A 144,179-nucleotide genomic window follows, 5' to 3' on the forward strand; every position below is an offset into this window, starting at 1 on the left:
AACATGGCAAGTTTCAGGAACCTTTATTCAGCCAACGCTGCCCAAATGCGAAAACACCCAAATTCGAAAACGCTGACGCACCGGCGCTGGGGTTTCGGCGCGAAATTCAAGTAACGATACTTGGACCTTCATTTTCTCATCTAATAATCAAACTATTTTAACTGGCAGAAGCTCAGCTGATAACTCAAAGAAACAGACTCGCACAAACGACCACGGTAGGAAACTCCTTGGCAGACTCGGGTATCACGAGCTCCTTGAAAACCACAACCAAACTAAGCCCATCCCCACAATAATCAGAAACTGCATCAAAGTGGCGCCAATACCCAGAAATATGGACCCAACTCTACATGCAGGCAGAAGAGAAGCCAGAGCTGCATACATTGAAAAAACGCACGGCGACAAACCAAACTCCCGCTTCGTGGACGCGGCAAGATACTCAGGCAGGCAGAAAAGAACGGTAGCTGCTGTCACTGACTACATGGGCAGAGAAATCATCAGCGCCTCCACTCACAACACCACTATCGTGGAAGCAGAAGAAATCGCAATAGCCCTTGCTATCAAAGCGACGGAACCAAACCAACAACAAATAGCCATCCTATCAGACTCTCAAGCGGCATGCAGAAGCTACCTCAGGGGACGAGTATGCACCGCAGCCTATAGGATTATACAAGATATAAAACCCCGAGCCAGATTTCACCTTTTATGGATACCCGGTCATGAGAGAATCAGGGGAAACGAAGAGGCTGACAGAGTAGCCCGTGCGCATGCTACACCCCACGGGTGCTCACAGGAAGCCTCTGACGACCCGACCCCGATTGAGCAGAACTACTCTGCAATTTTAAACTATCACAGAGGAAATAGAATGAAGCTACCACCCCCAGATAAGAATCTCACTAAGGAAGAACAGGTTATATGGAGAAAGCTGCAAACCTATACATATAACAACCTGCACATTCTCCATAAAATTTATCCGGAAAGATATACGGACACATGCCCATGGTGCGGAGCCACGCCAACCTTAGACCACATCTCATGGGCATGCACGGCATATCCACAAAAGACAAACACAGAAATTACGGAGCATACACAATGGGAGGCGGCGCTGTCCAGCTCACAGGAAGAGGTCCAAAGGGCCATCATCCGACAAGCAAGACGGCGCGCGGAAGCCAGTGGGGCCCTTGTCTAGGGGCTCCACCCATTGAGCGTTTTATTCTACAATAAAGTTGTTCTTCTTTGAAATGACTCCCTACAGGGTTCTCAAACAACGCTTCATTAGTCTAAACTGATTTATTGTTACGCTTTAGTGTCCCTTTAAGTGTACTGAAAAATTGTTCTTGTGCATTCTGTTTATGTTAATTTCTTTTTATACAAACAAATTAACTGACATTCCAACTATCACAAACATAGGTTGTTACCATAAAGTTAGAAAAATTATCGATCACGTGCCCTGGTGAGCCAATCGGATAGCTCACCCCACTGACGTCATATGGTGATTTCCGTCATATGGGTAGGGACGGCTTAAAATTCCGCCGAGCAGTGTGGTGCGATCGGCAGCGATGTGCATTTTTAAAACCTTATCATAAGTTACACGCTTTACGCGGAGCACTTAGATCTATCAATTAATGATCAGAAGGACCTACCCTAACGACTCAGTACGTTTGTAGAAAATCGCCAAAACCGTTTCAGGTTCCCTGTAATGTAAGGAGAAAGGAAAAACGACTTTGCCTTTTCTATTTAATCATTAATGAGCTGCTACTTGTTGATAACTCTCGCTACATAAATGAATCTAAGACCCGCATAGCGTGAAATAAACATAGTAGAGACGTTAGAAGGACCCTAAAAAGAAAAAAAATATTAATTCTGCATCAGTAAATTACCTTTCTACAACACCAAAAACACCACACTTACCACGATAAGAGGTTTGGTAAGCCAGAAAAAGCGCAAGAACGAAAGACGGGTGGCGACGCCTCGTTGAAGTTCCCGCACCTCATCGCTGTGACGTCATGGATTTTGATGGCATCTTTTAAGGCCTACTTAATTATATAGCGGTACAGCTTGACTACATTGTGTTCTAAAGGAACAAAATAATAAACACAGCAAGTTTCGGGAACCTTTACTCAGCCAACGCGGCCCAAATGCGAAAATATACTTTGGAATCCCTGACGTCACACCGACGTACTGGCGTCAGGATTTAGGCGCGAAATTGAAATACTGATATTTCGACCTTCATTTTCTCATCTAATAATCAAACAATTATTTTGAAATTACTGCCCGCAGGCTTCTCGAACAATTTTTTATTAGTCTAGACTTATTTATTGTTTCACTTTACTGGTCCCTTTAAGGAAAATCGATTTCACAAGCATTGCTACAAATACTCATTCTTCCTTTCGACAGCACGTGACTGGAATTGTCTCCCTGCAAACATTGTAAACGCAGGGACCCATGAGCAGTTTTCCGAACTTTTGTCCGAATATTTTCAACAATAGGGCATATATTGCTGTTTCGCTGTATTCTATTGTTCCGTTCACTGCTTGCTGTATGTTGATATATTGTTACCACTCCTGTCTTGTTCCTGATGTGGACCGAAAGTAGCTGTAAATAAAATAAATAGAAACTCGCGCAATTTTCGGACGGCTGGAGGGCTGAAGTCCTCGATTGCCCGCACCCGTGATTTGAATGGGTTGTTACCTTGAGGTGAAATGCGATCGCCGAGAAAATGCAGGGCTTCAACTCCGAAAATGTATTGCTGGTGCTTTAGGACGAGGCTGTGTTCATCGAGTAACTCAGCAGAGGAAGGCACTCTTTGGGCTCTTCGTCTGTGCGACTTGCAATGAGAATGTCGTCAAAGTAGATGAAAATAAACGGGAGTCTGCGCTAACTTCGTCCATGAACCTTTTAAAAGCTTGCATCGCATTCTTCAAAACGCAAGACATATAAAGAAACCCAGAAATGCCAAATGGAGTAGTGATTGTTTTCTTCGGAATGTCGCTGGGCTTGACAAGTATTAGGGGGTACGCGCTTATCAAATTCCAACGAGACGGGCGCCGAAGTCAATAATGTGCGGAAGGGGGCATTGATCCGTAGTAGTGGCGGCATTGAAAGCTGGGTAATCACCACAAGGCTGCCAGTCACCACTGTCCTGGTTTGGAACCACATGGAGAGGTTAAGACCAATTGCTGGAGGAAGGAAGAATAACGTTCGAACTCACGGCGGACTACTTACAACCTCCGTCCAGCGAGATTCCGTGGCCTGGCGGCGGCATGTGGGCCGGTGGTGGTGATCTGATGCGCCGCCCTGTGTTTCACGGGCAGAGCATCGTTTCGGGGCTTCGTGAGTCACGGGTAAACAGCAAATATCTTGTCGTACGTAAGCCAAGTAATCGAGGGATTTTGCGTTATCCTTCAGGCGCCGATCGCGAACACTCGCACGTGGGTTGAAATGGCTGAGGACGTCCGCTCCCAGTATGGAAAAGCTGACGGCAGTGCAGCCCATCGATAACGTTCAACCGTTACTGAGCGCAGCCCATGTGACCCGATGGCAGTGTTGTTCACTACGTGAAGACTTGCCACGTTGGCCATCTGTGCCCGTGGCGGGAACGCTAGGCAGCTCGGCTACGGTGTCGGCGAGGATGTGGGTGATGGGGATGCGATCGACTACGAAGAATATAGGTGGCTTGCGCCGGGGAAGCCGGCGTCCAAGTGAGGTTACGGTCGGTTAAGATACCGAGAAATCGCTGTGTCCGTACGTAGGGAAGGGCTCGATCACCAAGTAGCAATGGGTCCATGCTACTTCCATGCGCTTGCGAGTAAAGGGCATAGCAACGCGAGTGTCTGGGGATAGATGTAGCCCTCGCGATGTAAGATACGATGACATATTGAAAAGCACTGGCTGTTGTCGCTGCTGAGTTACTCGAATAGATCATGACACACTCCATATACAGATGTCAGCAACATACAGCGCCGTACTGACGCGTGTACTTGTTTGTCTTTATCGGGCGACACGTTTCACCGCCTGACAAATGTTATCGCACAGCGCAGGACGCACTTGCATGTGTCGGAAATTTCTGGAATATTATCGATGGCTCCATCCGCTGTCTGTTTTCACCGAATTGTGTAATCTGATTGCATGTATGCGCGACGTGAGTAGTGTAGAACTTTGTGGAAGACACACGGTCCCAGCGATTGCTCTGGAACATTCGACGACTGATGTATAAAAGCCCACGCGCTTGACCCGCTGATCAGATTTCACAATTCGGCCACAACAGACAGCGGATGGAACCATCAATAACATCCCAGAAATTTCCGACACATACTAGTGCGTCCTGCGCTGTGCGATAACATTCGTCAGGTGGTGAAACATGTCGCCCGATAAAGACAAACTAGTACACGTGTCAATATGTACCCCAGTTGGCAGGCTATATTTCATGTTAACGAGAGGGATGTTGAATAGTAGAAGGCTAAAGATTTCCCGTCGTGGAACTCCGTTTTAAAGAACATAGCAAGATGTCAGACCTTCAGGAGTTGCCATGCAAAGTTGTTGGCCTTCGAGATAGTTGGGTAGCCATATATAAAGGCGCCATGCAAGGCCTACGCCATCAGCGGTCTCAAGAAATGAATGATGTAAAAGAAAATAGAAGGCTGCTTTGATGTCAAGAAATATGACTGCAATAGACCAAGAGCTTAGATGGTCTTGTAAAGAGGAAATCAGGGATCTAATGCTGATCTATTCTGCCGAAACCCCTTCATTTCTTTTGTATAGATGCCTCGCGTTTCAAGAAGTTACATTATTCGCGTATTAATAATTTTCCCGTTATTTTCCCAACACAGATGAACAAAGCATTAGGTAGGAAAGATGCTTAGCCGGTGGGCTGTTTCGAAGGCTTGATCGTACGTACAATGTTAGCGGGTTTCCATTCAGCTTTCACTGCAGCACTTGTCCACGAACTCTTGCGCATTCGCAGCAGCCGGAGACGGCAGTGGCAGGAAAGGTGCGCAATATATTCGTAGCTGGCTTCGTCGATGCCGGGAAAAGACTTATTATTTGGTAGTATCAGCTATCTCCACTGAAAGTTCTTCCATGGTGAAGGGTAGGTACACGTCATCCATAGACTTTTGCGGAGGTTGTCTGCCAACCGAAGACACGCTGCGTATTCCGCGACGCCCACATCCAAAAACAAGCCTACAGTATTATTCTGCAGTTTGCTTCAGGGGATAGTCCTTTGTGTAATGAAAAAACGATGAAAAGGTATAACTTCTGGGCTGGCATCCGCAATCATCTGATGATATGCCAAATATTAGCCACAGGTTTATGAGCATCCAGCGTCGCGTAAGAATGCCTCCACTGTTCTCGACATAATTTATTCAGATAGCGTCTAATTGGGCGCTGTGCTCGTCGAGAGGCACGCAAATCGTCAAGATCTTTAGCGCGTAGTGCTTTTCTCTCCGCACGTCTTCGGATAGCGCGAAGGTACTCCTCTTCATCGTGGCCAGGAGCATCAAGGGGCCGGAATATGGTACAGGACACGGTGTTTTCATCAGGCAATGCGCTATTGTCGACACCCTTTCGCTGTCTCGAGTTGCAGCTTTAATACCTCGCCTAGAGGTACCCGTTCAAGCATCCCAGTCTGTGCATTTTATTTTGACTTCAAGACAAGGCGTCTGAAAACCGGAAGTCGATACCAGAATCAGATAGTGGTAGCTGCCACTCTTCGCGAAGTCAGTGCAACAGCTAAACCTTTGAACAACGGACATTGTCACAAAGGATATATCAATGCAGTTGTTGACTCGCGGCCCCTTCAGGTAACTAATGCTACCATTGTCTAACGGCCTGGACGACGGGGGCGTGGGAATTATCTGCTCCGTTGGAAGTAAGTGAACTATCGCCTTTCTGAAAGAGAGAATAAAAGTTGCGGCAGAAAAAAAAATGACTAAAGATATAAATAAAAGAACAATAAAAGGGAGGTGAGGAGGTCGCAATATAATTCACTAACTAATAACAAAGAAAAATACCATTGAATAATAACTAAGTGCTGTTGGCTGTAGTTCGAAATTTAGCATAGCGAATAGATTCTAAAGCCCCCTTTGAAACGTGTATGCCTATTGGTTGCAATGTCTTGTGCTTATGGATGAGGTAAGATCGTGAAGGATTCATTTCTCAAAAAACAACGGCAGCAGACATAGTTAACAAAGGCGAACTGAGCATGATACGTAAGGAAAGCGCCTATGTAAGTAATTATGGCGGGATCAATATTAAGCACGCTTAGTCTATGTACTAGCAATGAATGGCTTACCTTATAAAATGCGTTAGTAACGCGTGCTACATATGCGCCATATGCTACATATGATGCATATGCGCCCGTACGTAGCTGGTAATGCAAAAGAAAAATTATGAATGGGACCTCCTGACGCACGCTGGAGGGCCATTGAGTTAACTTTACAAGAGGTCTTGATGCGAACGCCCCCGGCCGCCAATGATAGATGGGACACAGTTATGTTCTTTAGCCATCGAAGAAGAACAGTCGTCGAATGCTTCCACGAGAAGCACCGGTTGCTGTTACTTGCGGGCACTCATCTTCCAGGATATTCCACTTGTGCCATTAATAATCCGCGGTATGACGAAGGACGCCCAGCGCTAGGTCCTTGCCAGAACTCATGCTAACGTAGAGCAACACCTGGACGTCTTGATGAACGTGTGCGTAAACTCACTATCATGGCATAGCCAGACCGCCGGCGTCAGTCAGCGAGGCACTTCCTTTGGCAGAGCAGGTGTCCGTAACTATTCCTCTCATAACGGTATTTGAAGTTACACCAAAGTGGAGTCGACAACCGAAGAGTCCGAAGTTGGAAGAAGGTGACTAGACAAAGGACAAACGAGCAAAGGGGGATGTTCAGTCACACCCGAAGGCACCACAAGAGACTATTAATTTAGCAATTTCGACAACGCGCTTGTTTTATGCTGATTTGCTAGAAAATGAACGGTGAATTCACGTTTTGGTTGATGCAGGACTTGAGTAACTATAATGACTGAAAATCTTATTTTGTCCCATCAAGTCATTTGTGGGAAGCCCATCAAGGTATACAGCTATCATAGAAGGACCAGGATACTCGACAAACGGACTGCCGTGGTGGTCGATTACAAAGGAAATAAGATGTGCGTGAAAACATTCCTGATTACTGATATAATGTTGCGCTTTATCTCAGTGCGGTCGGACCTGAAAAATTAGAGGATAAATACTTCCTGGCGTGAGGAGGTGCACGTATAATGTACAAGCGCTAACATTTTACAGTGAAGATGTGTATGGTTAGAGTACCATGTATTCTTTGTGCTTGTGTGTCAACGATAAAGAATGTGAGCGCGAATCGAACGTGGAGGTAGTGCAATTCCGAGTTGACCCGCGGCGGATATGAAGCAGGCTCCAAGCACTCTGCCCCTGATAATAGTAATATTAAATAATAATACATGTAAAAAATACATCGAGACGCATTGCTTCAAGTCTATAGCTATGCTGGAAATGTTTGTGAACAGCACGTGGACTCACAAGCAGGAGGCGCTGCCATATACGCAAAGAGCACAATGTACGTACAACCATACACACTTGTCTTGCAAGAGGACAATGCCTCCGACTGTGGGAATATCTGTGCTGTAAAAACGAAAGACTGAATTATGATATCCACAGTGTATGTATCTCCAGCAATACCTAAGTGCGATATCAAGAATTTGATGACAACGCACTTTGCATGCGTAAGCGGTGATGACACTACCACTGTGATTGTCGTTGGAGACTTCAATGCGGACATTTTAAAACCAGACACGAAGCGGTTCACTCAGTTCGCGCTAGAAGAGATTGGTATAAAGTGCCACACCAATCCAAGTGATTCAACTACTCAACAACGGTCATGTATAGATTTAATCGCTCCAAGGTTGTAAGCGAAACAATCCATGTATCTATAATCCCAAAACTACAGCCACGACCATTACAACCATTAGGACCATTAGCCTTGTCTTTCACGATATAAACGCCATTTCTAACTGGTGTGACCTATGGTTAACGCAACTTAACGCAACTAAATGTAAATGTATGCGTGTAACTCGCAGCACTATTCTTCCGCCGAACTATTACCTGAATGATACTTCCCTAGAGGTCGTAACCTGCTGTAAATACCTAGGCGTCCACATAACATCGTCACTATCCTGGTCGTTGCCCATCGATAAGGTAATTGTCAATACAAATCGCATGCTAGGCTGCCTTCGCCGAATTTTTTCTTCTACTGCTACATCATTAAAATAACTCTTATACAAAACGCTTATTAGGAGTAAAATGGAGTACCCCTCATCCATATAGGACCCGCACCTCGAAACCCTTATTCAATCTCTTGAACTAATCCAAAACAATGCCGCGCGTTTCATTGATAGCAATTATAACCGCACATCACGCGTAACTGCCATGAAAAACTCTGCAACTTGCGCCTCTCTCAGCTCGACGTAAGCGCTTTCGCCTTGCTTTGTATTATAAACTATATTTCCACAATTCCTACCTGCGCGATAATCTTATATTATCTCCTACCTACATTTCCTTTCACATTGATCATAGCCACAAGGTTGGAATAATTCAATGCCAAACCAGAACATGTAACAAATAATTTATTCCTACGACCTCTCAGGAATCGAACCACCTTCCGGACCCAGTAGTCGCAATCGAGGACAACTCAGTTTCCTTCGGCCTTATCCGAGACCATCCCTCCCAAATAAAATTAAGTAATCAATTTTGCTGTAACAACTAACCACCTTTTGCTGCTTTGTTATTTACCTACGTGTACGCTTTTACCCATTCCACTATGCAATACTTCGGTCTTGAGGGTACAATAAAATGAAAATGAGTAAAAATGATGAAAAGAAGTACATGAACGCTTGTCTAACCTGTGCGATGTGCTAGAGCTTCGCTGGTTATCCACCTTCACAGAGTGGGACGGCTCCAACTTTTTTGTTTCGAAGACGAAGGCTTGAATCATCCTGGAAACGGAATGCTCAGGAATTCTAACGCAATAAGAGGAAGTGCTGTGCATATTTTGTATGCTCTACATGCCTGCGTGGCAAGTACCATCTTATCTGCGAAATGTTATAGTGGTGTAAAAAAGAAAAGCGTTCAACCAGACCCTCCGCCATTGAAGGGGAAGGCCATGCGCCAGTGCAAAGGCGATCACCGGATTCGAAGCTTCCTTTCTATACGCGCCATACACGCTCGTCAAAACAAGCCGACGAAGAGACATATTGAAGACAGTGTGTCACAGTGGTATGGTGAAAACGGCATTCCTTTGAGCATTGTGCCGTGTCAACCAAGAGCCATTGAAGATAAACGGGTAGCCTTTGTAACACCGCTACTAAGGTACGTTCAGGAAAATAAAAGGTCCATCACAAATACCTATATCTGATGCTACCTCTGATGTCACCCTCAGACAGCCAATACGAGTGCTTAGAAGCGATCCACAGAAAAGGTATCCGACTTTGCCTTGGAGTCCCTCAGCCAGCTTCAAACAAGAACGTGCTCTACGAAGCTGAGTCACGCCCTCTACGACTTCAGGCTTCCGAGGCTCTGATGATCCAGCTACTACGATTGAGTGAGTCTACGCCGGGTAGAGCCCTCTTACGACGTATGGGTAGCAGGCCGCGCTCACATTTTTATGCAGCATTGAACACGCTTCGCGTATTAGGATTGCGCTGCTCGAGACAGAGGGAAAGGATAGAACCACCCTGGACATTCGAGGACATCACATGCAAGTTAGGTGTACCACGATTGCAATCAAAGAGCTGCATTCCATCTGCAGAAGATAAGCCATTAGTCCTGGAACACCTGAACACGACTTACTCGAATCATCTACAAGTATACACAGATGGCTCTGTCAAGGCAGACAAAGACCGCTGCGCAGCTGCATTCTATATTCCCTCTCTAAGATATACGTGGTCTGGCCGTCTGGACTGTATAGCCTCGTCGACAGTTGTGGAAGGCGTAGCAATAGCTTCTGCTCTGCGCAAATTAAAGACTTTGCCTCCGCAGAATGTGGTTGTCCTTACGGACTCACAGGCCGCATTACAGTATACCGTGGTTTGCCATCCCTCAAGTTCTCACGCAAATCACTAGCCATCGTGAAACAACTCAACAACAAAGGCTTCACAGTAAAGTTTCAGTGGATTCCCTCCCACATTGGTATCTCAGGAAACGAAAAAAGCTGATGCGCTTGCATACGCAGCGCTCTATCATCCTCGCAAAATCAAGGCTCCAAAGAGTAATAAAGTGCAAAAATCTGACATTCGAAATCACTTTGCGTCGCTTTGGGTTCCACCGCATATGCCCTGCGTAACCAAGAGACTGCACCGAGAGGAAGCCTCACTTCTATATCGAATAAGGACAGGATCTGCTAATACACCGGCCTGGTTATTCAAAACGGGGCGAATCAATTCTCCGAACTGTACGGCATGCAACGAGACAGGAGACACTGAGCACTTTTTGTGGTCCTGCCAGCAATTCCAAGATGAAAGAGACACTCTCCTGAAGAATCTGCAAAACAAGGACCTTCCGCATGCGCGCCTGCAACACCTTATATTTCCCGAGGGATCAGTTATAGCCCGCAAAGAAACTTCACGTCTCCTGATCGAATTCTTAAGAGAGACTGGTTTGGTGGACATATGGTGAAACCCTTCAGCGGTATTGTGCGAGACGCTCGGGCGAAGCAATTGCCGGCCTTGTTCGCCAGGCTAAACCCGCCTGTTGCTACAATTCACCACCACCACCATCACCACGTATATCATCATAATGGCAACGCTAGTCATAATTGAAAAAGAAGCAGGGACGTTATATGAAATATACAGGGTGTCCCACCTAACTTTATTCAAGCTGTTCAATGAAGAAAAAAAAGAGATTACAAAGAAAACGAAGTCCAAGATACGATTTCTAGACCTACGGCGTTCGCTCGGCAGAATTCTGACGCCAGAACACCTTAGTCGTTGAAAACGTATCTTGCACCATGTTTTCTTTTTCAATCTTTTTTTGTCTAACACCTTGCTAAAGATTAGCTGGGACAGATGGTACGCAGTCGAACATACCCAGTGACTTTAGGTCGGTATGAAAGAACGATGGCTATGCCGTTACATAGAGCAATGTTCGTGATGTATCCCAAGAAAGCAAATCGCATTAAAACTGTTGCAGTGCCGTAATTACCTCAAGAGAGAGAGAGAGAATAAACAGTTTTATTAGGTAAATGCAGCATTGGAGAGGCGTCCTCATTCCAGAATGCATTGAGCTCGAGCCGCGTCCTGGGCCCTCGCAATCAGCCGTTGCTGATCCTCGAGGTCGGAGCTGGCCAAGGCTCTCTCCCAAAGCTCGTTGGTGTGGTTAGGGTTCGGAGGATTTAATGGTGCCTCTCTGCAACCACCTTCTGTGGGCCTGAGGGACCCGGGCTCTGCGCAGAAGCGGCATTGCGGAGAGAATTGTGTAGGGGCTATGAGGTGATTTCTGGTTGGATGGTGAATGTATTAACCTGTAGAGCTCGGAGGAATCGCTCCTGCCCTCTAGGTAGTGACTTGTGAGGGGGTGCGTATGTTCTGCGGGTTAGCTTGTAGTGTTCTGTGATGTCTTGGTACGAGACTAGAGGGTGCATGCGCTCGGGTTCTGATTCCTCGGCGTCGGTTCGGTGGGTCGAACATCGAGCCACGTGGCTGGCAACCTAATTACCAGCAATCTCGTGGTGAGCTGGCGCCCAGATAATGTCTGATCTCGTTGGCGGCTTTTGATTTATGAATTTGAGTGTAGTGGTATGAATTCTGCCGCTAGCAAAGTTTCGGCACGGCTCTTGGGAGTCGGTGACTATGACTTCAATCTCTGCTTGGGAGAGCCCGATGGCTATGGCCGCTTCCTGGGCTTGGAGGGAATTGTTTCGGGTGAGCGAAATGCTACTCCGATGTTCTTTGTCGACGACAACGGTGGCTGTTGTGGCTGCGCGTCTGGGGTAAGACCCCGTGTCCGTGTAGGCTGTAGAGGGTAAAGTCCCGTATTGCTTGTGTATGGCAAGGGCCCGGGCCTCTATTCGCTGTGCGTGGTGCACTAGGTGCATGTTGCGAGGTAGAGGACGTACGGTGATGTTTCTCCGGATGGCATGGGGTAGGCTCACAGTCTGAGGCGGCGGATGGCTGAGAGGGGCAGAGAGCAGGGACACATAAGAGTTTTTATAAGAGATATGTGAGCTGCCAGTGGTGTGGAGAGTGTCAGCGAAAGGAAAATTGTGGTGCCGCTGCCTTTTAATTGCGCAAACTGCTCCAGGAAAGTGGTATGGGAAGGTTTGGAGAAAATCAAGAATGATATTTCTGTGCTTCAAAAAGCAGTGCGGGACGATTCCACTTACACGCAGCTCGACGCGTCGGGAGGCCGTCAAATGCGCCGTGAACGTCACAAATGCAGCAGGACCAAAAGAGCAAAACTTCTCCTTTCGTTAGTTTACCTTTTCCATTGAGATATGTGGCCAAGTTGCCTTCTGCGGCAGCATGATGCGTAAGGAAAGCGCAAACTAGACTGGGGTGCCACCACACAAACCTCTCCAAGATTTATTAAAGGACCTCTGTCCCCTTCGTTAAGAAGGCCGACGCCGTTGCGAACTCATAAGGACATTGACTGACCGTCATTACCATCGAAACTGTTCAGCAAGACTGCGTAGTGCAAAATTTACTTAAGAGCGATCGAGGAGGACAAATGCTAAAATGACCAGGTACGAGTCATGATGACGCACCTGATAAATACGATGCGCTTAATATGCGGTTTAGAGATGCTTCTTGGTGAGACAATGCTACATGTTTTAGATGTGTTATGAAACGAGCTCTTAACGGTCCTGCAAAAACACATCATTGTGCTATTATAAAACAATTACGAAAACTCAGGCAGTCGAATTGCGAAGGTCCTACGAGCCTGTCTGACTGGCTTTGGGCAATGAATGTTCAAGTACTGCTATCTCAGAGTTGTAATATGTGAACCGAATATGGCATCCTTATTTTCCGTTCTTACTAACAAATAATCCAAAGGGCAGAAAGAGTACTTACTTGTTTTTATGCGAAGCATATTACGAGAGCTCAACCCAGCTCCTCAGGCGCGGCGGTGTCGCCATGAAACCACGTGACACCGTGACGTCACGACAGAGGAGAAGTGGCTTTGGCTCAACTCTTGCAAGACGGGCTGGGTGGGAATCGAACCAGGGTCTCCGGAGTGTGGGACGGAGACGCTACCACTGAGCCACGAGTACGATGCTTCATAGCGGTACAAAAGCGCCTCTAGTGAATGCGGTGTTGCCTTAGAAACGAGCTGTTTCTAAGGCGTGCGTCTCTTGCTCAGGCGCACATTTCGTTGCCGCGCCGAACGCTGCTTTGCTCGACGCTCACCGCGTCCAATGCGGGGCGCGTAGTCGCTGCCCTGTAGCCCATTGTCTTACACCCCTTGGCGGGTCGACGGGAACGCTGTCGCGTTCCACTTTTGAAGGCGAAGCAGTAATGCATGAGTTGTTTCTTCGTCTAGCCGAACCAAATATAGCCAAGCAACAGCAGTTCACCAGGCTAAACAGTGGTTCAACAACTAAAATAAAGGCTAGTATGCTTCGCATCCTGTGCTTAACCTTACCTAAGCCACAGCCATTTTCGCAATGTAACAATACCAGCACATTAAGTTGGAGCACATCCTTCCCGTACAAACATTTGCTTAACTATACATTATAATTGGTGCACATTTTCAGCAATTTCTGGTTGCATAGCTTAAACATTAAAGATACACTATTCTTATCGGTCATCCATACAAGCTTCCGGAATTTCCAGGTAGTCGTCGGCAAAATTAATGTCGATAATGCCTCGATCGGCTCGGCTTTCACTTTCACTCGATTTCCAACGCTAAGTTGGAATCCCTCCAGGCAAAAAAGTTGTCATAGACAACTTGAGGGGACCTGGGGACCATACAGGGACAGCAGGAAAACAGACACATTCACAAATTTCACATCACCAGGAAATTTGATTACTCAAAATAGTGTACAATGCAAGATAAAGACGAATACAGTTATGGCAACTACGAAGATATTTTCATGTACATTGAAAACATAGCAACGTCTAATATAAAGATACACTTGTACTATAAGGACTGCTCACTCATTCATAAAAAATATGTTTTTGTGACTTGAATTTATAAAGTCGCATGTTAATGTTTATTAGTGAAGTCACACTCTCTACTAGTGCGGATATTTGGTAGGCGAGGACAGCAACTGCATAATTTGTACATGTTCGTGGTGTTGTCCTCCGTTCGTTACGCTTCATTCACCACATGGGGCAGAGACCTCGCACACTCTACGTTTAGTGAAGGGCTGACGGAGATCAATTGTGGGTCTCCTGCATGTCATTGCGCGGCGAAATGCAGCAGGTGTTTTAGACTTTTCATTTCTTTCAAGAAGCCTGCTGCCTGCTACACGTTGGTGTAGCGATCTCGACGTTCGTTGTAATGACCATCTTCCGACATATATTCAGCTTATGTACGCCTAGTACATGAGCTCCAGATCCAGCTTAGTACGCTTTGAGGTTCAGTTTTGGCAGCTATTTAAAGAATCGGTAAATCTTGCTTCTTTGAAAACGTAATAAATTTCCAAATTCAGAGCTGTCATTGCATTACCTTTATGTGACATGACAAAATATATCAGTGTATGTGCACCTACATCACCTATTGATGACCAAAACAAGCGACTTCCACGATACGGCATTACTAGAAGTGAAATACAAGACCAGAATACAGTTAGATAATTTTACTTCTCGCTATGATCAACAAAATGTACTACGGCTTCTTGAGAAGCTGTAGAAACAGCAATGAAGGGTATTCTGTGTCTCTCTGGAATTGAGAAACGCTTTCTCCAGAACTTGGTGCATTGTGCGAAGGCGTCGATAACCTCCGCCGCAGTTGCAATGCTCAGCGCTATGGTCCGACGGGAAGGACAGTGTGGAGTGGAGTTCATCGAATATTTCTGCAAAGTAGTTGTGAATGACTCCTTCACACCATCATCACACTCTCCATTGGCCTTTCCATCACTTAGTGATGACGGTTTTAATGCGCCATTCACCATACACGGTGTTGACGCCGCAATATCTGCTTTTTGCAGGAACTGATAGCATTACGTACCCCACAATTTCTCATCTCGTTGTCGAAGCTCTGTTGCTCTCAAATTCCATGCCACACCCGGTTACTGCGCCCGACAGTTGGAAGAGCAGCCGTCTCTTATCTCTGCTGAAATATATCAAATGGCTATACAATTTTCCGTCTTATCGAAAGACAACCTTGAAAAGCTGGGTTGATCGCGTTATAGAATGAATTAGCATGCTTGAATGGCTACTCTAGATAACTCGTGGCTTTTCTCATTTTATCAACAGATTCCGAAGTCGTCAGTCATCTATCGACGGTGTAATCGACATGCATTCTTAAGTCCAGCATGAGAAAAGACGCCGCCGTCTGACATGTATGTGTGATTCTCCAGCTATCTCAGTGGCTATGTCTACAGTAGACGGTGACAGTTGCAGACTTGACGTTCGCCGGGATGTTCGACAGAGTAGGTAGAGCCCATGGTCCGATGTTTCAATGTTATACTGGTGCGCTTTGCACACGAGTTGCCTCGCACTATGTAAAGTGTCTCGTTTGGAAGTCTCATTACCCAGCTCTTTCTGTGCCGTGCCCATTGGGCAGCGTTAGCCCGCTATGGGTTGAAACCCCGATTTCGAGATTTACCGCGCCGCTCACGGGCACACTGCGCTATCGGACGTGAAAAAGGAGAACTATTCTGTTGTTTCCTAAGCAGTTCGCCTTTTCCCCCCGGGCGGCGATATTTCAACGCGCGGCGAAGCTTTCGCGCTCGTCGAGGTAGAAAGCAAAAATGGCCGCCCGCTACGGATGATTTGAAAGGCCGCGTTCGATACTTTCCGCGCCGTTCACGGATACTCTGCTGCACCGTAGGACGTAAAGGAGAATAACGGTATGTTCATTTTCTAAGCAGTTCGCCTTTTCCCCACCAGGCGCGAATTTTCGAACGCACTTCGAAGTTTCGCGATCGTCAAAGCAGAAAGCAAAAATGGCCGCCTCCGGGAGAGGCGCACGCGCTTCGAGAGGTCGCAGATCTCGCTATTCCGCTGCGTTTGTTGTTGACTGTATCCCTGGATCGAGCAGCAGCGAGTCTGAGGATGCGACCTTTTCGTCGGACCGACGACCACGCAAGCCAGCCCGGAATATCGACGGCGGCAGCCTTGCCCGCCAAACTGTAGTGCCTCCACCTAAATTTTTGTAGGGGAATACTTGTTCGAAGGAAAATTTTGATTTTTTCGGAGATAGTGCTAGTGAGAGGGCATTACAATTTGGCTATCTCACAAATTTTGTTACATTTTTTTCTTAGCAGATACAAGCGTTTTTTTAGAAGTCATGTTTGATTTTATCCTACAATCTTCGTTTTGGCAATTTATATATTTCTTATGACATATGCCACGTTAATATAAATTTTATGCATGAAAAGTGCATTCATCGTGCCTTTTGTTTAAGTATTAGATAAAATACTGAGTGCAGTAGTTCCTCCAAAAAACGAAAACTCTGGCGTAACAAAAAACCCTTTTTTTCCCCGCGGTAGGGAAAGAGTTAATCAGCACCACTGCGGCACAGGTTCACGCGTCCGAAAATGTGTGCAAGGCTTCAACGTGTGGCTACAGCTAGGTTGAAGTATTTGCGCCGTGAGGGCATACAACCCTCAACAATGAGGTGTTATTTGCTTGCTGAAATCAATGTAAAAAATATTGCGTCAATGTCGATTGAACGAGGCCGCCTGTACTCAACCACCACGAATTTCTCGGTGTTGTAATGGACCGCGGATTTTCTCGACACGTCGCTGCACTCAATCCTCGAGGCAAAGAGAGCTTCGCTCGCGAATTGCTCCCTCACAAGAGTTTTTCTCGCAATAAAGACATGTACTCAAGTCATGATCCCAAACTGATGGTTACGGCCTCGCTGGAAGTGCGCCGTTACAAAGCAGCCTTAGAACCTTTACTTTAAAATCAAAACTATTTTTGAAAACAATGCGTGCCTGTAGTGCTAACACTACGCTTTCTTTAAACTTTTGCATCAAGTGTTTTTCTGCAAACAAGCATCTTAGAAATAATTTGTACTAATACAGACAAGATAAAACACATCTGCTAACACATTTTGTTTATAAGCAGCCTGTATAACTGACTCGCGCAAAAGTACATCTCTAACGAGGCAAAGCTGTCCGTCTGAGGACTGTTGAAAATTTGTAGTCTGTCTATACTAAAAGCTTTTGTAAGCATTGACCGCGGAATCAGCGGCGAGGGGTCCAACTCTGTTACGTTCAGCAAGGTAAGTTTGACTTTCTTCGCGCTTCATGCACAGTCAGGCTGAAAGCGAGTGATCGATGTTGGGCTTGATCCGTAGCTTGATGAAGGTGCTCCTCACTGCCATATCTGGAGAATATTTTCAGGCGTTCCTTGCACAGATGGGCGAGACACTGGTGGGCCAACACAGCGCGAAAGCGTAGAGAGACCTGAACGAGTTTAGCAGCATCGGCGTCGAGGACGATGAGGACAACGACGGTGGGCCAGGGACAGGCCATTGGCTAGGACGCGAAGCGGGCACGTGGCTCATATCGCGCGAGGGCCCGGGGAGATTCATCCGCCGAGGCGAATGACCATCCGCTATAGGGGCCTTCTGTTCAGTGAAAATGTACTTCTGTTTATTGTGGCTCATCGTCATCACTGATTTTGCACGCCGCAAGATTGGTGACCCGGACGTGATACGAGCCCGCACACGTCAGAATCAGAATCAGAATCGGTTTTGTTTGTTCCATCTATTTACTAAGGTGAATCACTAATTAGCCACATGACCCATCCAAGTGGCAGCGGGAACTTGCATGAAAAGGGGCTAACGACAGCCATTGAAGTGTGTTAATAACACACGCACACACGTTTATTTGGGCACATAGTTGTTTACAAAATTATGTTTAGAAGGTCCGTTTATTTGCAAGTGAGGAAAATAGTGTGTTCGAGTTAGCGAGGTTTTATTCCTCGGTGCTGGAAGGCAAGAAAAATGAAAGAGAATTAGATTGCGTGAACTGGATTATGCTGTGCGACGCGACGTTTGCGCTCCGTTCGCTAAAGTAGTTACTACAAAATCTGCTACCGCTGAACGATTGAATGCACTATATAACAGACGCATATCCAATTTTACGGCCATTGTATCCATCGGTATTGAAGTGGAAAAAGCTTAACTCCATTTAACAAAATTTTGGGTTACCTTCTGCAACCCAAACAGGAATGTGTAGATTATTTTTAGACAAAATATAACAAGAGAAAGCGAGTAGGAAAACACGTCAATGTAAAACAGGGCATAAATATCAACATTGATATACGACTGTTGTATATAATCGAGCTAGATTTGTGAAAAGTATGAAGTTTTCTTGCGTTTACCATTCACCTTCCTCTTTAGTTCCAGAATTTTGTATTTCTCTCGAAAAAAATAATGGAAAATTTATGCAAGGAGACAAAAAATGTCGTAATTATGCGTGATATGGACATAAATTTAGTGGAGTCATCCCCGAGCTCTGTCACTTATTAATCTTGTTTTCAGGGTTTTGGTTACGAATGTCTTGTTAATGTCCATACACGTTCAGTTATTGGGGGTTCTAGAACTCTAATCGATCATATACTGCCTAATCTTTTTAATCCATCTGATGCAGGTGTACTTGAAAGTGACATTACTGACCATTTTCCCCTCTTTCTGAGCGCTACATCTGCACACTATTCCTATTCCAACTCTTGAACCAAACTTGTTTTCGATGAAAGTTATTCTCAGAAGCTGTATCTCACACTGACTGGTCTTTCGCTTTTGACACCAATGATCCGCAGGTAGCCTTTTCACGATTTCTAACTAAGTTTTTATCACACAATATTTCAGACTATAAAAAGCCAACAGACACTGACACCAAGGACAACACATGCTGTCCTTTGTGTAAGTGTCTGCTGGCCTCTTATGATATGACTAATAAAAATCGGGCCCCTCGGTTAACCCCCTTTCTTCTCGTTTATCTTTCATACTGTCAGATACGCAAATACAAAAGGAAGTGGCTTCACCTCAGATCCCATGAGTCTCGGAAGCTGCATCGCACACTGATTGGTCTTTCACTCTTGACAGCAATGATCCGCAGGTAGCCTTCACGCGATTTCTAACAAAGTTGTTATCGCACTATCATTCCTACCATCAGATACGCAAATGCAAAAAGAAAGCGGCTTCACCTCAAATCCCATGGGTCACCGATAGTATGCTAAAAGCCGTGCGCAGACGAGAAAACGTTTACAAAAGGAACAAAGAGACAATCATTCCACATAAACCTACCTGCGCGGTATAATTCTACAACACACTTTCTTCTCGGCTTAAAAAGCCTAAAATCAAATATTATGAAGAAAAGATACTCAAATGCGGTTCTGATGTAAAGAAAAAAAACGTAAATAGTAAGCTCACTTTTGAATAGGAGGCAAAGAGGTGACAGCATACCTAAAATATCCCACGATGGTAATACTTTTTAGGACCACTTAAGGTATTGAGGATGCTTTCAGCAATTTTTTCCCCTAATATCCCCACTCAAACTGAACAGAACTTACATGCATCAAAGCGTCTTCCACAATCACTTTATATGCTTCCAACCACTCCTCGTGAGGTGGTATCAGTACTATTAGCAATTTAAATATAACTAGTGCTCGACTGCACAACATTCATCGTGGTCATCTTAATTTTAAATCAATATAATTTTTACTGTCTGAAATTATTATTCTCATGTTTAAAACAGGGACCTTGCCTCGCTAGCTTAAACATGGCAGGGTTATTCCAGTTTTTAGAAAAGGTGATCGCTCATTGCTATTTGACTATATACCAATCTGTGTTTTTACACTTCCTTAGGAAGGTCATCGAGAAAATAATCGAAAACGATTAATCAAACAGTTAAACAAATTTAATATTATTTCACCTGACCAATTTGGATTTTGATCCAGCTACTCTACTTACCTAGCACTTGTATCTCTTACTGACTAAATAAAGAAAGCCATTGATGATGGTAAATTCACAGCATCCTTATTTGTAGACTTTTCACAGGCATTTGATAGCACTGATCACAAGATTCTTAATGTTAAACTAAATTCAATAGGTATAACAGGTCCTCCTTTACTACTATTATGCAGCTACTTACGAGACAGACAGCAGGTTGTTAGTGTTTCCGATGCTTATTCTAATTCTAAAATGACTAATTTAGGTATATCAAAAGGATCCAATTTGGGCGCATTATTGTTTTTACTTTATATTAATGATCTACCTAAATGCATCATATCCCTTAAGTGTATACTATATGCCTATGACCCTACAACTACTCATTCTGAAGAATGATGGTAACTGCAATAACAAGGCTTCATAGTTATCTTTATAACTTGTTAGAATGGGGCAAAATGAATAGACTTACCATTAATCCCACTAAAACAAAATTTATTTAATTCTCCTCCCAAAATAAATCATCAGTAAGCATTCCGCCCATTTCCATTGGTAGCCACTTATTATCAGCAAGTGTAGAATGCACATACTTAGGTGTTATTATTGACTGTAACCTAAAATTTCATCGCCATATAACTCATTTAAAGAAGTTATCTCATGGAATACGCATTATCATTAGGACATGTCCAATCTTTTCAAGACCTGTGTTGTTCTCACCCTATTTCGCGTTTGCACACTATCACATTAATTACTGCATAACTTCCTGGGGTAACACGTACGCTACTCACCTAAAGCTGATACAAACCATACAGAACCAGGGGATTAGAATAATCACGTCGAGTTCGCACATCGCCAATGCTAAACAGTTACTACAAGCAAATAACATTCTGGACGTTGCCATCCTTTTCAAGTACAACCTTGTCACTTTCATTTCAAACTAATGAACGAAGAAATGTCATTGTTTGTAATTCCTATATCATATTTAACAAACACTAACTTAACACGTTTCGCGCTGCATAATATCTTCATTCTGCCCAAAGTGCGCACTAATTATGGTAAACAGACAGTTCACATTCCAGCCATATTATCATGGACTACATTACCATTTGTCATAAAACGCCAGAATGCCCATCGCTTTCCATCAACAGAAAATTTTTTTTATGTGATACGTATGTGGCATAGTGCATGCACTATATCAACGGACTTTCGTTTTAGACCTGCCATTCTTATGTAGTTCAACATCTTACTTAAGCTTGTTTTTTATTTTATTTCTTTTATTCTTTTCCTCCTCTTTTATGTTAGTCTTGCCTAGTTTGACAATATTGCTTACTGCCGATACATTGTTGTCTAATAATATCTTAATTTACTTATATCTGCATTTGATTATTTTTCATTTCTATAGTTGTACCAATGCAGTTGGTGTTTCTTGCTAACGTAACTTTTATGTTAACCATGAATAGAAAGCCCTGATTCAGTTTTTACTATGTAAACTTTTTCCGTATGCCTCTACTGTAAAGTATTTTTATGAAATGATATAAATTGATTGATTGATTTCAAGTTGGAATGTCCGCTCAATAAATGCGACCAATACTGTACCTTCTTGCACAAACATGACAGATACTGTCTCACACTGAGCAAAGTGCTTAGAATACTCGCGCTCTAATAACCACAGGGTAGCTGTCAAAGGCTTTCACGACTTAATCTTGATCGCATGGCTGATTACGCCGGAACAAGTTTGATCCCACCCGTGGTTACCTTAATGTGGTGTGCAGGACAGGGACACGTTCGCGAAGTTTACGTCTTGGTGTTTACTTGCGGTACAACGTGCCGTTTTAGATTATGGTCAGTGCACTTTCGACAGTACTATTCATAGTGCACACTAAGTGTTACAGATACCCGTCGTGGCGGCGCAGTGGCTTTGGCGCTGCGCTGCGAAGGCCGAGGCTGCGAGGTTGAATTCCCGGCGTGGCGGCAACATTTCGATAGGGGCGAAATGCAAAAAAAAAAAAATGCCCGTGTACCATACGTTGGCTACACATTAAAGAAACCCAAGTGGTCTAAATTTTTCTGAAGCACCACTCCGGCGTACATCATAGTCATATAGGGAAGACACGGGGAAGGCAGGAGATAGAAATTCAAGACGATGAGCACAACGAGAGTAACGTGACCCAAGGTGCAGCCTTGAAGAAGGCAAGTTCATTTGTCGAAACCTTGGCTCCTGCTCGCACCTTGTTCTCGTTGTGCTCATCGTCTCATAGTCATATCGTAATTATGGCATGCAAGACCACAAAGCTTCTTAAAATACTATAGGTAATAGTGCATTATCTGTAGTGTTTCAACTACATACGTATAATTTTCTTAATGACTCAAGTGTTGATAGTGTCCATAGTTTTGTCGAAAATTATGCATCACTCATGGTACATCCTCTGTGCACATTCACCTTGCACCTTGCATGTCATATATGTTGTCCGCCATAGAAATGCTGGTAACTTCAGCGAAGTTTGCGTGTGTATTACTCGGCATTCTCTAGATGCCACTGCAACCATAATCCTATTAGCGTAGATGCATGAAGCAACACTAAGTCGGAGGAAAATTACCGAGTGGGTTGCTCCGCTCTCGCTAGGCGCCAAAGCGATGGCGTGCTTCAGACAGCTCTGCGTAGAGGCGCTCAAGCGGCAGTGCGTATTCGCCGCAGCGATATTACTTGTTTCTATCTTCTTTTTTCGAAAACAGAGAACGGGGAGAAATGAAAGCAGAAAAATATGTGAAAACGTGGCGAGGCAATGTTAACCATCTGTGTGTTCTCAAGTGTCTGCTCATGGCTTCAAGATCGTTAATTAATGTTTTCAGTGAGAAGCACTGAACACCGAATTAGCGCTGAATTCTGAGGCGCCTTAAATACACCTCGCGTGGTTCTGCTTCCCGGTAAACTGCGGAGAGCCTTGCTTTGGCCACTTACAATTTCGAGTCTATCGATGTCAATGTTGTTCACCACCAGCCACACGAAGTCGTCGCCCGGCTGCACTTTGTTGAGTTGCACGTGACTAGAGCCGCTCGATATCGCGCAGTACTTCTCGCCAATAGAGACCAGGATAGTCACGACCTCCTGAGGGTTATTGTAGCTGGGGAATTTGTGAAACTCCGGGTCGCCAGACTTGTCCACACCGATGAGAATCCTGCAATTATTTCAAAGCACCACAGCAGATGTGGAGGTCAATCTCGCCCGCACATTCAGGTTTCCCTACATGAGATGGTCGACTCGAGTTTGGCACAGCTAGGCCGTGATGGTCGTCGCTTGTTCTGATATGTACGATCCTAAATGTCGTGATAAGGCACAGCGAGTAAGGAAACGGATTGTCACTCAGTTCATTTATGTGCACCCGCGGCTTCCCGTGTCTAGCTCTAGAACAGAGATGGCCTAATATATCCAAGGAACCCTTCGCGGTATACCCGTGGCAACCATTTCTGGTTGTGAATTAAGACAAACCTAAAGGATTGGTTGGCTGTTGGTAGGGCAGTAATTTAATTTATTTAGCCCCGTAATTTATTTCACGTTTGCGGGATGGAGGGAACGAAAACAGAATAGCTATAGTTGGAGTATAATGTCTTTCATAAGTGTCATTATATATTGAAGACTTCGGGAGCTTCCTTAACAACATCTATTTTTCCGTCTAAACGACGGCATATCATCTGTGGGACTGCTTAGATGGCGAAATAAGCAGAAAGGATGAATTACCCGTTCTGTAACGCGACACAAGTGATGCTTATGAGTAAGGATGTCTTGTTGCGGTTTCCGGCACTAACATTCACATCGACGTTAGCGTCTACTACCACAGCGCTCCAGTTCACGTAGGCATCCCGCTGCGCCATGTTTATGCCAGTCGCCTATCGGCATCGCATAAATAAATGATCGTGTGAAATCGACATCAGGTGGTTCAGCGTGTCGATTTCTAGCATTTAGAGCGATGATCCTCATGTGTGTTATCAAAGGACCATCCTGTTTTGGGTCGAAGGGTTGTTTTTTTACAGGTCACCAGTCCATGTTCACTCACCCGGAGAGAGCGCTGTCAATCTTCTTGTACTTTCCTTCTATAACGGCATAACCGCCGGCGCTGAGGTGACACACGTCTGCAAATTTCAGGCTTATCTGGAATGGACGACAGAAGATTTTCCCACAAAAATCACACTTTGAACAAAAAAAATGAACTCTACAAAGTTAGATTAGCATATTGGCAGCAGGCACTTGTTCTTGCCATCTACAAAGGGTAACACCTGCTGCATAATCAAGAACAGTAATGAGATTATCGATTGCGCTCTGTCTGCACGAGCGTATATGCTTGGTGTGCATGAATATACTGTTTTAACTCTAGTTCACGAAAATCTACTGCGACTTCTAAAGATGAAATTAAAAAAAAATAAACCTTCACACATGCCTACTGATATGGGCAACGCATGCATAAGGACAGATCAGCTGTGCAGCGAGTACCCACACCCTTCGGAAGAATAGGTTGTCTGCTGTGCCAGTGCCCCTAATCGACCCAAGAACTTGGAAAACTTCGCTATATCCAGGGAAATGACTTGGCTACACCGGAGCCTATGAAAAAAAGTTGCATTATATTACAGCTCAGTACACCTATGGTATGCGTTGTATTTCAAGTGACGTCGAATAAATTAGAGTCGAGAACTTGTGTGAAGCGTAATTATTGGGACTTTCAGAACGACCATTCACGTATAGTGCGATGCACATTTAAAGGGAACACTCAGGTGCGCAACTCTGACTTAGCTGGTACCCTAATTGTGTTGTAATACTTAATCGTTGTTGTCGCTGATGATCGTTCGGGAAGGCACTGCCGTTTAAAGCATATACTGTCGTTTATTCTTGAAGTTACAGTTATACAAATAAAGGTACTCCCTTTAACGTCTGAAGATCTCGTTAGAGCGGCCATTAATGGGTGCTTGCGGACCAGTTCCTCCTATTCGTCCTGCATCCGTCCGTTCTCCCAGCTTCCCACAGCACCGCCTACCCCCCGCCCGAGACAGTCGCCGCCCGGCCCCCACGGCAAGCTCAACCAAAGCCGTAAACTTGAGGAGAGTCTCGGGCTACGGGGAAGCGGTCGGCGGAGGGAACCGCAGTTCCGCTACTACGGTAGAGCATCTGGAGTATCTCAATTCACGATGCAAACAAAAGAACTAGGCAGACAGTATACCAGTGAGTGCAAATGTCCCAACAAGTGCCTGGGGAAGCAATGTCAGTACACCGCGCAGGTGCGCCGAAAGGATTCAGAGCTGCCATGTGCAAGTTATCTTATCTGCTTCCCATCTAGGCGATTGTATCGTTGCGAGAAAGGCAAAGCTGCACATGCTTTGCGCTCAAGTGTTCCCTTTAAGAGTTGACCCGTAAGTATCTACTCGAACAGACGTCATTGTGTGTCCATGTTAGCGAGCAGTTTCCCCTTTCTGACGTTGCATTTGAACGGCTTCGGTTCATTGGTCAGCCAGAAGGGGCCAAAACTGACAAACGATTCGCAGGTATCGCGCGTGGGCCTTTTGGCTATGATCAATATTTCCTACTATCTGCATGCATGTTCCTTCTCACTAAAAATGACTACAAACACAACAGCTAAACACTGCGTCCAAAAAATATTGTTGACCCGCTTTGAGGAAACCACGATTGCAATGAACTTAGAAAGTTCTTGTATGAACCTAAAAGTGCGTTTATGTTTATGTGTGCACAAGTGCCGCATTATGTGCGCTGGCAAAACGTTACAAAGCAAGTAAGAGAATCTAAGCTACAAGTTATAATAAAATAAACTTCCCGTTAGTTTCAGCGAGGAACAAAACACCTTTGCTTTTGCTTCTATTTGTGCCGCTCCTGTTGCTGTTCATACTAGTGCGTTTTTGATATTGTCGAACGTTTCTTTAAACTTATCAGCATTTAAATTTTTGCACTATTGTATCAGTGACGAAGGTCATTTTAATAATTATGAAGGCAGAAGCCTTAGCTCTTTATGATAAGTAATTAGCAAAGTTAATGACTGATTAGTGATTGAATTAAGGTGCATTAGGGTGGATTAAGGTGGATTAAAGTGTATTAAGGACTAAAGCGTACTAAGGGCCATCAAGGTGGATAAAACATAATTAAGGTGTATAATAGTGGATTAAGGTCGATTAAGGCTGATTAGGGTAGTTGAAGGATGATTAAAGTAGATTAAGTGCGATTACGGTCGATGAAGCAGAATTAAGGCAAATTAGCATAAATCAAGATCGATTAAGATGGAATGAAATGGATGAAGGAGGATTAGGGTGCACTAATGTGGATTATAGATTAAGGTGGATTAGGGTAAACAAATGATTAAGGTATATTAGGTTGGATTGAGATGGATTAAGTTACATTAAGCTGCATAAAGGAGGATTAGAGTGGATAAAGGAGACTGAAGGAGCATTAAGGTCGGCTAAAGTGAATAACGGCGGATTAAGTTAATTAGCGTGGATCAAGGTGAATTATAGTGGATTAAGTTCGATTAGGGTGGTTGAAGGAATATTAACGATGAATTAGCGTGGAGTAAGGTGAATTAATGAGGATAATGGTGGATTAAAGTGGATTAGGGTGAATTACAGAGGGCTTTGAAAGACTTTCGCCTTCGCGTCTCTTAGGCGATAGCTAGGATACCTGGAAATTTTCCACTCATTAAGGAGAGCAGCAAAATACTGCGCGTTTCTCCTAACAGACGAATCGTTAAGCCCGCGCACAAGGATTCCTTTTTATAGCGAACCTCTTTATGGCTAGGGTTCTGTGCAGTTTTTACGTCTGTCAACAAATCTGTGTGAGCAAAAATTATCTTCATGAGCAATGGCTCGTGCGACTGCTCGCGCGTTCGCCGTCGTCGTTGTTTTTCCAGTGCTGGCTCCTTTGCCGTTCATCCTGCTAGCGTTCCGATACTGCCTCTCCCTCTGCGTAGGCGTTGACGGCACTGGCCCACTGCCAGTCGGTGCGGTGATTTCGGTCTCAATTTGTCTGCCTCAATATACCGCGAAATGCAGACACCAATGTATATAACGAATATATAACAGGGGTGAACGCGGATGTGTAAAAATAAATGAGTCGGCGTACCTTTCGTCATGATGTCCAGCGATCAGGACAACAAATGTGTTGGTACCTTTGTCCAAAATTCTGTGTCACCTCTTTGGCGTGAGCTGGACACAGCTTCGCTGGTCATCCACCTTCACATAGTGCAATGGCTCACGATTCCTTCTTTGTTTTGCAAATCTTAGGGCGTTTGACACCTTGGACACTTTGCAAACTTTCTGTGTTGTCATGCATTGTTAAGTGGTGCTTCATGCACGACTCTACCAGCATAAACGGAGCGCGCGGCTGCCGGCGCACAGCGCCACCGGTGGGCGCTGAGTACATCTGGCTGATGCGTTTCTGTACAACATGAAAACGAGAGTAGTTGTGCGATACTCTGTGGCTCCATTTGCCCCTTCAGTGACCATCGAGCACTCACGGGAGGCGCGAAAAGCGCCTGCAGCTATGCTCTTCGAGTATCTAGTTTATATGGCTGAGCAATGTGCAGCCTCCGTCACGGCTGTCTAGAATTGTGTATTCGTGTGTTCAAAGAGAAAAATTCTTAAAAATCGACAGCGCAAAGAAAACGTTCAACGTGTGGCACTATATACCGGTTCCTGTGAGTCTACTTGATGAGCCCTAGCATCGTCTTTATTACCTGAATTATTCTGTCAAATATGAATTTTCTTGATCAGCAGCACAGCGCTCCACCGATATACAGGGTGTCCCACATAACTTTAGCCAAACATTAAAAATATGCAAACGCCACATAGCTAGACAGAACCAAGGTAACGTGGTTTGTCGACGCTTGGAGATAAAATGCACCCTACTGTTTTCAAGCCTTTTCGACAAATTGTTGCGAGTACATGGTTATGGTGGCGGTACACGGTTACCAAGCGGCTGGTAGAGTGTCTTGGCTTAGATGATGTCGCAATACGTTCTGATGATGATGTGTGGTGTATTATGGCGCAAGGGCCAGGTTTGGCCAAAGAGCGCCATGACAAGTGGTAATGTTGACGATGTATTATGGATGGCGTGCACAATGAATTCCTCATGGTAGATGTCACATGGCTGTAAAAGGGCCTAAAATCTGTAGCTGTAAGGGGCGTAGAATATATAGTTGCTCAAATAATGACGGTGACTAGGCAGTGATGTGGGCTATGGCAATGGGCTTTCGTTAAAACATTATGCAATAAAACAACACCGACACCAGAGTTTCAAGAGAGCCCTTGAATGCAGGGCTGTTAGTCATGTGCTAAACATTGCCTGGCCAAATGATTTTCAGGGTGTCGGTTTCGGCTAAAAAACCTAAGACTATTTGCAGTTTAAAAAATGGTTCGTCACTAAAAAAAATGCAGGATGGAGAGGTATATTTTCCCGATATGCAGAAGGGAAATACTTTTTCCTTTCTGTTTCTATTGCAGGGCACTGGACAAGAACATGGAGGACTGTCAGGCTATCGCCGCACCTACTACAAATAGGAGGATCCCCGCCAGTCAAGTGGTAAGAGTGAGTACTGTAAGTGTGTCTTATTCTTAATCGGCAAAGAAGTACTTCCTTGTACCGTGCTGTTTCGTCACTTATCCAATTCCGCAATCTTGGTTTTGTAATAAAATTATGTAACTTATTCAATGTTTGTGTATCCCACTCTGCTTGCCAATGATTCCTCAATTTGCGGTGCAGAAAGGGCTTTAGGTCTGTGGCAGGAATGGGGATATTTCCATCTGTGTCGCTAAAACTCACTGACGTAGCCTTTTCGTCAGCAGCTACGTTGCCTTTTGTACCTTTATGGCCAGGTACACAGCACAGGATAATCGCTTGGTTGCACATATATGCGGAGCATAACATGCTATACAGCTAATTAAAAACCGAATTTTTATGCTTTCGTAAGCTTATTAGGGCTCTCACTACACTTAATGAGTCTGTGAAGACAATAGCCTTAGTGATATTTGTGAGCCGTATGTGTTGAATGGCCTTAAGAATGGCGTGTGCTTCCACTGTAATGATACTGGTGTGTAGGTTTAGTGGTCCAGATGTTAAAAGTGAGGGTCCCAGAGCTGCGTAAGCAACACCAGCTGGAGACTTCGAAGCACCTGTGTAAAATTCATCACATGAGTACTTCTTGAGTTCCAGAATGTGCGAATATATGTGTGCCTCCGGGGCTCGTTTCGATATTTCTAAGAAATAGATGTCATATTGGATAGTCTGCCACTCCCAAGGCGGTGGAAGCCGTGCAGGAGCCATTAGGACACTGTGCAAAAGAGGGACCCCTGTTTTTTCTGAGTGCTTCCAACCGGAGGAACAGAGGAGGCCTGGTGGCTGGACGGTTACGAAAGAGCCTACCAGTAGACAAGTCGCATATAGTAGAATGACAAGGATGTTTAACATCTGAGCTAACTTTCAGGGCGTAGGAGAAAGTTAAATATGTCCTTTGGTAGTACAATGACTCTTCGTTTGATTCAACGTAGAGGCTTTGCACAGGGCTAGTCCTAAAGGCACCTGTAGCAAGCCAGCTACCTAAGTGGTGAATAGGATGTAGCATTTTCAGAGCACTAGGTCCGGCAGAATGATAGGCTATTGCTCCGTAGTCAAGGCGTGTTAATATTAGACTTTTGTACAGCTTTAAAAGGCACCGCCTGTCGCTTCCCCAAGATGTACGTGACAAGAGCTTCAGCAGGTTCATAGACTTGATGCACTTTGATTTCAGATACTTCAGGTGTGGTACAAAAGTCAGCTTAGTGTCTAAAAGGATTCCTAGAAATTTGTGTTCATGGCTCACAGATACCCGTTGTACATTTAGATCTATTGCGGGGTCCGCCAGTATGCCTCTCTTGCTAGAAAACAGGACGCATGTACTTTTTTGTGAGTTTAGCTTGAAGCCGTTTTGGTCCGCCCACTTAGATAATTTATTTATGCAAAGCTGTACTTGTCGCTAGCAGATACTTAGGTTACATAATTTGAAACCTATCTGGATCCACATATACAGAATAAAACATAGTATGTGTTATGGCAGTGTGGATTGAGTTCATTTTGACAATAAAAATAGTGCAGCTCAGCACACCACCTTGTGGAACACCAGCCTCTGGCGTAAATGGACGAGACGGAACGTTGCCAACTCTAACACGGAACGTCCGATTGGCGAGGTAACTCTGAATCAAGTTCAGCAAGTTGCCTCGAACTCCCGTTTCAGACAGGTCATGGAGGATACCAAAGCGCCAGGTTGTGTCGTATGCCTTTTCCATATCTAAAAATACTGACAGGAAGAACTATTTGTGGACAAAGGCATCACGGATATTTGTCTCGATGCAGACAAGGTGATATGTCGTGGATCTACCCTCCCTAAATCCGCACTGAAAGGGATTGAGTACCTTGTTGCTTTCAAGAAAATGGATAAGGCGATGGTTAATCATCTTCTCAAATAATTTGCATAGACAACTAGTCAGAACTATAGGCCTATAACTGTTGGATGAGGAAGGGTCCTTGCCCTCTTTGAGAACAGGGATTACGATTGCTTCTTTCCAGACAGAAGGAATGTAGCCGGAAGAGAACATGGAATTTAAGAGTGACAGTAGTGTTTTTTGGGTTTCATGGTGTAAGTGTCTGATCATCTCATACATTATTCTGTCACTTCCTGGAGCGGACTCTCTGCGAACTGTTGAGCGGACTCAACAGTTCAGTGAGGCTTGGAACTCAGCCATTCCAAATGGATGATTGTATACTTCATTGGATGTGCTTTTCCCACCCAGAGTCGTCTGTTCTGCTTGTAGCCAGAATTTTAGGAATGTATCTGTGTAATGAGATGTACCGGAAATGTGCTCGAAATGTGCTCCTAGACAGTCAGCCTGGTCCTCAAGAATATCTGTTTGTGTGTTTACTAATGGTAGAGGATGAGTTTCGCAGCCTTTTATTTTGTTTACTCTGTTCCAGGCTTTTCTTTCGTCTGTATATGAATTTATACTCGAGATGTATATTTGCCGGCTTTTCCTTTCGGCAAGGCGGCGCGTTCTTCTACCATCTGATTTTATTTTCTTGAAGCTGATCAAGTTCTCGGTAGTTGGGCAGTCGCGAAGGCGACTCCAGACCTAATGGTTATTGCGGGCTTCCTTACACTGCTCATTCCACCAAGAAATACGTCGTTTAGAGGGTGATCCAGCCGTTTGAGGGATACATATTGGTGCAGCATCAGTTATAAATGCCGCCAAATAGGACACTCTGTCATCGATTGAGAGAGTACAGGTACCATCCCAGGTCAAATGTGTCAGCTCTCTGTATCGTTTCCAGTAAGCACAGTCGACCTTCCAACGGGGCAGATGTGGAGGAAACTTGTCGCTTTTTGTTAATTTTAAGACAATTGGGAAATGGTCACTCCCATATAGATTTTCGATCACGTTCCACTCCAGGTATGGCACTAGTGTACTTAATGTTATGCTTAAGTCAATAGATGAGAACGTTTTGTTCGCCACGCTGTAGAATGTGAGTTCTTTCTTGTTTAGTAGGCATGCATTGGAAGACAAAAGTAAGCTTTCTAATAAGCGCCCTCTCGTATTACAACGAGAACCTCCCCAGAGGGTGTTGTGTGCGTTTAAATCGCCTACTACAATGTAGGTTCGGGAGGTTCTGCGATAAAGCTCTCGAATTCTGTTCTGGAAAGTTGGTGGCTCGGAGGAATGTAGAGAGAGCTAACTGTAACTAGCTTATCAAATAGCATGGCTCTGATTCCCACTGCCTCAAGGGGCATTTGCAGATGTAAATGCTTACAGGTGAAACCTTTATCAAATATAATAGCAACACCGCCTGACGAGGCGTAGGCGTCACTGCGATCTTTGCGGTAAATGGCATATTGTTTGAGAAAGCTAATATGTGAAGGATTGAGGTGTGTCTCTTGCACACACAGCCCTCTTGGATTAAACTTGCGAAGGAGTTCCTTAATGTCATCAAGATTGTGTATTAGACCTCTCACATTCCAATGCATTACCTGTGTGGCCATATTGGAAGTGTTTTATGGTGTGTGTCAAGAGATATCAATTAGGTTGGCTCAAGGGACCTTTCCAGGCCCCTTCATGCGGGGTATTTCTTTTTTGTTGGCGCGCTCCAGGGAGCAGCGTCGTTCCTTCGGCGTCTGACGCCGGAGAAGCTTTTGTTACATCCATCGCCTCGTCAGAGGCGCTGGATGACGTCCGCACGAGCTGTCTGCACGAGCAGTGGCCCTGGGACCGGCAGGCTCGGAGGTCTGCTGGCCCTTCGTGGTAGGGGGCGGAAGGGCCGTGGCTGCTCCCGCCAGGGGGGCTGATGGCGTAACCGCCGTCCCACTCCGTGTTACTTGCGCGGCCGCCAGAAGATGTAGCGCTGCCCCGCGGCACGCCACATCGGTGTAGGAAGGACTGGACTGGTTTTGGAGTGAGAAACGCTTACGTGCCTCTGGAAAAGGTAGGCTGAGTGTTAAATTCAGTTCTATGATTTGTTTCTCTTTTTTCCAAGTAGGGAAAGATCGCGAGTAGGCGGGATGATCTCCTTCACAGTTGGCACAGTGGTTTGTTGATGTACAGATGTCAGAAGTGTGTTCAGAAGAACTACACTTGGCACAAGTAGTACGTCCTCTGCAGTTCTGCGACCCATGCCGAAAGCGCTGACACTTGAAGCATCGACGCGGATTTGTAATATAGGGCCTGACGCGAAGCTTACAGTAACCGGTTTCTATTGTTTGAGGTAGGTTGCAGGTTCCGAAAGTAATAATTATGTGTTTGGTAGGTATTTGCTTGTCATCTCGCCTCAATGTTATCCTTTGTACTTTGACTACGTTCTGGTCTTGCCATCCTTCAAGCAGTTCCCTTTCACTTAGTTCGAGGAGGTCGTCTTCTGAGACGACCCCGCGCACTGTGTTCATTGATCTGTGTGGGCCCACTGAGACGGAAATTTCCCCAAATACTACAACTTTCGCGAGATTGTCATACTGCACTTTGTCGCGGAGTTCGAGAAGATCGTCACTCCCCATCGTCGTTACTTTATAGCCTGGGCCCATTGCTTCAGTGAGAGATTTCGCTACAACAAATGGTAAGATCATTCTGACTGTTTTCTTATCGTTCTATGTACAACGGTACTTTGGAATATTGGTACGACGGTACTATGTATGGTACTTTGGAAAAGATTGCCTTGGCTGCATGAAGAAAGCGAATGTTTCATCGGTGCGCCCCCTCTTCAGGGAGGGATCAGGTAGCTGGGGAAAGTTATTTGCCATATAGAGCAGGAAAATTCGGCGGCGATGGTGGCCACCCACCACCGATCTCAACAAGGGGACGCTACAAGGTTGGGAGAATACCTGCAGACGCCAGCCATGCATCGCCGCTATAACCTAATATATTGTTACGGTTAATGTTAAACCGGCTTTATTCAAGGGACGAGATTGATGGTAAAGTCAAGATGGCGTCCTGAGGCTGCACCAGCTCACGTCTTCTTCCTCTTCTCCTCGCCCGGCTCATGCCGTAGCAATCCCCGGTTGCCAGACGAAGCCCGCTGGGCAAGTCCAAATCACTCGGAAAGCGTAGGGTGATACCACTTAAGACGGGCAACATGTACTAACTGGGTCCGGCTAGACCGACGACCAGCCGACGTCAAGCGTGCCACCACGTACGCCAAGTCACTCAAGCGATCTACAATGACGAATGGGCCCGTATACTGGGGTAAAATCTTTTCGCATAAGCCACGTTTATGTTGCGGAGTCCACAACCACACAAAGTCTCCTTTGGCGTACGAGACACACTGGTGTCGGCTGTCATAGCGCTCTTTCGATCGGTCTTGCGATGCCACAGTACGAAGACGAGCGATAGGCCGGGCTTCATCGGCAAGACAAAGCGTCTTGGCAACAGAGTACTCGCTGTGAAAGTCAAACGGTATTATAGTGTCAATGCAGCTTTGCGTAAAGGAGATAAAAAGGACTGTAATCGGTCGTCTCATGCTTTGCAGTATTATAAGCATAGGTGATGAAGGGGAGTACGCGATCCCAGTCCTTTTTATCGCAAGATGCGTACATGGCCAGCATGTTAGTTAGAGATCTGTTCGTACGTTCTACAAGCCCATTTGTGTGAGGGTGATAAGGCGTTGAATGACGGAACTGCCAACTGCAGAGACGAAGCAGTTCTTCTACGGCATCCTCATCGAACTGACGACCGCGATCGCTAATGATCACACGGGGAGGACCATGTCGAAGAATAATGAATTGAAGCAAAAACGTTGCAACGGAAGCAGCTGTTGAAGATGGTACGGCCGCCGTTTCCGCGTAACGGGTCAGATGGTCGACACATACGATCACCCATCGGTTGTCGTTAGATGTTCGGGGAAATGGGCCTAAGAGATCGACACCCACTTGTTCAAATGGCAGGCGAGGCGGCGGCAGAGGTTGGAGAAGACCTGGCGGAGCGGTCGTAGGGTGCTTGTAGCGTTGACATTGTTCGCAACTGGCGACGTAGTGCTCGACTGTGTCCCGCATTCTGGGCCAATAAAAACGCTCCTGTGTCCGGTTCAAAGTTCTGATGAATCCTTGATGGCCAGAGGTCACATCGTCATGCATAGCTCTCAGTATGTCTTTTCGCAGACTCTGCGGCACCACCAGAAGGAAGCGTGCGCCTTTAGCCAAATAATTGGTCTTGTAAAGCAGGCCGTCACGGACACAAAATCGACCGGTGGCTCCAGGACGCGATGTGGCTACAAACAGAGGTTCCAAACTAATGTCATTTTCCTGCTCTGCTTTAGGATAGGATAGGATAGGGATAACTTTAATGAGGTGCCGGCATACGACGATTTAACGTGTCGTGACGCTGGCCAAGCGTCGACCCGGGGTTATACCCTACTCTGCACTAGCCCAGTTGGGCCCGTTTGTAGTGGGTCATGAGGCTTGTGCTTTTCGAGCGCACCCCGGGCCTGCTGGACGGCCCATAGTTGCGATTCCTTGTCTGCAGACTGCAGTGCACCTTGAAGTTCTGGCGGGTAAGTCCTGGAGGTAGCTGCCGTCGGGAACCTGGCACAGTCCCACATGATATGCCATTGGTCCGCCGGACCCGCCGCACAAACACCGCACAGCCCACTCGGATAGAGCTCTGGGTGAAGCACGTGCAGCATTGCGGGGGCGAGGAGTGACGCGGTCTGTATTTGTCTTAGTATTACGGCCTCCTCCCGACTGAGTGCTGGGTGGGGAGGCGGCATTGTCCGTCGAGCTAAGCGGTAACACTTGGTTACTTCGGCATAACTAGTCAATCTGTCCTTGGTTTCGAACCACCACACGGAACGGTCACTCTCGGGGGCACGGAAGGTAAGCGCTCGTGCCGCCGAATGAGCCGTCTCGTTGTGGTTCGGTGAGGATGAACATTCGCCGGCGTGCGCCGGGAACCACTTGATACGGACGGTGCTGCCGCGGTCTTTAAGTTGGAGCTTGCCGATGATGGCGGCCGCCGGCGCGCATATTCGCCCCTTGGCAAAGTTGCGCACGGCATTCCTCGAGTCGCTGAGCACGGTGCGACACTCGGCCTCGGTGATCGCCAGAGCGATGGCAACCTCCTCAGCGTCTGTGGCGTTCGTGCACCGCACGCTCGCCGCCGTTGTCTTGGTGCCGGTAGCCGCCGCAACGACCACCACCGCGAAGCCTTCCCGCTTGTATTCCGCGGCGTCCACATACCGGGCGTGCTGGTCTTGGGCGTGTTGTTCAGTGAGGGTCTTGGCCCGCGCCTGCCGCCGTTCTTGATTGTATTCTGGGTGCATGTTCTTCGGGATGGGGTCCACGTAAATGTGGGCCCGCGCCTCATCTGTGATCTCGCACGGTTGCCGGCTGGGAGCTTGGGGGCTGTAACCCAGGGACGTCAGTATACTGCGGCCCGTCTTGGTGGTAGAGAGCCGCTCGAATTGCGCGCTGAGCTGCGCCTCGGCTATTTCTTCTAGGGTGCTATGGACGCCGAGCTGCAAGAGCCGAGCCGTACTCGTGGTCTCCATTAAACCCAGCGCCGCCTTGTAAGCCCGTCTGATCAGCGTGTTGATCTTGGTCCTGTCAGTGACGTGCCAGTTAAGGTAGGCCGCAACGTAGGCGATGTGACTGATCACGAACGACTGGACAAGGCGCACGAGACTGTCTTCACGCATGCCCGCCCGTCGTGCAGAGACTCGATGTATGAGCCGGATGGCGTCCATTGCCTTGGTGGTAAGCTTGTTGATGGTCTCGTCGTTGCGGCCGCTCTTGTTGAGCAGCAGGCCCAGGACCCTGATCTTGGGAACTTCGGGGATGCATTGCCCCGATGCAGTCACAATTTTGATGTGATCACACTGCTTTAAAAGTCATGGAGTCTGGGAATGTAGAAGAAATGGGAGCAAAACAGTCATCAAAATTGTCTTCGTCACGTCACACTCCATCGTCGTCAGAGGAAGGCGGGAGAGACAGTCCGCATCTGCGTGGCGACGCCCGGACTTGTAGGAAATAACGAAGTCGTACTCCTGCAGTCGAAGAGCCCAACGTGCCAGTCGTCCACTAGGGTCACGGAGATTCACCAACCAGCACAACGCGTGGTGGTCAGTAATGATAGTGAATGGGCGTCCGTAGATAAAGGGCCGAAATTTGTGGACAGCGAAAACAGCTGCCAAGCTTTCTTGCTCGGTCAAAGTGTAATTGCGTTCCGCCTTAGTCAAAGAGCGACTAGCATAAGCCACAACGTGTTCAGCTCCTTGATGACGTTGCACAAGTACGGCACTGATGCCGATGCCACTGGCATCAACGTGCACTTCCGTAGGTGCAGATGCATTGAAGTGACGCAATATGGGCCCTGATGTTAGTAGAAATTTTAGCTGACGGAACGCGTTGTCGCAAGGAACGAAGCGCTCGAAACGAATCGTGGAACGAAGCGACGAAAATACGAGCACAGGTCCAAGGCAATCCTCAACTCCTGCACTGACTTCGGTGCTTCGAAGGAGCTGACTGCCTCAATCTTCCGTGGATCTGGCCTCACACCTTTTTTGTCGACCACATACCCAAGTACTAACGTCTCGCTTTCTCCGAAACTACATTTCTTGGAATTTAGGATCAAGCCGGCTTGTTTGACACAATCCAGAACAAGATTGAGACGGCTGTTATGCTCACTCAATGTGCTGCCAAAAATCACCACATCATTGAGGTAGCACTAACCAATTTCCCATTTAAGTCCTCGGAGGATAGTATCCATGAATCGTTCGAATGTTGCTGGCGCGTTACAAAGGCCGAAAGGCATAACGTTAAATTCATAAAGACCGTCTGGTGTCACGAAGGCCGTTTTCTCCTTATCATCTGGGTGCATGGGTATCTGCCAATACCCTGATCCCAAATCCAGTGATGAAAAGTAGGCAGCGGAATGTAGACAATCGATGACATCATCAATTCTAGGAAGCGGATACACATCCTTTTTGGTGACCGCATTCAGTTTTCTGTAATCAACACAAAACCGCCACGATCCATCCTTCTTCTTTACGAAGATTACTGGTGCTGCCCACGGACTAGAAGACTCTTGAACAACACTTTTCCGTAGCATGTCTTTCACCTGTTCAGCAATAACTGTCCTCTCTGTTTAAGAAACGCGGTAAGGCTTTTGCCGAATGGGGTGCGCAGATCCGGTGTCAATTCTGTGGCGAGCACGATAACGAGGGAGGGAAGCCTGCTTGTCGCCTTGTGTGAAATCGAACACAGAAAGATGTGCCTACAAAACTTGTGCGAGAGCGCGGCGCTCATGTGAGGGCAGTGCCTTGTTGGTCATTCGTAGGATCTGCTCTTCAGGAATGATTCGTTGGGGATCGCTAGTATGAGACTGCTGCTCCTCGCTTAGAACTGTAATGGAGCTGTATGTAAGCTCGTCAAATTCAGCGAGCTTCATATCACGCGGCAGAACGGAGGGGACGCAAAAACAACTGAAAGCCCACAAATTTGAGGCGCCATTCACTACTCTCACGACAGAGCATGGTACAAGTACATCTTTCTTTGCGCAGCTCGACGTAAGTAGCTGGACTTGCGCGTCAAACGATGAAAGGTCGGCAGGAGCGAAATTGACAGGGATACGTGACAGCGACCAAGGCGGTAGCAGAAAATCGTTCCAAAGAACACTATAGTTTTTCACTGGTAAGGATGTGTCGGCAAGGGTGGCTAGAAGCGCGCTATTCAAAGTAATTTTTCCTGTGTCACAGTTAACGGATGCACCACAATGCTGAAGAGAGTCAATCCCGAGAATCACATCATGAGTGCATGGCTGTAGTACGAGAAATTCTGTTTTAAGATCTTCTCCTCCGAATAAAGCACTTGCAACACAAATACCAAGGGGAACTAGGCACTCTCCACTGACAACACGAAACGTCACACCATCATTCCGCGGGAACATAACTTTCCGACCCAGCCTCTCTTTGAAAGTCACACTCATGACGGAAAAGGTAGCACCAGTATCCACTAATGCTGTTGCAGGTATACTATCAATTAACACACGCACTTTGTTCTTCACCATCATCATAGGCAGAGGAGTATTTCGCAGAGACGCAGACTGTCCGGCGACCTTACCTCCATCGGCCGCGCCGGCTAGTTTCCCGACGGCGGTGGAGCCGTAGCACGTCGCCGTGGTGACGATGAACGGCGTTGGCGACTGATTGGGGGCGTCAGGCTGCGGTCTGAAGCTGGCGAGCCACTCCTTCTACTATGCTGACGGAAGGTATTCCGAGGTGGCGCGCCTGTGGTGTTTGCAGGGTCTATCGGCCAACGGTCGTCATAACTATCACGTCCAAAATTAGGCCAAGTTGGTGGTTGGCCATATTTTGTCTGTCGGCGCCGGCGACAAAAACGAGCAATGTGTCCTGAGGCGCCACAGCTGTAACATACGGGCGATGAGCGACCGACGTTGTATGCCTCAGAGTCAAGCCTGGGACGCTGCGAATAATAAACGCGATCTTCCGAATTCCGATTCATGGCGGTAGCTCGACGAGTTCGTTGATCGTGCGTCATGTCGTCGGGAAAGGTACGTCGGTGCTGTCGCAGCTGATCGACTCGACAGTCTGCAACGCCTGGCATGGCAGACAATGCTGACACAGCAGATGCATGTTCTTGAGGTTGGTTGGAAGCGCAACCAAGCTGTTCGACATCCACCCCTTTGGTGTGTCGTTCAAGTTCTTCGCGGACAATTTGCCTTATAGTTGCCGCAAAGTCAAATTGAAAACTGTAGTTGTCGTTTTCGACAACGCTTGCCACCGTTGTGACATTTGCTAGTTTGCAAAACTTTGGCGTGATACGGCGCAGCTTCAAGGCCTCAAATGTGCGGCAATGCTTGATGAGGTCGGCGACTGAGGCGAGACTCTCTTTTCCGACTAAATAATTGTAAACATCCTCGGCTACGCCTTTGAGAAGGTGTCCAACCTTGTCCTCTTCGGATATTAGAGGATTGACAGTCTTACAAAGCTTCAGGATCGCCTCTATGTACGTAGTACAGGTCTCACCTGGGACTTGAGCGCGCTGAAGCAATGTCTGCTCCCCCCGCTTCCTTTTCGTGGTGGAATCGCCAAAGCACTCTGTGAGGTGAGTAACGAAGCTGTCCCACGTTGTGAACGTATCATCACGGTTCTCGAACCACACTAGCGCAGTGTCTGTGAGGAACAGAACCACATTGTCGAGCTGAGTCGTGGAGTTCCAGCCGTTGTATATGCTCACACGCTTGTAGTTGGTGAGCCATTCCTCCACGTCCTCGCCGAATTTTCCAGAGAAAGGGCGGGCTCCATTTGATGCATCCAGGCGCCGGTTGTTCACACTGGAGCAGCCAGAGAAGGCTGTTGGTCGCTGCTGTGGGACATTGGGATCTCAAGTGGTGTTGGAGGCAGTTGAGCGAGGCGTCGGCTCCGGCGTGGCACTTGCTGCAGCAGCTCCGTCGTCTTGGTCGAAGTACCCTGCACCTCCACCAGAAAACTGTTACGGTTAATGTTAAACCGGCTTTATTCAAGGGACGACATTGATGGTAAAGTCAAGATGGCGTCATGAGGCTGCACCAGCTCACGTCTTCTTCCTCTTCTCCTCACCCGGTTCATGCCGTAGCAATATATACTCAAGATTGGATATATTACACATGGTTAACCCTTGCTGCCAGGAAATACGGAAGTAATAAGAAGTGAATAGAAGACAGGAAAGATGGAAAAGTGGGAGAGAAAGACGAAGATTGGAGAGGAGGACAGGAGAGAGAGAGAGAGAGAGAAAACATTTATTTATCATCAGTTTGGGCGACTTCCTCGCAGGGTGGAGCCCTTATTTCAGGGCCCCATTGGCTCGCGCCACTCCGCGTGCCCGCCGGATCAGCCGTCGCTGCTCTTGCGGGTCTGAGCTGGTCAGCGCAGTCTCCCAGGAGGAAGGGGAAGGTGAAGGAATAGGGGAGTAGCCCGGAGGGTGTGGGCATTCCCAGGTGCAATGGTATACTGTGGGTTTTGCTCCACAATAGGGACAGTATGAGGGATAGTGTGTGGAGTGGAAGAGGTGAAGATAAAAGAGGCAGGGAAATGAATTAGTTTGAAGTTGTCGCCACGCGACGGCATCTTCTCGATTAAGGGAATTATGTGGTGGAGGGAAGTGTCTCCTGGTGTCTCTGTAATATTGTAGAGTTTCAGTGTAGTTCATTGGTTCTGTCGGTGCGTCGTCTGGGTTGGACAGCTCTTCCAATGGCGCCCGGTTAGCGAGCTCTCGGGCTACCGCATTAGCGCGTTCATTACCATGGAGAGAGGCGTGTCCAGGTGTCCAGACGATACGCACCCTGTGTAACGCTGTGGGGTGTAATGATGTAAGGATGCGGTGTGTGTAGGGTGTCACCTTCCCTTGTGCCAAAGTCCTGCAGGCGGTCTGAGAATCTGTGACCACTGTGACAGGTCCATCCGGCGCCGGCATGGTTGAAGCGTGTACGATGGCTAGGGCAATAGCAGCCTCTTCCGCCGTGCCACTGTCCACAGTGTTGAGCGTGGCCGAAGCTCTCAGAATGTCTGCACTATCTAGTACGACCAGACATAGGGCGCGTTTCTGTGGGTAGCGGGCCACGTCGGTGTATAGTACTGGAGTGTTTGATTTGTCATCGCCAAATCGGCGAGCCAGGGCTTGTGCTCTTGCCTTTCGTCGACCTTTATGACGGTCAGGGTGCATATTCCGGGGAATTGGGGCCACGTGAATTTTGTTGCGAATGCTAAGCGGAAGAAGTGTGCGGTTTTCCTGTTGTGGTGTTCTTGGTATTTGGTATCCTAGCCGGGATAGAATGTGGCAACCTTGCATTGTTCGTTGCAGACGTTGCAATTGGCTGTTAAGATGACCTTCAACTAGTTCGTGGATGGTGTTGTGCAGCCCCAGCCGTAGTAGGAGCTGCGTAGACGCATGTTGGGGTAGTCCCAGCGCTGCCTTTAGTGCCGTACGGAGGAGGGTGTCCATCTGGTGCATCTCAGTCTGAGTCAGATTGTGATAGGGGAGGTGGTAGGTTAATCGGCTAATTATGAGGGCTTGCATGATTTGGAGTACGTCTTTTTCTTTCAGTCCTTGTCGGCGGTTTGTAATGCGTTTTATCATGTGCGTTATTTGGGTAACTTGTTGGCGGAGCACGTGTAGGGTATGTGTGGCCTTCCCGTTGTGTTGTATGTGAAGTCCTAGCACACGTAGTCTGTCTACCCTTGGAATAACGTTGCCATTGAGATGCAATGTGATGGCTGGTGGAATATCGGCCTTGTTCCGTTTTTTTAGTACAAGCAGGAGCTCCGACTTCTCAGCTGCGCATGTGAGTCCTCCGGCTGTTGCATAATCCTGAACTATATTTACGGCTTCCTGTAGTGCATCTTGAATGGCGCCGTCTGACCCTGTGGTCACCCAGATTGTAATATCATCGGCGTACAGGGCGTGCTGCACGTTCGGGAGTTTGTCGAGGAGCGGTGGTAGCTTTGCCATCGCCACGTTGAACAGGGTGGGTGAGAGAACCGAACCCTGGGGAGTCCCTCTGCCGGAAAGTTTTATGATATCCGACCGAATATCACCTAGGCCGATGGTGGCTGTTCGGTCAGATAAAAAGGCTCGGACATAATCATAGATGCGCTTTCCGCATCGGGAGAATGCAAGGTTGTTTAGAATGAGGTCATGTGAGACGTTATCGAAGGCTCCTTTGAGGTCCAACGCCAGAATGGCTCTTGTTTGAGCTTTACTTGGACCATCCACAACATCCTCTTTAAGTTGTAGGAGTATGTCCTGCGCAGACAGACCTGGTCGATAGCCGAATAAGGTATTGGGAAAGAATTGGTTCGCTTCGAGGTGAGGCTGGAGGCGATTTAGCACTACGTGCTCGAAGAGTTTGCCAATACACGAAGTCAAGGAAATGGGTCTGAGATTTTGGAGGGACAGTGGTTTCCCGGGTTTCGGAATTAAGGTGATATCGGCGTGTCGCCATTCCTGTGGAAGCGTTCCGTTTTGCCAATTGTCGTTGTAGTATGCAGTGAGTTGCCGTATGGACTGGTCGTCGAGGTTGCGTAGCAGTGCATAGTGAATGCCGTCTGCTCCGGGCGCCGTGTTTCGTCTTATGCCGTGTAGGGCTGCCCTCACTTCTGTCTCTGTAATGTTGCCGTCCAATTGTGTTTCTTCCTCGTGTGGATACTCTTTGTACTCCGGTCGGTGGCCTGTAGCAATGTATCTTTGTTGCAGTGTTTGGAGGAGCGCGTCATCATTCATTTGTTCTTTGTGGATGATAGTGCGGACTGTGTTCGTTGTGTGCGTTTTTGTGTGCGTTGGGTCGAGTAGTGCTCTGAGGAGAGACCACGTTTTTGAACTACTTAGTGTGCCATTAAGGCGGTCGCAGAGGTTGTGCCAATTGCTATTAGTGAGGCTGGTGGCGTATTCTTCAGCTTCTGCTGTGATCCGGGCGATTCTTTGTTTCAGCCTACGGTTGTGCCTCTGCCTCTTCCATCGTTTCGTCAGGCCTCTTCGAGCATCCCAGAGATGGAGCAGATGTCTGTCCACATCCGGTGTCTCCGTTGTTGCAGTAATTTGCTTAGTGGCGGCTTTAAAATCTGCTTGTACCTGTTGTGTCCACTCGCGTAGAGATGGCGGGTCGTGTTGTTCAGATTTGGTTCTGTTGCGCCGGAAAGTGTCCCAGTTCGTTATTTTAATTGAACGTTCTGGGGTGCGTGTGGCCGCCAGTTGGACGTCTGTGGCTAGAATGCTGTGGTTACTGCCCAGATTCTCCATTAGGTTGTTCCAGGAGCATTTAGTCAACCCCTTGACCATAGTTAGGTCAGGGCAGGTATCCCTGCTTACACTGTTACCCATTCTGGTTGGTTTGTCAGGTTCTGTCAGCAGAGTGAATTGATGAAGGTTCATGGCGTGTGCTAGACGGCGGCCTTTTGGAGTTTCTGTTTGGTACCCCCAGGCTGGGTGGGACGCATTAAAATCTCCCAAAATAATCAATTTTTTCGCTTGTTTACTGGCGGCCGAAAAGAGCTGTCCGAAGTCGTCTCGTCGCGATTTGGGTGCACTGTAGATATTAAGCAAAAACAAGCTGGTTTCATATCGATTCCTAGGTACAATTTCTAAGAGCACATGCGGGATGTGGGAGCTGTCGAGCGTGTGCTCGATCACTGTGATTTGTTTGGACACAAGGGTGGCAGCTAGTGGTTGTTTGGTGGTGTCATGCTTGTCGGTGTATGTATTGTATCCAGTGAGTGTGGTAGTGCAATGTACTTCTTGAAGTGCTATAACGTCTGGTGGGTGAGGACGTGTGGCTAGGAACTGTGTGAGGGAACCCTTCTTCCTTCGGTACCCTCTGCAATTCCATTGCCACACCCGGAAGGTGGTGGTAGTGCGCCTTTTACGTTTGCTGGCCATGATTGGTTGATACCGCCTCGCTGGTGTGGGCAGGTGTTGTTGTACGAGCCGGACGGGTATAAGGGTGCGACCTTCTTGGTTCTCTAGTGGCGTTAGTGTCATGTGGAAGTGAGTCGTTTTGCTGGTTGAAAGTTGAGCTAAAAGTTGCACTGGTGAATTGTTTCATGTCAGTCATGGCTTGTTGTATGACCTGTTGTAGCATGTGCTTGACATCAGCCATGATCTCTTCCTTCATTTTTTGCATCTCCGCTCTTAAAACAGTCGCCATTTCCTCTATCATTTCGCACACTTCTTGTTTGGTGCAGGAATTGTGAGGAAGTTTCTAAGGTGCGAGTGTGTGTGTCTGGGTGAGTGAAAGCGTCGCTGTGGGAGACAGTTTGTTTTGTTTGTTTGTTTGCTGTGCGGACGGAGGTGAAGGAAGGGAGGAGGAAAGAGGGGGAAACTGCGCTGACCAACTCACCGCTGTCGCCTTCCTGGTGAGATGGTCGGGCGTTTTCGTCCACGCGGCCTGAGGTTCCTTCGGTGGCTGTTTCTGCTGCGTCAGGCTGCGGCTCCCAGATCGGCTTCGACCACGTGGTTGTTTCTTGTCCTTGGACGGCATGCGGACCCTGGACCTACTGCGACTTTGGGACTGGCTGTGTCCCCGGGATCGGTAGCGAGGACGACCACGTGTTGCATCAGTAGTCGCAGGTGCCGCACCGTTGAATGTCGTTACCTTGCTAGACTTCTTGTCTTGCTGGAGTTGTTGCTCCGCCATTTTCTGCTGCTCTCGGAACACGTGGCTTTTGTTAAAGGGTTTGCGTTGCCTTACAGGACATCGAGAGTCAGTGGCGGGGTGTTCACCACCACAATGAAAACATTTCAGCGTGCAATCATGTCCTTCGGAAGGGTTGGAAGTTCCGCACGCAGCACACCGGGGTTTATCCGGGGTTGGGCAAACATCTGCTCGATGACCCGTGGAGAGGCACACGGTGCACAGCTGCTGTCGGGGTTTATGAATGTAGCACCGGTATTCTGCTCCGTAATAGTAGATGTACCGGGGAACCCGAATGCCAGAGAACGTGATGATGGCCGTGGCTGAATTTCCCATCATTCTTGCATGCAGGACCTGAGCCATCGGTGATCGGATATTTGTCATCAGCGTTGTCGGGGTTGTGTTCTTTTCTATGCCGGAGATGACTCCTTTGCAGGAAGCATCCGGAGCAGCCACATAGGCCTGAACCTCGTACTGCTTGTTTTCCAGGCATATAGACTTGATCAGCTGCAGTCTTGCCGCTAGTTCTTCGTCCGGTGTGCTGACCACTGCGACGTTCTGCTCTCGGCGTATGCGGATGGTTAGCTGGTGGAGCGTGCTCTCGTTTAATTGAGCCGCTGTGCCTATAGCTCTGGCTATAGAGTGCTGCGGCCACTCACCGAGATTCAGTCCATCTCTCGGTCGGAAGACCGCTTTCAAGTCGTCGATCGGTAGCGGGGGCAGCTGCGAGCTCTTATTGCGCAATGTCAGATGCAGGTGGTCCTGCTGTGCGGGTTCGGTATTGGGTGGTAAGCTCGACGTAGCTTGGACCTGTTTCTTGCGCTTTCGGGCCACGAGAAACCAAGTCCCGCCTTCGTTGTCTTGAGTCGGTTCTTGATCCATAGCGGCGGCTGGTGTGGTTTCATCCAATGCTGCAGCAGGCAGGGGGTCTCGGGCAGCCATCGTCACGGTAGCAGTGCAGTGGGCATGTGCGGCACGCGATGCTGTCGCGCCGTAATCGCGGCACCTACGTTAGGCCTAGCGCTGCGGCCTGCTCGCCTCGAAATGTCCAAGGGCCGAGGTCTCACCGGATCTGGCAGATCTTGGTCTCAAAAGATTTCACCCGTTAAGAGCCGTCGACTGGTGGTAGTAAGCACGTTGTAGAAACAAAAGATCAGCTGTGAGGTGTTCCAAGAGCCGGAGCTCATTCGGAGTTCGTCCTTCACACGCGACTTCACAAGGCGACTGCCGATTTCCTCCAGGTGGGTCAGTCTGGAGGTGCCGTCTATGTCAAGCCGAGGCCGAAGAGGTGTGTCGCCTGCGCCGGGATGCCTTAATGGTCCAAACACACAGCATCGGCTCAACCTCCAGGATCCCCTTTTCCCGAGACACGGCTAAGCCGCGCACGGCTACACGCGGTAGGGTCCAACCCTCGTGTGCTCGGGTACGTGGTGTCGCAACACACCAAACGCCTGCTGACGCAGATGCCCCTGCGGGGATCGCAATATATTCTGCATCCTGATCGTAGCATGTGCAACATACGAGGGCAGTGTTGGCCCGCTTGCGGGAAGCAGGCTGAACCGTCAAAGCACCAAATGCCAAACAGCGCAAGCGGCTGTGTTCTATCTCGTTCACTTAATCGGTCACGCACAAAGACCGATATGCGATCTTTCTTGGGGGCCGCCGGTTACTTTCAGCGGTGCATCCTTGGGTATTCTGAAGTAGCTAGCGCTCTGGCGGATGCTCTTCGAAAAAGGGAGCCACGGAGTGCCCTCTGGGACGAAAAAAAAAAGGAATCTTCTTTCGACGCTCACGCGCTGACGAGTCAGCCCGTGCTAAGATCGCCGGACTTCGCGAGGAGATTTGTGGTTCAATGCGATGCGAGCGAGGCATGGGCGTCGTGCTATGCCAAACGGGAGAGAGCGACGAGGGAAAACTCGTGCTTTACGCAAGTAGGAAACTCACTAGTCGAGAACAGGCGTACACGACTTGTAAGAAAGAGCGCGCATGTCTCCTATGGGCCGTTCAAAAATTGTCTTGCTTTCTTGGGGGCTCGAAGTTCGTTCCCGAAACGGATCAGTGTCCTCTCAGATAGTTGCAGACGTCTTCCAAATAATTCTGTGTCCTGTGAACGTGGCGGAGTACGCAAATAGAGTATGTCGATAGTTGGTACCAGTCTAGAGGGTGACTGCAGAGTTAGTGGCACGGTAAAAACAGGGAAGGCGGAGGTGGCGGAGGTCTTAATACTGGCAATAGCCTCCACGGACGCTAAGATCGTATAGTAAGCGACTCCAAGACAGCCGTCAAGAACTATGTAAAAGGAAGAATCTCGCCGGAAGCGCTGAGAATTTTAAACAACTTTCGTGAAGATCGCGACATTCACGCTATATGGGTACCCGCACACTGGATCCTCCCTTCCCGCGGACAAAATAGCGCGAAACCTGGCTCAAGAACTGACGGGCCGAGCAGGTGACACGCAACAAATACTGGGAACGGAGAGACCAAGCAGACCCTCTGCTTCAAGCTTCAAGCTTCAAGCAGACCCTCTTGAAGGTCACAAAACACCATCCCCTTAGCAGTGGGTATTAATAACGGGGCGAGTACTGCTGCTGGAATCGAAACTGACGTGGATGTGGTGACAGTCAATTAGCGGCCACGTGCTCTACAAAGAATCTTTCCTGCGGTTGTTCGAAGCCACCGCTCGGCGCTACCCAGTGTGGCCGTGCATCACCAAGTAAAAGAAAATTACGCGTAATTTTCTGACCATTTGCTTGTTTTGGGTGTTTTCTGGCATTCCTGCGTGCTTACACGGTAAGCGCGCGGCAAACCACTTCTGCTTTAGCCTACGCTCACTTCACCTCGCAGCCTTACTTTAGTGCAAGCAACGCGCGACCTATTGAAAGCCGAGAGCGCAAACCCGGCGCACAATGATCGGTGCTCGCTAATGCGAACTTAAGCCCGTAGCGAGACGAGCCAATCCAATCCAGAAGGAAGAGAACGAGGGGTAGTGCGCAACCACCACTTTGGGCGCTATTCTGGACATTCCGCCATTTTCGTCGGTGCGTGATTATTCGGCCGAAAACGTTTCTCGCTTCCGTCGTCTGCTGTGTACAAGCCGTCGTCTGCTTCATCAGCTAGGATGCGTGTACCAGGGAAACGGAATGAGTCATCGTATATTGGCGCCAACGCGCTTGTTTTCTACCTCGTGGCAACGTAAGTACGTGACCGACCAGTGGTGATGAGCACACGCTCTAGGCCGCGTTATCGCTATCTCGCGAGACGGAAGTGACTCAGCCCGACTCGCGTGGCTGAGAAACGGCCGAATATCACCGATAGTGTTGCGCGCCAGAGATATCCGCCAGCGCGACGCAAGCACCGGCGCTGCCATCTCTAGTTCAGGGGTTCTATTCTGGACACGCATGGCGGCTGCACGGCCGCCATTATCCGCCATGTTTACTCTCTGATTTGCTGTCGAAAGGTCACGTGTTTTGAAATTTGTGCCGGGAAGCGGAAGTATTGCAAAATGCAATTTTGCGTTTTCATCAAGATGACGAAACGTGACGTGGAGCTGCAAATTTTATGGACTAATACATTTTTTGGGTCCTTGGCAGATATATTGTGATGTTAGCGCTTCAAAAAGAATGTGAGCGGTAGCGTGCAGAAGCCAGTGCAATGCATCTGCAATTGCGCGAATATGTGGTGGCGATCCAAGATATGCGCCATGCCAGCTTGCTGATTGGCTGAAAGAATATCTCGTGAGGAGCGTCACAGGAAGGGCTGTTTCGTAATCGTCATTTTGACGATGCGTGACGTTGCGCTGGGCCGCCATTGCTGAGATTTTCCGCCATAATTTTTGCTGCGACGAGCCGCGCGAATTATGCTAATGGGCAGCCATATGCAATGGCAGCCGAGAGGAATGCGTTTCGCCACATTTTCCCCGTCGTTTGGCGCCACGAAAATCTTTTGTTCATAACGCGTGCTCATAGTATTTGCATCGCTCTCGGGTGGTGTTGGCATTTGTGTTTGGGGCCATCGTTTTTTAAAAGAACGCGTTTATACGAAATAATATTGGTTGGATATAGCAAACTTTCAGCAATGTTGACCACTTTTCACTGCTGCATTTGTATTGTAATCGAGATTAATGCCTTTTCGCACAATCAGACGTTATGACAACGGCCTCTTTCTAATTTATAAAAAGAAATGTACGCAAGGCGGCGCCTTGAAGTTTCCTCCCTCGGTGCGAGAAACCAGCGTAATGAACAAGACATGGCAGCGCCGGCGCTTGCGTCGCTCTAGTGGATATCTCTGGCGCGCGCAACGCTATCGGTGATATTCGGCCGTTTCTCAGCCAGCCGAGTCGGGCTGAGTCACTTGCGTTTCACGAAATAGCGATAACGTGGCCTAGAACGTCCTCGCATCGCCACTGGTAGGTCGCGTATGTTGTCTCAATAAAGAAAACAAGCGCGTTGGCGCCAACATGCGATGACTCATTCCATTTTCCAGGGACCGCATACTAGCTATTGAAGCAGACGACGGCTTGTACGCAGCAGACGACGGAAGCGAGAAGCGTTTTCGACGGAATAATCATACGCTTTGAGATAGCTGCTTTATTTTTACTGCGGAGGAAAACTGTTTTGCTTTACCGATAACGCTACATTCAGTGCCTTCATTTCAGTTTCTTAGGCAAAACGTCAAGTTGGCGTCACGTTACGTAAGCAAAACTGGGCCACCAGCGCCATTTTGTTTGCGTCGCGCCTACGTCACGCACCGAAGAAAATGGCGGAATGTCCAGAATAGCGCCCCTGGGGCGCTATTCTGATTCTGAGCGCTATAAAATGACGTTTACGAAACAGCCCTTCCTGTGACGCTCCTCATGAGATATTCCTTCAGCCAATCAGCAAGCTGGCATGGCGCATATCTTGAATCGCCACCACATATTCGCGCAATTGCAGATGCATTGCACTGGCTTCTGCACGCTACCGCTCACATTCTTTTTGAAGCGCTAACATCACAATATATCTGCCAAGGACCAAAAAAATGTATTAGTCCATAACGTTTGCAGCTCCACGTCACGTTTCGTCATCTTGATGAAAACGCAAAATTGCATTTTGCAATACTTCCGCTTCCCGGCACAAATTTCAAAACACGTGACCTCTCGACTGCCAATCAGAGAGTAAACATGGCGGATAATGGCGGCAGTGCAGCCGCCATGCGTGTCCAGAATAGAGCCCCAGTTCGCTGGTTATTCGCACCGCGGGAGGAAACTTCAAGGCGCCGCCTTGCGTACATTCCTTTTTTATAAATTAAAAAGACGCCGTTCTCATAACTTCTGATTGTGCAAAGGCATTATTCTTGATTACAATGCAAACGCAACAGCGTAAAGTGGACAACGTTGCAGAAAGTTTGCTATGTTCAACCAATATTATTTCGTATAAATGCGTTCTTTTTAAAAAATGGTGGCCCAAAATACAAATGCCAACACCACCCGAGAGCGATGCAAATACTATGAGCACGCGTTAAGAACAAAAGATTTTCATTGCACCAAACGACGAGGAAAATGTGGCAATACGCATTCCTCGCGGTGCCATTGAATATGGCTGCTCATTAGCATATTTCGCGCGGTTTGTCGCACCACAAATCATGGCCGAAAATCTCTGCAATGGCGGCCCAGCGCAACGTCACGCAACGTCAAATTGACGTTTACGAAACGGCCCTTTCTGTGACGCTCCCCACGGCATATTCCTTCAGCCAATCAGCAAGCTGGCATGGCGGCTATCTTGGATCGCCGCCACATATTCGCGAAATTGCAGTTGCATTGCACTGGCTTCTGTACACTACGGTTCACTGTCTTTTTGAAGCGCTAACGTCGCAATGTAGCTTCCAAGGACCAAAACGAATGTATTAGTGGATAAAATTTGCAGCTCCACGTCACATTTGGTAATCTTGATGAAAACGCAAAATTGCTTTTCGCAAAACTTCTGTTTCCCGGCACAAACTTCAATGCACGTGAGCTCTCCACAGCCAATCAGAGAGTCAACATGGCGGATAATGACGACCGTGCAGCTGCCATGCGTGTCGAGAATAGCGCCCCTTGTGACGGGAGACGGGCAGGGTTGCCAACTTTTTGGGATAAAAAGTAGCCAAGAATTTCCGAAATGTAGCCAAAAATGTCGCCAACTGCGGCAAAAGCGTTAATTAGTAGCCTAAAAGGTAGCCACGTTGCGACAAACCAACAATTGCCACTTTCTGTCGCGAAAATAATGAAGAAAAAGCGAAAGGACCTGTAGTTTCCTGTTTCACTAATGGTAAACAGAAAACAGAACCAAACAAATGTTATCACATATTATTGTGTCAAAATTTACCATAATGATCAGCTGATGTTCCTTGATAATTTTCGCGGCCTACTTTCGTGCTTCCTCGTAGCCGATTGGATTGGGGCTAACGTTTTTTGTGCCTGCAGTTTGTGCCTGCGCACCGACGAGGGCCTACGTCTTCTACGAAGTCGCCGTTACTCGGCGCGGGTCTCCGCTCGCCGTTGCCGGCTTGCTGGGTCCCTGCCTTTCGAGCTCCCCGAGGACCTGCAGGACGGCCCAGAGCTGTTCGTCTTGGTCGTAGCTTTTCTCGGCTGCCTCGAGCCGCGGTGAGATCGTTCTTGATCTTGCTTCTTCTGGATTTTTAACGCAGTCCCACAAGATGTGCGCGTAATCTGCCGTCTCCCTCCGGCAGACTCTGCACTTACCGGTCGGATATGTCTCGGGGTGCATGTGCATCAATCCCGTGCTCGGTAGCAATCCGGTCTGGAGCTCTCTCAATAGTACCGCCTCCGCTCAACTCAGCCTCGGGTGCGGGGGTGGGAGAGTCCTGCGAGCCAGGCGGTAGACCTTCGTGATTTCGTTGTACTGCGTCATGCGGTCCTTGGTTCCGAACCACGTCGGACGGTCTGTCGCCGGGGCGCGGTTGGTTAGCGCTCGCACTGCTGCATGTGCCGTCTCATTGTGATTCTCATTGCGTTCCGACGCGTCACCCGCGTGCGCCGGGAACCACTTGAGTCTTGCTTTTCTGACTTGTAGCTTGGCCGCTCGGCGGCTCGGCTCGGCGCTCAATGTCCGGCGGCTTCCCCGGCTTGGGGATCAGGATGGTTTTGGCTGACTTCCGCAGCTTTGGCAGCGCGCCGGCTCTCCAGCACTTGAAGTATTTTGTGAGGTTCTCAATCGAGCCATCGTCGAGGTTCTTGAGCGCCTTGTTCCTGACGAGGTCCGGGTCGGCTGCTGACCGGCTGTTGAGGTTGTGCAGGGCCGCACGTACCTCCTCGACGTCGATCTCACGATTGTGCTTCGCGTTAGGTAGGCCTCCGTACGGCGCGTGTTGTTGGGTGGGTGTAGTCGGCAGGTATTTGTCGCTAATGCGCCTGGTGACTTCGTCGGCGCCGTGTACCGAGACCGCCCCATGTATGAGTCTGGCGAGTCTGTCCCTTTGATGCGACTTGGTCTTGGTTTCGTCGAGCAAGCACCGCAGCAGGTTCCACGTCTTCCCGCTGTGCAATTACCTGTCTGCCACGTTGCAGATCTCGTTCCACAGTTGCGTGCAGAGCGCGTGACAGTGCTCCTCGATCGCTCGGTTGAGCTCCGCCACCTTCTTTCTGAGTCTGCGGTTAAGCCATTGTTTCTTCCAGCGATTGAGTATCGACTGTTTGGCTTCAATGACATGCGCAAGCCGGCTGTCTACTTTGTCGATCTCCACGCCCATTTCAATTTCTTTGGTCGCGTCGCGTACGCTCTTGGTGATTTCGGCCGTCCACGAGTTGATGTCTTCGATCTCGTCGTCACCGTCTCTCTTCTGGCGTCACGAAAGGCATACCAGTCTATCCATCTGTTTGTTTTGATGCTGGTGTCGTGTTCCAGTATGCCGAGTTCCACGATGGTGTGGTAGCTGGCAAGGTCGGTTCCCGTGTTTCTTCAGGTGATCGCGCCCCGGACGTCGTTCTTGACGAACGTGAGGTCCGGAGTGGTGTCCCGGGACACGGAGTTACCGATTCTAGTCGGATGCGTCGGGTCCGTCATGAGGGTGAAGTCGAGTTCCATGGCGTCTTGGTGCAGGTCGCGGCCTTTTGCTGTGTACACGTAACCCCAGGCAGGGTTCATCACGTTGAAGTTTCCGTACGCAATCAGCGTGTTGCGGCCCGCTACGGTGCTGGCTCTTTACAGTAATGTCTTGAATCTATGTTTTCTCTGCGATGGATATCTGTAGACTTTCAGCAGAGATATGCTTCCTTTTCTCTTCTCGATTGCCCGGGATAATTTCGGTGAGTGTGTGCTCGAACTTGATATTGCTTTGCAGCTCGTGTTTGACGAACTTGAGCTGACCAGGGTGCGCAGGCCTGACCAGGGTGACCAGGGTGACTCCATCCTGACTAGGGTGCACAGGCCTCTCCCGTCGGGTGGTCCCTTGTGCACTTGTAGCCGGGGAGGGACGGTGCGACGGTTAATGTTTCTTGTAATGGTGTAACGTCCGGCTTACGAGCGGCATGTGCGATGTGCTATTGGATGACTGCCTTCTTCCTTCCGAGACCACGACAGTCACACTGCCCCGCTGTGACGCCTGCTTGTGCTGGTGTTGCGTTGGCGGCCATGATTGCGTTGGCATGTACGGGGCTCTCTAGTTGCGTGGATGTTGCGCGAAGAGGGGTGCGAACGTCGGGTGGCTTACCATCGGCTGTAGGGTCCTTTAGATGTAGGCGAATCTGTTCGTGTTCTCGGCTTGGTAGGTCTCCATTGTTTGTTTCAATGTTGTCACTGCTGCGATGTTCGCCGTGATCAGCTGTTCGAGTTTGGTGAATGTCACTTCGAATTTCGCTTCGATGATGTTGATGCGATCGTTTTCTGTTTGCTTGCGCGTGGCTTCCACGGCTCGCTTCTTCTGTGCCGGTTCTTCTATGGCTGTCTACTGGACGTTCGTGGTTGTTTCCTCGGTCTTGCTTGTGCTTGGCGTGGGTATCTGTAGAGGCTTGTTGTTGCATAGCAGCGCCTGACGGATCTCGGCGATCTCTCTCGTGAGGTTGTTGATGGTTGCTCGCAACGCCGCGTTTTCTTGTATTAGGGTCTCATTTGCTCCTTGCACCTTGTTCATATCTTCTTTCTTCGTGGTTTCGGTGATTTTCTGCGCTTTCCTTAAATTGTTCCCTTTGACTGCGTCGACCCAGTTCACTCGCTCACGTGATGGTGACCTTTTCCTCCTGAGGCTTCTCTTGCAGCAGCTGTTGTCTCTCGATTTAGGCACTCGGTTCTCCGATGGGGTCGTTGACTTTCGCTAGCTGGCGGCTTGTTGAGTGGCGGCAAATCGCTCTCCGACAGCAGCTGGCGTTCAGCCTGTCGGCGCTCCCATCGTCGCTGGCGCACTACGTAGGGGATCTTGTATTTCGCCTTGCACGTTCGGTTTCGGTCGGGTGTTCGTCCCCGCACAACTTATATTTTGGGGTACAGCGATGGTCTTCTGTAGGGTTCGCGAGTCCGCAGGCCAGGCACGACTTGATTGTGGGGGTTGGGCAGACGTCCTTGCGGTGTCCCACTCGGCCGCACTGCTGGCAAACGTCGATCTGTATACTGTAGAGGCGGCACGGTATCAGGGTGACTCCGTATCAGACGAAGTTCGGTACCTTGGCTCGCTGGAACACCACAATCGCAGTGGTCGTGCTTCCAATCCTTTTTGAGCCCACTGCTAGCGGGTTCCTCTCGTTGACGATGTACCTATCTACCTCGTCGGCACTCGCGTCGAAGGGGATGCCTCTGATGACGCCCTTTACTGTGTCGTATGGTGCCGTGCGATATGCGCTGACCTCGTAGGGTTTGCCTTGAATAGAGATTTCCTGGATTTTAGCGTACCTTGCCGCGTTGTCTTCCTTCGGTGTACTGACGACCACGATGTTCTGTTGCGTGTTGGGGCAGATGGTGTCCGCGGCACTTTGCTCGCTCGTGATCTTGGCCGCGGTGAGTATGGCCGCAGCGACGGTGCTGGTGCCGGTCTTCACGATGTCCAGTCCCCCTTTGGGTCTGACAACTATCCTGCCGCAGCGCTGTCACCAGTTTCAGTACAATAAACTCGCTGCACGCCATCCTTCAAGCACTATGATTTCACTTCATTTACCCGTGTCAACTGTATGACGTCACACATTTTTCTCCCTGGTGCGCAGTCGCATATTCATATAGACATTGACGCCTGTAATGTCGGGGCTGTCATGATACGTTTTCGGTCTTTGCAGTCGTTTTTGGCGCCAAGAATCATGGTCTTGGCGCCAAGAACCATGGCGCCAAGGACCATGGAGATTACCTATAGAGGTATACCGTCGCTGGTGGTTATGTCGGGACACCACCTATTGCTTCTGTCGTACGGCGCAAGAGCATTTCTTTAAAGATTGGTTAATTCCTGTTAGTCAGAAGGAGTTGCTCGGACCTGATGAATTATCCATTTATGACCATCCCGGACTGCCCGAAGCATCGATTTCAGCCAACGAGCGTTACATATGAAACATCTCGGGCAGTTTTGAACAGCCCAGGATAAGTCGAATGAGCCCATTGATGATATGGCGGCTCTGATATATTTTCAGCTTCTGAAGTTGCTTCCAGAGCTTGCAAGACACAGAAGCTTGGCCTTTAAGATCTGGCCTTTAGGGGCTGCTGCTTCGAGGGGGCTGTCGGGGAGAGTGTGATTCGGACACTACCTATACCAAATATCACCGCCAAAAGCAACCAGAAAGTAGACCAGTCGCCAAGCCCGATTCTCGGTCGCGAGAAGCGTCTAAAAGTAGCTAATTTGGCGACAAATCGCCAAACGTGGCAACATTGGTGATGGATTTCGGCGCACACTTGAAGTCAAGAGAAAGAGAAGGGAGGAGAAAAAAGATGCCAAAAGCTAACTGGAAGTCACGTGATTCAACACCAACGTGACGTTTGAAGGTGCGGGTGTTTTGAGATAGGCCTTTGAAATAATGTAATGCGCAGAACGAATTGCCCTTAGCGTGGGGAGGCAACACAGATGGCTGGAGGGCAGCCGTTCCTGCAGATGCACTGGGTTGTATCAGTCAGTGTTGTGTTTACATGGCGCCATGACTGTACCTCAATAGCTGCGTCAGTGCGATAGCAAAATAAAGAGTAAGGAAGGTGTGCCCGGAGCGAGTTCATTGCAGTACGCCCATCTGTAACGTTTCGACAGAAAGCGAGCATGTTTATTTCAGCTTATAACGTGAAAATGAATGTACAATGGCATATATATATATATATATATATATATATATATATATATATATATATATATATATATATATATATATATATATATCGCTTTTGCGCCTGTAATTCATCGAATGCATTGTGAACTGTTCTGACGTTTTGCTTGTTCCGTTAGCAAAAGCTCATTGTACGTCATGGAATTAGCACCCAGCTAGTCTATGGCGATGTTGCGAGCTTCCCAATTAACAGCGTGCAGAGGTCTCTCAAGGAAGCTTTAGAGGCATCTGCACTTAACTTTATATAATAGACTAGTCACCAGGATAATAAGATCAACACAGAATAGCTTTTGACCGGAAGAGCAATGACTCAAGAAGGACTGCAGGAACGTACGCAGGATTCAGACACATTGCTTAAAATACGGAACACAGGATAAACTTTATCGCTTCATTAAGATGATAAACTGCGCGAATAAGGGTGTCCTGACGAGATGTTCACTGGAATCGGCAGCATGAGCAGGCTTTGCACCAGTAGCACCACTTCATGAAAGGAAACGCCTGTCTGTCCACTAAGTACATTTCTGTCCACTGTTCAAGCACAATCACTCACGAAAAACGGCTGCCATAAAGAGGATAAAGTCAAATAGGACACACACTCTCAACACTACGTGCTCGATTAATCGCAAAACAAAGTGGAATGATGCCGACGGCCGACGAAGCATCTAATAGACGTCAACCGAGCTGCCGCGATAATTCGACGTAAGATCGTCGGTAGTTTCTTTCTGTTTGTTCTTAGTTCTCTTTTCCTCCCCGCTCCGCCTCCTCTCTCGACCTCTAGTGTGCGTCCTTCTTGTGGGATTAAGCTGAGGCCCGCCCCGAAGTGACTCGGCAGCAGGACACCGCTCGCCAACCGGGTGCCGCAAGCAAACCTGCAACGCTGACGCCAACCCGCAAATCGAACGCCTCTCGCTGCAGGGGACCACGAGTTGACGAAGCGATTTACTGACAACCCGTTCTGCTTCGCTTGCACAGTTTGCGAACGCCTGTGTTTTATGGCGGACTGGCCCAGTGCTCCGGTGCTTGCGATGCTGTGTCCCTGGGGTGTTTATTCCCGGTCGCGAGTCGTTCGAGAAGTTTCGCTCGTGTGGCATTTGTTGAGAATCCCTGTGCAGCGGTTGGGTGGCGCTGATGGCTACTTGCATTTAATTATTCAGGTACAATAAAAGCACGCAACAGCTTCCCTGAAGTCACGTTGTACTGTCGTGTTCTACCAATTCCTATGAAAGAGGGATCAACCATATTTTTTTCCCCTTTGAAGATGCGTTTTAGCTTTTAATATGATAGCGTGGTGAGGCGGTTGCACCGAAGAAGCATATTCGAGTGCAAGTCGCACCACCGTTCGTTCAATGGAGGATCATTAAACTTATGCGCAATTGTGCGCGAGAGGTACAGGATTTTCAAACTAGCCCTGAAATCGTTACTCAATAGTGTATGAACGCGGCCATAAAGAGAACAATTGCGTGAATGATCAAGCGCGTCTGCTGTGGCAAACTTACGTAAGGTTTATTTGCTTCTCTTGGGAGGGCTGCCGTAATTCCGGTGTACTCCAAATGATGCTCCAGGACTTGGATCCCTGTAAATAAACTTCCGTGGTAGTACAACCGGCGAGTCACATGGCGTAGGTCATCCTTCGTAAAGTAAACCTTCTTGGTATATTTGTCGTTCATTGAGACCTGGAAAAGAAAAGACAATATTTTATTTTTACCCGCCAACCAGTGCACACTGGCCAATCAATCAATCAATCAATCAATCAATCAATCAATCAATCAATCAATCAATCAATCAATCGAAAAAGATTATTCCATGCACAAATCTTGTTTTGTGGAAGACGAGGGCTGGAAAAAAAGTGGATCTATCCACTTGAGAAGCTTCGAGCCGCCGTTTGCATGGCATACAGTGAGAGCGTGGAAATACAAAAATGTGTGTACACGTTGAACAATGATAATTTCCTAAGGCATTCGTGAGAATAAATTCATCGATGCTTTATACAATTGTAACATTGCAAAAAATAATTCGGAAATCTGGAATAAAATTGCACATAATATGTAGCTTTCACACAAAAGAAATGGATCAATCTTTCGCAGCAAGAAATGCCTTGATTGCACGGTTCCCAGTTGTTTCTAATTTCATTCCGTATTGATCAAGTTCGTTTAACAGCTTTGGAAGAGTGTGACGAAGCATGATGCTGGCGAGCGCGTTCTATGTCAGCTTGAGCCCTTTAGTTTTAGTAAAGGAACGTGGAGACGCGTGTCTTCCTTTGCTTCCTGTTCTGTCGTTTTTAGTTCAAGCAGACGGAATTCAAGCCGCGGAAATGGTTACTGCACCGATTAACCACTTAATTTTGTTTACTTATTCCTGTATTCAGCCGTCATGACAACCGCTACTGAATTTATAAATTCAACTCGAAGATACGATCGGTAGTCTCTAAATTGAACTGTTGAAGAAATTGGCAACAAGGGCGTCTTGAAAAGAAATGTTGAAATCTGAGAAATGCTATTGTTTCAGCGTTTCGTTTTCATGCACCCCAGTCGTAAACTTCCGCAGACAGCTTTGCCTGGATTGCCGGAACATCTTGCGTTCGACGAGCCCATTTTGTTCTGTTTTACAACGAATGACTGTCTCAAGGTAGATACCCTTTTCTTTTTGTTTTTCTATATTTTTTAGGGGAGGGGGAGCAGAGGACCGAATTATATCAGTAGCTAGGAACATTGTATTGAGCGCAGGATGAAAGCTATCTTGCTCGGAATCGGTGAATCAAAGGCATATTTTCTCGATTTCGGTCTTCTAGATATTGTATAAAAGGTGCAGACTGATAACCACGAAAGAAGATAAATGATTATTTTTATCTGCAGCTTGTATAGCGCCGCACACGGTTGCACAGCCGCTTCTGTAAAAATGCGATTAGTCGCAGCGCGATATTCACAGCCCCCGTGGTTGTTCTGCTACGCAGATCTTGGAAGCCTCCTTGCCGAAGCGTGCACCGCACCGTTCTAGGTGTATCTCACAGCGATGTTCATCGTCACCGCTATTTTAGGTATAACTGCTGACCACGAAGCATCTAAACGATAATGTAAACAAAGAAAAGAAGCAATCGCTAATATGTGGACTTTGCCAGAATTTTACGCCGGTGTTGGTACTGAATTTGTGAGTTACACGAAGATCATATTTGAAGGTTGTTCAAGTAATTTGCTCTACAGTATTTCAGCCGACCGAGTTGGCTTAGTGTTTATGGCGTTTGGCTACACTTCAGGACGTCGGGGTTCCAGGACAGGGTGCAGCTGCCGCATTTCAATGGCAGCCGCCAGGAACAAAACTTGCGTGCTCAGATTTAAGTGCACGGGGCGTCCACCACTCGTCAATTCAGAGCTGGACAGCTCGCCAACATCAAAACCAAATAAAAAATCTGCCGTAGCAAGACAAGGTCGTCTATATAGAGCTTACTATCGAACGCTATCAGAAAAGACGAGATGACAGCCATCCTCTTACTGACTCGAGGCAACGGTTAGCGGCATTACGACATGGGTTCTGCGCATCTTTGACGCAGTGGCAATAGTGTTTCTAGACAGCGCGCCTCCTGTGCCTGTCTGTTCGTACGGGAAGCCAGGTTGAATAGGAGCGCCACAAAGGCATCCGGTTTTGCCTCTGTCTACCGCAGATTTCCCATCTGATAGCCGCCCTTGTCGAGGCCAGCACTTGGCCCCTCTTCCTTCGGGAAAAACTGCAGTGACTGCACTGATCACCAGTTGGACACATCCTATTAAATTGCTTAGACAACCCACCTCACACAGTTATCAGTATATTCACGATCTTCATTCCGGATCCTACAGTACCGTCACCAGTAAAACCCATACGCGAGTACATTAACCCGTATCAACACCCGCCTCTCCAATACACAGAGCCGAGGGAAAAGCCCAGCGTGCAGTCTCCTGCAGGATGGCTCAAGCCTTCTAGAGGATGGCTTCAGCAAGAGGAAGCACTTGTACATGGAAGACTCGGTGCCACAGGACTCCGCATTGCGACAGTGGCCCGTGTTGTCCTGCTAAGGACAACACGGGCCACTGTGTTATAGGAATAGGAAAGGCTGCCTTTTTTCGAGTATTCCCTCCACGGCAGAGCTGGCAGCCATTTATCTCGCACTGGAGTGAGACGTCATCTTTCAGAGTGTTCCATCCAACCTTGGCATTGATGCAAGAGATAAATCTGATGCCTGTGGTATTGACCGAAGACGGAAGTCAGACTCCAGCCGTCCCGATGTAAAAAGCCCTTTATTCAACATATACAACCACATATATATAACGAAGAACAGAAGCGCCCCCTGGGGAATAAAGAACTCAAATGAATAACGAAACTAAATAGAACAATGCCTTCGCTAAAGCCGTCCAGAGCATGAAATTTTCTCAATGGCAAAAGCCTTAATATCATGCCTGCCCCGTCACGCAAAGAGGGCTCCGTCATGCACACCCGGAGCCCCAACTTGCTGCACCCACAACGACTTGTGCCCAAGAAACGCGCCTTGATCCTCAAACAGAGGGTACGATACGTGAACGCCGTTGGCAGAATGCCAACGGGAAAGCCGCGTTGACTATTCCGAGTGCTCCAACTGTGCCTGTAACGAGACCACTGGGAAGAAAGCACGGGTATGCGGATTCCCGGCTGCCCGCACGTACATGTACGTTTCAAAAGCTTCCAAAACTTCACGAGCAGTAGTATCCGTACTTCTACCCGGAATCTTAAGCTTCCGCAACCATGGTTTACACTTACAGGCCAGGCAATGCGCAGGCAAATGTGCATTGCCTTTATTGATTATTGACAGTGTTCTCGTGCTTGGTCATTAACGCACCTCCCTGTTTGACCTATGTAGGCCTTCCCATACGACAGGGGTATCATGCAAACGACGCCTTTGCGCATTTAACATACGACCTGGTGTGCTTCGTCTGGCAGTCAAGCTTTCTTTGTTCGCGAAGAATGCGTGGGCTCAGGCCTGCTAGTTTGCGCGGCGCCGAAAAAACTACTGATACACCGTACCTACTGGCGACCTTCATGTTGTGGGACATCCCACGCACATAAGGGACTATATACTTGGGCCCTTATCTCTATCCAGGAATCGCCTGGCCTGCTAATGTAAAACAAGCGCTTGCCACTGTCTTTCCACTGTCTTTAGTCCCTTTTCATGCGCCAGAAAACCTCAGTCAATGAAGATTTACTTATGTGTTCATGCTTGCCTGTGCGCAGTGACACCACGCTTGTCAATTTACTTAGCAACCGAATGTTTACAAGGGGCGCTCTACTCCGGCGGCTGCTGCGTATAGCGCGGCTGCCATACGCATACTGCGATGCGGACAGCGTTGGCGTCTCGGCGCACCGAGGGCCGTTAGCTTCCGGTGCACTACCGCACCGATAAGCTTGCGGTGTTCACGAAGTGTAACGCCACTAACCTTTTTTTATTTGTAAGCATTTTTATGCCTACCTAACGAGCAAACCCGTGTGGCTATCTGTTACGTAAGACAAATTGCTGTAAATAAATGAACGTCTAAAACAAAATAAATTTATAAAAAACGTACGCGGTGCTGAGTTTCGAACCTACAAGCCCGTGCTCAGAAGTCGAATGTCTTACCCAGTGGGTCAAACACGCTTTCGTTGTGTCGCGAAAGTGTTTTATGCCGGGGTCCGCGACCAACTTCTTGCAATGGATGTGACGGCGGCGGTGAACGCGTAAAATATATATTCTTGACATGGATGGCGCCACCATCTAGGAGCGGTGAAGCGAAGTATTGCATCATCACACTAGCGAGCGCCCGCAGTGAGTGCAGCGCAGGCTCCAACGCGTTCTAACGTGGTGTACGCCGTGTAGGCTGAGCTGATGACCTAGTTTCCGCACACATCCGATTAGCCTGTGACGCCTCGTGGCCTACGGAGTGCAGCTTCAACTTGCGTGCGCAGTGCTTACACGCTGCCTAATGCTTCGCTTGCGGGGGCACCAGCTAAGAAAACTACTGCGCTCAGCGGCGCAGAAAGGCAACGACGTCGACGGGCGAACATCGCTTTGGTCCCACGACAGACACGCCAGCATGAAGCAAAACGCCTTCGCGCGTTCGCGGCGCACGCTGCAAACTCTGTCACTCTTATTCCTGAAGCTGAGCGCGTCGCAACTCAGCTGGCTGACCAAGACACTACAGAGTCGGAACAAAATGCTCGTACCTTCGCCGAAGCTACACGGCAGCAGGACACCGCTCGGCAACAGGACGCCGCGGGCCAAGCAGCACGGTCGCCGACCTACAGATGGTGAACCTTTCACTGCAGCAGACAGTGATTTTACGAAGCGATTCACTAATAACCCGTCTAGTTTCCTTGCGCGGTTTGCGAACGCCTGTGGCTCGTGGCGGGTTCGCGCAGTGCTCCAGCGCGTGGAATGCAGTGGCTTCGGGGCATGTTTCTCTGTCTCAAGTCGTTCGACAACTTTCGCTTGTGACAATTGTCGAGGATCCCTGTGCAATGGTAGGGTGCCGCTGACGGCTGCTTGCAGTTCTTCACGTAGAATAAACATGCAATAGCTTCGGTGAAGACACGCTTTACTTTCGTGTCCAACCAATTCCTACGAAAGACGAATCCACCATATTTTTTTTCTTTAATCTTGATTTCAACATATAGAATCACGCCTTACAAAATATAAAACGTGTCAGCCACACTTTGGCTAAGGTGGAGTTAAAATTTTAAAGCGAAGCTTTCTTTGCCTCTTCCATCGACTTTCCCACTGCTGCTGCTGCTGCTGGTGTCGTGCACAACGCCTCGGGGAAGGGGGGGGGGGGGCTTGGAGTGTGTGTATACATGCCAGGAGCATGGCAGAGAGTAAAGGCGACGCGAGAAACACGTTTGCACCTTTGTAGAGCGGGGTGAATGCATGGATGGATGGCATGAGCGTCCCCTTTGGAATGTGGCGGTGGGTTCCGCCACCAAGGTCTTGTTATTCCACTGCCTAATGTGCCACCTATGTTAAAAAAGAGAAAAGGAAAGGAAACCACAGAACGTACGATGAATTCCCATAACCAAATTTATCCATTATCCCATTATCCAGAATCTCCAGTATCATCGTTGTTCTTGCACGCCTCCTTTGATTGTTATTTCCTTACTTTTCTTCCACCAATCTTCCAATCGCCGCTTACTAATATCTCTTGCGGACATGTTTACTTTACCCTTGCTCTCGCTGAACCCAAGAGCTTCAAGGAGACCAGAGATGCCTAACTCGACCTCTGGACAGATATCTTCACGTTCTAATAAAATATGCTCCATCGTTTCCCTAGTTTTACCGCAGCAAGCACATGCTTCTTCTTCTTTCCTATATCTCGCTTTATAAGTGCGTGTTCTAAGGCTTCTCTCCCAGCCTATTCACTTTCTTCCACATTCCTCAGTCGCTCTTCATAATCAGTTTTACTGTGAGCTTCTCTCAGTACAAAACTTGTCCAGCCCGTAGCACCCTGCACAACTTCATTTGTAGTCTTCCCGTGAGCGCCCAATGCGAGGTGTCCCACTGACCTTTGGTTGCCATCTAGTCCTAATTGAACCCCTGATTTCAAGCAAACAACCGCGTTTCCAAAAGTAAGTCCTAGAACCATTAAACCTTTCCACATACCCCGGAGCACCTCGTACCTATTGTATCCCCATAGCGCTCTGTGCTTCATTATGGCTGCGTTTCTCGTCCCCTTCAATGTTATTGTTCTTTTCTTATGTTTCCATATATATTTTGTCTTCGTTTATCTACCATACCAAGGTATTTATATTCTTCTACTCGAAGTATTTCCTGGCCCTGTATTGCCACTGTTCCCTGTTTTTATTGAGTACCATAACGCCTGATTTTCTAACGCTAAATTTCTGACTCAAATTCTCGCCTTCGTGTTCACATATATTGGCCAGATGTTGCAAATCACTTTGATTGTTAGCTGGCAACACAATGTCATCCACATAAAATAAACCTTGGAGCTGCTGCTCTATCACTCTACCCGCCTGTTTGTATGAGAGATTAAACCCAATATTACTTCCTCCTAGCGCCCTCTCTATCCTCACCATGTAGACCAAAAACAGCAGCGGCGATAAAGGACACCCCTGCCTCAGTCCTTTATTGATATGAACTTTCACCTCGCTCCTCAGCGCGTTCAATGTGCACAATGTCCTCTGCTGCTCTCAGGGTGTCGCCGAATCAGCCTTTTGATAGCTGTAATTATCCGCGAACCCCGCAAAAGCTTTGCAGAAATTGCAGGGCTTTCTATATACTAACGTTATTACTCCACTCAATACAGTCTATGATGCGCACTTCCCACTAAAAAAGCTATCACCCGATCAAGGACGCGGAAACCCTGGATGACGTCGCAGTTGCTACAAATGATTAAGCATAAGAATAGCTTGTACGCACAATTCATAAAATCAATAGATGAAAACTTGTTTTGCCAATTCCAAAAGTACAGAAATAATCTTACGTCCATAGTAAAGATGTATCAGGATGCTTACTTTAAAAATGTATTTTGCAGTCCGACTGAACAGCGATCGGGTTTTATTTGGCGGAAATTGAATTTTTTACTCCAACTAATTATTTCCGGTACTCTGGGTAACTTTCAGCATGAGGGAGGGCGAATTTCTGGCCCTTGTTTAGATGACGCTTTTAACAACGTCTTTATTCATCAGGCTTCTCAGAGTTCTCAAAAAAATGCAGAAGCTACCACTCGGCGCCTTTGCCCAATGACAATTTCAGTATCACGCATGAAATCTTTCAGTATAGCAAAAGCAGTTATATTGTACATGTGAGAGAATTCATATGGTTGAATGCTTACTTCCTGCTGGTTAAAGAAAACAAGAATTTTTTGTACTGTGTACGTTGCTTTAGAAGCTGTGGCGGTTAGTCGGATTGTTCAAAATGTATCACATATAAATGAATAAATCAATCTTTTATCTATTTTATCTGTATAGAGAAAGGAGACAGCTCTTGTCCTATCATTTTGAGGTTTTATATCTACATCGACAAAACTAAGGTTCTGTCTTCCTGCTTCAAAATAAAAGGTACCGAAATAGCCATTTCCGAGGACTTTTCTAAAAAGATTCGCGATATACGTGAGAAATTATGGCGGTCTGCTGCTAAGGCAAAGGACAGTCTTTCTAAAGTTTCCCTCGTTTTTGATAAGCTGAAAGTCGATGGCAAGCTGTATGTATGGGACACACTTAGAAATTGCAGACTAGAGTCGTCCCAATCCACTGCGTCTGCGAAATCCCAACAGTTGCCTTCTCAGTCCACTAGTGCGACCACCCGTCAGAGCGCTAAGAAATGGCAAGTATCTAGCAAGACGCTCCGGCTTGTTTCACTCAATGCACGCAGTGTTCTTAATAAGGTACAGTTACTTGAAGATGTAATTTTGACTTATCAGCCACATGTTTTAGCGATAGCAGAAATCTGGCTACATTCAGATGTGCAAAATACTCAAATAGTTCCATCTTCCTACACGCTAATCCGCAGAGACAGAGGATCACGTGGTGGCGGAGTTGCAATTGCGATAAAAAACAACATTAAATTTACTCGCTTAGATGGTATCAACAATCACGAAAGCATGTGGTGCAAATTGAAATTTTTCGATAAGAATATAACTTTGGGTGGTGTCTATTGCCCTCCGAATGCTCCCCCTGAGTATATAGAAGCACTATATGATTATCTGCTGCGAAATGCCAATTCACGTTCAAACATCCTTATCACTGGCGATTTCAACTTACCCGGCATTAATTGGTCCAGTCTTTCCCACGACGGCAAGGATTCTAAAAATGCTGAGCCTCTACTACTAACTGCGTTTACCTTTTGCTTAAACCAACTCGTTTCCGAAGCTACCAGGATTTCCAATTCTTCTTCTGTTCTTGACCTTGCGTTTGCAAAGCAGTTCGCTGCCAAACTGCTCTGTTAGTATCAGAGATGGGATATCTGATCATAAGTTACTCGTGTTAACATGTCCTATTTCTGGCTCACGATCACCCGTCGAGCCTTCTGACATTTTTATCAGGGACTACACGCATACGGATGACAATGCAGTAGTCAGCTATATGGAATCCATGTTCCAATATTTTAATGAAATAAGAGATGTTAAGGAGTTATGGTCATGTTTTAAAGAAATGATATTTCACTGTGAGCGCAGTTATGTGCCTTTAAAAACGAAACGTATCAACAGGAACTACCCATGGATGAATCGTGATTTGATTCATCTAAAACGCAAGATTAAACGCTGTCGTAAACGTGGTAACAAACAACAGCTTCCAAGTCTTGCACAAACATTTCAGGAAAAAGTGCACGCAGCAAAATTTACCCTGCACTCTATCCTCTTTAATGTTAGAACAACCCAAAAAATTTTGGCTTTATTTGTCTAAAGATAACAGCGGTATCACAGAAATAAAAGAATCACGCGTACTCATCGATGACCCCTCCATCATTTCTAAAAAATTCAACTTGTTCTTCCAGTCCGTTTTCACGCTGACGGCGTCACACGTACATTTGCCATCTTATGCACTTATTGAACCGATGCCTGAAGTAAACTTAAGCAAAGAGGGCATTCTTCACCTTTTGCGTACACTTGATATAAAAAAATCAGCCGGTCCTGACGAAATATCAAACGTTTTTCTTAACAGATATGCGACCTGGGTAGCAGAGTATTTGTATAAAATATATACAGTCTCATTAGAGTCTTGTGTGATACCCGATGACTGGCGCTCCTCAAGGATAGTCCCAGTTCACAAGACTGCATCACCATTAGAATTAAACAACTACAGACCAGTTTCCCGTACATCCACTATTTGTAAGATGTTAGAACATATTATATTTAAGGCGATTATGATCCATCTAGAAAATAACCAACTGCTTCATGACAATCAACATGGCTTTAGGTCCGGTCTGTCCACTGCAACTCAGCTAGCCGAGATAACCGATGATTTTGTAAATTCCGTTAATATGAAGGGTCAGATTGGCGCAGTGTTTTTAGACTTTTGAAAAGCGTTCGACGTTGTTCCACATGATGATTTAGTAACTAAACTGCATGCTATTGGTATTGAAGACAACATTGTTCGCTGGATAGCATGTTACTCAGCTTCAAGGAAACAATACGTCGCTGTTAACGACTGCGTCTCTGATACACTAGATGTACACTCAGGAGTACCACAAGGGTCGGTGCTCGGTCCATTGTTGTTTCTGGTCTATATCAACGATATCTATTTTTCAGTGCAACCTCCTGTAAAGATCCGACTGTTAGCGGACGATTGTGCCCTTTATTCCAGCATAAATCAACACGCTGATCAAGTCAGACTAAATTATGCATTGCATTCAATCAGTGCATGGCGTGATAAATGGGGCTTGAAACTCAATACTTCGAAAACGGCAAGCATAACATTTAGTAACAAAAAATAACCTTTACAATTTGCTTACACCATTAAAAATGCTTATATTAAAAAAACTATCCAGGTGAAGTATTTGGGTGTTACACTCACAAGTAATTTGAGTTGGGAACCCCATATATATAATTTTTGCAGTAACGCACTGAAAAAGCTGGCATTTTTAAAACGAGAACTACGTCATGCATCACCTGCTGCAAAGTTAACAGCATACAAAGCTCTCATTAGGCCAAAATTAGAATATGCGGACCTAATCTGGAGTCCGTATCAGCAATATTTAATTAAAAGAATAGAAAGGATGCAGAACATGGCCTTGAGGTTCACCTATTCTTCCTATTCACGCTTCTCGTGCGCATCAATTCTTCGCGATAAAGCGAAGGTGAGAAAACTCGATCATCGCAGAATGGTATCCAGATTAAAATTTATCTAGGAGCTTTACCATGGTCACTTTAGCATACAGCGTGAACGTCACATAAGCGAGCCGTCAATACGCTTTGCCCGTACACAACACAACAAAACAGTTAGACAACCATTCAGTCACCTTAGCATGCTTCAATATTCCCTGTTTCCTCATGCTATTTCATTGTGCAATAAATTACCACAAGAAATAGCGCTAATACCACACAATCGTTCGTTCATCTTGTGAATGGTATTTCTTTTGATTAATAGCATCATGCACATAGGGCAAGAAATTAATTAATCATCGTCTATGTTTTGTAATAAAATTAGGTGAAAATGCTGAATTGAATGATCTGTTGTGTGTACACGGTTTGTCAGTATTTTGTTGTTGAGTTGCAAACTACAACTGTTGTTCCTGTATATTATATTTAATATATTTTTATTATTGTTCTGTATTCGTATTCTATTTTTATTTCCAGCCTTCTTTATTACTATTGATGTAACCACTCCTGCTTGGGCCCGAATAGGGCCTGCAGTATTTGTAAATAAAATAAAAAAATGCTCGAAAGCTTGAATAGGTTCTGCCCCCTTTTTCAACTTTGCAGTACAAAAGCCCACAACAAAAGATAATTTTTCACACAAACAAAGAATCGAGGGATAAGTGAATAGGAAACGCTTTGTAAGAAAAGGTGGTATTCATTGCACTACAAAAGAAAAAGCAACGCCCTACGGGAAAGACAGAAATCACATAATTATAAAGATGCTTGCAGTATCCTCACATCAACTAGTTCATAAAATACTGTTTATGAACAGTGTTTGAATAAACAGAAGGGTCAAACATTTAATGCTTTAACTTATTTAATAACACTGGCAGAGTATAATATGCTTGTTCGGTGTAATATGCTCTGTGTGTCCGAACCAACCACATTTACTTGTTTAGTATGCGGAATATTGGTGGGTTTTGCAAGTTCTGCCAGTTGACGAATATAATTTGCAACACTTCGTGAAGAATATCTGAAACTCATTAAAAGTCTGTAATTGTATAAAGCAGAGACAGGTAAGGTTGCATATTTAAAAAAGCGATACCGTGTTGGGGAAACAGCAAGGCACACCAGGCAATGCATCTCAGAGATATTTTTTGAAAAAAAGGTGTAACTTGGACAAAGTAGTAATGCCTGTAATACTACAAATGGTACTGCAATATTGTAAGCGGCGGAGAATTGAAGGAATATAAACCAGCAGCCTAACTTTAACAGTAAGAATAGCGCTCAGGCGTAACATAATACCGGCTGCTGAGTATGTTTTTGATGTGATGTATTCAACATGATCATTCGAAGTCAAGCGCCTATAACATTTGACGCCAAGGATTTTGACAGAATCTGCTGTATCTACAAGATCATGGCTTAAGCATACACTGAAAACTTGGGTCACTATGTCGGTGTAGAAGGCGTACCGACGATGGCATAACGAAAGTGAGATCACGTAGCTGGATTGACGACCATAAAACGACCCGACTGCATTAATACCAGGAGCACGTACGATGGACCTAGTGGTCCAAAAAGGTATACAACTTGGGTGACTTAGAAAGAAGATTAGATAGATAGATAGATAGATAGATAGATAGATAGATAGATAGATAGATAGATAGATAGATAGATAGATAGATAGATAGATAGATAGATAGATAGATAGATAGATAGATAGATAGATAGACAGACAGACAGACAGACAGACAGACAGACAGACAGACAGACAGACAGACAGACAGACAGACAGACAGACAGACAGACAGACAGATAGATAGATAGATAGATAGATAGATAGATAGATAGATAGATAGATAGATAGATAGATAGATAGATAGATAAGCTCAAAACGCATGAAGTAGACAAATAATGCTGTTCGAATTAAAAACTTTTGCTCCCAGCTGTCCTTTAATTGTGCTTTTGTTCCTTGAGTTAACACTGCGACTTCTGTTGAGAATGTCGTTATATCGCCAGAAAACATCCCACTCTGTTATCTGCTGCGCAATTACTTCTTTCGCATGCGTTATTCGTTGCACGCAAATACGAAAAGCGACACATGATTACAAGCCTGCGCGCTGCGACGACAGTGCACATGGTCCCGAAAAGGGACTTGAGGGAACTAGTGAATTGCAATGGCGGATTCGGAGGAGCCGGCAAACTGCTGCATAGCTTGAGAACAGAAGCTCTCTACGGCATCCAAAATTAGCGAGGATAGGCTGCGTGTGGTCGCCGGCTTCTGCTGGCGGATGCCAGCACAGACAAAACAACCTGTGGAGTGCCCATACGTACCGCTTCAGCGTCGCTGCCTGTGTACGGTCTGTTGCTCTAATTAGAACTTGAAATATTCGAGTCGAAGCTTTCACTGTCGAGAAACGCGTGCTTAACGCGACGAGTCGTTCATGACGTCCACTGGTGCTACGAAAGTCACGACCTCCACGGTGACATTATTAAGCACAGTGAGCAGCTAAAGAACAAAAAAAGAAGCAGGAGTTTCACCCTAAAGGCAAAGCATCGATTGCGATAACAAATCGTTAGGCAGCTATTGGCGGCGAGGAGTTACGGAGTCGCCATCTATCGGAAGCGCCTCGCTGGCGTAATATGAGGGATCACGTGTCGCGCTCCTCATAGGTTTTGCTGTCAGCGCTCACTGAAAACACCACGCGCGAGCTCTCCCGGACATTTCTGTAAGTACTTTCGAAATGAGAGAAGGTTTTTACTGTCTAAATAGTAATCTTGGGCAAACTGAAAGCACAGAATCGTTTACAGACGCTATCTCTTTACCGAATACGTACAGTGAACGCCACTGCGCGCGGTCGCCGCGATGGAGTCTCGCGAACCGGCTTCTTGCGTGAAAGGTAGGCAAACGCTGAGAGCAAACTATGTGAAATATGTTCTTATAGTGTTTGTATAACTAAATGGAGCGTAATAGAATGAAGCCTCAATGCAGCGATCGCACAGGTTAGCAGCGACCGACTGCGCGTCTGCATGCTTGTCCGCGCACTGTTTCGCTTTCACCGCGTGCGCGTTTTGGCACCGTGCCACGAGCTCTAGGCCGCAGAATATGAGCATCTGACAGTATACAAGCAACCATTGTTGCGTGAGCGCTATCAGAGCTGTTCAAAAATAATTTTATTATAGAGACTTCGACGCCTACGGGGACTGCATGTGCCGTCGCGACGATTCAATGTTTTTTTTTTGTTCTAAATTCTTGGACATTTCAATATTATTTCTCGAGTTGCGTCAGGCTGTACGTTTATCGGTGTTCTCAGCGTGCGATTTCCCGCTGCTTCTTTTTTGTAATCCAGAGCATTAATTCATGACAAACATGACCATATGTCATACTTTTTTATAATGTGCTTCTTACCGCTCCCTTTCCACTCCAGTGAACTTGCCAGTATCTGTAGCATCGACAAGTTCATAGACCAAACCGTCACGACATTAGTCGGGCAGCGGACTCGGGTGAGCGTCTCAATGCGCGTTTTCCGAAGATCGCTGACACGGCGCCGTAGCAGAAATCTTCTTTGCGTCTGTGCTTCCTGCATAACCGAGTTGTAACTGATGACCGTTTGCCGGTTTTATGTTTCGCGAGCCAAGCTTCACGCAGCTTGTCCTGCGGATACGTGTGAATAAGGCTGACACCGGGCTCCGTTGCGTACGTCCGGCATTGCGGCACCGAGCAGTAGCCTACCATGTTGCGCGCCTTCGAAGGCAGCCGCTATACCTATTGTAGTGCTTTCAAGCGTTGTAAAGGAGACACTCGAAGCACAAAAATCTCGCCACTAAATGAGGACCGCAGCGTACGAGGGAATTTAAACTTTCGTTTTCAGCTCGCTTCGGCGCTCCCGAAGCAGCCGACGCGGCCGCTATGTCCACGTGATCCCTAATAGCACGTCACGCCGACGGTGGCGCCAGCTTTTCCAGTGGTGGAGCTCGAGGGCAATACAAAGTGACAAAATCAGTTTTATAGGCCATATAAACTTGCGAACATTCGCTTACTAAATAAATCAACAAGCATGTTGTCAAGCGTGCACCAGCAAACAGGAGCAAATCTCACTGGACCACCGCGAATACTCCCTAGGGAAGCATACCTGCGCAAAGTGCGGCCACTCGAGTCGTGTCGCGGCCGACCAAGTAAGAGCCTGACCACCCGCCAGGGGGCGCAGCGATGTCCGCTCCCGCTATTTAATAATAATAATAATATTTGGGTTTTTACGTGGCAAAACCACTTTCTGATTATGAGGCACGCCGTAGTGGAGGACTCTGGAAATTTTGACCACCTGGGGTTCTTTAACGTGCACCTAAATTTAAGCACACGGGTGTTTTCGCATTTCGCCCCCATCGAAATGCGGCCGCCGTGGCCGGGATTCGGTCCCACGACCTCGTGCTCAGCAGCCCAACACCATAGCCACTGAGCAACCACGGCGGGTCCGCTATTTGCAGTTCTGATTACAATGGTTCCCTAGTGCTGGATCTGGGTGATAAACAGAACCTTATAGCAGTTAACAGGGAGAATAAGTGTCATCGACAGGTAACGTCGCAAAGCGGAAACAGCCATTCATGTGTAGACTATACACTTTAGTCTGAGAAATGGTCTACGCACAATCAGACCAAAGGATAATAGGCGAACATGGCAAATATAACCTGGGTAGCGATCATAGACGTTTAACAGTAAAGTTTGATAGAGGAACTAATGCAAAACACGAACAAATCGTATAAGAATTTCTAAAAATGGATGAAGAGCAAATAACAGGGATCGCAAAAAATAACATAGAGAAGAAAATGGAGGCTTTTACTGCAGCAGTCTGCGAATATAAGGAACTGGTAGACGTTATGCAACTGGGAATAAGACCCCAAAAAGAAATTGTTGGATTGGAAAACGGAAACCCCGTTAGCGGTAGAACACGGAAATAAAGCAAGCTATAGAATAGCGTAAGCAGGCATCTAGGGATCATCGAGAAGCAAAAAAGTTGAGACTGCGCGAAGAGGTGCTCCGTAGATGGAACAAATATATAGCGAGAAAAGGGTGGCGAGCAAGTATGTACAAGAGAAAATTAAATGCGCAGGTGAAAGTTGGGTGCATAACATTCGCAAAAGAGACAAAGGCACCCCAAAATTATTCTGGAACCATATATAGGAGCACTGGGAGTTCCAACTAAATATTCGCAAACGGCTACAAGGAATGAAGACGGTAACACGTACGAAGGAGATGATGCGCTGCGGTACATCACAGACGTGATTAGGAATTGCTTTGGCACGAAAGAAAGCGTCGTTCACACTCAAACTGATCCAGCAACAACATAGAGGCCGGAGATGTCAAAATTGAGATAGAAAGGTTCTCTTTCAAGAAAGCACAAAATGTCCCTAATATCACCGCAACGGGACCCGATGAAATCCCAATACAGCTAATAAAAAAACTTGGTCCAAAGAGCAGTGCACTGCTGACTAATGCCATAGAGCAAGTGATCCGAATGAATAAAATTCTGGTTGGATGACGTGAAAGCAAGATGAACATCATTTAGAAAGGCGAATGTGATAAGGCTAAGACGAGCTCGTACAGGCCAGCTACAGTCACGTCGATGATATACACAATGGCAAGGAAAGCCATATAATTGATGGAGAAAAATTATTTACTGGGGAAACTGCGGAATGGGTTCAGGCAAGTCAGATGCTTAGAGGATAGCATGTGTGTACAAACTCAGTGCATAGAGATTTCAGTAGCTCAGAATACAACTTTATTGACAGCATCTCTAGATATTAAAGGAGCCTATGAGGTATATATATAGAGACAACCGAGTACAATTTGTATGTGAAGGTAGGAAAGGTAATGAAGTGGTGGGAGTTCACCAAGGACTGAAGCAAGGAGGCCCTCTGTCTTCATTATTGTTCACGCTTTATGTTAAGCGCATAGAAAGACAACTACAAAACAGGGAACTAAGGTTTGATCTATCGTACATGCGTGATGGACAAATGTTGCAAGAGAAGGTCCCTGGATCGATGTATGCGGACGGCACAGTGCTACTAGCGGACCATAAAACCGATTTACACTCACTTGCAAATATCTGTGGCAAGACAGCGACAAATCTAGGCCTCAAGTTTAGCACAGAGAAATTGGGACTTATGATCTTTAATGAAGAAACGAGTAGTTACGTGGTGTCAATTCAACAGCAGGCCATAGCCGTAGTCAAGCAATATAGATGCCTCGGCATACACATAAACGAAGCAAAGACTTACACTAGCACCCACCAAGATAACCTGAAAATAAAGGGGAAGCGGAATGCCGCAGTAATGAAACCCAGAGGACTGTGTGGCCACCATAAGTACGAGGTGGCACGTTTTATCTGGAAAGCGGTAATAGTACCAGCGCTAACGTTCACAAATTCCATTTTATGCTTAAATTGGACATATATTCGGGGTTGCAAATTAACCAAAGATTGATAGGCAGGTTCGTACCAGGAGCCCACAGTAAAACCACAAATGGGGCAGTGCAGGGTGAGATAGGCTGGACCGCTTTTGAAGTCAGAGAAGCACAGAGTAAAATTAATCTTGAAGGCAAACTCAGGAGCAGGAATGCAAATGAAGTGGCAGCTAAAGTGCACAAGCATGTGTACTTGAGAAGCGTGGACACAGAATGGAGGAAGAGGTCAAGAAATTTCGGGGTAATTATATAGAAGTGTGAATAGACAATCAGGAGTCATCCCAAAGAAACTGAGATAAACAGAGACAGTTAATTGGATGCAAAGAATGAAAACAAAAAGAACAATGGAAATTTAGAAGAAAAACTTATAAGGGAAAATCTGTACGATAACACAAAGGGCAGCACCTTGCTATTTGAGGCTCGAGCCGGTTGCCTAAGGACAAAAACATGCCAGAGCAAATATTCGAAACTAGATAAGGCATGTGTATGCTGCAGTAAAAATCTAGAGACCACTCACTACATCCTGATGGAAGGCTAAGGAATTCACCCAGTGAGAACCGTAGCTGTTAGCTTTCCAGAAGCACTTGATTTTAAAGTGCATGGAAGCATGAAATGGTTAACTGCCGAGATAAGCTAGAGTCGTTTCAGAGTATTGGTAGAAGAGGCAGGGCAGAGATTGATACGACCGGATCTCTTGCAGGCTTAGCTAGCGATACACGGTAGATTTTGAAGGAAAACAAATAGACTGGGCAGATTTATACAAAAACGCATCGTAACAGACATGTAGCATACCTGAATAAATCAAGCAGGCTAGATGATTAGTTGTCACAGCCCCTTTTCAAAGGGAATGCCAATAATAATAATAATAATAATAATAATAATAATAATAATAATAATAATAATAATAATAACCTCAAATGTATACAGCTCCTCATATATCTAGCGAGTTGCGCCCGCGCCCGCGCGTCCCGTTTCCATAACGACGTCGATGCTTTGCCAGTCATGTGCCGCTGGTTACGCCCACCCCACCGCGCTTTTGAAGGCGCCGTCTCGCTTTAGCACTTAGTTGTTTCCATCTCCCTGCAGAAACAATTTTTGTTTCTTGCGCTAAGAACATTGTCAGCAAGACATTTGTTATAGGTGGTGAGCGTATTTGGCACACGTAGCATAGAATACATGAGCCGTGGTGACCGTTTACCGTGCAGCCAGCCGTTTAATTTTACACCCGTCTTTTGCGGAAAAGTATGTGCATTACTTACAGCGTGTAATTAGCCAAAGGTCACTTTCGGTGTGAAGCACAGCACTTGTATCGCTGGTTCACGCGTGTCGTCACGCAAGCGTTCTGATTGGCGCCTCGGCGCCAGCAGCGTGCCGCGCATCGTCTCGCAAAAAGGCTGCTCACCTCGCTGTGCGTGCGCGACGCCTGGGCCGGTTCGCAAGTGCCGTTTGCTGGACGCGTTGCGTTTCGTGGCGAATTCATTCTAGTTGTGGTTGGTCTCATTGAGCTGTGCTTGTCTGCGTCGGTATCTTTAGCGAGTGTGTTATCGCGTATTTTTTTCTGTGCTATTTCCATTCTAAAGAAGGAAAGGAATCAGCTTTATTAGAAGAGTTGTCAGGCAGTTTTGGCTGTGGTGGCCTCAGGTGGCGGCCCGAAGTCCTTGGACTCGGGCGGAATCTTCGGCTCGCCGGACGGCTCCGAACTTTTGAGGGCCGCCTCCCAGCGGCGGCGACGCCGACGGAGAAGGTTCTCGGCGGCCCCGCAGCCGGGGCGGCATCGGCAACGAGCGCTGCTTCCTACTTTGTGCAACTGAGAAAAGCGGCTCAAAAACGGCAAATAAGTTGCAATGAGTAGAGGCTTTCTTTTTCCACTCTGCATGAATTATTCAGCCTTGCTTAGTTTCTTCGAGAAGCTTGGCTGTTTTTCGAGCAAGAAGGTTGCCATCCGCAAGTTTCTTGCGTCTGTATGTGTGGCGTGCTTAAAAATGAAATATTAAAGCTCTTGCGCGCTCGTAGTCGGACGTTTTCGCAGGCAAAGGCGAACCAGAATCGACAGCATCGCTATCGAAACCGAAACCAAAACAGAGCGACAACGCGCGTCCAAAATCTCGGAATCAGCGGTCTGACCAGGGTCGGCAGCGCGTAAGACAGGCTCCTGCGGGCGGTGTCCGCTCTCATGCTTCTCTATGAACGCTAGCTGTCAAAACGCTGGCGGGAGGAAGTAGCGAGCAAACTGAGTGCTGGCTCTCGCTTTAACGCGAACTATGCGGCGAGAACACGAAGCTATCAGCACTTGACGTGCTCTGTCCCCATTGCAGATCGCTCTTAATACAAGACAGCGCCATACGCCGCCTCCGGAAATGATCGCCCTGCAGCCTCTCTGCGCGCGATGGAGGAATCGAAGCCCCACCATCGTCGGCTCACCCTCGAATGCTTTCACTCGCAGCTATAGCATACTACGCACAGCCAAGATGTTATCGCACACAGACTTTATAGGGAATATTACGGCGATGCCGACGGCTACGGCGGCAGAAATGCCTCTTGAGTGTCCATATAATTGCTGTCACAATAAAAGCAAGCGCGAGGCGATTACTTTACGCACTTTACGCCCACACCGGCAGTTTTCGCAGAGCAGCGGCGACCTCTCCCCGACCTCTCTCGATCACTCATTGGAATACTTGCTTCAAAACGAAGTAGAAAAATATGCATAGATTTCACCGTTGGAAGGAGCCATAACTGAGCTCATTGCCAGGCTCGGCGACCACCTAAAAATGCCAAGCTGTCGTTCTTGCTCTTGGCTTCCGCTATACGCTCGCGACCTAGGCATTGACGCCATGATGTGCCAGTCTTGCTCTGTAACAGCACCAGACGGTGACTCGTCTCTTCCAAGCATGAGTCATAATTACCTTTACAGAGTGATCTTAATTGTTCAACGAAAATGAGAATAACTTCGGCATTCCTTTTCGTGTGATTATTCTGCATTAACCACAAACCTAAACAAACCCACGAAGGGAGTCCCAGACTCTGTGTATTACGCACTAAAATTGCGCGAAACTGCAAAGGCCAACGTGATCAGCAGCGATGGCACCGTCACCATGTGACGCAGAGTTCAGTCAGAGGTCACATAATTACTGTAGTATTGTAATTAGTTAGCTGCTCGCGTTATAGATCTGTAAACGACTTTGCCATTCCAGCGTAGTGGTCCTCTTCCTGCGGCACAACAGACACAATTGAAGTCCTCGCAAGTAGCTTCCCAAGAGCGAAGTTGCGGTACAGAAGACCACGCCTAACGCACTGCATTCGAACGAAGCGAGAAGAGGTAACCCTGCCAGCGCTGCTGCTGCTTTTTTTGTCATCGACGCTGGTGCTGTTGTGGTCCGCAATCGGGGATATCTATGCAGGCTTGATGAGCCTGTTCTACCGCAGGTGAACGCCATTCTAATGCAAAGGACTCTCTTATTTCATAATGCACTGGTAATATACAAACCTGCACTTCGTTTTTAGGGGTGTTTCCGCCTGCGTTAGGGCCATACGGTGACTTCAACGTTATAGAAATGGCGATGTAATCATTCTTCTTTGGCTTATAATCCATTATAATGGCTAGTGGTTGCCAGGACTTTCCATCATTCACACATCCGTAGGCCCTGTGCTCGGCGTTGATGCCCGCTTCAACGGCATAATAGTCATCATAGTGGTCTAGTATCCCCAAAGCAAAGCTGTGGGAAAAGAATGAGGGAAAAAAACAGCTGGTCAAATCGAACTGAAACACGATCGAGAGAATGTGTTGGAAGTTATTAGCAAAATGAACGGTGGGTGTACACCTGCCCCGCATAGTAAAACAAATTTAATCAGGGGCCTTACGCGCCGAAAGCACGATTTAATTTAAGAGGCATGCCGTAGTGAGGGACTCCGGAAATTTGGACCACGCGGGGTTCTTTAATATGCACCCAAATCTAAGTACACGAGTGTTTTCGCATTTTGCCCCCCTCGATATGCGGCCGCCATGGCCGGGATACGATCCCGTGATTTCTTGCTTACCATCCCAACACCATAGCCACTAAGCAACCACGGCGGGTGTGCCCGGCATAGTGTGGTTGCCTCCCACACTATGGGCAACCGCGGGGCAGTGCGATAGGGTGACGAGAAAAGAAAGAAGGTATAGGCCTGCTATAAAGTAGCTGAAAACTTCTCTACAAGACGACATTATAAAGCCAACAGCGCCCAAACGAGACAAGAAATTAAGGGCCCAGCGCGCGTGTCCGGTATCTGCGCCTGTTATGTCGTGGTGCTACACAACAACAACAACAACAACAACAAAATTAGTACAGCACTGCCCATTCAAAATAAATACAAAGAAAAACATTCTTACAACACATATCTAACATCTAACAGACTTCATCAATAGTTGAATAAAACTGTAAAACTATATAAATAAAATAAAACTATATGAAACACACACACACTCATATATATACATATATATATATATATATATATATATATATATATATATATATATATATATATATATATATATATATATATATATATATATATATATATATATATATATATATATATATATCCAGAAAAGAAGCAGTTCTGGGTCCGGGTAAATATTCACAGTGAAGTAGACGTGCGTATGAAGCGGTTTATTGACGTTTCGGCCGGGGTTCGGCCTTCATCAGAATACATTGCATGGTGTCAGTACAGTTAATATACATGTGCTTATCAACCGTATGCAAAGTGAACAAGTGAACAATATGCAAATTGAACGCCTCAAAAACATATTCTCTGATCCGCCTAAAGCAGTATACCGGAAAGCTAGAAATATTGGAGATATACTAGCGTCATCATCCAAGACTGACTGCCCTGATGCCATCGGATGCCATCCCTGTCAAAAACCGCGACGTAAAGTATGCCCCTACATGGTCACATCACAACAGGTTACTAGTACGTCTTCAAACTTTTGTTTAAAAATCAAACGCTATTTCGACTGTGACACAAAAAACGTAATATACATGCTTGAATGTACGCTCTCCAAAAAACGGTACATCGGACAAACAGAAGGGCCTTTCAGATTCCGCTTTAACAATCATAAATCCCACGCTAACACGTTGCCCAACCTGCCCATCTCAAGACACGTACATCTTCCTGACCATTCATTTGATAAACTGAGAGTCACGTTGCCTGAATCTGGATTTCGCTCAAATTATGATAGAGAAGCCCGCGAATCCTTCCTTATACATAAGTTTGATACCGCCGCGTGTGGCATGAATGAATGTGTAGGAAAATTGAGTTGCCTGTCTTTGTAGCCCGTCACTTGTCCCTTCTTCTACTGGTACGTCGCTATTCCCCTTTTTCTGTGTCTGTGTTTGCTTGATAACATAGCACATATTGCGCACATATTGACGTTTTGTTGTCACGTGGCGATTGGTTTTTACAATTCATTTCGGTGCGTTTTTATGCTTTGTATTTTAGATTATACGTTTGCAATCGCCATCGGTCTATACACGTGTCAGCTATCCTTTGAACGATTCGGATGCATCTTGTTCGCCCACGTTATTCGTTTTTCGTGTAAACGTATCTTCATTTGGTTGATAAGCACATGCATATTAACTGTACTGACACCATAATAATAATAATAGTATTTGGGGTTTTACGTGCCAAAACCACTTTCTGATTATGAGGCACGCCGTAGTGGAGGACTCCGGAAATTTTGACCACCTGGGGTTCTTTAACGTGCACCTAAATCTAAGCACACGGGTGTTTTCGCATTTCGCCCCCATCGAAATGCGGCCGCCGTGGCCGGGATTCGATCCCGCGACCTCGTGCTCAGCAGCCCAACACCATAGCCACTGAGCAACCACGGCGGGTACTGACACCATGCAATGTATTCTGATGAAGGCCGGACCGCGGCCGAAACGTCAATAAACCGCTTCATACGCGCGTCTACTTCACTGTATATATATATATATATATATATATATATATATATATATATATATATATATATATATATATATATATATATATATATATATATATATATATATATATATATATATATATATATATATGCTATTGTTACAAATGATGTTTATTTCCAGGGTGAAACGAGGTCCGAGATGGAAGTACCCCGAGATCACGCGCGTACAGTCTACTTCTTTCTCTGCCTCAGTCGCGCAGTGCTGCAACATTTTATTTTCCCCGGGGGCAGACGAAGCTCGCTGAGCGAGTTAAAGGGACCTGTGATTGTACTGCTTGAGTCTGGCCACGTGAACTACTTGCGTCGCGCGTGAACACCGATTACTTGCCGTCACTTTGGCGGCGACATAGTTCACATCACTCAAGCGAATGAGTATAACGAATGGTCCGGTGTAACTGGCGAGAAACTTGCAGTACAATCCCTTTTTGCGAATAGGTGTCCACAACCAATCATAATCACCTGGAGTAAAGCTGACGGGGATATGCCGCGCATCATAGCGATTCTTGCTGTTGCCTTGTGAGGACAACGTCCTAAGATGCGCCAGTCGACGTGCTTCCTCAGCACGACACAGAGTTTGGGCGATGGAAGGATCTTCTTGGCACGATGAAGGTAGAATAGTGTCCAGAAAGCTCTGGGGAGCGCGTGCGTACAGCAAAAAGAACGGCGCCTATCCAGTAACTTCGTGCTTGGCACTATTGTACGCGTACGTTACAAAAGGTAAGACGGCGCCGCAATTCTTGTGGTCAGCAGCGACATGCATTGATAACATGTTGGTAAGGGTTCGATTCGTCCACTCCGTGAGGCCATTGGTTTGCGGGTGGTAAGGAGTCGAGTGACGATATGCAGAACCACAAAGTCGTAAAAGTTCTTCAACGACGTCGGCGGTTAATTGCCGTCCACGGTCACTGATGACAACTCGGGGAGCGCCGTGACGGAGTATGACGTGATGCAACAAAAATGAAGAGACATCTGCTGCAGTGGCGGATAGAAGTACCGCCGTTTCCGTGTAACGAGTAAGATAATGTAAGCATACTATAATCCAGCGGTAGCCAGTTGACGTCTTTGGGAGCGGGCCAAGCAAGTCGATGCCGACTTTTTCGAAGGGTAGCGTCGGTGGCCTAACTGGTTGTAAACAGCCTGCTGGGGCCGTCGTCGTTTGCTTGTGGCGCTGGCAAACAGTACAGCTGGCGACATACTGTTTCGTTGTTTTCCAGAGCTTGGGCCAGAAAATCTCTGTCTAAGTCGGTATAGTGTGCGTGCAAAGCTAAGGTGCCCGGACGTGATATCGTCATACATGGAACGAAGGACAGCAGGGCGCAGATTTTCGGGCACAACTAGAAGCAATGGGGGACCATCAGCCGACAAATTTTTTTTTGTACAGCAAACCATTACGAAAAGTAAACGGTGTTGTTCCTGCTGGCTCACGTGCAGCTGCCCGTAGGGCTTTCAAGGTAGGGTCGCAACGTTGCTCGTTCTCGAAGGTACGCAGGTCTGGAAAGTCGGAAGAGATGGAGACTAGGTAGTCATCGAAGTCATCATCCTCGGCTTTAGTGTGAGGCGAAGGGAGACGGGATAGGCAATCAGCATCCGTGTGACAGCGCCCGCTCTTGTAGTTAACGGAAAAGCTGTACTCTTGAAGGCGCAAAGCCCAGCGGGCCAACCGACCAGACGGGTGACGCAGCCCAAACAGCCAACAGAGTGAATGATGGTCAGTCACTATCGTGAATGCGCGGCCATGTTGATATGGACGGAACTTCTGAATGGCGAATACGACTGCTAGGCACTCGAGTTCAGTAACGGTGTAGTTTGTCTCCGCTTTTTTAAGTGTCCGACTAGCGTAGGCAATTACATGCTCACGGCCATCGCAAAGTTGAACAAGCACAGCGCCAACACCCACACCGCTGGCGTCAGTGTGCAGCTCAGTTGACGCCTCCGGATCAAGATGCCGCAGTACCGGTCCAGAAGTCAACAAAAATTTCAGCTGTTGAAACGTCGACTCGCAGTCAGCAGCCCACAAGTATTAGGTGTCTTTGTGAAGGAGAGACGTGAGGGGAGAGGCAAGCTGCGCGAAATTCTTGATAAAACGCCGGAAATATGAGCAAAGGCACAAGAAGCTTCGCAGATCTTTCCCCGTTTGTGGCTGTTGGAAGTCGCGAACCGCTGCTATCGCTGATATCTTTTCGGGGTCTGGTCGCATGCCGTCTTTGTCGACCAGAAAGCCTAGTACGAGGGCTTGACGCTCACCGAAATGAAATTTCTTCGAGTTAAAATATGGCCAGCTTGCTGGATACAGTCAAGAACGATCGACAGGCGCTGATTGTGCTCGTGAAATGCCCGGCCGTAGATAATGACGTCGTCTAAATAGCACATGCAAATTTCCCATTTGAGTCCGCGGAGCACGGTATCCATAAATCGCTCGAATGTCGCTGGAGCGTTGCATAAGCCAAAGGGCATAACGTTGAACTCAAAGAGACCATCAGGTGTCACGAATGCAGTCTTCTCCTTGTCTGAGGGGTGCATGGGGATTTGACAATATCCTGACAGTAAATCAACAGAAGAGAAATACGACGCGGAGTGGAGGCAGGCGACGGCGTCATCTATTCGTGGTAGGGAGTACACGTCTTTCTTTGTGACGGTGTTTAGGCGGTGATAGTCCACACAAAATCTCCATGAGTTGGCTCTTTTCTTCACTAGGATCACAGGAGCAGCCCAAGGGCTACGTGATTCCTGGATCACTCCTTTCTGTAACATTTCTTCGACCTACTCGGCGATGACTTTTCTCTCTGAAGGTGAAACGCGGTAGGGCTTCTGACGAATTGGCGTTGCTTGCCCTGTATGGATGCGGTGTTGCATACGAGAGGCCGGTGGTGTATGGGACGCTCGTTGGCCTTGAGCAAAATCAAACACTATGGCGTAGCGAGGGAGCACAGCTTCCAGCAGACACTGCTCACTAGAAAACAGCGACTTGTTAATCATGCGCTATCATGGTTGGAATCGGGGTTGAATTTCTTTTCGGCAGTTGACATTTCGACCATTCCGACGCTCGCAATGGCTTGTTCATCAAAGCTTGCCAGTTTAAGTCCTAGCGGCAATGTTATGGATTGGGTTGAAACGTTCACTGTCCACAAACGAGTACAACCATCAGCGGTGACAACGAGGGAGCGAGGGACTATCGCATTTTTCTTGAGCACATTGTTATAGTCGGGCTCGGCTAAACCAGAACAAGAACCTGTTCGGGGGCGAGAAGTATTCAGAGGTACAAACATTGCAGCCCGAGGGGGCAAACACACGTCTTGTGACACGGAGAGAACGTCGGCGGCATCACTGGTGCTATCTGTCATCGAAGTTCGCGCGTCGCGGCGAAGAGAAATCGCGTCACTTTCACAATCCAAAGTTGCCCTCCACTCACGCAAGAAATCAATTCCTAAAATAGTGTCATCCCTTGTACGTTCAAGCACAGTAAATTCATTTCGAAATGTCTGGCCCCCTATCGTAACTGAAACAGAACAGACCCCAAGTGGACGTAACATTTCCCCACCAAATCCACGAAAGGTAGCGTTCCGATCCCAAGAAAACATAACTTTTTGTCGAAGACGATTTTTGAAAGACAGGCTCATAACAGAAACTGCCACCCCGGTGTCAACTAAAGCAAAAGCACTCACATTGTCAACTAAAACGCACACTTTGTTTTTAAACAATTTTACACAAGGGGGTCTTGATGAAGATGAACATATTGCGGCCTCACCCCCGTCGGTCGCACCAGCTAGTTTCCCAGCGGCGGCGGTGATAACGAACGACGACGAGCTGATGGAGAGCGTCGTTGTCGTGTCGGTGGTGGTGTGAGGCTGTGATCGGAAACGGGGCAGTCACTGCGGTTAGCGCGTCCCTGCTGCAGCCGCAGGAAGGAACTGGGATACGGCCAGGGCTCCTCAGTGGGCACGCGGGGTGTGTAGGAATTAAACCGTGGAGCACGCTGCTGGATGCGGTGGCAATACCTAGCAATGTGTCCAGGCACACCGCAGCTGTAGCAAATGCGGGAGTCGCGGCTTGTCGCAGGTAATACCGGTGACATGAGCGTCATGGGTGGAAACGTACTCTCAGGCTGGTTGTAGGAGGGAAGAGCCCGCGGAACAAATCGTTGTGGTGCATCTTGTCGGCGTCCCAGACTTGTCGGTTGTGGTGGCAAGTTGCTGCTCTACGTACGATCAGCATAGGTCCTGCGAGGTTCTCGGTAACTCTGAGGTGCCCAGGTAGCCGGTGGCACACGAGAGCGATGATCAAATGCACACTGATGGCACACATAAGCGTCGTCAGCAACTTTAAGGCGTTCAAGCTCTTCTTTAACCACTTGCCGAATCACCGAGGAGATGTCGTCGTTGGTTGGGACGGACACACTTGCAATAGTAGTAACATTGTCCAAGCGTCCAAACTTTGGCCCAATTTTTCTCATTTTCAGCGCTTCAAATGCCTGGCAGTGTTTCCTCAGATCAGACGGAGTACTAAGATATTCCTTCTTTATAAGAAAATTATAAACATCTTGAGCGATTCCTTTAAGCAGATGTCTTACTTTGTTTTCGTCTGTCATGGTAGCGCTGACGATTCCGCATAATTTCAGAACAGCCTCTATGTACGTTGTACACGTTTCGCCAGGTAATTGAGCTCGTCGGGAAAGCGTCTGCTCAGCCTTCTTTTTCTTAGAGATCAGGTCCCCGAAGCACTTGGTGAATTCTTCTACAAAATTGTCCCAGCTTGCCAGAACGCTCTCGTGGTTTTCAAACCAGAGAAGCGTGGTTCCAGCGAGAAAAAAGAACGACGTTATCGAGCTGCTTCGTAGTGCTCCAGTGGTTGTGGCGACTCACTTTGTTGGGGTCTTTAAGCCAGTCGTCGACGTCTTCGTTCGCCTTCCCCAAAAAGGTGGGTGGCTCTCGCAGCGCTGTCCAGTAGCCAGCCTGACCTGCGTGATTGCTGTCTGGTCCGTCACAGGTGGGGTCGTCACTGCCTTCTCCGGAATCGGCCATGTCCGCTGCTTGTGGTCGTAATCCGGCCAAGCGCCTACTCCGTCGGACAGTTGGCAGAGTACCCCGAGATCACGCGCGCACACTCGTATATATATATAGAGACCTGAAGTGTGAAACTCACACAAGTTATAAGTGGCGCTTAATATGTCGTATGCAGCAATTTTCTGCAAGAATGTCTAGCGTGTCCAGAACTCGCGGCGAAGAACAGCGGATCATTTGTCTACCGATTTCCTTCCGACGGGTTCCTGCAAGATGGTATACAGAAAAATTCTTGGTTTCTCCAAGTGTCACTGCCTATGTTAGCATATGTTAAGGTGTGCCTGTTTTTATAGGCTTATTTTTTTATTTGACAAGGCCCAATATAGAACTTATTAGCGCGAAAAGTAGAACTAGAGATGACGAGGAAACAAAGTACACTGGCACTAAACTTTCAACTAAAGGTTTGTTTTTACAGCGCAAGCTGTTATGGGGCTCATTCCAATAGCCGATGTTGCGACTGGGGGTCCGAAGATGTGCGAATGTACATCGCTCGTGGAGGAGTAAGGGAACCTGAGGCTGGGCCCGATATTCAGGACGTTTTACGTCTTTACAAGAAAGTTCAAAGTAATACCTCAAAAAGTTCGTGATAAAGTTGTAGCAGCCGATCACTCCCGCCGTCCGTTGCTCCTTTTATGCCCTTCGTGGTCATTGTTCAGTCACTTCCCCCAATCCGGCGTCAGGAGACAGATGACATCAGGTCCCACCAATCCGGAAGTCGGTCGCCCTTTCTCTCCGAAGGAAGCTTGGTCGGAAACGCACGCACATCACGGGGCACAAACAGTGAAAGGGGGAGCGTACGCTGACTCCAATCGTACACTGACTCCGTCCCCAGCGTCAACATGCCAATTTGTGCGGCTGACAAGTGATGCCCGTATCCATGCTAATTGCTCCCAAACCTCTCCTGAACGAGGTACTCCCGCGCTGGTCATAAATCATCTGTTTTGAGAACCATTTTTCCCATAATCGCGCGAGCCGTGACCGGAGGGTATCGCGGGCTGAACGGCGTCTTTCCCATCTGTTTTATTTACAACACTGCTTCGGTTGGCTATGGCGCCAGTAGCAGCTATCGCCGGGAACGAGAAAAAAATAACCCAGTGTCTGCCGGCATCGAAACGCGGCTCGCCTCGCGGGAGTCATCTGCTCTACACATAAGCCACGCCAGTGCTCGCTAGCATGCAGTGAAAAAATGCCCTAGGAGAAACGCGATGTGATATACGCGGCGCCAAAGGTCGAAGCGGAGGTTTTAACACGATAACGTGAAGCAGCCCGTGTCGCAGATATCCGACGTCGGCGTCCAGCGTCAGACATCGCATCGACGAAAAGATTTTCGATCCATAAGCCGCGTTTACATGAATGTCACAGTGTCGCATCGCATCGCCTTTCTAGCGCATCGCATTATTGCGCCAGGTTAGGGTAGATTTACGGGCGCGAGTCGACTCTCGCGGAGCATGTAAACCCAGCATCGTCGCATTAGGAATTATGGGAAGGAATTAGCCGCGGGACTGCCACGCTGGTGAAGCTGCGAGACAGCAACGCCCGAAGCAGAAGCAAAATGGCGTCCCCCACGGCAACTTCGCTCGCCGCAGCGTGCTCTACGCGAACCTATTTCTCCGCAGAGGAAACCACTGCTTTCCTTGCCGTCATATCTGAATTAAATATTGGTGAGCTGTTAGATTAGAGAGACGGAATGCTGCATTCCCAAGCATTTTGAACGAAGCGTCAGACTCTTGGTAGTCGGTACAGTCGACACTCAGCCACCAACGTTCTCTCGGCCCACTACCGGAAGCCAGTTACACCGGAAGTCGGCTGCATTTCCCTTATACGACACCATGTGGCGCTACGTTCTCCCGAGAGCTAGAACGTAGTGAAAGTGGAGTTTAGTGAAATGCATAAGCGCTGATATTAAGGGTTTCGGGAATGGTGCTGAAATTATCCTATTAGGTGACATGAATACCCACATACAAGATTTAGATGGCTATACTGACAACAACGGGAAGTCAATGCTAGACCTTTGCGAGCAACATAACCTCATTATAGTGAACACAGGGCCAAAGTGTGAAGGGCAGATCACATGGGAAGTGGGAGACCGGCAATCAACCATTAATTACTGTCTTATGACAGAAGGAATTAATGATAAATTTAGAGATACGATCATTGATGAGGAAGCGTATAGCAGCATAGGGAGTGGCCATAAACGTATCCTTCTGAAAATGGGATATGTACATGGGAAAGAGAGCAAGGAGAGCAAAATGGCCAGTCCAAATTTGAACGCTGAACAAATAGCAAATACGGTCACTAGAGTTGAGGAAGAACTTGGCAAATGGCCAAGTAAAGAGTGGGAATATGGTGAGCTTATAAGTGTAATAAAGACAGAAATACGGAAAGAGAAACAACATGTTCGTTGGAAAGGAAAAAATAAACAGAAAAGTTGGTGAAACAGGAAAATACGAGAAGCGATCGCCCAACGACAGAAAGGATCCCAAGAGCACAGGCAGGCAAAGAAGGCGCAGTTGCCGCAGGATGAAGTAGCCAGTAAATGGTAAATATACGAGAAAAAGTCTATGGTTCAAATACTGGTGCAAGGAAAATTAAAAGGTGAAAGTGAACGTTGGTTGTCAGAAATACGTGAGAAAAAGAAGGCCGCACCTCGAATATTTTGGAACCACATAAAATTATTAGGCAGGAAGTCAACAACAATACACCAACATATCCTCGACTAAGATGAAAACAGACTGGAAGGAGAAGCGGCAATAAATTACATCCTCAAAATAACAGCCGAATCTTCTAAAGGCAATGTCGAGGTTGTATTTGAAGAAAAGAGCATTAAAGAGACCCAGGTGGAAAAGGAGCTGGTGCTGACAAATTTCAACTGGAAGAAAGCCGAAGAGAAGATTCCTAAGCGCACAACCACAGGGCTAGACGAGGTTCCCATTAGGCTGATAAATGAACTAGGACCAAAGAGTAAGGAAGCTCTGGCGAAAGCAGTGGAAAAAAACCTTAAAATATAGACGAATACCAGAAAGTTGGCTACAAAGTAGAATGAATTTAATTTATAAAGGTAAGGGAGACCATTGATCATTAAATCGGTAATATACAGGATAGCAATGCAGGCAATCAAATTAAAGCTTCAAGCTTGGGCAGAGAATAATGGCATTTTGGGAGAACTTCAGAATGGCTTCAGAATAGGTAGTCGTTGAGATGATAACTTATTTGTTCTCACTCAGTGTATTGAAATATGAAAAGTAGAAAGCAGCCCGTTATATGTGGCCTTTTTAGACATTACAGGAGCTTATGACAACGTAGACCGCCACATTTTGTGGGATATTCTGGAAGGGGAAGGCTTAGGTGACGATTGTTGGCAAATTTTGAGAGAGATTTACCTAGAAAATACCGTTTGCGTTGAATGGGAAGGGATGAGGAACGCGGAAAAAGTTCATATCAACAAGGGACTGAGGCAGACGTGCCCTTTATCCCCACTGCTGTTTATGATGTACATGGTGAAGATGGAGAGGGCGCTAGAAGGAAGTAACATCGGGTTTAATCTCTCATACAAACAGGCAGGTACAGTAATAGAGCAGCAACTCCCAGGTTTATTTTATGCGGACGACATTGTGTTGCTCGCTAACAAGCAAAGTGATTTGCAACCCTTGGCTAATATCTGTGGACAGGAAGGCAACAATTTAGGTTTGAAATTTAGTGTTAGAAAATCAGGTGTTATGGTATTCAATGAAAACAGTGAACAGACAGCGGCGATACAGGGCCAGGAAATATCTCGGGGAACAGAACATAAATACATTCGTATATGGATAAACGAAGGCAATAGATATATGTAAACACAGGAAAAAACAATAACCGTGAAGGGGAAGAGAAATGCAGCCATAATGAAGCACAGAGCGCTATGGGGATACAATAGATACGAGGTGCTCCGAAGTATGTGGAAAGGTGTAATGGTTCCAGGACTTACTTTTGGAAATGCCGTTGTTTGCTTTAAATCAGGGGTACAATCAGGACTCGATGTGAACCAAAGGTCAGTGGGTCGTTTCGCATTGGGCGCTCACGAGAAGGCTACAAATTAGGCTGCGCAGGGCGATATGGGCTGGAATAGTTTTGAAGTGAGGGAAGCTGCAGTAAAACTGAGTATGAAGAACGACTGAGGAATGTGCAAGAAAGGAAATTGGCTGGGAGAGTGTTGAGGTATCTGTACAGAAAAAAACATTGATTCACAGTGGAGGAAAAGAACTAAGCTTACCAGCAAGTATGCAGCCTGTAGGGTGGGCAGCACAGCAACAAAGAACGTGAAGCGGGAAGTCAGTGAGGCCGAAATAATCTCATGGCTGGCGGCAATGGAAAAGAAACCTGCCATGATTAACTACTTAATAGGGAAAAAACGAAATCAGGGAAGAAACTATTTATGATTACTCAAAGGGAAGCTCATTACTTTTCGAAGCGAGATCGGGATGCCTTAGAACACGCACCTATAAAGCGAGATATAAGGAGGAACGAGAAGTATGTGTTTGCTGCGGTAAAGCTAGGGAAACTGTGGAGCTTGTTTTATTAGACTGTGAAGACGTCTACCCAGTGGTCAATTTAGGCACCACTGGCCTCCTTGAAGCCCTTGGGTTCAGCGAGAGCAGTGGAAAAGTAAACATGTTCACATTAGGGATTAGTAAGAGACGATTGGAGTATTGGTGGAACAAAAGTAGGGAAACGCAAAAAACGGAGACGTACAAAAGCACAGTTCGCAATAGGGGGTCAGAAAATTTGGTTGTGGGATTTCATAGTATTTTTGCCCATAGATATCATAGACATTCCCACAGGAGTGGGAATGTCTTGGCCTTGCTAGTAGCCCTGTTGATAACTGCTGCGAATCTTTGCCTGACGTCTTTGGGTGTACTGTATATGTTAAGTATAAATAAACTTGTCTTGAACTGGCCGCTGGGGATGATTTCAACGAGCGAGTGTTCAACCTTATTGGATTCAACATTGAGATCGTGGGCTATGAGCGCACATTTGTTGATGACTAATGTGATGATGCCCCTCTTCCCACCACCATATTCGGTGTGCGATTTATAGACCGGTACGGTGACCGCATCCGTTCAAGACAGGAAGATATCATCTTCCCCTGTCGTAATCAGCTACCAGCCTTCCTAAGTGTCGTTGAGTACCTCGACTCGTCGGAACTCTCGGCGAGACTATACACCAGAACACCGTGAATTCAAAGGGCGCCGCCATATTGATGAGCGCCGGTCGCGCCATCTATCCCAAGCGCCGCGAAGTAGCAGGCCTGGGCTGCCACGCCGGGAGATGCGACCCGGCGCGAAAGCGAAACTTGGGCTTTTTAGCTGGGCGGAAGGCGTGTTTCGCGTTTTTTCTAGCCTGTCATTTTCGCTGTCTCGATTCAATCAAACTTCAAGACCTCATGCAAGTCCGCAATGGCCACACAGTGATGTGCAGACTGCAGAAGCGAATACATCGGGTAACCGCGTAAGCACGTCACCTGTGAAGGATTTTACAGCACTGTGTTGGTGACATATATTATTAAAGAACACAGAACATTGTCCTCTGCACTTTCAGTTTGGTCTTGTTTGTCATGGTCACTACTGGTTGGCCGCGTTTGGCAACCAACTGGCGAGGTCGTTTGACTGCCTGATTAGCAGACGCCAGCCCTTCACCACCTGCACATTGAAAACAAAATAGATGTTATACTAAGAAGGGCTGTAGTTCTTTCCCATGCCATCACTGTTGCGAAGATATAAAGTCCTCGCAAAATGAAATAAAAAATGCACCAGGCCAATTGTATCGCGCAACCACTTAAGAGTACAACATTCAGAACACAAGCTTACAGCACTCGAACAAGCAGCATATGATGCTAAACCTGCACTCATTGGAAAATGAGGAACTACAGTAGTTATAATGTTCAACTACATGTGCAGTCAAAGCCCGTATAACAGGGCGAGCATGACGGATGCAGGTGTTGTACAGTTGCACAAACCATGACAGGGCACATAAAATTACCACCCCTACTTAAAGCTGCATCATCAGGGAAGCCTTTGGTACAAGACAACAACCGCACCTGCATTCCAAAAAATTAGCCCCACCAACTGCATCTACCTGGTTTCAGACCTGTTTCGCTTGTGCGAGGCCATATCGGATTGTTAGCGCTCCCTTAGAAAAGAAAACAGTAAAAAAAGAAAAAAAAACTGGTGAAAACGAGCAAGATTTTGTTACAATATACAACAATAATTAAGCACCTTATTTTCCTCGCCTTATGAACGGAAAAATTTTGCGCTTTGCCCTGCATAACAGCCCGCACGCAGTTTAGAGCTCAGGAGGCTCAAGTGAATTCGTTACGAATGACACCTGCAACACCTGCTCGTAAAGACAGGCGCGCTGCAAGAACGCCTTCGTCGACGAGCAGTCGTCGTTTACGTTTTTGTGGACGCATGCTACGTGACGAGCAGACTTCGGTTTACTTTCATTAGCAATAACGCTCACCAGCAGGGCAACATACTATCGCCTACAACTTGTCGTTCACGCTTAATGGTCATGCCGTGCACCAGCTGAGAGTATCGCTAACCGCAAACTCAACTGTACCGCTTAACCGTCGGGAGCTCTGCCTGAATGAAAACACGAAAAGGCTTGCCTTCTTGTTATAGCCAAGGCGAAGCACCGGCGCGGGATTCTGCTCTGTGGGCTTTTCCAGAAAGTGCTCAGAGCAAACCTGCGTGTTACACATATTACGTTCGTAGGGCGCAAAGTTGAACGTGGCACCAAAATATACACAGATCGAATACTCACTCGTGCATTTTCACTTGGTTGGTAGTTCTTCCTATTCACTGCAGCTATCCACCGGTGGCGCAGCTTGTCATTCTTCGTTGCGGATGGAAATCGGTGCACGCTGAAAACACCGCACCGGCACGATTCCCTACGTGTATTGTGCACTTCGCAAACAGCGCTAAGCAACCTGCTTCTTTTCCGCTGGTTATTTTGGCATCCAAACACGACGCAACGATGCCCAGATGACTTCTTGTACTTAGGATCCGCGTGAACGGGCACATTTCCGCACTTTGGAGTCCTAGAGCTAGCGCTAGCCATGTCTGCTGGTCGCCGGCGAACACACTTTGGCAGCCCAGAACAAAATCGTGCTGGTCGACCGGGCAATCCGGGTGCGAGAGTATGCGTTCAAATAGTCTGGGCGCGAGGCTAGCGTATTCTGGTCTATAGGACATTTCTACAAAGACGGATGGCTGTCCTCGGGCTTCCTGATCCGCTACTACTTCGCTTTCATCTCTACGACCCTCTACCTTTCTAACTCCCATGTCTTCCACCCTGCTGGCGCTGAGCCGTGCTCCCGCATGGGTTGCAGAAAATAGTGCTAGCCTTTCCTCCTTCCCCACAAGAGCCACTTCTCCCTCCGTGAGCGTTTCTTGTGATAGGATCACAAGAATCTTTTCCGGGTGGGTGCGAATGAACTCCTTTTACGATGCCATCCTCTACAGTGCCACTGCCAGACATTAATTACCCTGTGATGTACCGCCATGGTGGGACGTGGAGGTCCTGTATTATAAAATGCTGCGGAGTGCAGCGGCTGCCGACCTTTCAGTGTCGGTGTTATTCATTTTGTCTAATGACGTAATTGGAGCCGTTGCAGAAACGTGGCGCTCCAGATTATCGCATCTGACCCCTAGTGCTTTGACCGCCTCCGCGAGTTTGTCAAATAAAATAAAACAAAATCAGAGTTTATTTCAAATACATTTCTTGACAGATCTTGTTTGCTCGCGTAAGTAAGCACATCGTGCTTGTCAGAAGACCAAGCAGCAGGTGTTACAGCTTTCAATAGAGATATGAAACATACAACTACCGTTCAAAATTATACAACTTCAAAGTAAAATATTCTAACACACAAAGAATTAATACCACGTTTTTAAGTCACGTAAGGATCACAATAAAAATCACATATTACAATAAACAGTTAAATACCACTTCCTCACATTTTTCATCATTTCCCCTTCTGAATTTATATCATACAGTGTTGCATCAAGTTCATAAAAAACATCAGAGACATAATACTTTCTCGTTTTCTTTCCATAGTTTGTTAACACCCTTGGCTTAAAATACATTTCTGTTTTTCGTAACGCAACGTCTTTTTTTACCAATACTTTAAAAGAATTTGAATAATAATAATAGCGTGTTACAACAACATACTTAAATAGCTCCTTTACTGGAAGTATTCATAGACTATTATACTTTTCTGTCTGATTGTTCTAGTCCGGTTCCATAAGTTATGCTATTGACAATTATTTTGACTACGCGATCAATAGCTTGCTTTTTTAGAATCAGAACATATATCATATAACGTTACACCGTATGTAATTACCGATTCTGCTAATGCCTTATATATAGTAACTCTTAGGTTGATAGGCGTTTTCCCGCGCAGACTATACATCGTGGCCGCGACAGCTCTTAGCTTTCCACAAACGTGTATGACATGGTTATTCCAGGTAAGATGCTGATCCCCAAAAAATCCTAAATACTTAACCACACGCTCAAACTGTAATGGTTGACAAATACATGCGTTGCAATGTGGGGCGTGCAAATATACATTCATGTTAAATGAAAGCGCCTTATGTGGATTCCTGAAGCAGATTAGTTTTTTGATGATTTATAAAAATTGAATTGTGTGCGAACCAGTCTACGATTACTGATATGTCTCTTTGGAAGGTTTGACATTCCGAGTTATAGTCACTCATTTGTAGCGCTGTCGCAGTGTCATCAGAGTACTGAAAACATATTGATTTCAGTTGTAGGAGGCCGAGATCTGAGACATATATTAAAGAGTATTGGCATTAGCGTGCTTCCTTGGGGCACACCACACTTCATTAATTTGAAATTGCTGTAGCTATCACCTAGTTTAACGCATTGTAGTCTAGCAATAAAATACTTTATAAAAAATTATATAAGTGACCTCTGAATCCTAGATTCTTTAGCTTGTTGAGTAATATCTTATGTACCACCGTGTCAAAAGCCTTTGATAGGTCTACAAATAGGGCTAAGACTACATTATTATTTTCTATTGATGTACTAACAGAGTCAGATAATTCTTCTAGCAGAGTAATTGTGTTTTTATTCTTTGTGAAACCAAACTGCGCCATCTTATCCAGGGGATACTTTTCACAGAATGGCTTCATTACACAGTCCACATATTTTTCCATTATAGGCGCTATTGTGGACAATATCGCTATCGGTCGGTAATTTGCGCTATCACTTCTCTTTTCGTTTTTGTAGACATGTCTTACGATTGAAATTTTTAGTTCTTTGGGTATTATGCGTGTTTCGAAAATTCCGTGTAGAATCTTTAAAAGTACTTGTTTGAATCTGTGAAAGTTGAAGTACAAATCTCGAGGGCGGATTTTATCAAACCCCGGTGGCTTGAGTTTTGCCAAGCCTTGAATTATCGTCCAAAGATCAACTTCGGTCATCGCTGGAAGATAATCTGAGTGCGCGCATGTGCGTTTCGGCTCGTATTCTAAATGTTGGTCACTCTCCGTTTTTTTCAGCTTCTCTGCTGCAGCAATAAATGTTTCGTTAATTTTATTGCACAGCATCTGCATGTTTTCATTTGGGAAATTTATTTTTATGGTATCATCAACGCTAGCTCGTTTGGATCTGCCCATTAATTCGTTTGCCTTAGTCCAAGTCTTTTTCACGTCCTTTTTGCATACTGAAAATCAACGCATCAAATATTTTCTTTTTTTTCCAGGCGTAACTTAGCTGTCACCGCGTTTCGTAAAGTTCGAAATTGCGCTCTGTGTTTTTCGTTGCCCGGTTCTTTTCTGCACCTTTGCCATGCTTTGTCTTTTTGAAAGCACAGCTCAATAATATCGCTTGTAATCCATTTCGTATTAGGACTTCTTTGCTTAATTGTTATGATTTCAGAAGAGTTTACGTATATCATCCTAAACGTTTCAACAAATTTGGCATATAATTTGGCTTGGTCGAAATGTAAAAGTGAAATCCAATCTGTGTCCTTTATGTACATGTCAACTTTTTCGTTGTCTATAATTTGTTTTTTGTTCTTACTTCGCAATCCTCTGCGTCATTGTCAGACATGATAAAAGTGATATGAAGTAATGATCTGCTAGTTTGACTTTAATTACGCCGCTTGCATAGCGCTGCCAGAACCGAACGGCAATATGATCAATGCGGGTTTTCGTTACTCTTGAACCCAAATATTCCTCTCTAGAAATTCATTATTTACATTGACCAGTCCATATTCTGCTAGTAAATTAAGATAATCTGTCACCGCTTTACTAGACACTTGCATTATGTCAGTATTCAAATATCCTACCAGTATAAGCTGCTTCTCATTCATATATTTCTGCAACAGAGAGTTTAGCTCCTCTAGGAACACATCTGTGTTCATGTGGGTAGCCTGCATAGCGCACATACGGTGTAGGTCACATCTACTTTACTTAGGGTGACAACAATAACTTCTGCATAATCAAAGACAACTTCGATACTATTAAAAACCCAGTTATCTTTCACAAATACAAGAACTCTTCATCAATTTTCTCGGCATAAAACAGTGTGTGAGTAACCCCTGATCGTGTATCTACCTTATTCGCTTGAATTCAGATTAATCGCGGTGATCACAGTTACATCGATGTTGCGTACATATGCGCATAATTGATCCCAATTCTTCTTTATGCTGCACACATTTATATGTATAAAGCCAAGTTCTCGTTTTATTTTGTTATCAGCTAAGATATTTGTAACGTGAAGGTCCCAATCATGAAAAGAACTGAACGAGGCCATCTAGGACATTTTCGCAAGATTATTCTCAGCGGTAATGCTTATCACATTCGCGCCTTCCACCTTTCGAACTAGAATCGTGCCGTTTCGTGTCCAGACAAACTTATAGTCGAGCTCTTTCGCAAGTTTTCTGCATTTTCAAAAAAGTTCTTTTTGCGTTTTCGTTAACTGTTCATTGGTGAAAATTTTGTATTTTCGAAGGACGTTTTTCTTTGACAGCTACAAGTATCGGGTTGCTTGTTCTGTAAACCTGACGATTATAGGAGCGATTTTGTCATTCTGTGCCTTCAATCTGTGTACCCATTCCAATGAGTGCCTTTCAGACAAGGGGACATCAAGCTTGCTGCTAAGATCTACCAAGACCTGGTACAGATCCTGATCTTGTATATGTGGAACGCCGTGTATTTCTACATTTTTCCTTCTTGAGTACTGCTCAGCACTTTCAACAGATTCTCTATGCTTTGAGATTTAATTGTCTTTCTTTTTTATATTTTGTTCCAGCTCTTCTGTGGTTTTCTGCAATTGAGCAATTTTTCTTTGCTGATCCTCGACCTTTCTCAGAAGCTCTTCAAACTTGGCTGCCAAAAAGTCTGTTGATTATTCAATAGTCTCAGTTGTGGCGCTCTGCTTTCTGTTTTCAAGCGTACACAAGACTTCCACTAGTTTCTTATTTAGGTCGTCGATCAGCATAGCCATGGAGTCCTGCCCTCCTGACTCAGTGAATTTCTTTCGCGGGGGCGTTTCCGTGCCATTGCTATCAGAATCAGTGTCATCATTTTTTCGTTCTCTTTTGCACGTGTCGCATTCCCAAGCCTTGGCTTCATCCTTATCCATTTTCTTGAAATTCTTTTTGTAGACACCAGAACATTTACCAGTATGATACTTCTTATGCATCGATTGAAAAGTAAATATTCGTCATATTCGACATTTTTCGAACATGTCAAACCCTTCTGCTGCGTTTACAACTTGAAATTTTTCGAGGGATTCACCAATTTTATCTATCGTTTTTTCCAATTTACGAATAGTGGCGCTCTTGTCTGAGGCATGAACTACCAACCCCCTCTTTTTGGGTAGACCATTGGCAGTCGTTTCCGCTACTGGAATGTCCATAGGCATTTCTACCGCAGGGACCTGAGTGGGTTGAACTATCTCTCCCTTGCTGGCCTTTTTGAGTTCTGCAATTTCTGCTGTGAGCTGCTTCATGGCGTATTTTAACGAAGCGTTTTCTGTTTCAAATTGTGCTATGCTATTGTGCTCTGGCGATTGACCCCCGTTACCTTTTTCGGTGATTCCTTGACCTATTCAGCCCATGTGGTACCACGATCAGCAGGCTACTGAATCTGAACTCCTGGTCCCCTGGAACGAGAGTGGCCCCTTAAGCGGGACCTGGGGGCTTTGCAGCCCCTGCAAGATGAGCGTTCCGTCGAGCGACCCCTAGAAGGGGCCCAGTCCTGGTAGCCGCCATCCTCGCCGCCGGGGTCTCGGGATCGGCTCCTGCATCTGTGCAAGCTGCTGAGGGCCGGCTTGAGAGAGGTTGGCGACCCAGTTGATTCGTTGGATTGTTCATGGTTACGCCGTTCTATTCTCCCTTGTCGAACTACAAATGGAGTTTGAAACCTTTGCTTGCAGGTTCTGTCAGCCGTGGGATTAAGGCCTCCGCAGAGGGTGCACTTCGGTGTACATTCATGCTTATCATCCGGGTTGCTCGCACCATGGCTGCGGTAGATTGCATTTTCAGGGGTTGGGCAAACGTCAGCTCTGTGACCAAGTCTTCCACATGCATAGCAAACTTCAGCTTGTCTGCGAGAGAGTGAGCATTTGACCAAACTGGGACCGCATTTTACATAGTCGGGGACATTGCGTCCACCAAACAGGATGACAACCATGCTTGTGTTCTTGATTCTTCTCACCTCGAGGGCGTTTGAATTATTGGTTTGAATGATGAGGCGTTTGAGCTCCTCTCGATCTATGGTTGGATAAATGTCGCGAATAACTCTGTCGCATGTGTTTTCGGGGGCTACAATATATGCACTAACTTCGTAACTTGCTTGTCCAATAAGTATCGCATTCACATCGGCGTAGGCCATGGCGTTGCGCTTTAATGGCGTGCTTGCCACCAATATGTTTTGCACCATGTTCGAACATATGATATCTTCCGCCATATCCACCTCCGTGAGTCTAGCGGCGGCAGTGAGGGCCTGGGCAACTCTGAGGAGGCCCATCTTCTTGATGTCCAGTCCTCCACGGGGACGGATTATGACTCGAACAGCAGTGGTTAGCCATGTCTTGACACTCGCCGGAGCCTGGCTTTTATTCCCACCACGTGGCGTGTCGGTGACTCGGCCGCCCTGCCCGAGCGGGTCCTGGCTGATGGGTTTTCGCTTGTGTAATGCCGTGGTCCACCTAGCGCTTTCACTGACTTCGTCGGGAGAGATATCTTCACCCTCAACAGTGATTTGCATAGCCGTAAACATCGTGGCTTGAGAGTGCGGAGCCGCGCTGAAATCGCCCGCCGAGCCTTTGCCGGGGAGAGGTCGCACAGAAAAGTCTTCGAACGATTGGGAAAATGTCCACCCACCGTTGAAAACTTGGTATCGGCGTAATCCTTGTAACTTCAGGCGTCGACTGGTGGTGACATCCACAAAATTGAAGCAAATTTTCGACCTTAATCATGCAGATACGAAGAGAAGCAGATATTGACGCGCGTTTTCGTTTCTTCTGCCTTCCCTTTTTTCGTAGGTCTTTATGTCCGAAGGTCTGTGCACCATTTTGGAGACAAATAGAACATCTGCCGGACGAACAGTGTTGGATATCCTACAACGGACGTCCCAAAGATATCGCACAAGAACTTTTTTCGGCATACACGTGAATATTTTTCCTCCAAAAAACTTAGTCCGTGATCTTCCTCGAAACAGAATTATGCTTTCTCGCATTTTCGAATTACAATCCGAAGCTCTCATGGGAGCAGCTCGTGTGTACCTTATACTTTGCGAATTTCGGGGGGGGGGGGGGAATTTGCTTTGAAAAGTTTAGCTGCTTTGATGAGCCACTTGCGCGTGACGCAAATCTTATAAGAATGAGCAGTCTACTGCGCTTCCGCATGTGCGCGTGCGCGCTTAACGTGCGCACGTAATGGTCGTGATGCGTTTGCTGCGAACGCAATAGCTAGACGGTATGGCAAACACTGCGCAAAAGGCCACCGCCTACGTCCGTAAAATGCTCGCAGCATCTCCCAGTGACTTTCCTCACCGACATGCAAGGGATGTCCGCACAAGAACGAAAGTGCGGCTGAACAATCGTGTGCCGGTCCGCGGGACATATTCTACCCATCCCTAGGATATCCATGTCGGTGCGGTGGATGTCCATCAGATATTCACGGGGCATCATTGTTGTGGCTGGGGTGATAGCGTCCTGATAGGTTCAAATGCTTGAGCCACCGCCTCTAAAAGGAACTGGCCCCGTGTCTGATACCTGAAACAGGGCGAATTCCACTGGGTGCGGCACTTACGAACTATGAAATGGGCCTATCGTGTTTCATCTTTCGCCACGAATACGTTATTCAGCTTTATGGTTTTCTTAAATCTAGTCAATGAGACGCACGCGAAGACTACCTGTGCAAATGAGTTATGTGGCCAGGGGTACACAAAGTGAGATGATAAGTATCGCTTTCAGCAGCCCAATCAGCTAAACCTGAATAATCTACTTTTTGTTGACTACCGTAAGTGGTAATGTTTGTATGAAAAAAGTTAAGGCCCGTTTATAGTCCGACGTTATCGGCGCGCGGGCGAGCGTCGTTCGCGATCAGTCACGCTACGTCGGTTGCGCTGCGCCAGCCGAGATGCCATCCCCTCTATACTTCAACGCGCGCGCCATAGGCTGCTATCTTCGGAGCATGCGCAGAAGGTTCGCCAAGTCGCGCGCCGTCCGCAAAAGCCGTCTGCGGAGTTGTGTTGGCGCCTTTTTCTTCGCGCGCAATGCATTGTGGTGGGAGAGTTCCACCGACTTCGACGCGCGAATGGCTCCGGAGCCATATCGGCGCCGGGCCCGTCGGGGCGCGTTGGAAGCCGCCGGTTGCGTTAGCTGCGCCGGTGCGCCCGACTATAGAGGTGTCGTTTTCGCCGACGTGACGTAGCGTGCGCGCGCGCGCGCGCGCGCGTGCGTTACGTCGGACTATAAACGGCCCTTTAGAGGCAGTCGTGTTTCTACGCAGTATCAGTTGGAAGAATTCTTCTAGCGTGTCTGTGCTCCGCGATATCCGACTCCAATTTTTAATTGTCGTTCGCATGATCACGCACGCACGAGAGTGAGGATCGGCGCAAACTTCCTTCCTTATCTGACGCGGCTGTTGCCTGCGGCGTTTAGTCGGACAGCAGGGCGGAGGCATCTGCAAAGATGATAACTGTTCCCCTGGTCCTCTCGTCTGGCGAAATCAAGATAAGACAGTGCGGTGTGCCGTGAAGTTGTTGCTCTTGATTTCAATGAAACTTGCAATACTCCCAAATCAGCAGTCACTTTATTTGCCTAGCCGAGGCAAGGACCATCGCCGCTCGTCTAGTCACCATTACGCACGCGCACTGCCCTCCGACTTCTCTGCTCGCGCCATTATCTCGACATTGCAGCTGCCACCACCATTACAGGCTGCACGGTCGCGTATTGCGACAGTGGTTCCGGGTTCTTGGACTTGTTTATTTCGTCAGGCGAGAGGAGAAGGGGGACAGTTATCACCTTTGCAAATGCCTCCGCCCGATTGTCAGACTAAACGCCGCACGCAACCGCCACGTGACATCACGGAGGAGCTTTGCCCCAATCCTAATTCTCTTGCATGCGCAACCACGCTAACGACAATTGAAATTTGGAGTCGCAAATGTCATAGCACAGACATGCTAGAAGAATTCTTCCACCTGATACGGTGTTGAAACGCGTTTGCCTCTAACTTATCAGTACAAACATACCCACTTACTTCAGTCGACAAAAAGTTAATTGTTCAATATTAGTTATTTGAGCTGTTTACAGCAATAATTATAATCTCTCCTTGCGTACCCCTGGCCACACAGCTTATTTTATTTGCACAGGTGGTCATCGCATGCTTCCCAGTGCCTAAATTAAAGGAAAAACCATAAAGAATAATTTTGAACACCCTGTATATTACACTACTGAGGGCGCGGTCTTGTCTACTTCTTTTCTCTTGTCAAATGAGCTAGAAATAACCCTGCGCACAACCAACCTGACTATCAGTATATTCTTTACTGTAACACCTTCATTGCTGAAATACGGTTTTTTCTGGGAGAATGTTATGCACTTACACTGGTTCGTCCTTTGTAGCTTGAACAAGAGCAGTGTAGCGAACCCTCGCGGTTCCCGATTTATCCAGGTCGTCAATTGGCGTCGTCAACTTCAGGTTTTTGAGAGCCTCCGGATCGGGTTCCTGATCAAGAAAGAGGAGGAGGTATGTTGAGCTACGAGCGATGCTGTTGATCCTAACTTGCCCGCTATATGTAGACATCGCGTCGGACCTTCAAACAAACCTTTCAGCAAGCCTGCATTCTTTTAAACTACACCACGGACGCCACTGCTGTCGTATGCGTTGGTGAACACCATGAGCTATATTGAGGCTTTTTTTTCGACACTAGCAATAAAGTCGTCGCTTAAAGTGACAGCTACCACATGAGCTTCTTGTTCAAAGTGATAGTGAAACATTTATTTTCACAGATGGTTTTACACTTTCAAAACTAAGTAAATAATCTGCTCTCTCGTAGCCATCCTCCCCTACGTGCAGCAAAAAAAAGATCTTTCATTTTATTTTTTTTATGTAAATATACATCACAGAGCGCAAGTGGGGCATAGAGTAAGGGGGAGGGGGCGATGCGTGAAATGTACGCACAGTGTTGCGGCGCGACTACCGCATCTTAAGCAGGCGAAGAAAATGAGTTCACGTGCAGGTATCACGAAATAGAACACGCTAGCGCGCTGGACCTGAACGGCCAAAATCCCGCTGCACCGTGGCTGGCCGGCCTCAATAAACCGTGGCTGCGGTGGCTACCTCCTCGCGCCGCCTCACACAAATTTGGGGACACCGGGTGACCGAGCCCAGCCATGCCAGCGTCAGCGCACCTACTCTACCAAGGCGAGTAGGCACGTGGCCTCACGCGGACTGGCAGACATGCCGCTATTGCAGGTTGTCCGATAATTCTATATCGACATGCTGGACATCTGGTTCATGCAGCTGGACAGCCAATGGACAGCCATTTCCTTCTCAAGAAGGTTTCAGGCCCCGGCTGCGTTCTGGGCTCTAGCTGTCACCATCCGGTCCCGACTTATGCGAGGACTTGCGGGCAGCCACCCTTGCTCACTACGCTGCCTCAAGCTCAGTCACAACCGCTCTCGCCATTTCAACAGTCGCGTCATCCCACGTCTTGTCGTCCCACGCCGCCTGCGCCTCCACCCGCGCCGATCGTCAGCACGTGCCGGCCCCAACATCCGACTTCTATTCGGGAGCCTCCTTCACAGCTCAAAGGCAGCTGCGTGATGACTCTTTCCAAGGAATTCATTGAGGCAAACACAAGCGCTTTCGGCTATTCCAAGGACCGCCGATCTCCTTCCTTGGACGTTCCCGCAAGCTATCCGCCTTGGGAGCACCTCATTGCCCACCGATACAGAGGCTCCACAAGGCGTAAATTTCACACTCGCAGGCACGGTGACGCCACAAGCACAACCTTCGCGATGCATTCAATGACCACCACAACCCTGATGCTATCGGCATTCGAGATTTCACCGCAAGCAGGAGAAGGCGAGCCTTCCGATGTTCTGTGTTCACGCCTGCCGCGGATGCATGACCTACCGAAGTTTCCAAGAGGAGCTCTGCCATCTTTTTTTTTTTCAGCTCGAGAATCACTTCTTCGCCAGCAACATGAGTGACCAACACTCGCGCTATCTCCACGTAAGTCTCGAGCCGCTAGACGGTCTACGTTTTGGGCTCTGACTTCCACAGGCCCAGAGGTCTACGAGAACCTGCGGCAGGTCACGATTTCGCACTACGGTATCACTGTGGCTGCGCCTCGCTCACAACCTACGCTGCCGGTGCTGCCTGGTGCATCTCTCCCGGATTGCGTGAACCCGACACTACCAAGAGCGACACCATCTGCGCACTTTCCCTGACCTTGACCATTGGATTTTATTTCAGTCGCGCTCCACACTAGGAGGCGGGCCCTTCAGCGGCGCGACTATCGCCTCCACCGAAGGCGACCGGAGAAGCTTACGGGCTGACGCGCAGAGAGCGCCAGAGTAGAACGCGATAGCGCGCTCGACCTGAACGGCCGCGGTGATGGCCGTTCCCGATATCCCGCCTCACCGTGGCTGGCCGGCCTAAATGAACCGTGGCTGCGGTGCTTATCTCTTCCCGCCGCGTCCCAGGATTTCGAGACCCGGAAGACCGAGTCCAGCCTTCCCGCAATAGCATCATGATTGAAAACACGTAATGTGAGCAACGTAATAATCTAGGTTCAGTATCATCGACTGACGTAACAGTAAACATTTAACATAAACAGCGAACATGCAAGTACAAATGGTGTTAGTACTTATGCCTTGAGCCTACGTGAAAAATGAAACTAAAGTTAGTATTAATATTATTTGTTTTGAGAATATATATATACACTTCACATTAAAGGCAAAGCGAGGAGCAGCTTTGCAACTACAAGCAAGCGTGTCGTTAAAAGAGACACATACAGACAAGTCAATACGATCATCTGACGCAAAATACACAACGACATTAATGAGAGAAAAAGCTTCCTAAAACAATGGTAAACAGCCAGAAAAGAAAGCAGATATTTCATCAGTGATGACAGCGAAAAGTAAAACGTGAGTCAGAGCTATATAAATGTTACGCTAGTATTATTAAAGAGAAAAGAAAGTGGTACGAAGACGTAACAATTTTTAGTTGAGAAATAGTCGTTAAGGCAATCAAGGTATATAAAGGCGTTACGCTCAGGCGCGATGTGGTCTGGAAAATCATTGGGATAGCTCCTGGTATGGCCGATGAGTTAGAGGCATCGGCATTTCCATAAAGGCGTGCGAAGCAGACGTTTTTGTGCAATATGCGTTATGACCGATGGGAAAGCTTCAAAAGAGCAGATTAGGACGCCTACTAGTGCGAACAAATTTGTGAAATAGTGATAATATGGCAGTGTCACGACGGACGGTTAATGGCCGAAGAGAAGCATTCAGTTTAATTTTTGTTATTCTCGATTGTAAACTGTAATTAGTTGAACTAAATCGACTGACCCTGTTTCGCATAGCTTCTAGAATATCAATTAAATTAAGGATAATGGGGACACCCTATGTGCGTAAAACATTTGTGTTTGGCAGTATTTACCCGCCGTGGTTGCTCAGTGGCTATGGTGTTAGGCTGCTGAGCACGAGGTCGCGGGATCGAATCCCGGCCACGGCGGCCGCATTTCGATGGGGGCGAAATGCGAGAACACCCGTGTACTTACATTTAGGTGCACGTTAAAGAACCCCAGGTGGTCGAAATTTCCGGAGTCCTCCACTACGGCGTGCCTCATAATCAGAAACTGGTTTTGGCACGTAAAACCCCATAATATAATTTTAATTTTGGCAGTATTTATGGCGGAAATGTATTTCTAAATGTACGAACAACATTACAAACGCAAGAAGTGTGGGGCTTTTCAACAAAGGACGAAGAAGAAGTTGGTTGGAAGAAGAAATCCAGGCTCTACGTTTTTCACTCCACCCGGCGTCTACGCGCCATCTTGGAGCCCTGATGGCTGCGAAGCTCTTCTCCGTCGGCCCTTTCTGAGCTGTTTTCGGCTCTCAGAGTTTTGGCCAAGGATTGAGTAGCTGTTTTTTTTTTCATCGCTGGTCAACTGTTTTGCAAGTGTCATTATTATTTAGGTAGTGCTCATCAGACCACGCAGATGCCATTTTCTTCACCAAAGCCAGATGCTTTCCCTTGGTTCGCTTCTATTCCTCTGCAGGAGTTAACTGTGGATCTGTTTCTACGCAACGGCATCAAATCAGTTCGTCTAGCCCTTCTCTCAACCAATGACGGCGTCATGTGGATGAAGAATCCAAAAGTGATTCAGGTGGCATTGCGATCGGCGACGTCCCATTTCCAGAACACCACTGAGGTCCGCCAGTTTAGCAAAGGAGGTATTCGCTGCTTTTCCGCAGATCATTCCTGTGTACAAGATATTTTGAAGTGTTCGCTGTTTACTCCCAATCCGGTGAGCGCATTGGCTTGTCCGTGGCGTCGATGTGAACATGACACCGCCTGAACTATTAGAGATGTTTTCACCAGCAGGCGTAATTTCAGTTTGTCGAACTGGACGTGTGGTCGACAAAAACAGGCTTCGCATTTCGCGAAGGTTGTGGGTTCGGTTCGCACCTGCGGCTAGTTGTTTTTTCATCCACTTTAATTTCCAATAATTTATCGTTTCTTCATTCCATTTATTAAGCACAAGTAATTTCCCCTATGTTGTGCTTGGTGTCAGTGTTGGCTTCTCATGATATGACTAATAAAAATCGGGCCCCTCGGTTAACCCCCTTTCTTCTCGTTTCTCCTAGATGGCGTTATTCAAAGACCATTTTTAGGGTGCTTCGATGCACTCTGCTATTCGTCCCTCCGTCAGACGCTTCGGGAACAGACAAGCGCGTTTTTTTTTTTATGTGTGTTTACTATTAGATGAGGGGAAGCAACAACTTTTTGATAACCCCTCCGTAATGCACTAAAAAGGCGCCCATTCCTAGAAGGCACTTGGATGCAGTCATTTTGTGTAAAAGGATCTCACTGCTTTTTCTTTTGCGCGGCTGCTAAACAGCCTCGGTGTGTATTGATATTGTTGTGACGTGGTTAAGTGCATCCTCTGTAAGCCGCAAATTAATTTATTCTTTCCGATGCAAAGTGTACTCGAAGTGCCCTGCAACGATTACTTCATCGTCCATACGGAACCGGCAGTTCTCTGTTGCAGTAACTGATTTTCTAAAGGTAAACCAGCTGCAGCGGTAAAAAACAAAAGTTGCTTAAATGATTATGTCATCGATTTACCCGTCAAAAGAGAAGCGTGTATTTGCTTGAGATAACAATGTGAAATTATTTCGTTTCTATAGCATGAAAATTATAAATGACAAGCGAACAAAATTACACCGCCCCACACGGTATTATCAAAGTGGGGGGGCATGGCATGGTCACCCAACAATTTGTGGTCTCCCCCCGAGAAATTGTAGCAGAGGGTTTATTATGGCTATACACGCATGAAAACTGGCCAATGAAAGCACATATCTGTCCAAAATATGAGCTAGGACCAGCTGGCTCTAAGCCCCGCCCCCCGGCGTCCACCGCAATATTGCCAAGCCATGTATGACGTCATGCGCTGCATGGAACCGAGCCATCGCATGCTACAAAATCGGCCACCGTGCCATGTGAGGTCGGGCATAGCTGCCGTTTCTGGCCGTATTTGCTCCAGATATCGCTTGCCATGTCTGCGAGACTGCCAACTTCGCGTGATGAAGCAAGCGAGGAATCTTTGAGCAGCACATGCAGCGATGGTGCAGTATACGTCGCGCCATTTTGACTTCGACCTCATCGCCACCAGCTGAAGTGACGAAACACAGCCTCCGAGATTCGGACGCATTGGGCAAATGTTAGAGGCCATGTACGCAGACCGCGTAGTAAGCGGGGTCAACATAGATGGCGACATTGGCGTTGCGCTAAATCCTGCTGATGCCTTTCTGCACTCTTGATATTTCATGCGTTGAGCACTGCTTAGCCATCCGTTCACGGAATGCGAAAGTCTGGTGCTCCATCGCACAGTTCAAATTGTTACGTGCGTAGATTGTTAGCCGGCATTCATTCCCCTTGGATCCGTACTCAACGAAACTACGATGTTTTATGCGAAGCATATTACGAGGGCTCAACCCAGCTCCTCAGGCGCGGCGGTGACCATGAAATCACGTGACACCGTGACGTCACGACAGAGGAGAAGTGGCTTTGGCTCAACTCTTGCAAGACGGGCTGGGTGGGAATCGAACCAGGGTCTCCGGAGTGTGGGACGGAGACGCTACCACTGAGCCACGAGTACAACGCTTCAAAGCGGTACAAAAGCGCCTCTAGTGAATGCGGTGTTGCCTTAGAAACGCGCTGTTTCTAAGGCGTGCGTCTCTTGCTCAGGCGCACATTTCGTTGCCGCGCCGAACGCTGCTTTGCTCGACGCTCACCGCGTCCAATGCGGGGCGCGTAGTCGCTGCCCTGTAGCCCATTGTCTTACACCCCTTGGCGGGTCGACGGGAACGCTGTCGCGTTCCACTCTTGAAGGCGAAGAAGTAATGCATGAGTTGTTTCTTCGTCTAGCCGAACCAAATATAGCCAAGCAACAGCAGTTCACCAGTCTAAACAGTGGTTCAACAACTAAAATAAAGGCTAGTATGCTTCGCATCCTGGGCTTAACCTTACCTAAGCCACAGCCATTTTTTTTTTCAGCTGCCGCGCGTTCCCACCAGTTGATTTTTTCCCACTGTAGTTGCATGTGCAGCATATGTAAATAAATGTCCACACACATGCGTCCGTGGCGCAAGGATTTGGCGCGATGTACGCTTTGCCTGAACCTTCACTTGAACTTGCTTTATTGCAACCGATATCCACAAAACAAATAGCAAAGCTAACGTTCGGCCGAGGCGCTGCCTGCTGGATGGGTCGGTGCGCGAACACGGTCGGCACCGCGTCTGGCCGCAGTCTCAGCTTTTTCACGGTTATCCCAAACTCGGTGAGCAGGCGCAAATCGTCGTTGTAGCTGCCTGGCGTGAAGTTATCTGAGAACAAAACAAAAGTGTCAGATAATTGCCAGTCCTTCCTGCCCACATTAATCTTCCAAGCCTCATGTTTGAGCGGCTCCTTGGGAAAGCTGAAGTACGATACGGAGAACTCCTTGCTCCGTTCGCTCTAGCACCCAACAGCGATCCATAGGCGCCACGGTGGCATTGTTTCAGGCGCTACAAGTGAACAATTCCAATGTCAAATTGAACAATGCAGAAGTTTCCCGCGTTCGCGCCCAGCTGACGCACATATTCTTCGCGGGAATATACAATATAGATGCTCGCTCGGCAGGCATGCAGCCTGTGATGTCACGGCTCGGGAGCGTGCCAGTGTTGCCCCGCTATTATGCCCCCATTCGAGTGTAATATAAAAAAAATGCAATTACAAATTAAATGCTGGCTCAAATGCGCTAAAATTTTGCCTACGTGTTCTTGAACGCACAAAGATTATCTCGCACAATACTGATTATGATCGAAAATTGGATGTCATGCCCCCTTTACCACTGCCTTTGCCCAAATTATTCGCCCCATCTCCACAAGCATGCACGCCTAGCCACGCGCAGCTAGTGCGAACATTCCACATCGAAAACAACAGTGTTCACAGCCTTCAGGCTTCTCAAATTTCATTACAGATTCCGGTTAATCCGAATCAAACGTTTAGATCATATTTGGAATAATGACGGTCAAAGCCAAATACGCGAGTGAAAGTGACTGCGTAGCAGCAGTCGGTCCGAATTTAGTTCTATTTGGATCGAGGTAGTCCACGATCGAAAGTGCCCACTTGACAGCGGTATGAGTCACATCACCGATTAGTGCATTTACGCGATTCACTTCGTGGCGTACGAACCACCAGCTGCACGTTCGCAGCAGTCAGTGATCGCCCTAGCCATTTCAACTCGTCGTTCAACTTTAAGAAGGGAGACTAGATGCCAGGTCTCTGAATTGGATTGGGAAGAATTGGGGATAAAAGTTAACGGAGAATACCTTAGTAACTTGCGATTCGCTGATGATATTGCCTTGCTTAGTAACTCAGGGGACCAATTACAATGCATGCTCACTGACCTGGAGAGGCAAAGCAGAAGAGTGGGTTTAAAAATTAATCTGCAGAAAACTAAAGTAATGTTTAACAGTCTCGGAAGAAAACAGCAATTTACAATAGGCAGCGAGGCACTGGAAGTAGTAAGGGAATACATCTACTTAGGGCAGGTAGTGACGGCAGATCCGGATCATGAGACAGAAATAATCAGAAGAATAAGAATGGGCTGGGGTGCGTTTGGCAGGCATTCTCAGATCATGAACAGCAGGTTGCCATTATCCCTCAAGAGGAAAGTGTATAATAGCTGCGTCTTACCAGTACTCACCTACGGGGCAGAAACCTGGAGGCTTACGAAAAGGGTTCTACTCAAATTGAGGACGACGCAACGAGCTATGGAAAGAAGAATGATAGGTGTAACGTTAAGGGATAAGAAAAGAGCAGATTGGGTGAGGGAACAAACTCGAGTTAATGACATCTTAGTTGAAATCAAGAAAAAGAAATGGGCATGGGCAGGACATGTAATGAGGAGGGAGGATAACCGATGGTCATTAAGGGTTACGGACTGGATCCCAAGGGAAGGGAAGCGTAGCAGGGGGCGGCAGAATGTTAGGTGGGCGGATGAGATTAAGAAGTTTGCAGGGACGGCATGGCCACAATTAGTACATGACCGGGGTTGTTGGAGTAGTATGGGAGAGGCCTTTGCCCTGCAGTGGGCGTAACCAGGCTGATGATGATGATGACTAGATGCCATCGCTATGTTCTAAGTCTTTCAAGTTTCTTGTAAGAATGAGTGTTTGAACATGAACGGTATCGTTCATTGTAGACACGCCAATGCCATTTGCACTAAATAATTAAAGCCGATCACACGTGGAGCAAAGCAAACGAGCATAGGCGCGAACACGTGCCCGGGAAATGCGTGTCGCAAGACAATCAAACAAAAAACAAGGCTGCCGCGCACGGGAAGTGTGACGTCACCGAAGATGGCCGTGCAGAAGCCCTGCCCTAGACGGACGAGTCGTGAAAACAACGTCCGCCCTAACCGATAGCACCTATCGCGTGTTCCCTAGTGTAACCCTCTGCTGCCATTTCGGCTAACTACGTTAGTGTTAATATACATTACATTCCGCAAGATGGCGCGCTGTCTCTGTCAAGCGCTAATGTCCCTCAATGTTTGAAAGTAGCGCTATCCTTTGAACTTTTCCGCCGCCGCGTGGACTCTTCAACTTTCTCCCTTACCTACGGCCTCCGACGCCCGTCTCTCCTTTCCGATTGGACCGCCGTTGTCACGTGAAAGCGCGCGCTTTTTCATTTTGCTGTTTTTTCATCCGAAAAAAAAGCACGCGCTTTCGGAAGTATCTCCGGCACTTCCAAAAGTGTCTTCCTGTAGCAAATCAATGAAAATGCTCCTACGTACTGTACGCATTATGTGGTTTATATCGTGAGGGGAACTTCTGTCAACCACGTCGTTAAGAACGCACGCTCCCTTGGCGTTGTTTCTACTCTTCGTCATGAGTTGCTGTGCCTATGGTTGCTGTAATCACTTCAATGGAGAAAAAAATACAGAAACTAGCTGGACTTGTCGAAGTATACGTAAGCATACCACCATCTTTCACTTGGCCTACCCCCAAATTTAAGTTGGCCCACTCCCAAATTTCACGTTGGCCAACACCGAAACTTAAGTGGCCCGCCCCCGAACTTCACTTGGCCCACGCCCAAATTTAAGGTGGACCACATTCAAATTTCAAATTTACCCACCTTCAACTTGCAGTTGGCGCATCTCCAAATTTAGTTCGGCCCACTCGCAGTTTCATGTTGGCCCACCCCCAAATTTCAGTTGGCCTGCCCCAAATTTCAAGTTGGCAAGTTGGCCCACTCTCCAATTTCAATTTGGCCCACCCTCAAACTTCAGTTGGTCCACCACCCCAAAATTTCAAAGTGGCCCACCCCCAAACTACACTTGGCCTATACCCAAATTTAGGTTGGACCATATTGAAATTTTAAATCCACTCACCTCAATATTGCAGTAAGCGCACTCGCCAAATTTCAGTTAGCCCCCCCCTCCCCAAATCTTAAATTGGCCCACCTCCAAATCTAAGTTGGCCCACCCTCAAACTTCAGTTGGCCCACCCCCCAGATTTTAGGGTGGCCCATCCCCAGATTTAATAACGCAGCATGTTGGTATGGCAGGATGAGGCTTATAGTGCACGAAAAGATAAGAACACAGGAAGACGTTGTATGCACAGGGCTTGTGTGGATCACGTCTTTCTGTGTCCTTGTCTTTTTGCGCACTACAAGGCCCAAATTTAGGCCACCCCTACCAAATTTTAATTTGGTCCACCCCCAAATTTTAGTTGGGTCACCCCCACATTTCAAGTTAAACCACTCTCTAATTTCAAGTTGGTCCACTCCTAAATTTTACTTCGCCCATCCCCAAATTTAAGCTGGCTCACCCCAGATTTCCAGATTGGCCCATGCAAAAATTTAGGTTGCCCCCAACTTTTAAGTTGGCGCATTCCTAAATTTCAGCTGGCCCACCCCAAATTTCAAGTTGGCCCCAGTCCAAATTTAGGGTGGCCCACCCCAAATTTTAAGTTGGCCAAACGTCGCATTTTAGTTTATTTATTTATCTATTTATTAGTATTACCCTCAAGGCCAGAGGCATACAGAGGGGAGTAGAACATATGGGAGAAAAAACACGATACAGGTTTTTCTTCTGTTAATACAATGCTAGCTAAAAAGATGAGATAACAGCAGGAAGCAATAAAAATTCAAGGGATTGACCGATAACAAATGTAATTACGTACTTGGTTAGTTACATTACAATACACTTGTGTTACAAACATTATGGAAGGGAATAGTGAGCAGTGGACATGACTGATCCCGGAAAGTGGTTCCAGTCCTTTGAGGTGCGAGGTACAAATGATTGATAACATGTTTGCGTTAAGCACGACATTATTAACCAACTACCCCAATATTTCAAGCTGGCCCACCTCCAAACCTTTGTTCGCCCACCCCCAAATATAATGTTGGCCCATCCCAAAATTGAAGTTGTCCCACATTTCAACTTGGCCCGCCCGCAAATTTTAGTTCGCACCGGCAGTGGTTGCTCAGTGGCTATGGTGTTGGTCTGCTAAGCATGAGGTCGCGGGATCGAATCCCGGCCACGGCTGCTGCATTTCCATTGGGGCGAAACGAGAAAACACCCGTGTACTTAGTTTTAGGTGCACGTTAAAGAACCCAGGTAGTCGAAATTTCCTGAGTCCCCCACTACGGCGTGCCTCATAAGTAGAAAGTAGTTTTGGCACGGAAATCCCCTTAATTTAATTTTAAATTTTAGTTGGCCTACCAAACTTCAGTTGGCCCACCCTCAAACTTGAAATTGGCCCACCACCCCGAAATTGGCCCACCACCCCAAAATTTCAAGTTCGCCCACTCCAAACCTTAAGTTGGCCCATGCCGAGATTTCAATTTGGCCTATCCTCAAATTTAATAGCAGCATTTAGGGCATGCTGGAATTGTACGATAAGCCTTATAGCACACAAGGACACAGATAAACATGGTACACACAGCACTTATGAATATCATGTCTGTGTGTGTCCTGGTGTTTTTGTGTGCTACAAGCCCCAGATTTCAGTGGCCCCCAAACTTTAAGTTGTCCCACCCCCAAATTCCAGTTGGTCTATCCCCCATTTCAAGTTGCCTACCCACAAACTTAAGTTGGGCCACCCTAGATATCAGATTGCCAATCCCAAAATTTAAGTTGCCCCCAAATTTTAAGTTGGCCGACCTACAAATTCAGTTGGGAACACTCTACATGTCATGTTGGCCCTCCCCAAATTTAAGTTGGCATACCCCCAAGTTTAAGTTGGTCCACCCCAAATTTCAAGTTGGTCTACCTCCAAATTTAAGTTAGCCCACTCTCAAATTACAGTTGGCCCACTACCCCAAAATTTCAAATTGGTCCACCCCCAAACTTAAGTTGGCCCACCCCTAGATTGCAAGTTGGCCTTTCCCAAAATTCAAGTTGTCCCCAATTTTTTTAAAGTTGGCTCACTGCCAAATTTCAGTTGGGCCACCCCCACATTTCAAGTTGCCCTAGCCCCAAATTTCAAGTCAGCCCACCCCTCATTTCAGTTGGCCTACCAAATTTCACATCACCCACCCTCAAATTTTAAGTTGGCTCACTGCCCCAAAAAATTCAAATTCGCCCACTCATAGCCTTAATTTGACCCATGCCCAGATTTCAAATGGGCCCATCCTCAAATTTAATAACACGGCATTTTGGGCATGTTGGAATGGCACGATGAGGCTTATAGCACACAAAGACACAGAAAGACAAGGTACACACAGTGCCTATGTATATCACATCTGTGTGTGTCCTGATGTTTTTGTGGGCTACAAGCCCCGAATTTAAGTTGCCGCCCCCCCCCCCAAATTTTTGTTGGCCTACCCCCCCATTTCACGTTGCCCACTGCCCAATTTCAAGCTGGTCTACCCCCAAATTTCATTTGACCCACCCCCAAACCTAAGTTGGCCCACCGCAGATATCAAATTGCCAGTCCCGAAATTTATGTTGCCCCAAATATTAAGTTCGCCCACCCACAAATTTCAATTGGGCCACCTCCATGTGCCAAGTTGACCTACCCTCAAATTTCAGTCGGCCCACCCCAAATTTCAAGTTGGTCCACCTCGAAATTTAAGTTGGCCCACTACCCCAAAGTTTCATACAATAAAACTATCAAGTTTACAACTCCGTTACTCATCAATGAAATATGATATCATAATTCTATGAGTTGCACCTGGTAGTACGTTTAAGGCGGACAAAATTGATATGTTGCACATCAATCTAAAAAAAATGTAGTAATGTTTAAATACAGCTTTTCCAGAACCCTTCTATACAACGTAACAAATTCACGTAATATATAATTTGACAGATTGAATTTTTTACGCTTTATATTATCTAATAGATGCCGTTTACGGAACCGCGATATTTATTCTTGACGGAGAGCCATTAATTTGTAAACTTCGTGTTTCTATTTTCTCGAACTTCCAAATTTTCGAATCATTTACACAAAATTCACGCCCTAAATCGAAATTCCACTTGAAACAGTCACTACAATTTAATTTTCTGTCTCTAATGCAATAAATTTCATTAAAATAAGTCAAGGGGTTATTTCAGAAAAAAAAGCGTTTTTGTGTTCTACATGAATTTGAATAGACCTCGTCGGAGTTGGGCCACAGCTAAAGCTTCCCCTTAACTTTGGAAATTACGCATTTTTTCGCAGATACAAGGCATTACGCTTTTCGAGTGATGGGATTGAGGTACTCGCCAAAGAATGCTTGCGCGTTAAACGCATTTTACGCTACAGTCCGGCAGTCCGTCTTCGCGCCTTTAGGACATACGTAAAGGCTTTCCAAGTTATACGATGTACCCGAGGTATTTATTTCCGAGATTTCACACATCGCGATGTTACCGCGGATGTCGTGCGCTCCTTCGTTCTTCGCCATGCCAACGCAGTTTTTCTTCATTGAGCAACATGCGCACATTCTCTTATACGTAAAAACTGAAATTTGCATTTTAGAGCTTGTGTGTTTAACCATTGAAAACTATACAGCGTCAATTAAACTGTTGGAATAATCATAGAGTAAATCAGACTTGCACGCGATTACGCTTAATCAAAAAATGTTTGTTTCAGCTTTGAAAGCCTATTTATTTTATTTATTTATTACACCATCAAAGTACGGTTTTACATTGCAGAGGGCAGGAGGGTCAAAGTAAATGCAGAGGCAAATCACGCAATAGTTCATTACAGAAAAAAATAGGCACAAAGAAGCAAAAACGTTCCAAGAAAGCGTCAAAGCTAAACACGTGGAAGTCAACAATTAATAAAAAGAAAATGGAAAAATGAGGAAGGAAGGCAGCAACATGGCAAATACATCGCAAAACATGGTAAAATAATAAGAATGATAAATAGAAACTTGTAAGCGTGACAAAAATACATGGCGTAACAAAAAAAAGAAAGGAAAGAACATACCATATAAAAATACAAGCCATAACTTAAAGTTATGGCATAAGAGCAGTTCTTATACAGAACAAGCAAACGCAACATTAATTTATAACATGAAAGTTTGAAGTGTGGTCTTAAAGTTACTGGTGTCAGTTATGCTTGTAAGTATTGCGGGTAAGTTATTCCAATCTTTGCTCGTTTGGGGAAGAAATGAATATGAAAAGCCGACGGTGTTGCAGTGCGGGATGTTTACCTTTTGGTGGTGGTCAATGCGAGATGAAATGTATGGTTGCGGTTGAACAAAGATAGAACGTACATATGTGTTGTGGTAGTAGATTTTATGGAAAATACATGCGAGATAGTTTTCTGCTGGTTGGTAACAGTGGGAGGTGTAGGAGAGCTTTCATGTTAGTGACACTCGCAGTTCTTTGGTAATTGGTGAGAATGAAACGGGCTGATCGATTCTGTATTGCCTCTAGAGACTGTATGAGGGTGTCATGACCAGTGGCCCATACTGATGATGCGTACTCTAGCTCTGGACGAAGGTAAGTTGTGCGCAATAAGAGTTTTAGCGATGATGGTGCTAGAGAAACTTTCCGACGAAAGTATCTCAGTGTACGAGTGGCCTTAGAAGTTATGTGATCAATATGAGTTTTCCAGGATAGATTGCTGGCAATGTGAACTCCCAAATATCGATATGACGTTACACATTCTAGTGGGATGTTATTTAGCGTATAGGTGGGGCAGATCAGGTTATTCGGAGAAATATTCATAGTCTTACACTTTCTAATGTTTAATTCCATGTGCCATGTACGACACCACTAATTTGTGTTATTAAGGTCCTCCTGAATTACTAGAATATCTGAGGAATCAGTTATTTTATTATACAAGACGCAGTCATCCGCAAATACACAAATGTTCGAGGAAACGCGAGTGGGCAAGTCATTATTATAAATTAGGAATAATAAAGGACCGAGCGTGGACCCTTGCGGGACACCGAAGTCAACTGAAGCTGAAAGTTGAGTTAATGTGGTTAGTGGTAACAAATCGAACACGTGATGTAAGAAACGCGCGAATCCAGTCAATTACTGAGGGGTCTGTGTTTAGAACGTTTAATTTATGAAGAATCAATGCATGGTTCACTTTGTCAAAAGCTTTAGAAAGGCCAAGAAATATACATTCTGTTAAAAAACCAGAATCTAAATCGGTGTGTAGGCCATTAGTGAAGAGGATAAGCTGAGTTTCACAGGAGAAGTTTTTACGGAATCCATGCTGCAGAACTGTGAAGAAGTTCCTATTTTCAAGAAAATTAGTTAGATGCGTGTATATATGTTCCATAACTTTACATGGTACAGATGTAAGTGAAATAGGTCTATAGTTCTGTGGATCTTGGGTTGGTCCAGTTTTGTGAATGGCGATTACTTTGCCAATGTTCCAATCATACGGTAAAGTGCCAGAGTTGTAAGATTGCGAGTAAATACATTCTAGTGTGATTGGACAGTACTCCACTGTGTTTGGTAAGATTATAGTATTAATTTCGTCTACCCCCCATGACGCTTTAGGTTTTAATTTCTGTACTATTGCATTGATACCGATTGAGTCGAAAACGATGGGATCCATGAAATGGTAGTTAGTTGAATGAATGAAGGGAAACGCTGCTCATTCGATCAGGATTTACGATCACCTTACTGAACTTTTTCATTATTTTTGTCCGCGAGAACTCGCTTTCATGGTGTATGATTTTTCATTTGTGTAGTGGTTTTCCGCTTTTGTTGAGTATTCAAGATCATTTCTCGCCTGATAAAATTGAGCCTGTGATTTACTAAGCAATAGAGTGTTATTTGCTTAAGTACTTAGTGCAAATACTTTCGGTATCCGCAAACGTTGCGCTAAGCCCTCGAAAAGACCACTTGCATTCTGAGAAAATAATGTGACGGTACAAGTAAGTGTACGAAGTTGTTCAGTTTAAATCACGCTCCGGCCATTACACGCGAGCCCCATTCGTCATCTGGCTAACTAAAATAGTAAGCCCCTTTGATTCTGAGGGTAAAGGAAATCAATCCGCCAATAAATAAATGATGTAGCTCCTCAGTGCAAGCGTGCGCGAGCACTGCTGAATGCTACAGAGTTATCAGCCAGAGCACACAGTCACAGCCACCAGAAAATACATTCATGTTTATTGTTTAGGCCCGAGCCGAAGCCAGCACGCCCGAATGGCTGAGCGGGTTTCAGTCACCGCTTCCGTAAGCCTTACGACGTAGCTATAGCCCTATGACGCAGCTGCACAAATGTGCAATTACAGTCTCCGGTACTCGAAACAGACCTGTAGCTTCTATTCCCGGTGAACCCTTCGGCGCAGCCGTTCTTCACGGCTACTTGCGACGATTGGCAAACCGCCCTCACGAAAACACGTATACAAAGAGACGCGAACGTGTGCGCCAACGCTATCCCTGTCGTGGCTCCGAAGCACACGTATTTTACATTCCCCGTCCCCTGAAATTCCGTTCCTACCGCTTTTTCGTCTTCTTCCCAGGCTTGAAATGAGGCAACCGGATGCAATTCCCGTGCGACAGGAAATGAATAGTAGCTGAAACAAAGCTCCAAACTGAAAAGTAATCCCCCCGCTCGCATTAGCGTGTGGTGTCGTGTACTGCGCTGCATTGGACAAGGAGGCGAAGCAGGGGAGGATGTCGGAGATGGTGCTACCTTTAATTATTGGGGGGTTTTAGTCAAGCGCATGTCTCTGCCAAGACCGATGTTCCTTTCATATCCGCCTTTGCCATCAGTACAGCCATGCGGCATCTCGTATGTTCACTAGGGTAAGCTTCACATATAAGACGCACCGCCAACATTTTTAGAAAGGAAAAAGCGTCCTACATGCCGCAGAATACGGTTGCCCTGAAAAATTCATTTCCGATTATAACTAGGAACAAACCACTCATGTGGGTCAAGTGCCCTTAGTTATTATGCGCCAGCTTTTTGCAGGGTGGCAGCAACAGGCATTGTCAGCCTGGCGCGCTCACTTTTCACATAAACATTGCTGCTTCTCTCCCAATCTTACGCACCGGCTTACTCTATCCCTCGATATTGGCATTGGGCGAGAATGACTTATCCAAATGCGGCCAATGAATGCAATTTTGCCCCTGACGAAGGCAGGTCTCCTTGTCGAGACGTTGGCTCCACAGATGCCTCTTGTTTGACCAGTTTTCGTCATCGAAAACTACTCTTTGTTGACAAACGATCACAGGTAGCTCAGAGGACCGTTTCCGAGGCATTACACATGTGATTTTGGCGCCGCCAGAAGCATCGCGGACATTCACAAGGGCGCATCACCACAAGAAGCGTACATGAACACACTGTGAAAGAACGCACGAAGTCAGATACTTACGTCTAGGTATACGTGAACACCTTTCGCTTTCCTCACTTCAGACATAACCGACAGCACCACGGGATCATTTATCAGTGCTTCTACCAACGACATATTTGTTTCCCTTTACTGGACCGCAAAAGGTCTGGACTGGCACCACTAATACGAGAAATCGGTGCGAATACGGGTGGTTGGAAGACTACAGCTTTTCTAGCGAATTCGCAAAAAAATCTACTCGGTCACCGCCGGTCGCGAGGAAGATGATGCAAAAACGGACCCTAGCAAAAGTAGTGGCACACGACGCGAATCGACTGCAGAGTGTGGCTGCAAAACAAAAAATGCGTGCGTGGTATGGAACATTCTAGAAGCATAAGACCTAGAGATAACGCACTTCCGGTCATTCTTGCACGACCGTTAGATCGGCGATGATAAATGAGAACGTCAGTACCTAACGAAGCTCGGTCGACGTGTGAATGGAACACTGGACAGTTCGCATATAGCCAGTAATCGAAGGTTATGGCTAACGCATCGTGACAGATATATTAGGAAGATGGTCGCCGTCTATGATTCCCTCCATTATTCTCAAACAGAGCAATGCAGAAAACTTACTGCAGCCGAATTCCAATAATTCAGTCTTTCTTGCCATTCCGCTCACTTATAATTCGCGAATCGCTTTGCTTGTTAATATTCGTATAATTCAATATAAGGAAAGTTTTCGCCCGTTGTAGATTTTCTGGCAACACCTAAATAATAGAGGGGGTTTGCCCTTGCTTTCCTTTTGTCTTTAATTTCTAGAGCTTACACATTGTAATATCCGCGACGCCCTAACGGTGACCTCGTAAATTATTTCGATCGCCTCGTCTCTTTCGTACTGAGATAGCAATTCGATGGACGCTCGAGGCGTACTGACGCACTGGGCTTGTGCGTAAATAGAAACACTCGGTGCAGTGGCGTAGCCAGAAATTTTGTTCGACGGGGGGCTCACGTTGCAGCTAGGCCTCCTTGTTGTGAATTTGTCGAGGGATCAGGTGTATGAATAATAACTGCATTGCCATTGCTAAACATGCTGCAAACGAATTCTTGAACGCTACACACTGTGAAGACAAGTAAAATATGTATTTTTTCATGCATGTCCCAAAAATTGTACCCGACATAACTGATATAAATGCTTCCATGTTCTTTTTTCTGTTTAGTAACTAAAGAAAGTATCACACGAACTTTAGAACAATATCAGTTCGATACCAGCAAAGCTGTGCATGTCACTGATATTGAAAATGTAAAGGACATGAAATGAACAAGTCGAGGACAAATATTTTAAATAAACTTTGTCATTGTCAAAATCTCAATGACGCTTTCCTTCGTTCCAATGTATTGCCCAGGAGCAGCTGCCACCACTCGTGTATGGTGAATAATTGCACCGAAAAGATAGGACCTAAATAAAGTTCTTCGTGCCATACCGAAATAATAGTTGCAACAGAGACCACATATAAAGAGCAGGAGTTCTGCAATATATACGAGGGCGAGTCAAATGAAAGTGAGCCGATGCGAATATATGCGAAACGGCGTACTTTATTTAAAATTAATCTCCATGACCATTTAGACATTTGTCACACTGAATAACGAGTCGCGCGATTCCCGTTTCAAAATGCTTCAAAATGTCTGTAAGTTAATCTTTCACGTCATCATCCGACAGGAATCTGGTTCCCTTGAGCTGTTTTTTTTTTCTTTCAATTGCCCGAAAATGTGGAGGTCGCAACGCGACGGGTCTGGGCTGTATGTTGCAGCGTTTCCCACTTGAACTTTGTCGGTTTTGTATTAACCACATCAGCGACGTGGGCATCGAGATTTTCGTGCAGCAAGATTACCCCATTCGTCAATTTTCCACGTTGTTTGCTCTTGATCGGGACATGCAGACGATCCGGCGTTTCACAATATGGGAAACGATTGATAGCCACTCTAGGTTTACCAAATGCGATCAGTAATTGCCCCTGGCAATTGAAAAAAAAGTCAACAATATGTTTCCGGCGGAAATGACGGCCTTTATTTTCTTTGGGGGGCGGGTGAATTCGAATCTTTCTACTGTAAGCTTTGCCGTCGTGTTTCAGGCTCGTAGTAGTGGCACCATGATTCGTCATCGGTCGCAATTGCAGACAAGAAATCGTCACTCTCATTGTGATACCGTATCAGATGAGTCAAAGCAGTGCCGAACCTCTCAGTCTTCTGGTGGCAGTTCAAAATCTTGGGCATCCATTGCGCACACAAGAGCCGATAACCGAGATGTTCATGAATTATGGTGTGAACCGAACCGTGGCTGATGTTCACACGCTCTTCCAGTTCATCGATGCTTATCCTGCGTTTTTGTCTAATCAGCTCATCAACCTTCGCAATTGTGTTGGGGCTGATTGCATGGCGGCTTTGGCCCGGTCTTGGATCATGTTTGCATCTTCCCGGTCTTTCTTTGAACAGTTTGCTCCAATGCTCCACAGTGGCCAATGAAATTAAATGTTCAACGTATACACGGCAGCCATACGGCGACCAATTTCTTTTTGGGAAACACCTTCAGCTGTCGAAAACCTCACGACACCACGCTGTTCAACTTTTGGCGTGTCTCTTATGTCATGCAACCATGTTCCACCCAGTGTATGAGAGGATTAAAGAAGCTTTATTCTCACAGCTGCGTGTCACTTTTGGAAATGAGAGATGCCTGTGTGCTACGTGCATGCCTCGTAAATAATGAATGAACCATTATTGCACGGGATGGGTTGGCTCACTTTCATTTGCGTTGCCCTCGTATATTAGAAATGCGAAGACACAATGAAATATACAAATGCGAAGATACAGCTTGATAAATGGCAAAAATTGTCACTGGAAACAAAGTTCATTGCACACATACAAAACCCCTCGCAACAAGATGTATAAATACACGCATGTCTCCAATAAATCTATGTAGCTAAGAAAAAGTCACTGTATACAATGCGTCAAACAAGGCAAATAAACGTGATGCACAATCAGATTCACAGATCACAGAATCATAAGACTTGCCCTCCTCCCTCCACTCCCGCTGACGTATCGCGTGCGATGGAAGGCGACGCACTTCTTCCCCGCGTTCCTCCTTTCCACACACAAGACTGTGCCACCGTCGTCGGCTCACCCATGCCACCCCCCCTACGCTTTCACACGCACATACAGCATGCGGCGCGCGGTCACATTACTGCCCTTGGACTTTATATGGAACATGGCGGCGACGGCTATGGCAGGTATGCGCCTGGAGTGTCCATATAATCGATATCGCCATAATATAGTAAGCTTAAGAGAGTCCGACAAATGAAGAAACCAGTGGCCCATTACTTTCTGCAAAAGAAGGAGTAACAAAATTGAACTTCCACCATGTGACAACTCGCTGCACCGCAAGAATCACATTCTGACTTCGTGAACATCGCCAGCTGTTTGTTGGCTTCGTCGGCGGAAACGAGAAACTCCTCGAAGCATTCCTTGCACGCAGTCTTCAGGATTGTTTTGCGCGCAACCTACCCTGCCATGTAGAAGACTCCGTGAATCACTCATCTTTTCAGGGTACTCATGGTCGGGGAACATTGTGGACTTTTTATCATGTGAGAAGCTTCTTCAACCTTCCCACTATCCAGCAATGCGTCCAGGTCATGGCTTGCATCCTCACTACTGAGGAGAAATGTAAGATCTCCCCCTTCACAATTGCCCCTGCTGGGAGCTTTGACCAAGTCGTAAAAACTGAAGCAGTCCACGGTGAGCAAGGATTGGGCAGACGTGGGATGGTCGTTGCAACCAGAAAATTGTCTAATGCTACCAAACGATGTCTCGAGGCAGTCTTGGCTCAGCCGGCACGTCAGCAGGTACTTAAAGCCAAGCTTCTCACGAAGGCATTCATTACATTAAGCGTGGCCTGAAGGGTGACCCTTAGCCTCGGCAGTGCTTGCTAGAAGAAATCCGGCTGGTGAAGTTTCCGGATGAGCCTCCCATCGGTTTAGGTAAGTTTAGGTATAGGTATAGTTTGGGTAAGTTTAGGTAGAAGCGAAAACTCCAAGTATCTGGAGCCAGGAACCAGTTAGAGGCTGAAACATGATCACGAGACCATGATCGCAGGGAATGTTTGTCGCTTTCCAGTGTGAATTTTCCCAGGTCCACCAGGCCTTCCAGTTTACCCCCTGCGGCAACATTCACGAACTCTGACAGCTCCACAATCAGGCGACCGTGTCATTTGAATTCTTTATGGATTTTGTTTTTGTGTATGCGTGAGGCAGCGCCCCCGCTGGCAGTTTCCTCCCAAAGCGCCACGCGCGAGCCAGCGCGTTCATCACGCTTCCCAATTCTAGCCACTGCAGCTCAGCCGCGAAACGCATCGTTCCTCGATCCATAGCGAAACGGCTCGAGTGTCCGCTATTGTTCTCTACTCTGTTCCGTGTATAAACTAAGCTCCCTACCCAGTAAAAAAAAACCGATTGACTCCAATTGGCTTTTCCAATAGTAATCACTGGAACCAATAGGAACCAATTGGAACCAATTGGAAAATGCCTACTTCCAATTGGTTACGATTGGGTCAGAGTAGAAACCAATTGGAGATGCCAATTGGAACGAACTTGACCCAATTGGAACCAATATGAAAATCCCTAGTTCCAACTGGTTATGACTGAGTCAAAGTGAAACCAATCGAGTCCAAATGGACTTGTCAGTTGGAATCAACGGGGCCCAATTGGGAAATCATTACCTCCAATTGGTTACAACTGAGTCAGGTATGCAACCAAGTCCAATTGGCCTAGCCAATTAGAACCAGCTATGCCCACCTTACATTCCCAACTGAATCTAACTTGACTACCAATAGGAATAAACTACAACGTACCGAACTGGGAAATCATACTTCAAGTTTACTAACCCATTCAAAGAAACTGGAATGAGCTATAGCTATGCATGCAGTACGAAGGCTAGCAAACCTGTTCCCGATAGCTGGAGTCATATATATATATATATATATATATATATATATATATATATATATATATATATATATATATATATATATATATATATATATATATATATATATATATATATATATATATATATATATAGGTTTTCTTTGTGGGGTGTGCCCTGAGAGATAACTTATTGGGCTGTGAGGGACACGATGCATGCACCATGCACTTGGGTTTGGTCAACATGCATACATTATTCCTAATTTCTGAAGTCAATATAAGAAATGAAACTCAGGTTTATTCAGAAACACCAATTCCAATAATTTGTTCATTAAACACAAAATCCAATAAGAACACTAATTTCAGAAATGCGCATGATGCCTAAAAGCAAACAGTTTCACGAGTGTTACACATGAAATGTGGGCCCCAATCGGCTATATAGACTACTTTACATAATGCTAAACGAAGAGAATAGAATATGAAGGCTGTACAAGAAAGCTGCAAATGTAAATATTTCGAAATGAAGCTGATGAACACATCATACATCCCTAATGTGCAACAAGCAAAAGCCAAAATTACCTTCATACTGTAATTTCGTGTCCCTTCAGGACAGTTTGTGTGAGTGCACAATGAACTCAGATTTTGCTAAAAGTGTTTTATAGCTACTAGCAATGGCTTATTTGTTTCGGAAAATTTTCATATTCTCACATCATAAGCTTTCTTTATGTTAGATACCCATTGCAGGAAACATTTCTCAAAATAGTGCGCTTGGGTGCAAATTGTTTGATACAGCTTTGTAAACAGGTTTTCTTCAGATTCAAAAAAAATTTCTCATGGTTTGTAATGTTACTAAAATCGTAAAAATGAGATGGCAAGATAACCATAAGAGTTATCTAATTAAGTTAAATTATAAAATTTTAACCACTTATCCTTTCTATAACATCTTTACATTTTCCACTGCAAAATTGGCCAACTGGATTTACTAAAGTGAGCATTATTATGCTGAGGAAAAAATCTATAGTACTGACAAGCAGTGCTCAAAGAGGTGAATGAAGGCTAAGCCAGAACTAATCTAAAGACATTAATTACGGTGTCCAGCATGTGCCGAACTTTTGTGCAGTATTTCCTAGACAGGCACTTTTCTGCAACCTGGGGCACAGTAAAAAAAATCCGCAGTTGAAACAAATGAAAGCCAATATTGCTAATAAATGACATAGTGAGGCACATAATTGCAATTTTTTATCATATTGGCTACATTGTTAATGAGATTGGTACTGGTGAGATGTAGGCATTTCCTTGTGTCTTTAAAAACACACAAACAGTCGCGATCTTTGTAACTGGAATTATAATCTCCATTTATAGTTTTTCTACAGCCTTTAACATGTGTTGCATTTTCACTAGACTGCACTTCAAGGGCTTGCACTTCAAGGGCTTAACAATAACAAAAGCTTCTGATTGGTTCTTGCAAATTTTGTTCTCAATAATTGCATATGTATTGCCAACAAGTTGAGGAAGAAGAAGCATGTACTTGCTGCGGACGCATCCGCGCCGGCTCCCGCTTTCTCGCCAATTTAAATGTGCCTTTTGCCCAGTTTCATGCCTTTTCTACTCGGAATCGGATTATTGAAGTTTTTTTCTACCTAGGGAGACCACATTTCGGCAAGTGCGTGACCTCTGCACTTTTTTACGAGTGATTTCATCTCTCGCCGCCCCGCCTCGGGCTCTAAGCCTAACGGCGAGTACGGCCGCCTCCATTAACGCCCGTCTCGACTCCCACCAAGCCACCGCCGACCCCAGACCTCTCCGCGCCCACCCCCGCTGCGGGGGCCTCCAGCGATCACTACAAACGAGCCTTCCAGCCAAGAACGACCCTACAGCGATGGCATACGAAGTCAATGGCCAAGACATGAGCCCGGAAGACTGCACCGCAGACGCTGGGTGGACTAACGTGGCGCCGCGCCCGTCAGTAATCAAGACTGCGTTGAGCCAGCCCAACCTCGCTAACCACCAGCGAAAGGGAGGAAATAAGAACGCAACCGTCTCAACAGCGAGAAACTCCTTGATCAAAGCAAGCAGAATGCCCGCGCTGCCCCAAGATGACATCAAGATCGTGATTCGCATACGTGGCGGTATCAACATAGCCAAGGTAGGCCAACTTACGGTCACCAAAGCAATTTGCATGGCTGCTTGCATCGAACCTAACGAGCGATGCGAGGACACGATATGCCCCAATTTGAAGCAGAACATCATGGTGGTCAGCACACCATCCGAAGCGAACGCAGCAAAATACCTCACGATCCGCAGCATTTCCATAGGAGCGCAAACGTTTGAAACCGCTGCATATAGGACGGCGCCGCACGAAACGTGCAAAGGCGTTATAAGAGGGGTTCCACTCGATGAGACGCAGGACCCCATAAACCGCAAGATCGTCAACCCACGCAACCCGCTCGCTCTGGCGGCAAAGAGAATCAAGGAAACTGGCACGGTCATCATCGCCTTCGACGGCTTTCGAGTCCCGAACTATGTCAGATACGGCAATGCCCTGATTAGCTGTTCTCTTTACCGCAAGCAGATCGCCATGTGCCATGTGTGCGGCAGACTCGGCCATCGTGCCGACGTATGCCCCTCGCCCGACGACGCAATTTGCAAAGGCTGTGAACTAGCCAACCCTAACGCAGATCATGTGTGCACCTCGATCAAGTGTGCGCTCTGCGAGAGAAATCACGTCACGGCAAGCAAGGAATGCACGAACCGCTTCCAACTCCCCTACGTCGTCCGAAGAAGACGAGTTGAAAGAAGAATCGCAGCAAACGCAAGCAAAAGCACCACGAGATCAGGACCAATCGCCCTGAGTCAGCACGACTTCCCGCCGCTCAAGGACGCCGAGTGTAGCGCCATCAACGACAACGTGGCCGCCAACGCAAATGCTCGCTTGTCCGGCGAGCGGGGCCGCTCGAGATCGAGGAACCGCGGTCGCCTGTCGTCACGATCGCGAGGACGCTCCCGGAACCCGAGCCAGAGATCCTCGTCAAGGATACGATTCGCCCCCAGCCCATGAGTTTGCGGTGATGACCGGTTGACGTGGGCCCAACGAGTTCAGCAGCACCAACAACAGTAGCGACAAGAACAGCAGCACCAACAGCAGGCAGCCAGCCAGACAAGAACAGCAGCACCAACAGCAGGCCGCCAGCCAGGTGAGTCCGATGGCACGGCCAGAGCAAGTAGAAATCGCAAATACGATTAAAAGACTAGAAAACGAAAGCAAAGAGTTAAGGCAAACAATCACACAACTTGTCGAGGAGATCAGACAACTCAAAACGCCACCACCCTCCGACTCTAATCAAACCGAAACCACATCAGACCCATGGTAGTGGAAGTACCGGTCACCGAATCCACGCGCAATCCGCATAAGAGAAAAGCCGTGACAAACAAACATCCATCGAGCACGGACAGCAAAACTACGGAAATCAAGGAACTGCTCGGCGGGCTTGCAACCACCGTCGCGTCACTGAAGGAAGGGCAAGACAAACTTGCGACGACAGTAGGGACCCTCAAGGAAGGTTACAACAGGATAACGCTACAGATCAACCACGTGATCGAGACGATCAACATCCATGGGGCAAGGCTCAACGCGCTAGAAATGGCAGACCACCCGTCTGTGACGTCACAGCCTACTATCACCAAGTTACCTCGGGCGCTGACATCCAGTGGTTGCAGCACACCTGTGAGCTCACCCGGAACAGTAGCAATGTCTGTGCTGACACAGCACAGCTATTCCTTGGTGTCAAGTGCCCGCAGAAGCTATCCAAGATCAAAAGTAACTATCTGAGCAACAAGGCGCCGGGGCGGTTTCACCTGTAGAGCCGTGGTGAACGAGACGGACACACGTCTTTTCGGTAACAAGGTCTAGTTTATTCTGTCAAAAGAGAGAATTGAGCGGGCGCGCGCAGCGCGCCGGAAGTGGCGAGGGCTTTAGAGAGCGAGAGGAGAAAAGAGGGAAAAGGAGCATAGAGAAGTGCGGTGCACGGACCTAGTGCGAAAGGAAGGCAGTAAACACAGTAACAAGAAAAGGGAGCTCGCGCACGACGTTCGGCACAATGAGTCGGATCATGTGTCCGTGTGCCTGGTGTCCAACACTCGCGAAGGTCCGCTTACGGGAGGCCCGCGGGACGCCCCGCGGAGTTGTTTATGGCTGCGGGGGTGGTGCGCAGCTCCATCGCCGCGCCGCTACAGATTGCTCCCCCCTCTGAAGCGACGAACGATGCTCACAATGCACAAGTGGCAGCCCAGTGAACGCGACGAAGAGGTGACGAACCGCGCACTTGCAAGGAGGAGTCCGCGTGTTCCGGGGAGGCGAGATAATTAAGCGCGGGTGCCTCGCTGAATGCTGGCTTGAGTCGCTCAAGCGCGATTGTATCTCGTGTCCCATTTACGTCGACGACGAAGTTAGAAGGAAAACGTTCTAAAACGGGGAATGGCCCGAGGTAGTGGGGCTGCAGCGAGCCGCGCACAGGGCCGTAACGCACAAAAACATGTGTGGCTGTCTGCAAGTCCGAAGTGATGTACACTGCACGGGGTTTGTTAAAACGCGTAGGCTGCGGACGGAGGTTTCGGAACACATCGCGAAGCTGGTCGACGTACTCGCTTGCTGTTAGTGATGAGGTGAGGGTGTTTTCTTCGAAGAAGTCGGCTGGCAGGCGAAGCGAGGTGCCGTAAACAAGCTCCGCAGTAGCGCAGGAGAGGTCCTCTTTGAAGGCAGATCGAATTCCGAGAAGCGTGAGCGGAAGTCTGTCAACCCACTTGTTTGGGCAGCCGTGCGCTGTGAGTGCTGCCTTGAGATGGCGATGAAATCTCTCGACGAGGCCATTTGTTTGAGGGTGGTAGGAGGCAGTTCGCAAGCGTGCTGTTCCGAGAAGTTGAAGTAGCTCCGTGAAAAGGGACGATTCGAATTGCCGGCCTCGATCAGTGACAACATTCGTTGGACAGCCAAATCGGGATACCCAAACGGAAACAAAAGCTGCGGCGACAGTAGCTGCAGACATGTCGGGGATAGGTGTCGCTTCGGGCCAGCGTGTAAAGCGGTCGACACATGTCAGAAGATAGCGATAGCCTTGGCATGGGGGTAGCGGGCCGACAATGTCGACGTGCACAACGGAGAAACGTTCGTCGGGTTGCAAGAAAGGCTTTGTGGGGGGGACAGGGTACCGCTGAACTTTCGCGCGCTGACAAGGTGCGCACGAGCGGACCCAGTCTCTGATATCTGCGTTCATGCCCGGCCAGACGAAGCGTGATGAGACAAGCTTTTGGGATGCGCGAATGCCTGGGTGTGCAAGAGTGTGATATGAGTCAAATATTTGCTTGCGAAATGAGGTGGTTAGGTAAGGCCGAGGTGTGCCCGTGGAGGTGTCGCAAACAATTGGCACATCTTCAAAGGTAACTAATTCAAGCTGAAGAGATGTTGACGCGTCACGTAAGTGACGGAGCTCAGAATCACTAGCTTGTTCTGTAGCCAATTCTCGGAGGTTGAAAGGAAATGATGTTGAGATAGAGCTCTTGGAGCGACTGCGCGTGATAGCACCCACGCGACTGAGGGCGTCAGCTGGTGAGTTGTCAACGCCGCTGACGTGGCGTATGTCGGTTGAAAACTCTGAGATGAAAGCGAGCTGGCGCACCTCACGTGGAGTGTATAATGATTCAGAGCGGCCGATTGAGTAGGTGAGAGGCTTGTGGTCAGTGAAGATTGTGAAAGAGCGGCCTTCAAGTAGGTGTCGGAAATGCCTCACGGCGAGAAACATGGCGAGCAACTCACGGCCGAAAGCACTGTAGCGTGTTTGTGCGGGGGTCATGCGTTTTGAGAAAAAGGCAAGGAGCTGCCACCCACCGTTTACTTTTTGTTGCAGTACCGCTCCGACCGCAGAGCTGGAGGCATCCGTCATGAGCGATAACGGATAGTTGGGGTTAGGATGAGCTAGCAGTGTGGCATCGGCCAAAGCGTGCTTGATAGAATTGAAAGCTTCATCGGTTGTGCTGTCCCAGGGCAGTGCGGTTGACGATTGTTTGCCGCAGAGCAAACGCTCGAGGGGTTCCAGCAGCATAGCACAGTTTCTAATGAATCGGCGGTAAAAGTTTACCAGGCCTAGAAACTGGCGCAGCTTAGTGATTGAAGCTGGCTTGGGGAACTCCATGATGGCTTGCACTTTGTGGGGAAGAGGGCGGATGCCGTTGTTATCCAAGCGATGGCCGAGAAAATCAAGTGATGGTACTCCGAACTCGCTCTTGGCAGTGTTGACGACGATACCATTTGCTGATAGGCGCTCAAAAAGCTGATGGAGATGTTGGAGGTGCTCTTCGTGGGATGAGCTTGCCACAAGCAAGTCGTCAACGTAGGCGAAAACGAACGGCAGACCGCGTGTGACTGTGTCGATGAACCGCTGTGATGTCTGTGCGGCATTTCGGAGACCGAAAGGCATTCTTAAAAATTCAAGGAGGCCGAATGGGGTAGTAATTGCTGTTTTTGGAATGTCTTCTTGTGCGACAGGAATTTGGTGAAAGGCTCGCACCAGGTCAATTTTGGAAAACACTGTAGTGCCATCCAGTGCCGACGTGAAATCTTCGATGTTAGGCAGTGGGTACCGATCCGGAATGGTTTTTGCGTTCAGGGATCGGTAGTCCCCACACGGCCTCCAGTCACCTGATTTCTTGGGGACCAAATGGAGCGGGGACGCCCAGCTGCTGGACGATGGTCGTACGATTCCAAGTTCTAACATGTGTTCGAACTCTGCTTTGGCAATTTTGAGTTTGTCCGAGGCGAGTCGTCGTGGGCGAGCAAATACAGGTGGACCAGTTGTTATGATGTGATGACGTACATCATGTTGTACGGGCTTTGTCCAGTCTGGTGATCGCGTGAGGTTGGGGAACTGTCGAAGGAGGCAAGCAAAAGGATCACCAGCAATTGTTGAGGTTGGGGCGACTATAGGCGAGTCACAGGAAACGACGCCATGAACAGACAGCAAGGTAGCAGTGTCCAGCAGGCGTTGGCGTTTCACATCGACGAGCAGTCCGTGGTGGTCCAGGAAATCAGCGCCAATAAGAGCACGGCGAACATCAGCGACGAGGAAAACCCAACGGAACACGCGGCGCAGGCCAAGATTCAGGGTGAGGGACCGCGACTTGTAAACAGGTATCCTGCTACCGTTGACAGCTTGAAGATATGAGGTCGGCGGTGTAGTTCGGTCGGAACGTTGCGCGGGAATAATGCTGACCTCCGCCCCGGTGTCCACCAGGTATTGCTGGCCTGTGGTTCTGTCCATGACATGAAATAGGCGACTTTTGCTTTGGCCCTGACCGGTTGTCGCCATTAAAGGTCGGCCGGCTGGTTTCCCTGCCATGCACAAGGACGGAGGCAGTGGCGCGCCTCCTGCCCGAAGCGGCGGTGATAAAAGCATACCCGTGGTGGCGTTTGAGACCGGGAGCGTTCTTCTCTTGGACGCCGTGATCTACTCGAGCTGCGGTACCTTCCGTGACGGGGTGAAGTGCGATGACGCTCCGCAGCACACACTAATTGTTCAAGGCGATTGCAGAGCACGTCGATGGGAGACTCGGCGGAGGATGATGTTTGTGGCGCTGAACTCGCGGTGGTGCTGGATGATGTTACGTTGCACACCGCTGGCGTCATCATCTCCATGACTTTGTCCGCCAAGCTGGCCAGGCTGTTGAGGTCCATTACCGTGGCTGTAGCGAGTACCATCTGAACGTTTACTGGAAGGCGCTGCATGAACAGTTCTCGCAGGAGGCGGTCATCGCTTACTGTTGTGTTGTCGCTCATGAGCTGTCGCATACGGCGAAGGAGCTGGCTTGGCCGACGGTCTCCCAAGTCCTCTGCGGAGAGCAACTGTTGCATGCGGGCTCGCTGCGATGTTGTTGTGCGTTCGAGAAGGGCAGCCTTAAGATCGCTGTATGGAGTGGCGGGAGGCGGTCCAGAAAGCAGGTCGGCAACTTCTTCTGCAGCAGTAGGCGACAGTGCCGAAACAACTAGGTGGTACTTGCGTTGTTCCGTGCGAACGCCAGAGAGAATAAATTGCGATTCCGCTTGCAGAAACCAAACTGCAGGGTTGCGGTCCCAGTATGGTGGGAGTCGGATGGAAACCGCGGAGACGTCTTGTTGCTCGGTCGTGCCCGTAGGTTGAGTGTCTGGTTGGATCTCGTTGCCGTGCATGGCTCCACAATAACTTCGGCAGTGCCGCGAAGAAAACTACGGGTCACCACTTTGTAGAGCCGTGGTGAACGAGACGGACACACGTCTTTTCGGTAACAAGGTCTAGTTTATTCTGTCAAAAGAGAGAATTGAGCGGGCGCGCGCAGCGCGCCGGAAGTGGCGAGGGCTTTAGAGAGCGAGAGGAGAAAAGAGGGAAAAGGAGCATAGAGAAGTGCGGTGCACGGACCTAGTGCGAAAGGAAGGCAGTAAACACAGTAACAAGAAAAGGGAGCTCGCGCACGACGTTCGGCACAATGAGTCGGATCATGTGTCCGTGTGCCTGGTGTCCAACACTCGCGAAGGTCCGCTTACGGGAGGCCCGCGGGACGCCCCGCGGAGTTGTTTATGGCTGCGGGGGTGGTGCGCAGCTCCATCGCCGCGCCGCTACACACCAAATGGTTTTTACCCAGTCGAGCATGATGTCCTCGTTCATCTAGCCCTATCCTTTTGGGCTCGAACTATGATTCCTTTGCGGAAAGCTTTGTTGGGAATTAATTTTCCTTTTCAGTACAATGTAGCTTCCCGGTTGTCCATATGCCAACGGTTTTTTTATATTTAACTTCGACTGTATAGATTTCGGGACTGACAGCTGAGTACCTTGTCGGTGTAGTCATCCAGAAGCCCCTGGCACAGTGTGGTCCTTCGCCGAAAGGAGAGGCCTTTCCTCTTCAAAATCTTTGCACCTAAGGGGCACTAGATTTGAAACCTTCGCATGGTATGCTTTTCGCACGTGCCAAGCTTTGAGCCTTCATATGCAGCATGTCCATTGTCAAGGCATAGCTATTGTTTCGCACTTCTATCATATAGCAGGGGGGCTGTTCTTCCAATTCGTAAAACTTGCATGGCTTGCTTCGGACAGCGCGCTTATTGCTGTTTGTGTACTTCAAAGCTTCTTTCTGACAGCACCATTTCTTTAACACAGTTCTCTTCCACGTCGAATTTGCTGCCGGCTGCATGCGTCCTGTGTTCGAGAAGAAACTCTACCAACGTCAATTTAAAGCCGGCCATGTAGCTCTTTAGGTGCTTGTCCATCGTGCTAAAATGTAAATGCCCTGTTGAAAACAAGCAAACAGCACAAATGAGCCAAAGGGCATGCAGAGTGTGTGCAAACAGCTAAACAATGCGAATACACCACGAGACATTCATTTGATGGATCGCCAGCTGTTTTTGCGCAGGCACGAGTAAGAGCGGGCGCGAGGCAGAAAATCTGGGGGCTTTGGCTTCTTGAATATATGACTCTGCCTAGGATCTACGGAATAGATTTCTTAGCGCATGTTGTTAGCGTTTGTCCCCTGGACATACCGGCATTGCGGAAAGGGGTCGAGTTTGTTTACGCTCCTATGCTGGCTGACCGCGCTTTGAGGCAGTGGACGCGGATGCCCCATTTGGCGATCGCTGTGTCTGACGCTACGTCGGACAGACTTTCTCGCACCTGCGGGGCTTTAGTCAGTCATGCCAGATTAAACCTTTCTTGTCCCTTACGGCACTCTACCTTCAAAAAATTGGTCGACATTTACACTTCTTGGTAATGCGATCTTTGAGCGCAGCTCCTGCCTTATTTCGACAACAGGCAACCGCATACAGAATACACAGTGCCAAATGGAAGTGGTTCTGCATTTTGGATTGGGCAGCACACACCTCGATCCCCCGCTATCGAGCCGGCATTCTGGTGACGTTCCATTGCGTCATCTTATAGTGGATCACCGCAGCAGAGAGGAGGGGGGGGGGCTAGATTATATAGCAATTATTATGTAATCTTTCTTCTGAGGTGGGATGAGGGAACGGGTGGAGAACAAAGGTATTGAGTAGAGGTCACACACTCATTCACACGCAGATAGGCCTCAATGTGGCTGCACAAGGTTGTGGTGAGAAGTAGAAGTAAAGGGACTAAATGCTTTAATTAGACAGTTTTAGTTTAGCGTACGTTATACACTTGCGTACGCTAAATGACCCATAGCATATAGCGTCCGCATGCTATTTCTCAGTTTTAGCATTAGCGTCGTTGTGTGGTTTGCGGAGTTTGCGAGAAACATGGTGGCGGTCCGGGCTGCCCGCTTCGAATCAAATTTGGTGTTGCTTTTGTAAAATTCACTTCATTTGTAGCAAATGGCTGTGTATACGGCTTTCATTTATCTCAGACCGCTTCGACGACAGAGTATTATGGATAACCTTGTGGTGTTTTCGAGATCGCTTCTCGTTTCGAATGAGTCAAAGCCAAACGAAAGAAACATTCGAGATGTCAGCGCTACTTATCGCTATAGTCGGGAGATAGCCGCAACGACGACATATGGCTTCTTAGAACCGATGATCTCGCGGGGCACTAAAACTGTAACAAACGTGCGCTGCTTAGCGTACGCTATACTATAGCGTATATCGTACGCTCTGGTTGGGTACGCGTAACTGTCTACTGTCTTTCGAGTCACCGCCACGGCACTGCGCCAGGTAAGGGGAGGTATAGGGCAAGAGTAAAGGCGGGAGAAGGACAGCCAGGCGCAAGCACTGCCAGAGGCGTAAATGCCACTGAGGAACGCGCCCCGCAAACGGGGAAGCGAGGGACTCGGCTGAGAGCCATGCAGCCACGCGACGCGGAGACGGGGGAGCGGATAGCCGTGGTTCACGCGCTAGGCGGCAAGGAGCACTCGCCGCAGGCACCACAGCAGTTCCGCAAGAGCAGGAGAAGGGACGACGAGGGCGGAGTGGACGGTACAAGAGTCACCGCAACGGCACTGCGCCGAAGAAGAGGGCTAGAGGATAGGCGAGAACACGTGACCTGGCTTTGGAAGACAAGGGGAGAGCAAGGCTCGTGGCGCGTGCGGATGATGACCTTGGTTACGGCGAGGCCGACGGCGCCGCGAAATGCGGGAACGGAAGCTGCGCTTTAAAACATCGCTGATTTTTCCGGGGGTGAGGTAGGGGCCGCAGTAGAGGCCCGGCCTGCTCTCCTAGTGCAGTATCTTCACTCTTGACAGGCTTTTTGTAAGCTGCTGTCCACGATTTTTCAACAGCATTTCTGAGTGGTCGCCTTTGAGTACAATAAACGCACAGTGCCTTAGCATGCGAGGCTGAACGCCACTGCCTGATGTAACGTCGTGAGGCTTATTGACTTTGCGTCTCACCCACGTTGGCTGAGGTGAGCTTAGGTTTAGGTTACCTTAGGTTAGGTTACGTTAGCGTAAAAGGCGTTAGCATGGCGCAGCGTATTCTCACAGCGGTTACGCCGCGCGGATTTTTGTCTGCGTCTCGGCCACGTTAGGTTAGGTTAACGTTACGTTATGTTAGCGTTAAACGCTTTAGGGTGGTGCAACGTATTCTCACAGCGGTTACGCCGTAAGAATTAATGGAAAGTTTAGGTTAGGGTACGCAAGCGGCTTCCGTACGCAAAAACTAGGGGCGACGGTACTGCGCATGTGCAGACCCATACGTGTGGGTCTGCGCATGCGCAGTAACATGGCCCCTAGTTTCTGCGCACGCAAGCCGCTTGCGTCGCCTAATCTAAAACTCTCTATTGTCTTTTCGTCCCGGCCACGTCTCGTTAGGTTAGGTTAGCATAAGAGGCGTTAGGGTAGCGCAACATATTCTCATAGCGGTTGCAGGGGCGTCAAGCGTCACCGGCGGCCTTTCAGCCACTTACGTTCAAACGTGGTTGCTAAGGCGCTCTGACTTCTAGATTTTCAATATATGCGGCCCGGCCTCTACTACGACCCCTACTGCTCCCACGGAAACATCTGTGATGTTATTTTCATGGTACATCGCCGTAAGGCGCGAGAAAGCTACGGTCCGGCATGACTGACTTGGCACGAGGGCCGCAGGCAGGAGACAGTGTGTCCGACGCAGCGGTCGCCCAACAGGGCGTCAGTGCCCGCTGCTTCACCGCGCCGTCAGCTAGCGTCCCAGCGTAAGCAAATTCAAGGAGCAAAAGGCCCCAGATTTTCTCTCTCGTGTCTGCTCTTACTCGCGCCTGCGCACAAACGTCGGGCAATCCCACAAATGAACGTCTCGTGATTCGGCCGCATCAAGGTCGCGCCGTTGGAAATGCTGGCGGTACTGGCAGTACTTCTTGGAAGGGCCATTTGTACTACTTCGCGCGCTGGTATATGCATTCATACCGCTCAAACGGTGTTTATAATTGCACGTGACATGTATTTATGCCTTAGGAATAGATGCCTCTCTTCCTCTTCTTTATTTCATTTTATATATATATTTTTAGTGCCGTTCGGTGATTGCGTGTGCATTGTGGCCACAGTGTCGATTTTCATTCTGCTATGTTATTTTACGGTTCCCTTTGGAAAACAAATATTTTTCTTGTTCTTCAAGCAGCCTGTATCTCTCGCGTGTATATTTTCACATATAGTTTTCCATCAGTAGATCGCGCGAAATGCAGATGGAAAAACATATATAAGCTTCCTGCTCATTGCTTCAAACAAATAAAAGATATCTGCCCCATCCGGCGTCTACTTAGATTTACGGGCAGTATTATTATAGAAAAAAAAACTGCAGTGCAACATCCCATTCATGTTTAGTGTTCTCGCGTAATACAATGTGGAGTAATTGGTGCGGGTTCTTTATCCATTTTCTTCCTTGAGCGTTGTCTTTAAGTACAGTGTTTGTTGGCGTCACACAATTGTTTTTATGATTGCCTTGTATTATTGTCTTGTACCTTTCTGTGCTTCATGTAACACCCACTCCTGCCAAGGGACTTCAAACGAAGGCTGGCAGTATTACTGAAACAAAAAAACAAGCAAACAAATAAATAAATAAATATTGTGATCGGACCTCGGGCGCCGACAACAGATGTAGGTAGCCATTATACTTGCTATCTTTGTCCCGTAAGCCCCGTGTAATGTCTCTCCAGTCCATGCTTAACAACAACAACGAAAAAAAAGCAAAAAAAGGGGCCTGTTAGCCTAACTAGTGGCTACATAGAGGATATGGCATTGCGCTGCTAAACTCGAGCTCACGGGTTCAAATCAGGTCGCGGAATCCGATGGCAACGATGTGGGAAAACACTCGTGCGCTTCTGTTGTAGTGCCCGTTAAAGAACCTTAGGTGGTGAGAACTGCAGACTCATAATGACATCTTTAGACGTAAAACGCTAGAATGTGTTTCATTAAAGAAAAGAAGCTAGCTGCGTTCTTTGGCATTTTTCTAGGGGTGTAAATGAATGGAACTATTCTCGAGTCTGATGTATTGCTAAATTTACTGCCGTTCCCAACTGTACGTCCACTCAACCAAGCAGCTTCTGTATTATAAACGGCTTCTTTCATTTGTCTGGTGCACTATCATGAGAACAATAATGAAGCAATTAAAGGAACCGCATGCCTGACATACACGTTGACATATTTGTAGATCTGCTGTGTTCGCTGAGAAAGGTAAGTGTGGTACCATATCAGGCACCCAGTTTCAGTGGGTTGCAAACATGACTGTCAAGCAATGAAGTGGGCTAGTTGGTGAACGTTCATGGTTATATTGCGCTCAGTTTTACACAGACGATATTAAGGAAGGACAGGACCCACGAACGTGGACGGACCAACGTCCGTCCACGTCCTGTCCTTCCTTAATATCGTCTGTGTAAAACTGAGCGCAATATAACCATGACTGTCAAAACATTTTTTTTTCCTCAATGAACCTAGCAGATCTACAGGCTGCCCCAAAACGGGGCCTTTATATTGAATGACAGCTGCGAATTTGTTCAGCAGAACTGATTACCGCCCATGCTTTAATTCTCTCAGGAACTGGTGTGCCTCTGCACAACAGCCACGACTCTCCAGCAGCACAATCATTCGGAGTAAGATTCCTCACTTGTATTGGTCCCTCACCTTCGAGATTTCAAAAGTGCTGTTATGCATTACATTCGAACCGAAACGGCTGTTCAATAATTTTAATAGTTAATTCCGAAGTCAAATACGATCTGAATAGTAAATACTATTCGATTAGACTATAAGTTTCTACGTCGTTTAGCCTGCTGGCACTTTGATGGAGATTGCCAGACAAGCCACGAAGATTACATTGGTAAAGACTTAGGGGTCTCCCCGGTTCACTCAGAGTACATATGCAATATATTTTCCCTAACACTGTTGTTCATATTAACCTTCAATAATTGCCTTGATTCCCTTTCTTGGAAAGTCGATTGGTGCACTTGAGGCTGGTGCAGCTTTTAAAAGAAGCACGCATATTCCGGCAAGGAGTTTTCACTTTTCAATCAGTGCATTTAGGATATCTGATAATTTTTCTCTTACATGTATGTTTTTGATAAATATGTCTATGCACCCTTAGATTTACCTAGAAGTACGTACGTTGGGTCATCTGCACCTCTTCGCACCAAGCATTCAATAAACCCAGTTTATTTCACTGTAATATTGTTTTCTTTGATAATTGTCCCCGATCGATATTCAACCAACAAGAAAAGCGCGTAAAATGACACGATATCAATAAAATTTTCTTTCGTAGCTGCATGTTGTAGATAGGCGAAGAAAACAGTGTTAAAAATAGCAGTTCACCCGGCTAAAACTACAATGGGTACCGGCCTATACAAGAGTCGCGGACGCACCAAAGCAAATAAAAGCATAACAAATGTTACTGCACAGACTTCCTACGAGAAAAACTGGGTGGCCGCCAGCGTACGTGCAACGGACGCGCGCTCGCTAGCAGACGACGCACTTGACAACGACAGCAAAATTGAAGATATCATGTTGTACAACCCATGCGTCAGATATGTGTACACAGCAAAAAGGTGTCAATATAAATTTGCAGTTGAACTAAAACACCATTAGAAGAGCGTACGTGTGCAGTCGGTCTCAGCGCCCTCGGCGAAATTACGTTGAATATGCCGCGAAGCGCGTCTCCACCCCAGTCCATTTAATTCGGTCGCAGCGCCCTCGCAAAATTTTTTCAGTACGCCGTGCCTCAGCGGGGGAGCGCTGTTCGTCCCACTCGACCATAGTCTGGTACACTCTACTGAAAAGTGAAGCCGAAGTACCACTATAGTGTACTAGAATCTATACTTCGTTCCACAAGCTGTTTGCAGCGCTGTGGAAGGTAGGGGCCGCTTAGCCAACCAGGATGGAGCGCATCAGAAAATTGTGTTCCTACTCGCCTGTCACCCATTGATAATAATGACGGGTGGATCCATCTACGTTAAAAGAAGTGTACTAATATGTTTAGCTTATTTACTTTTGTAGCATGTGGCGCTGGGGTGTCTTTTTTATCTTTTTTTGTGTTTTCTTTTTGGATTCAAGCTTGAGCTGCCTCCGCCCTCAACGCGAAGCCCTTCAAGAACGTTATCTGCTTCGCCAGCTTGGGGAAACAGCACATATTCGGCGGACGGCACAGAGGGGACACAACCGAATCGGGCGACGCCATATTGCCGAAAGACAGCGCATCAGCACCTTGTAAAACGACTCCAAAGAGCTCTGTTCGTGCGGGTCATTGCTATCAGTTTCGCGACTGATTGAAAGCGCTCTGTACTTTAATAATGTCACTGCAAACTGTTTTACGTTTTTGTGATTAATGTTTCAAATCTCGTCCTAAACTGCTGAAATATTTGACGGACGATTTGCTGTGCTCCTACAGCCCTGATTGGCTAAGAGGCCCCTACCTTCCAGAGCACTGCAAACACTTTGTGAAACGAAGTATAGTACACTGTACTCCCATACTAAGTGCACCGGGGGCGTAGGTGCAGAGCATCCGCCTCGCGTGCAAGAGGACCGTGGTTCGAATCCTGGTGGCTCGCAATTTTCCACCGCATTAAAAAAAATCCACGTGTTGATGAAATTTCACAAACAGGCGTGGAGTGCAGCCTGATTCCAGTGACCAGAACAGGCAACGCACTCTCTCACCAGAGCAGGATTGGCCACCTTGGTGCAGTACTTCAACACAACCTCCTATAGGAATACAACAATCAAACCCCGTCCCCTCAGTCCCCAGCAGCTGCGAATCAACTGACCACGGCGGCGGTCAGGCCTGTGACGCAGCAGAGGGTGCTAAACATCTCTGGGTCCAGACAGGCCGCCATTGGAATCTGAACCTGGCAATGCTTAATGTTAGAACGTTATCTAGTGAGGTGAGTTTAGCAGTGCTATTCGAGGAATTGGTGAGCTGTAAATGGACAATAGGGCTCAGTGAGGTGAGGATGACAAAGGAAGCATATGCCGTGCTAAAAAGCGGCCGCGTCCTGTGCTACCGAGGCTTAGCCCAGATACAAGAACTAGTAGGATAGAGCTGGTAACATAAAGGAATTCTATAGCATTAACGAGAGGGTGGCAGATCTTGTTGTGAAATTTAACAAGAGGTACAATTTGAAGGTCGTACAGGCCTACGTCCCTACATGCAATCATAATGCCCTGAAGACGTGGAATCGGCGATAGGTGAAGTCGAAACTAAATAAACTATACTGATGGGCGACTTGAACGCCAGGGCAGGCAAGAAACAGGCTGAATTCAGTGGGGGAATATGGCATAGGCTATTGGAATAGTAGGGGAGAGGTCATCAGTAGAGTTTGCAGAACGCAACAATTTGCGGATAATGAATACCTTCTTCCGCAAGCGGGATAACAGAAAGTGGACGTGGAGGAGCCCGAATGGCAAATCTAGAAATGAAATAGACCTCATACTCTGCGCTAACCCTGGCATCATACAAGATGTGGATGTGCTGGGCAAGGTGCGCTGCAGTGACCATAGGATGGTAAGATCTCGAATTAGCCTTGACTTGAGGAGGGAACGGAAGAAAACTGGTACCTAAGAAGCCGATCAATGAGTCAGTGGTAAGAGGCAAAATAGAGTAATTCCGAATCGAGCTACAGAACAGGTATTCGGCTTTAACTGAGGAAGAGGACCTTAATGTTGAAGCAATGAACGACAATCTTAGGGCATCATTAACGAGTGTACATCATTAAGGAGTGTGTCGGTGGTAACTTCGTTAGACAGGATACCGGTAAGCTTTCTCAAGAGGCGGAAGATCTGATTAAAAAACGCCAATGTATGAAAGCCTTTAACCCTACAGCTAGAATAGAACTGGCAGAACTTTCGAAGTTAATCAACAAGCGCAAGATAGCTGATATAAGGAAGTATAATATGGATAGAATTTAGCTTGCTCTCAGGAACGGAGGAAGCCTAAAAGCAGCGAAGAAGAAACTAGGAATAGGTAAGAATCAGATGTGTACGTTAAGAGACAAAGCCGGCGGTATCATAACTAATATGGATAAGATAGTGGAAGTGGCTGAGGAGTTCTATAGAGATTTATACAGTACCAGTGGCACCCACGAAGATAATGGAAGAGGGAATAGTCTAGAGGAATTGGACATCCCTCAAGTAATGCCGGAAGAAGTAAAGAAAGCCTTGGTAGCTATGCAAAGGCGGAAGGCAGCTGGGGAGGATCAGATTGCAGCAGATTTGTTGATGGATGGTGGGCAACTGGCCACCCTGTATACGCAATGCCTCATGACTTCGAGTGTGCCGGAATCTTGGAAGAACGCTAACATAATCTTAATTCATAAGAAAGGGGACGCCAAAGATTGAAAAATTATAGACCGATCAGCTAACTGTCCGTTGTCTACAAAGTATTTACCAACGTAATGGCAAATAAAATCGGGAACACCTCAGACTTCTGTCAACAAAAGGACCAGGCAAGATTTCGTAACGGCTACTCAACAATAGACCATATTCACACTATCAATCAGGTGATAGAGAAATGTGCGGAATATAACCAATCCTTATATATAGCTTTCATTGATTACAGGAAAGCGTTTGATTCAATCGAAACCGCAGCAGTCATGCAGGCATTTACAGAATCAGGGTGTAGACGAGCCATATGTAAAAATACTGAAAGATATCTACAGTGGCTCCACAGCCACCGTAGTGCTCCATAATGAGAGCAACAAAATCCCAATAAAGAAGGGTGTCAGGCAGGGACATACAATCTCTCCAATGTTGTTCACAGCGTGTTTACAGGAGGCATTCAGAGACCTGGATTCAGAAGAATTGGGGGTAAGAGTTATCGGAGAGTACGTACCTTAGCAACTTGCGATTCGCTGATGATATTGTCTCGCTTAGTAACTCAGGGGACCGATTGCAATGCATGTTCACTGACCTGGAACGGCAAAGAAAAAGGGTGGGTCTAAAAATTCTGAATTAATGTTTAACAGTCTCGGAAGAGAACAGTGGTTTACGATAGGTAGCGAGGCACTGGAAGTGGTAAGGGAATACATCTACTTAGGGCAGGTAGTGACCGCGGATCCGGATAATCGTGAGCTGCCTGAGCTTAACCAGCCGAACAAATAGCTAATACTGCTCTAACCAAGTGTAAAACGTTTTAAACATTTACAAAAACAACGTGCTAACAATTACACTCCTGCGAAAAATTTACACCAGCAGCAAAGAAGAATACATTTCGTTACTGCTATTGCGTGTGGTTGAGCTTTGTGCCACCAGGTGGCTGCACCGTGCAGACCATTCACATTTGCGCTTCTGCTCATCCCGTGAAACGATACGGTGAAATGGCCGGGCCCTGTCCTCTTGCACTTGCGTTTACCCTAATACCGGACTCACGAAGCGCTGTTGTGTTATAGGAATCTTCCGGTGTAAAGTCACGGCCGCAAACGCGCAAATCCTGGCACCAATCGGATAGCAGCAGTCCAATGCGCTGCAGCAAGTCCGCTCATCCGCTGCCTTGCAGAGGGACACGATGTCGCAGCTTGACATATTGCCAGTTGCTACGTTTGCAGTCTACAACGCAACAAAGTCGAATCATAGTGCTCGCGAAAAGACTGAGACCGACTCTGACCACAAAGCTCTCGTCAAAATTGAGCACGTTGTAACGCAAGCAGACGACGCTTGCTGTGTGCCGGAAGTGCTTAAGTGTAATGAGAATTTGTTCTTGTGCTTTTATGCGAAGCATATTACTGGAGCTCAACCCAGCTCCTCAGGCGCGGCGGTGTCGCCTTCAATACCACGTGACACCGTGACGTCACGACAGAGGAGAAATGGGGCTCCAACTCGCGCCGTCGCTCGCGGCATCGCGGCGGTATATAAGCAGCTGCGCTTGCCTCTGCTAGACACTCACGAGGTGAGATGCCTCCTGGAGACAGAGCTGCTCGTTGGAATGAGAAGCGAAGGTTGCGGCGTGCTACAGAGACTGTTTCTAGGTGGCTTTGCTACGGCGCAGCGACTACGCGCCCCGCATCGGACGCGGTGAGCGTCGAGCAACGCAGCGTTCGGCGCGACAACGAAATTGCGCCTGAGCAAGCGCCGCACGCCTGAGCCGACGCCGACGACACCGGCTTTTCTGCGACACGAGCTCCTTAACGCTGTCGCGTTAAAATAAAGGCTAGTATGCTTCGCATCCTGGGCTTAACCTTAGCTAAGCCACAGCCAGTATTTTTCTTTCTGTTAATTTCTTTTTATAGAAACAAATTAGTTAACATTCCAACTATTACGAACATCATTTGTTCGCCATAAAGGTGGAAAAAAATATCTATGACTCGCCCTGGGCAGCCACTGGGATAGCTCGCCCTACTGACATCAATAGGGTGATTTACGACCGATCTACTTAACAGCTGAGACGAGGGACCATGACAAGGCCCTCTGCAAAATTTGTAAGCAAAAAGGTACGCTAGACCATATAATATGGGAGTGTGCTGGCTTCCCAGGTGCCAAGGAAAACATTGACAGTAGAGAACCCTGGGAGGCCTTGCTCCAGAGCGAGGCTGAAGACGACCAGCATCGAGCAATCCGCCTGGCCGTTGAGGCCGTGAATACTCACCGTCCTCAACGCACGGGGACTGCTTCGTCCTCCGCCACCTACGTGCAGGTTAAGAGGCGGGCACCCCTGCTCGGTGGAATAATAAAGTTTTAACGCGACAGCGTTAAGGAGCTCGCGTCGCAGAAAAGCCGGTGTCGTCGGCGTCGCCGTCGGTGTCGGCGTCCGCGGCGTTGGCCATGAGCGATAAATCCCAGCAGGCACTTCATGAATAAAAAAGAACTTGCAAGATGGGCTGGGTGGGAATCGAACCAAGGTCTCCGGAGTGTGAGACGAAGGCGCTACCACTGAGCCACGAGTTTTTTTTTTTTCTTTATTGCATGGAATTATCGGTACTGTCAGACCAACGCAGTTACATTACATATGAACATACAAGGGAAACAAATTCACAGATAGTATACAGTCCAATGTCAGTTCAAAATTCTGGCAAACAAACACAAGCGTCCAGAAGTGAAATCCATTCAGGGACGGGATCATATGTAGCCACCACACTACGGACTTGAGCAGTCTCTTCACGGAAGATATACCTTGTTGAGCGAGGCGGCTCGGCATGTCTGTCGATCATTCGACTTCTCCATAATGAATAAAGTCCTAATAACATAAACAAATCATATGGTGTATTACTGGCTGTATTTTTGAAAGGAAGGAACCGGATACCATAACATGTGAGAGGAAAGTCTTTTTATGCGAAGCATATTACGAGGGCTCAACCCAGCTCCTCAGGCGCGGCGGTGACCATGAAATCACGTGACACCGTGACGTCACGACAGAGGAGAAGTGGCTTTGGCTCAACTCTTGCAAGACGGGCTGGGTGGGAATCGAACCAGGGTCTCCGGAGTGTGGGACGGAGACGCTACCACTGAGCCACGAGTACAACGCTTCAA

At 47.1% G+C, this 144,179-nt stretch overlaps 2 protein-coding genes across 2 annotated transcripts; both read right to left on the reverse strand.

The window, feature by feature from the left end:
* Nucleotides 1-17,977: 17,977 nt before the first annotated feature.
* Nucleotides 17,978-118,690, reverse strand: LOC135905246 (uncharacterized). The gene is made up of 7 exons (XM_065436254.1): nucleotides 118,366-118,690; nucleotides 101,414-101,535; nucleotides 77,740-77,968; nucleotides 57,509-57,685; nucleotides 24,133-24,227; nucleotides 23,040-23,256; nucleotides 17,978-18,117 (listed from the first exon to the last, which is right to left on the reverse strand). The coding sequence occupies exons 1-7, from the start codon at nucleotides 118,456-118,458 to the stop codon at nucleotides 18,094-18,096; spliced, it is 957 nt and encodes a 318-aa protein (XP_065292326.1). The 5' UTR covers nucleotides 118,459-118,690; the 3' UTR covers nucleotides 17,978-18,093.
* An 11,823-nt stretch (nucleotides 118,691-130,513) lies between these two features.
* Nucleotides 130,514-131,505, reverse strand: LOC135905232 (uncharacterized). The gene has a single exon (XM_065436241.2). It carries the CDS (start codon nucleotides 131,503-131,505, stop codon nucleotides 130,648-130,650), a length of 858 nt encoding a protein of 285 aa, XP_065292313.1. The 3' UTR covers nucleotides 130,514-130,647.
* Nucleotides 131,506-144,179: the final 12,674 nt, after the last annotated feature.

Source organism: Dermacentor albipictus, chromosome 8, assembly GCF_038994185.2.
Source record: "Dermacentor albipictus isolate Rhodes 1998 colony chromosome 8, USDA_Dalb.pri_finalv2, whole genome shotgun sequence".
NCBI classification, from domain to species: domain Eukaryota; kingdom Metazoa; phylum Arthropoda; class Arachnida; order Ixodida; family Ixodidae; genus Dermacentor; species Dermacentor albipictus.

Coding starts and splice junctions, on each gene's coding strand:
- LOC135905246 (XM_065436254.1), bottom strand. CDS start 118,458: ATGTCGTTGGTAGAAGCACTGATAAATGATCCCGTGGTGCTGTCGGTT. Junction 101,536..118,365: donor GTGTTCACGTATACCTAGAC/GTAAGTATCTGA, acceptor TTTCTTGATCAG/GAACCCGATCCGGAGGCTCT. Junction 57,686..77,739: donor CCCCTAAAAACGAAGTGCAG/GTTTGTATATTA, acceptor TTTCTTTTCCAG/GTCTCAATGAACGACAAATA.
- LOC135905232 (XM_065436241.2), bottom strand. CDS start 131,505: ATGCACGGCAACGAGATCCAACCAGACACTCAACCTACGGGCACGACC.